Raw genomic sequence first — 144,179 nt, forward strand, 5'->3', positions numbered from 1 at the left:
AACCTAATGAAAAAGAAAAGACTGAAGGACTGGACAAGCACAGTAGGCCATAATACAGTCTGATTGAAGTTTGAAGGGATCATTCTGCCTCTGTGGAATACAGCCATCAGGAATCTTTGTAAGAGACCCAAAAAAGACCTGAAGAGAACTGATTAGTTAACTTTACTGAAAAGTTCAGGGGAAGAAAGGGCTTTAGGCAGAGTTTGATAGAGTATGTTACTCCATTTCTCTGAGATTCTGACAGCTCTGCCTTCCAGTGTGGCGGCTTCATCCTAGGCTGACTGGTTAGGATGACTGCCAGTCCACACACCCCTCATGTTACCTCCTTCCTACAGGAGAATCGAGCAGGATGGCTTCTACCAACCTTAGGACAAATGCCCTGAGCTTTAAGCTTACTGGACCATCTTGAACCAGTCCCTTGGCCAGATAGGTGTGGGGGCTGACTGGATCAGTCCTGAGTTGTCCAAACCCATTATTGTCATAACACGTCTTGCATTTTCCTGGTAGGCTTTAAATCATCAGGCCTTGCACTGGGGGTGGGGGTAGGGCCAGTCCCACACAAACCACACAGCTGTCACAGTAGAGATAGGTGGCTGGGATTCGTCAAGACAACCACCTTATCCACTACACGGAGGAAGAAAGAAGAGAGCAGAACTAGACAGCATACTTTTGACACCGTTGTCGAGTTAAGAGAGGAGAAGGAGGTGGCCTGAGACATGGCAGGTTGCGCTAGTGGTAAAGAAACCGCCTGCCGATACAGGAGACCCAGGAGTGCAACCCCTGGGTCAAGAACAGCCATGATACTTGTTGTAGCACTTTCATACCCATTCATTCTGCAACTCTGGGAAATGAACACAGTGGATGTTTTTATTCCCCCTCTGCTTAAGTGAAGAGACCGATCCAATGCTATTTGGTGCCAGAAGGGATACATTTTATCTAACTATGTAAATGTATGCAACTGGGTGAGACTTCCATGTAAACAAAGAAATTGGGTAATTTTAATTTTCTTCACTCTCTAACAACAGCATAAGGGGTGAGGTAGTTACTTCATGATGATGCTGTAGAGAAGGATGAGCATCTAAGTGGCATCCTAATTATCATAAAATCCCTTTAAAGATCCCCAGGTTTCCCATCTGCAGAGGACACTGGAGGAGGCAGCACTTGGAGGTAGATGGCTCTGAATGCTAATGGAGCTATTGTTCTCTCCTGTGCTTGTCCAGGGATTCATCTGCCCCGAAGGGAGGTGCCAGGGAGCCACACACTCCTGCTGTCTTTCAAGGTCAGCTCTAAGGTCATGTTATTCTCCTCCAGGCTGGCACGGCTTCTCTTCTCACCCTGCAGGGCCCCACGCTATCAACTGTCAAGAGCTCTCTCTAAATTTCAATGCAGATGAAATGCACCCAGACCATGTGTGACAGCAGTTTGAAAACAGTTATATGCGCAAAAGAAATTTCAGCTCATTTGGGCAAAAGGCATTTCTTCAGTACCTAACATCTTCTGCATAAGATGTTAAAAGATAGTTGATCTAAGGCCACGGATATGAAGCATCTAAAACAAAACTTTATATTTTCAAAAGGTAATGTCTCTGTGTACATAAATATATGTACACACACATATATATAGCAAAAAACAATGGAAAGTGGAAAACCATATATCAGTGTGTTTCCCTTATTTATACCATTAGAAAATAATATCTTCCAAAGCAAGAACCACACCAGCTATGTTCTCTTTATCTTTGCTCGGCACTTAGTGCAGTAAAACCAGACAAATGCTATTCACTGATTCAATACAAGTCAGTCTGTTTAAATGAAAGTAGAATTGATTTGGATTGATGCCTATGCCTGCTTTATTCTCTGCCCCCCCGCAAAAAACCCTGCAATTAATTCTCTGCCAAGAGTGACCAAAACAAATGATATTGTGTAGGAAGATTGACTAAAATTTTAAAAAACTCTTTATCACCGTATTGGGCTATTAATTAGCATAAATCCTAATTAGCATGTGAAACAAGTCATGTTATTCCAAATGTGCACAGATGTAATGTTTGTTGAAAACGTAAAGTAAGAATGATGTACTTTAAGTGTATGAAATATTTCTTTTCAAATCTAGTTCCTGTGCTTCAGAAATTACTTAGTGGGAATTTTACCTAACATTTTTTTTAAAAGAAGTTATCAACAGATTCTGAATGATTACTTCTTCATTAAAATATCTGTTGTTGTTGTTTTTTTTCTTTTACTGTATGGAAAGAAGCCCCTCTCTGCTGTATGTTGAAGAAAACCTTTCCACATCATGACGGGTATTTATGCCTAAAGGTCCTGTCTCTAAAACATCCTGGTCAAATAAAAGGGACCTAGGCCACATGTTCTTAATTCACTTTATAACACTTAAAAAACTGAAGCGCAGACAGTTCTAGAATGTAGGACATTCTGTTCTACAGACTCTTCAAAAAAGTCAATAATGTAAAAAATAAACTAAAGAAGGCACTGGACTGTTCTAGGTTAAAAGATGTAAAAGCAACACAGACATGCTGTGCATGAAGTTTCATTAGACACAGGAATTTTTAAAAGGCTACACAATAAATTGTTTGGGGGACAGTTGGGAAACTGTGACTACATTTTCCACTAGGGAATTATTATTCATTTTTTGGTGAAAGAAATATGAGTATTTACTCTATTGTTCTTTCAACTTCATTGTAGGTTTAAAAACTTCAAAACAAGAAAGAAAAACTTCAAAAAAGAACCCTTCAAAACTTCAAAAACTTCAAAAAACTTCCCTGGAAGTCCAGTGGTTAAAGCTCCCTGCTCCCAATGCAGGGCGCACAGCTTTGATCCCTGGTCAGTGAACTAGGATCCTGCATGCCATGCTGCTGCTGCTGCTGCTGCTAAGTCACTTTAGTCGTATCCGACTCTGGGCAACCCCATAGACCGCAGCCCACCAGGCTCCCCCGTCCATGAGATCTTCTAGACAAGAGTACTGGAGTGGGGTACTATTACCTTCTCTGCATGCCATGAGGTGCAGCCAAAAGTTCAGTTCAGTTCAGTTATTCAGTCATGTCCAACTCTTTGCGACCCCAAGAACTGCAGCACGCCAGGCTTCCCTGTCCATCACCGACTCTTGGTGCTTACTCAAACTGATGTCCCTCAGGTCGATGATGCCATCCAACCATCTCATCCTCTGTCAACCCCTTCTCCTCCCACTTTCAATCTTTCCCAGCATCAGGGTCTTTTCCAAGGAGTCAGTTCTTCGCATCAGGTGACCAAAGTATTGGAGTTTCAGCTTGAACATCAGTGCTTCCGACAAATATTCAGGACTGATTTCCTTCAGGATGAACTGGTTGGATCTCCTCACAATCCAAGGGATTCTCAAGAGTCTTCTTCAACACCACTGTTCATAAGCATCAATTTTTGATGCTCAGCTTTCTTTATAGTCCAGCTGTCACGTCCATACATGACTACGGGAAAAACCATAGTCTTGACTAGACAGACCTTTGTTGGCAAAGCAATGTCTCTGCTTTTTAATATGCTATCTAGGTTGGTCATAGCTTTTCTTCCAAGGAGCAAATGTCTTTTAATTTCATGGCTGCAGTCACCACTTGCAGTGATTTTGGAACCCCAAAATTTAAAGTCTGTCACTGTTTCCATTGTTTCCCCATCTATTTGCCATGAAGTGATGGGGCCAGATGCCATAATCTTAGTTTTCTGAATGTTGAGCTTTAAGCCAACTTTTTCACTCTCCTCTTTCATTTTCATCAGAAAACTCTTTAGTTCTTCTTCGCTTTCTGCCATAAGGGTGGTGTCATCTGCATATCTGAGGTTATTGATATTTCTCCCAGCAATCTTGATTGCAGCTTGTGCTTCATCCAGCCCAGCATTTCTCATGATGTACTCTGCATATAAGTTGAATAAGCAGGGTAACAATATACAGCCTTGACATACTCCTTTCCCGATTTGGAACCAGTCTGTTGTTCTATGTCCAGTTCTAACTATTGCTTCTTGACCTGCATACAGATTTCTCAGGAGATAGGTCAGGTGGTCTGGTATTTCTATCTCTTGAAGCCAAAAATTAAAAAATAAAATAAAAACTTAAAAATAAAAATTTGAGGAGATGGGAACCCAAGAAGGAGGGCGTGAGTGTTCCTCAAGAAATTAAAAACAGGACTACCATGTGTGTGTGCTCAGTCTCTCAGTTGTGTCCAGCTCTTTGTGACCCCAGGGACTGTAGCCCGCCAGGCTCCTCCATCCATGGGATTCTCCAGGCAAGAACATTGGAGTGGGCTGCATGCCCTCCTGCAGGGGATCTTCCTAACCCAGTGATTGAACCCACATCTCTTATGTCTCCTGCATTGGCAGGTGGGTTCTTTAGCAGTAGTGCCACCTGGGACACCCCCACAAATGCTGAGGTACCCAATAGACATAGAGTCAATTATAGCGAATATTCTCTATTCCAATGTTTTTTACTCGAAATGTGTAAATATTGTCACAGGCACTGTTTCTTGCTCCCATTCAGAGTACAGCTCTTTGACAAATGACTTCTTAAGAAAATAGAAAAACTTGTGTAAAGTAGCCTCTATATTATTCTTTTGAATATTTGCTAAATATCTAAATACTGTGAAACCTAAGTTTTCTCAATATCTTCAGTTTCAGTTGACAATATAAATTTATCCAATATATCTAAAATCTATCCAAAAAATAGAAGCTCCATGAAAATATTCTTTCCACAAGTCAAGATATTTAAAACCTCAACTGTAAATTTCAGAAATATATCTGCCCATACTATTTGAGTCCTTCATAGTGTCTTCAATTACTCTTTGGTTTTGTAGGAATGAATTTCAGTGTCTTCCATGTTACAGGAGTTTTTAAAATAAACTTTCTCTTTTATAGTAATTTTAGACTTACCAGAAATCGCAAGGGAGGTCCACAGAGTTCCTGTATACTCTTTACCTTGTTTCCTCTACTGTTAACATCTCACGTATCTGTGGTCTATTAGTTACAATTGTGGTATATTAGTAACTGCATTACTATCTTCATTCAGGGTGCTATAACAAAGGACCATTGACTGGGGACTTTAACATCAAACATTATGTCTCATATTTCTGAAAGCTGAAGTCAGAGATCAGGGCCCAGCATGGTTGCATTCTGGTGAGAACCCTCTTCTGGGTTGCAGAGGGCTGACTTCTTATATCCTCATGTGGTGGAAAGAAAGCTAGCTAGCTATCTGATCTCCTCTCTAATAAGGGCACTAATGCCATTCATGAGGGCTCCATCCTCCTGACCGAATCACTTCCCAAAGTCTCCACCCCAAATACCATCACATTGGGATTAGTATTTCAACATATGAATCGGAGGGGGGAGACATAAGCATTTAATCATAACAATTACTGTAAACTAAATGCCATCCTTTATTGAGATTTCATTCATTTTCCCTATGTCCTTTTTCTGCTCCAGGGTGTTACTAGAATTACATTAGATTACTACATTACATTCCTCCCAGCCACTTCTAGTCTATGAGTTTCTCAGTCTGTCTTTATTTTTAATGACCTTGACAGTCTAGAAGTCCTGGTAAGATGTTTTTTAAAATATCCCTCAATTTTCATTTGCTAGATGTTTTTCTTATGAGAACCCTGGGATTATGGGTTCTAAGGAGGAATGTCACAGATGTGAAGTGCCTCTCCCATCACATAGTAGCAGAGGGCACATGACATCAGCATGACATCACTAATTAGGTTAATCCTGATCACTTTCTTAAGGTAGTGTCAGCTATATTTCTCTACTATAAAGTTATTTTTGTTTGTTTTTACATTTTATTCTTTGGAAGCAAGTCACTAAGTCCAGTCTATACTCAAGGAGGAAAGAATTAAGCTCCAATTCCTAGGGAGGCAGCCTGTTATTTACATACAATATTTGGTCCTCTGTAAGGAAGATTGTGTTCTTTCCCCAATCTGTTTATTCTTTAAAAATATGTGGGTTACCCCGATGGCTCAGCAGTAAAGAATCTGCCTGCCAATACAGGAGACAGAGGAGATGCAAGTTCGATCCCTGATGCAGGAAGATCCTCTAGAAAAGGAAATGGCAAACCACTCCAGTATTCTTGCCTGGGAAATCCCATGGACATTGGAGCTTGGTGGGCTATAGTCCATGAGGTCACAAAGAGTTAGATATGACTGAACATTCGCACACAAAAAAAATGTGTGTGTTGGGGGTGGGGGACATAAAATCAACTGTAAACCTAGAATCAATCTATTTGTCCATGTAGTAACAAAAACATCAGCTGTGAAAGCATGTATTGAGTTGCAATTATTCAAAAGAAAGCCTGCACCCAGCTCCCAGATTCTGGTTTCTAAGTAACATTCTCCAAACTATCAATATATTTATAAATATAGAAAAAATATATATATATAGTGTAGACAAGACTTTTAAAGAGCATTACTATGAAAGAAAGAAGATAAGTATTAGCTTGATGTGATCAAAGCAAAGGTTTGAATTGCTGTTTTAAAATAGGAAATGGGAGATGGTAACGATAACCCTGAATGTGAGACAGCAAGAGAGACACAGATGTACAGAACAGACTTTTTGACTCTGTGGGAGAGGGAGAGGGTGGGATGATTTGGGAGAATGCATTGAAACATGTATAATATCATATAAGAAACAAATCGCCAGTCGAGGTTCGATGCAGGATACAGGATGCTTGGGGCTGGTGCACTGGGATAACCCAGAGGGATGGTATGGGGAGGAAAGAGGGAGGGGGGTTCAGGAGTGGGAACTTATGTACACCCGTGGCGGATTCATGTTGATGTATGGCAAAACCAATACAGTATTATAAAGTAAAAAAATAGAAATAAAATAGGAAATGGAAAATAAGCACACATAAATTTCTATTAGAAAGAATAAACAGAGAAGGAACATTTGATGGTGCCAGGAAGACAAGGAAAACTGATGGATTCAAGCCTCCGTTGAGGTAGAAGGGCATGAGGCCCAGGGTATGTGAAAGAATGAGGCTCAGAGAACAGAAGGGAAGCAATGCCATTAGGACAAGAGGTTCAAATGTCAGGATAGCTGCAAGAAGTTGAAAGAGTCAACTCCTGATCTTTTCTATTTTTTCTGTGAATTAGAAGATGCTTGCAGGAAAGAATTGAAAGAAGAATTGAAAAAATTGAGAAAGCTACCAGGGAGAATGTGAGTCAACTAATAATTGAAAAAAAGACCACTGGGCAATGTGAGGGCCCATTTGCTGGGGAAAGCCTGTGTTCGTACGTAGTGGAGACAGTCAGGGTAGGCTGCTCAACCCAGGAAGCGCTCAGACTCTAAACATGGGGCAAGTAGAGAGCTGGATTGATCTCAGCATGGGGTTCCTTCAAGTGGGTCCTGTATTGTTCAAGGTAAAGATTACGCAGCTATGACAAAAAGACCCCAACACACAATGGCTCACATAAAATACAAATTTATTTCTTTTGCAGCTGTCTACTGAAAAAAAATGCACAGTGTGAGAGTTGTGAGTCAAATTTTATTTGGGGCAAAATGAGAACTATAGCCCGGGAGGCAGCATTTCAGATAGCTCTGAGAAACGGCCCCCAAAGAGGTAGAGGGGGAAGGTCAGTATATATGAGACTGTGGTGAGGGGGGAGTACACGCAATCAAGAACACATTCTTTCAGAAGATAACTGCTAGTCTCATGAAGGTTGCTGCTAGTCATCAAGAGCAAACATCACATGAAAGGTTTCAGTGCTTTTCTAGATAAGAGAAGATGCAAAAATTCGACTCATAAAATCTTCCTCTGAAAATATCTAACAGTCTGAAGGCCTGTTCTGCCAGTTTTTCCCAGAACACAGAATGCCTCACTCCTGGTCTCTACTCTGAATTCCTTTCAGGATGTGTTGAAGGTCGGCAATGGCAGCAGCTTGTGACTTACTTCTAGAGGTAGATGGCAAACGCCAACCTTTGGTGTGACATACCTCATAATCACAGGTCCGGGAGGCTCTGGCCCATGAGTTTAGGTTGGGCATAGGTTCCCCCCATCCTGTCCTCATCTGTGCAGTCTAAGTCAGTTACCTGGCTCATCAGTATTCTAACTCATCGGAAAGGGAGGAGAGGAAGTCTAGAGCAAGGAATCTTCTTTTTAAAAAGGTGACATCTGCAAATATCCCTTTCACTCACATTCACTGGTGAGAACTTAGTCCTCTGGCTACCCTTGCCATAGGATGCTAGAGAATATAGCAGAGGAGAGGGATTGGGAGGGGGGTGGGTCTGCATTCTCACAAGGGGATCAAAGAAGGACAAAGAGGTTACTGTAGGAAGGGGTTGCAGGATGGCCCCTGGAGCCTGGGCTGAATCAAGGATTAAAGAGAAGAACTCAAGAGTCTGTGGTCTTGGAGAGAATACAGCCTTCGCACTAACAGTGAAAAGTGAAAAATAGTGAAGAGTTTCAGATTTCAGAAGGGCAGACTTCGGGGTGATAATTAGCTCTGGGATAAGGCCCGGAAAGCATGTGACCAATGTGGAGTGAAGGTAAACTTATTAAAGGGCACTGTGGAAATATTCATTATTGACCCTTCCAGGTGTCATCTAACTATAGGCCTATATCAATGTCATGAACTAGAGTTAGAAATTTAAATTTTTACTATAGCCTCTTTTTCAATTAGCAAAATTTCTTCTAAACCTTGGGGTTGACCTCTTGCAGGTCCTAAAGCTTGAATGCATAGAGATTTAGGGATCCCACATTTCTGTGTACCCTGACTTCTTCAGTTGGCACTTAGTTGCCACTGCCACCAAGTGGCCAGTGCTGAGAACTGCCTCTGGTTCTAGACTCAAGTGTCAGCGAGGCCTTTGCCTTTCCAAGACACAACCTTCTATCTGGGAAGGTCCATCAACTCTCTAAGGTAAAATTTGTGTGACAGCTTCCCAGTGAAATGTGCAATACATCAATCCATCACGTGAGAAATTATATAAAAGGGGCAGCCTGATAGGTGATCTTTTCAAGCACATTCACATTTTTCTCTTGGACAATTTTAAATGGAAAAAGTAATTTTCAGAATAATGGTATGCCCATGAAAAAAGAAACTCCAAAACAGTGAAAAACAGAAAAAGAGTATTTGATGATACCATCTTCATAGACAGACCTAAGTGCTCAAATCCTTGCAAACTTCTCACTGTGGATGGACACTGAAACATGGCAGATGGCATGGATATACATGGGTGAAACATTAGGAGTATAGTCTGCTCACATAACTTTCTCTTTTTTCCTATATAATGAAGCTATTTTTACTCCATACATAAGGATATTGTGTACCTTTGAAATACCCATTTGGAAGACAGATGAAATTAGAATTGAAAAGCATACAATAAAGCACTGGGTCCTCTCCAACATCTCAACTTTATTGTGTCTTTTCAAATAAACCTAGCTAAAAAGTAAACACTGGAAGCCAAATAGCTTCCTTCATTTATTCAACAACTTCAAAAATTATTTATTGAGCCCTCACTATGGGCCAAGTAAGTGCTTACCATTTTCTGAGTGATGGAGATTCAGTAATGAACAAAAGAGGCTCAAATCCCTTCCCTCATAGACATTACATTTCAGTGGTCTGCAGGAGGTATTATTACCCGTGGATCATAGGTAAAGAAACTGAAACCCAGAAATATAACAAGTAATTGACATCACACGTTTTAGGCACAAATCTGTCCTACAACAAAACTTGCTCTTGTTATTTTTACACTACAAGCAAGGAGTTGTAATTTCTGTCCCAACTGCAAGTCCTGCAAAATCTGCCATAATGATTGTTACAGAGGCTTTCTGACACATGTGACATCCTTCGCACTTAAAGGATCTCTTTAAACTTACCAGATGAGAGTCAGACTTAGCTCAGTGCCTCCATTTTCCTCCATGACTGTCTCTTTACTGCAATATAGTCAAACTAATCTAGGTGTGTGTCTGTCCCCTTCACTGGGTTGTGAGCTCTTTATGGCAGGAGCAATGTCTTACTTATCTCTGTGTCCAACAACTCCAGCCACTGGTAAGAGCAAGAACCGGTGGTGTAGAATTGACAAAGACCAGCATTTTTGAAGCATCCATTGACTAGAAGCCCTGGCCACCTCACCTTCATTGCTATATTCCAACAGATTCTTGATAAATTCTTATTGACCTTAACTTATTTGGCTTTAGTTTGCAAAAAGGGAGTGAAGTTGTTAAAGGAAAGAGAGACAGACTAAGAAGCTCAGCCTTGAAAGTAGATGTATTTTATTTCTTCCAGGAGTATAATACTTCCAAATAGACTGAAGGAAGTGAAGTATTTCCACTTGATAAAATACTTTCCTATATTTAATCATATTTGTTTACCTTGTAAAGTGGGTAGGGCAAGTTTTATTGTCCCCATTTTATCCACAATGAGGTTAAGACTCAGAAACATTAAATGACTTTCCACAAAGCACACAACTTGTAAAAAACATCCTTAGACTTGATTCCAATTCATACGTAGATTCACGTTTCGAACTGCCTTTCTTATCACGCTGCTCCTATAATTTTTTTGAAGATATTTATTGAGACTGGTTTTAGATGCTCCTCTAAACTTTAATATCAATTCTTCTATAAACATGTTTTGTAATCTGGAAATTGTCAAGTACTTTATGACATTTTTACTGTACAGTAGAGTTATTTTTGCTCAGTACACAAGGATACAGTGTACCTTTGAAATAAGAAGAGATGAAATCTGCCAGGATTGAGAAGATAGTAAACCAGTGAGTTTTCTTCAGTCTCTGCTTTGGCTTTCAAATGACTCTTTACTAAAAGTGGAATAAATTAAACCACTTTTTGAGTATCTGTATCATGGGGTCGCAATGAGTACGACACAACTTAGCAACTGAACAACAACAACATTCCAAATTGAAGGGCATTTATAAATTACTAAAATAATAAGTTGAAAATATAATGCTGGAAATAGAAAAATATGATCTTTAAATATTTCATAAATTCTCTGAGAAATGAACTCACTATAGCTTACTGCAATGAAACTGAGAATTCTGTTCTTCCTAAGAACAGAATCGTGAACAACCTGAGCTTGGAGAGGCGCTACTCAGTGGAGTACATGCAAAATGATAGCTCCAGTTGTCTCCCAAAGCCTGGAGGGAGAGACTTGTTCCTGCTGCTGATGGACTTACTGGGCTGGACCCCTTTGCAAAGAATTCTTTTGGGTATGCAGACTGCTAACTACCATTGAGCGCATGTCTGCTAGTATATTTTTGACTAGCTGTAAGTTTGCACATTTATGATTCATAGCAGTAACATTTATGTTGTGACTTGTGTTAAGAAGACACACCCAAATGATTGCCTTGCATACATGAGATAGTTTTTCCCTACCCTCTTCTCCACTCACCCTCCAAATCCACTAACCAGCACTGCCAAGTCTAATCAGAGTCCTTCCTCAAGGTTTGCCATGCTTTCTTCTGTGCTCTCAAAGAATGTGTGTGTGTGTGTGTGTGTGTGTGTGTGTGTGTGTGTGTGTTTGTGAAGCTCATTTGAGAGGGAAATGAAATGATACATGATAAAACCTTAGAATTCTGAGCTACTGCTCCCAAGGAAGGTAGAAATGGTGCCCCATAGGAAGTATCATGGTACCCAGCACATTTCTGCTTTGTTTCCAGTTTATACCTAATTTTGAAGACAAAGGGAATCAACCATAACATTGCCATTCCTTCCCCAAAGAATAAGTAGAACACATGGGTGGCTGCCCCAGGGGCTCACAAAGCTGGCATTAGACACTATTAATAATCACACTGAGACAAAGTCATCAATGAAACTGTCCCAGGCAAACTAAGATATATAGTTACCTGAGTTGTAAGCACCAGGTACTTCTCAGAGCATTTTAGAAGGCTTTTATCCCTACAAACACTGAAGTCAGTAAAACTTTAGCAAGTGAATTAGCTGAAACTGAAAACAAGATCCTAGCATTTCTATCTCAGAGGCACTGGAGACATATCAGAGGGTTACTGAACCTGAGGCAACAGGAGAAATATCAACTGGATTAAACCAGTCAATTTACCTAAATTTGCTACATCAAAGGTTTTCACACATTCTTGAGGATAGAGTTAGGTATTAACATCTATCTTCTTCTAACTTATACGTGGATTATTAGGTACAATCATGCTCAGGATAACTGGTTAGTACACAGTATGTAGTTCTCACGCCAAAAATTAAAGGTGGTGGTCAACAGTGAGCCCTTGTGGTTGGCATTCTTAAAATCCAAACAAAAGCACCTTTTGGGTTTTCAAAGAATGAAAGTTAGGCTGTGTTCTCTGCCTTACTAACCTGTCAAAACCCTGGTCCTTCAAAGGAACATACCTATTGAAGTAGACTTCCTTCAAGAATACTGAATGTACATGTTTTACTTCTATCTGGAAATGCATTTATCGTACCTCCATTTCATGCTATATTGCAATTATTTATTTATTTTCTTCATAATATTGCAAATATCTCACCTCGTTGACAGGGATGACATCTTGTCCATCTTTGTTCCCCCAATGCTTGGAATAATTACTGGTGTGTAGCAGGTGGGTTTGCTTTTTGGTTGGTTGACTGGCTGCTTGGTTAATTTTCAAGTTAGTTGTTTAGCTAGTTTGACTGGTTTCCCAAGAAAAGAAAATTGATTAGCTCATTACAACCCTCTTTAAGCAGAAAACTATAACTTCTTCAAGGTGAAAAGTTACAATTTTACTATATGCTATCTTCAAGAGTATTTGTCAAGGCTTGGCAACTGCACTCAAAACATGATTGAGAGATTATTGAGCAGAATATTGTCAATACTGTCAAGTTCGTCACCTGTCTTTCTACCCTCATTACTTTCTTCAAGTCTCTGAGCACTTTGTCAAATGTAAATGGATGTCTTTAAACATGCTCCTAAAAATACCCTTTAAATGCCACTGAAAAAAGCTTTACTAACAGTTTAACAGATAAAAACTTATCGTAGAGTAACCAGCTATGTGCAAATATAATGTAATGAAGTTCACCTAAGGAAAGGAAAAGTCAACTGATTTTTCATGTTAAAACATTCTAGATCATAATGATTCACAGTTGCTAAAACAGCATACATGATAATCTATGATTATTCTTCAAAAACTTGGGAGAAAAAAGTATAAATTGTTGCACTGACCTCATTGCTAATGGTTAGTTTTTGACATAAGCCCCTGTGAGTGTTTGAAATGAATGCATATGCCAAGGCCCCTTAAAGAATATAAAAGATACCAACAACTCATAGTCACCCAAAATAAACTAAAAGGGAGTTGTGTCCTGGAACCACTGTGTCTTCTTTGGTGCTCGGCATTGTGACAAAGCTTGGAAAAAAGCTCTACTGTGTGTGTTCCGTCCATCTTTCTCAAAACTGAGGAGAAAGTAATGAGTATTTCTGGTTGCTCATTTTTGGTTTTGGCACCAACATGGTTTCTGAATGAACTTAATAGTAATTTTAATACCAAATATTAGATATCTGATGTTTAAGGCGGGGGAACCCATGAAAGTAATTAAAGTTGATCAATTTAATTCATTGGTCATTTATTTTTAAATAAATGTTTTTATACTGATTGTGAAATCATTCTGAAATAAGGCTGGCATCAGCAGTGGAAAATAGTTTTTAATCATTTAGAAACTGGGAGCCATATAATACAAGTCACTGAGGTGAAATTCAGCAGCCATGAGAAGGCAAATGGGGACTTATCAATAAGCAAAGTTTAGGGGCTTAGACCTGGAGCAGTCATGATGTGTAGGAAACCATTATAACACCGCTCGGGCAGTGCTCTCTGGCTGCTGCTGCCACCCCCGCCCTTGCCTATGGTGCACATTAAAGATCCAAAACCATGACTGACTCCAAGTACTTCACAACCAATAGAGAGGGAGAAATCTTTGAATTAAAGGCTGAATTCAACAATGAAAAGAAAGAAAAGAGGAAGGAGGCTGTGAAGAAAGTGATTGCTGATACGACTGTGGGGAAAGATGTTAGCTCTCTCTTTCCAGATGTCATGAACTATATGCAGATAGACAACCTGGAAGTGAAGAAGCTTGTGTATCTCTACTTTATGAACTACGCCAAGAGTCAGCCAGATATGGCCATCATGAATGTCAACAGCTTTGTGATGGACTGTAAAGATCCAAATCCTCTGATTCAAGCCTTGGCAGTCAGAACCATGAGGTGCATTCAGGTGGACAAGATTACAGAATATCTCTGTAAGCCCCTCTGCAAGTGCTGAAAGGATGGTGATCCCTACGTCCAGAAGACAGCAGCAGTCTGTGTGGCAAAACTCCGTAATATCAATGCCCAGCTGATGGAAGATCAGGAATTTCTGGATTCTCTGCGGGATCACATAGCTGATTCAAATCCAATGTTGGTAGCTAATGCTATAGCAGCATTATCTGAAATCAGTGAATCTCACCCCAACATCAACTTACTCAATCTATGTCCACAGAACATTAATAGGCTAACTGACAGCCCTGAATGAGTGCACTGAATGGGTCCAGATTTTCATCTTGGACTGTCTAATTACAATCCTAAAGATGACTGGGAGGCTCAGAACATCTGTGAGTGGGTAACTCCCTGGTTATCTCATGCCAGCTCAGCAGTGGTGCATTCAGCAGTAAAAGTCCTAATGAAATTTCTAGGGTTGCTACCCGAGGACTCTGACTACTACAATACGCTGCTGAAGAAGTTGGCCCCTCCACTTGTCACTTAGCTGTCTGGGGAGCCAGAGGTGCAATACACCTGAGGAACATCAACCTAATTGTCCAGAAAAGGCCTGAAATCTTGAAGCAGGAAATAAAAGTTTTCTTTGTGAAGTACAATGATCCCATCTATGTGAAACTAGAGAAATTGGACATAGTGATTCCAAGCCAACATTACTCAGGTTCTGGCTGAACTGATAGAATATGCCACAGAGGTGGATGTTGATTTTGTGTGCAAAGCTGTGCAAGCCATTGGATGGTGTGCCACCAAGGTGGAGCAATCTGCAGAGCGCTGTGTGAGCACGTTGCTTGATCTCATCCAAACCAAAGTAAATTCTGTGGTCCAAGAGGCGATTGTTGTCATCAGGAACATCTTCCACAAATACCCCCAACAAATATGAAAGTATCATTGTCACACTGTGTGAGATCTTAGATCCACTGGATGAGCCAGACGCTTGAGAAGCTATGATTTGGACTGTGGGAGAATGTGCTGAAAGAATTGACAATGCAGATGAGTTATTAGAGAGCTTCCTGGAGGGTTTTCGTGAGGAAAGCACCCAAGTGCAGCTCCCTCTGCTCACTGCCATAGTGAAGCTGTTTCTCAAGAAACCATCAGAAACACAGGAGCTGGTAAGCAGGTCTTGAATTTGGCAACACAGGATTCTGATAATCCTGACCTTCGAGACCAGGGCTATATTTATTGGTGCCTTCTCTCAACTGATCCTGTCACAGCTAAAGAAGTAGTCTTGTCTGAAAAGCCACTGATTTCTGAGGAGACAGAGCTTATCGAGCCAGCTCTATTGGAGGAGCTAATCTGCCACACTGGTTCTTTGGCCGCAGTGTACCATAAGCCGCCCAATGCTTTTGTGGAAGGAAGTCATGGAATCCATCGCAAACACGCCAATACATCATGGGAGCACTGATGCGGGTGACAGCCCTGTTGGCATCACTGCCACTAACACAGGACAGCCTCAGGTTATCCCCTCCCAGGGTGACCCTCTGGGGGATCTTTTAAACCTTGACCTTGGTCCCCCAGTCAATGTGCCACAGGTATCGTCCATGCAGATGGGAGCAGTGGATCTCTTGGGAGGAGGACTAGATAGTCTGGTGGGACAGCCCTTCATCCCATCATCAGTGCCTGCAACCTTTGCTCCTTCCCCTACTGCTGCTGTGGTCAGCAGTGGTCTGAATGACCTATCTGAACTTTCCACAGGGATAGGCATGGCACCTGGTGGATATGTGCCTTCTAAGGCTGTGTGGCTGCCTGCGGTAAAGGCTAAAGGCCTGGAGATTTCAGGAACATTTACTCACCCCCAAGGGCACATCTGTATGGAACTTCACCAACAAAGCTCTGCAGCACATGACAGACTCTGCAATTCAGTTTAACGAGAATAGCTTTGGTGTCATCCCCAGTATTCCTCTGGCCATCCATCCACCACTGACACCAAACCAGAGCATTGATGTCTCCCTGCCTCTCAACACCTTGGGCCCAGTCATGAAGAGGGAGCCTTTGAACAACCGGCAGGTGGCTGTGAAAAACAATATTGATGTCATCTACTTCAGCTGCCTCATCCCACTCAATGTGCTTTTTGCACAAGATGGCAAAATGGAGCGCCAGGTCTTCCTTGCAATATGGAAGGATATTCCATTGAAAATGAACTTCAGTTTCAGATTAAGAAATGTCATTTAAATTTTGACACTGTTCCCAGCAAGTTGCAAAACAACAATGTTTATACTATTGCCAAGAGGAATGTAGAAGGGCAGGACATGTTGTACCAATCCCTGAAGCTCACTAATGGCATTTGGATTTTGGCCGAGCTACGTATCCAGCCAGGAAACCCCAATTACACACTTGCTGAAGTGGAGACCTCCCGAGGTCTCCCAGTATCAGGTCTACGACAGCATTTTGAGAAACTAATAGACTGGTCCGGTGCCCTCCGGCTACCCTATGATCGGTGCAGGCCAAGAACTCTTAGCTGGAAGAAATTGTTATTGCCGTGTAGAATCTGAACCCGAACACACTGAGGCCACCCGCCAAGGTAGTGACTAGTTTAACCTGCGCTAACGCTGGGGCACTGCCTGTTGGATAGTTTTAGCTTCCTGTGAACATCTGTAACCACTGCTTCAGTCATTTCCCACCTCGTGCCACCTGCTGCTATCTGTCCTTACTTGTCGGCTTCTCCATGCTGTGCTTACAGTGGCTGGCAGTTTTGAGTGTACTTTGATATTCTGTAATCAAGAGTTCATTTCAAAAGCAGAAAAAGACAAAAAAAAATTCTAAAGCAAGGAAAAGTGTCACTGAAAGGTAAACTGCACTATATTGTTTTATATTTTTGTACATATGAGAAATTGAGGGAATAGTGTGTAACTGAGAGCAGTGTTAAAGCAACCACGCAGTCTGGAGGGAAGAGATGCAGTTTCTTGCCACCCTGTAGCGGCCTTGTTCCTGATCACTTTTTTCCTCTCTAAACTCCTTTTCCTGTGATTCCTCCTGCCTCGTATTCTCATCTCCTTTGATGCTCTGCAGCTAGGAATAATGGTCTTCTTTGAATGGTGCTGGAGGGTGTAGGAAATGGGCCTTGACAGTACGGAGGCTAAGAGGAATGAGAACTTAACTACATTCCTTTCCACAGATCGAATCCGTGAATAACACTGATGAAAGAATTACATGAATAACACTGATGAAAGAATTTCAGTAGAGATGGGAAACAGGAATCAAAATGCCCTCCCTACATCTCCCACTCTGGATTTAATTTAATCTCAGGTCCAATTCACATCTAAAATCTTGGTTTTAGAGTTGAAACCGACTTACTTCACATAATAACTCATCCAACCTTGTTTTTCTAAAAAGGAAAAAGATAAAAGACAAACAGGATGTTATTGCCTGAGGACTGTTGACTATTCGGTAACAGAGGTGGGGGCTGGGTCTCCAAATCCCAGTCAGTGTTGTTCTCACCGCAGGACCCTCTCATTGACTTTCTTTCCTCAATGCCTTTCTCTCACCTTTCCGGTCCTGCTTCCTTATGGCTCCCCTCACACTCCAGGCAGATTCTGGTGCTCCATTCACTGGCATCGGGCGGCAGCAGAGTCTCTGTCCAGGGACTTGAAGGTAAACCCTGATGCCAGAATGAAGAAGTAGCAAATTTGCTCCCGGAGCCTCAGTGCTGGAGGGCAGCAGGGTGCATGCGGGGATGAAGTGAGCTTCCGGTGCCACACAGTCATCCTTCAGCTCTCTCTCTGATCCACTCGACACTTGTGTTGCTTAGGCTCCCAGGCAGTGGAGATCACTTCAGAGCTTTTCATCTCTCAAAAGATCGGGAAAAGTGTGAACCCCTTCCCGTCCCCCACCCCACCCCCGGGCACATTGGGTGTGGTCTGTCGAAGAGAAGAGCGCTTAGTGCCCGGAACACCAGTCTGTTCAGCAGTGTTCGCAGTTTCACCTGTGGTTACTGCTGCTGCCCGGCACCGGGGATTCAGGGTCCATGACCGAGATTGCCTCTCAGATGCCCCTGCTCTCATCAGAGGCGCCTGGGCCCAAGGCCTCGTGCAGGACTCGGACCTGAAAGTGAGTGCAAGAGGAGGAATCTTAGAAAACAGCAGAAACTACCCCGCAACCGTGTTGCAAGTGAAATAACCCTGCCTCATACCACTTACGGAGAAGGCAATGGCACCCCACTCCAGTACTCTTGCCTGGAAAATCCCATGGATGGAGGAGCCTGGTGGGCTGCGGTCTATTGGGTCGCAAAGAGTCAGACACGACTGAGCGACTTCACTTTCACTTTTCACTTTCATGCATTGGAGAAGGAAATGGCAACCCACTCCAGTGTTCTTGCCTGGAGAATCCCAGGGACGGGGGAGCCTGGTGGGCTGCCATCTATGGGGTCACACAGAGTCGGACACGACTGAAGTGACTTTGCAGCAGCAGCAGCAGCAGCATACCACTTACAAAGCTACAGGGAGCAGGTCCCCCAAAGCAGTCTCTTAAGCCTTGAGATTCTCCACGAGAAGAATTCCTGGGGTGTGGGACAGGAACCCCTCAGGCAAGTGGAGAACACGATTGGCACGGGATGGTGGGTGGGAGGTGGGTAGGTTGGTGACAGGCAGAGTAGAAAAGCAGGTGGGTGAAGCTCCGTGGTTGGGAGATTGCTCGTGGAGTCAGTGGGATACAAGCAGTGAAGAAGGTCCGCACTCCAAACGCAGTGCTCTTGCCGCGAAGCAAACCGCAGTTGCAGGCAGCAGAGCTTGTGGCAGGGTGAGCAGACAGTGCGATATCGAGACGTGTCCCTCCGCCCCTGAAACCCGGTGTCTCTCAGCCTCCCCGGCAGTCATGGGCAACAGCTGGAGTAGTCAGCTGACCTGACAGAGCTGGTCTGCCAGCCCTTCGCTCCTTGGAGAGGCTCCCTCCCAGTCTGCTTCTGAGCAGCTGGGGAGGGATTCTGCTCCACCGAAAGGACCTCTCTCCTGAAGAGACAGAGCCTGTTGCCTCCACCGCAGTGTCCCTCGGGGCCCATTTCGAGCTCGGCCGAACTGGGGAACGAGTGGAGATTGCCCTGCAGTCCCCTATTCGCCACCGCAGCCTGTCTCTAACGTCAGCTGGTGTCTCACAAAGGGCACGGGAAACGCACACACCCAGCCAGAACTCTTGCTGGTAGAGATTCACTGAGTGTCTGTCCTCACCTGAGCTTTTGCGTGTGTCTGCATTGCGAATCTTGCGACTGGAGAGAAGGAGGAGGGGGCTAAGTGTTCCCCTAAAAATACTTATCATTCTTTTGTTGGGATCTGTTCTGGGGGAAGGTGGGGGGCAGGAGAAGCTTGACTTTGTCTTTGTCAATAATCTCTTATTTACACACACACACACATACAAATACATAAAAATAAATAAATAGGCAAAGTTTGAGAGAGTCCAATTGATTGGTAAGGATTAAAAGTCATTGTCAACTGTTCTAAGAGTTCATTTCAGGTTTATAGCAAGTCTAGGATTTACAAATAACTGAATAACTTAAAAGAATTCCAAAGTGTACTTTCTATAGCAGGAATCTCCAACCTCCAGGATCTAATGCCTGATGATCTGAGGTGGAGCTGATGTAATAATAGCAGAAATAAAGTGCACAATCAATGTGATGCACTTGAATCATCACGAAACCATCCCCCTGCCCTGGCCCATGGAAGGCTTGTTTTCCACAAAACCAGTCCTTGGTGCCAAAAAGGTTGGGGACAATCGTTGTATAGGGTATTAATTAGGACTCTCCTTTCTGCTCAGTCATGTCCAACTCTTTGCAACCCCATGACTGTAGCCCAACAAGCTTCTCTGTCCATAGAATTTCCCAGGCAAGAATCCTGGAGTGGGTTGGCATGCCCTCCTCCATGGGATCATCCCAATCCAGGCACCAAACCCTCATCCTTTGTGTCTCCTGCACTGAATTTTTTTTTACCACTGCATCACCTGGGAAGCCATTTTATTTATTTATACAAAAATAAAATGAGTTTTGGAAGACATGGGTTAATGCAGTCCTCAGAGCCTTTAATCTATCACTGTGGATTATGACTCTGAAAGAAGGAGTGAGGGAATTACATGATATACAATGTGTCTCAAACTCTTTTGACCAATGTAACAGCTATCTATTTCCACAATAATTCTGGATGAGCCATTCTACACTCAGTGGCTTAAAACAGCCATTGTTTGTGCTCACAGACCAGCAGTTTGAAGCAGCTCTGATTCAAGTTGCAGGTCTATGGATCTGGTGTTCCATACTCCTCTTGCTCTCCTCAGCCCAGCAGCCTTCTCCTCAGGCAATAGCAGAGGTTCAAATGACGTAGTGAAAACGCATCTCTTAAGTCCCAGTCTGAGGATCATCACAGTATCTCTCTAATCTACATTCAACCGGACAAAGCAAGTTCACGCAACCAAGCCCAAAGTCAAGAGGTGATAAAATATGCTCTGTCCATGATGACATCATTGCAAGGAAGTGGATCTGAAGAGGAGTAAAAGATCTGAAACCAACCATCCAACCTATCATAATTACAGAACGCTTTGTTTATAGATCATCTCGTGGCAGGAGAGTTCTACAGAACACACTTTCAGAAACACTGCGATATCTCATTGGTGTTTGTGCAATGTTCCTGTTAGTGGGAACAAAACACAGCAACATCCTGAGATGCAGCCATCTGAGAAATGCTTTTAAATCTCACAGTCTAAATGGGCATCTGTTAGATTCCTAACAGGAAAGAATTCTTCCATCTAATGGGACTTTAAAATCCCTCCTACTGTCACAACTCACTAGGAACTCAACCCCAAGTGTGAATATGAACTCAATACGTTCAGTTGGGAGACAGCACTTCTCGATAGTGCCATCCAGAACACCATCAAGGCTTTGGAGGGAGGCAGATCCTCCTATAGGAGTGGATGATTACGACTCACTTTTCAGAAGCTGTGCTCAAGTAAGTGTAAAGTCAAAGACCAAGTGGACAGCAGATGGATCTAGGAGAGAAGGGACATCCCACCCCAGGCCAGTTTCCAGCTTAGAAAAAAAGGCACTAATATCCAGGGGCCAGGTTTTAACTCTGAATCCCAGCTCCCCTCCTGCTCTTTAAAGGAAGTAATACCATCAAAAGAACTCACAGTTTAGGGTAACAACCACATGGGATTCTATTCTACTTCACTGCTTATTGTCTATTTAACTTTAAGCTCACTTTCTTTATTAGCAAAATGGGTAACACTTATTCTGTGCACCTTCCAGCATTGTTACAAAAATAAATAATATATGTAATGACACTTTTCAAAGTATATATAAAAGTGCCACCATAATGTTAGGTAAGGTCACATATCCACCATCAACATCTATGGAACTGTCAAACATAAACAAAGGTCCAATTAAATATCATATGGTGATGTTTTCCTGAATAGTGGTCTCTCACACAGGCCTTTTAGCTACCAAGGCCAAGTAAAGCACAATGCAACATATTGGGCAATTTTTTTTTAATGGTTTCTTCACTTTTACAATATGTCAACAACAAAAAGATTTATTCATCCCTCATTTAGAGTATACAGTCAGATAGACTTTGATTGTCATCATTATTATCAATCACTGGAAACAAAGAATTGGAGTGGCAAATATTATTGCAGAGGCCCCTGTTTTTTTTTTAAGAGAGATGCTTCCAGGTAAGAACTATAAGACAAGCTACCCTTGAGTTTACATGGAAAAGACTCAAAATCTTGTCAGGAATAGAAAAGTGGAACAGAGAAATAAACTTCAAGAATTTAACTTGGAGAAAATGTAAGGTTTACAAACTCATAGTGGACTACATTTTTATATTATCAGAGAAATAGAATATGTTTGTCAACAAGGCTATTGCCATAGACGTTTTGATAACAGGTAAGAACCAACCTAAGAGACAAATCAGGTGGCTGGTTTCTTTTCTTTCTTCTCAAAGATGTTGTGATGAAATCTTGTTTATCATACTAACAATCCTCACCTTCTTCTAAAATCTTGGCCACTATGTCTCCCACTTTAAATTCTCTTAAAGTTCTCTTTAAATCCTTTTTCTCATTTTCATTCCTTTGGTTTTCTGTGAGAGATTTTAGGGCATGTACTCATTTAAAGGCAACACTTTTTTTTTTTTTTGCATACAGCACTAACTCTAAGGTCACTTCCAGTTCTAAAATGTATAATCAGTAACACTACACGTGTTTTTTAAAAGTCTGATCTGTTGAATTTCTGAGTGAGTTTCTTTAATCTTTCAAGTTTTCTGATTCTTCTAATTTAATGTGTAGACACATTGCATTTCGTCACATCATTCTGACCACTCAGATTAGAGGAGGAGGAAAGATGGTAAAAGGTGCTGTAACTCCCATCGTATCACTTGTGGAGCACTTACTACAAGCCAGGTCTGGTTTAAATGCTCTTGCACATGTCGTCCCCAAGAAGCCTTCCAGCATCCAGCAGAGGGAACTATTATTGACAGAACCCTCATTTTACAGAAGGAGCAGTTGAGGATTATAGACATTAAGGAACCTGCCCAAGGATATATGCCTAATAGTAAATGACAACACTGGAATGGAATTGGGGCTGCCTGTCTTCAGAACCCCATGAGGCTCTCTTGGGCAAGAAGTGGTCCAGCCTCAGCTTTATAAAAGCCAGCTTCTTTTCTAAGTAACAACTGAGGTCAGTAGATTTAATCAAAGAGAAAACATGAAGCTCAAGCAGTTTTTCTGAGTTGAGTTAATAGGGGTTCTTTTTGTGGTTTGGTTTTGTTTGCTTTGTTGTTGGTTTTTGGTGGTGGTGGTGGTTTGGGTTTTGTTTTGTTTTTCTTTTTTTCTTTTTCTTTTTTTTTGGCTCTTTTTTGGAGATTTAAACTGGTTAAGCCAAAGTTCCTAAAAAGGGACTAACTCCTTGGAAACACTGCAAGTTTCTTCTTTCCTCCTCCCCTACCTCCTTCCTTCTCTTTAAACCCTTGGGACATCAGCAAACATTTGTCGAAATAGAAACAATCTCGGATTTCTGTTCCTTCACACTTTAGCTGAAAACATCCAGAAATGTTCACAGGAACTTGTGTGACTATCAGAGTGACTTATAACAACACAAGCTCCGCGAGAGCAGAGATGTTTTAATATTTTATTCGCTACAGCCTCCCAAGCTCCTAGACCGGCGCCAAGCACACAGCAGGCGCTCGATAAAGATGCTCTGATTGGATGAAGCCAACTTTAAGCGGCAAGTGTGAGTGAGCCGGCCCTCTGGGACTCCTGCCTGCTTCCTGATCCTGACACTCCCTTTAGAAATGGAGACGGGGTGGGCTCCCTAGCTGTTTTAGACCATGCTCTGGGTTCCAGAACCTCCCTCCTCCCCACCTCTCCGCAGCTGGAGGCAGCTGTGCGCGGTCTGGCCACCAGAGCTTGTCTGGTAGGACTCCCGTCTTGCAGAGAAGAAGGGCGTTCGAGGGGAGGACAGAGAGCACTCAGGTTTCCGCGGGGCCGGAGCTCCAGGGCCGGGGCGGCAGCACTGGGCCCGCTGGGGGCTCGGGGCCCGCGCGGGGGACCGACAGGCCGGGCTCCACCCGCCGCTCCTCCCAGGGGCGGGTTGACCGACAGGTGTCGCATCGCACTGAGCATCTTCTCTCCACCCCCAAGGTATAGAGTGGACTTCTGCGGAGGCACCGGCGGGACGGAGCAGAGAAGGGCGGGTGGCCAGTGGGTTTCATACACAGGAAAGAAAATGGAAACACAGATGGGAAAAGAAAGGCAGGAATGGCTTTCAGAGAAGCAGCCTCCGCAGCTCAGAAAGCTGGAGCGCGCGGAGCTCACGCATCCGGCGTCTTTCCGAGAGGAAAAGTGCTAAATCAGAACCGCGAAGGCGAGGCGTGGATCGCTGGGTTATGCTTCCCCAATCAGGGGTGCAGGGTGCCTTTTTTAAACTAAAAAAGCCAGAGTTCCTCATCCAAGTTGATGCCCTCGCCCCCTCAGCCCATACAGTGTTCGCGCCTCTGGTCTCTTGGTTAACCTTGCATTACTCATCTGTCACATGACGCGTGCAAGGTTGTCAGAACTCTGCCGATGCCCTTAAGAAGTTAGTAGCTGTCAGGGAACCGCAGAGCGCAAGGAGAAGGAAATGTGGGCTTTTGCACATTAGCCCAGAGCTTCTCAGAGTCCTTGAGAAATTCTTTCTAAAAGTTCTTTCTTTAGCAATGAGAGAGAAATGCACTCTCTTAAACTTCTTAGTAAGGTTTTGCCCCCAAAGTTTTGTATCTTTATTTGTAGTGGAATCTTATTAAAAGGTCCCTGAAGCTACTACTAAAAAGAAACAGGCATAAACGTGCAATTGTCTTTATTTCCTGTATGCACAGAAATTTCACAGAATTTAGCTCACTGCAAATGTGGGGGCCAGGTATTTTCAATGAATGTTTTCTAATTTTTCTAATGTTGCATTTTCTATTTAACCTGTTTCCTAATATAACTTGTGGGTAGAGATGTGGAAAGGGGGTACCACCTGACTGGTATGACAGGATGGGGAGCCCACTATTTATTTTTCATTTGGATCATGACATCTGTTTTATGTCACAACTGAATTGGCCTTTTGCAGAGCAGACATGCCCTCATCTATTGACTCGTGGCTGACAAGAAGGTTACAAGGTCAGGATTGCTTGACTCCTAGCCTAGCACAGCTTGTTAAACTGCACAGAGTAATATATTCCAAGAAAAGAGCTTGGGGAATAAAGAACAACCAGTGTGCACCCACCCAGTTTCTGAAATATTAATGTTGATTGTTAAACAGAAATTGAAATTGGGTAGGAAAACCATCAGGCACTTTAAAGAAGAACCTGGCATAGTCCTATGAGTCCAAGATGCTACGAGGGAACAAATTTCATGTTTAGTGTCAGCCTGCTTTCCTCAAACCCCAGAAGTGGATTTGGGGAGAGGATTACTGCAATCTAGTGATAAGTCTAGCATCTCATTTGAGTTGAGCCTGTACCTCTTAACACAGGTGATGGGCTAAATGTGTAAGGTGCAGCAATTGTTCCACCAGACATCAAATTTCCCAGTTAACTAGATTGGGCCCTGAGTACAATATGGGGGTTCCCTCTACAGAACCTTTGAAAGCCCACTAGATCCAGTGGTCAGGGCAGTGTCTGGTGAGAGGCGCTAGGTGCCCTGGGAAGGAGAGTCACAGCTCCCAATCCACCAAGGACAAATAATGGGACATGCCCCGAAGACACTGGGACACTTCTAGCTGTCACCATGACCCTCCTGCATGCCACCTGGAAGGAAGCAAGGCTTTCATTTACCTCGCGTCCCACACTCACCCACCCCTAATCCCCTCTGCATTTATTTTTAACATTCTGATCCTCAGAAGTGAAATGAAATAAATCCAGGTGGGGAAAATTGGGGAAAGAGGGAGAAAGACTTGTTCATGCCTCAGGCCTGAGGAAAAGAAAGAACTTTTGTCAAGAGCCTACTCTGCTTTAAGCAATGTTTGGGTGCTTCATTGTATTAAACTCCCACAAGTGCGATGACACAGAGTATCATTCTCCCACTTCACCAATGGGGAAACCACAGGTGGGAAAAATGAGGCTCAGAGAGGTTGGTGACTACTTGCAGTCACACAGCTAGAAAGTGACAGGGTTCGGATTCCTCCAGGAAGGTAGCATGCTTGACCTGTGAGAGTGGAGAAGGAAAGCCCACGTGCCTCTGTCCTCTCTGTGTGTCTAGCTCCTGGCTACTCTGAAGAGGGGGAACTTGGAATAAAATGATCAAAAGCTGTGGCCCAGGGATATAAAGAGACACCTGGGTCTCTTAGAGAGGTGCTGGGCCTCGCAGGTGGTCTGCTCCCCTTCTCTCCCCGTCCTTTGTCTCCATGTCTACACTCTCTCATTCCTCTGACCCCCAACTAGGGGTCAAATGCTAGGGAACCCCAAATGCTGGGTTCCAAAACCACTGACAGGTATCCTTTCTCTCCCTGGGTACCACCTTTTCACACCATACCTGGGTTTCTTCTTTCTATCCCACGCTAACAGAATTGGGGATGTTACAAAGATCCCTTGACTAGTCCTGGTGTCTGAGTGATTCCCTGGGTCCAGCAAAGGGACCAAGTTTCCAGAGCCTTGAAGACAAGGGCTAACACCCCAAAATACGGACTCATTTTCCACTCTACCTTCATTGGCTGAGCAGCTGCCAAGAACAAAGGCCACATCTCCCAATACCTGGCAAACAAATTCAGTATTGTCTCATGAATCATTCTCTGAGGTGCCCACCAGTGTTTTGGGGACAAAGCTTCAAGAACAAGTTGAGGAGCAGCTGTCCTTCTATGAGACTGGAGAGATTTCCCGAAAGAATCTGGATGTTATGAAGGAGGCAATGGTTCAGGCAGAGGAAGCGGCGGCTGAGATTACTAGGACGCTTGAGAAACAGGAGAAGAAACGCCTGAAGAAGTTCAAAAAGGCTGGCTGCAATTGCCCTGGCTTCTTCAGAAAATAGTAGTGCCCCGGAGGAGTGTGAGGAGACAAGTGAAAGACCCAAAAAGAAGAAAAAGCAAAAGCCCCAGGAGGCTCCTCAGGAGAATGGAATGAAAGACCCATCTGTCTCTTTTTCCAAACCCAAGAAAAAGAAATCTTTTTCCAAGGAAGAACTAGTTAGTAGTGATCTTGAAGGGACAGCTGGCCCTGGAAGTCTTCCCAAGAGGAAGAAATCTTTTCCCAAATAAGAACCAGTTAGTGACTGTAATGAGTCAGAAAACAAAAGGTCGCCAAGAAAACGCAGAAATTGTCTTCCAAGGAGGACCCACTCAGCAGTGGACCTGAAGAGGCTACTGCCCCCAAGAGCAGCAGCTCCAAGAAAAAGAAAAAGCTCCAAAAGCTATCCCAGTAAAGTTAGAATGGACATCTTCCTAGTGGGGCATAACTTACGGAGGTATTGCCTATCTCATCCCCTAAAGCCCAGTAAAAATTAAAAAAATAAAAATCCCTTGAAATATAGCAGCAGATGCACATCTAAGGCCCAAACTAAGTGTGGCTTCCAGGTCTGCAGCGTGTGGGGACCCCCTGCCAAGGGTGGGACGCCCGAGAGGGCAGATGGCTGGAGATGCTTAGGCGGACTTGGGGGTCTCTCTCTTTGGAAAGGGCAGAAGGAAATGGAAAGGGAGGAGATGGAGAGAGAGAGAGAGAGAGAATGGTTCTGATGCAGGGAAGACTTTATAGAGAAGATTTTAAAAATTAGATTCAACTGTGTAAAAATTAATGTTGACACAATGACAGTCTTTTACAAATTTCCTGTGACTTAGAGCTAATTACCATGCATCACAGTAACAGCTGTATTTCATTAAATTTCAGAATAACTTGGGTACATTTTATTTAATTAATAAAATTCTTAACTCTTTCTGTATACTCAAGTGAAATAACGTGGATCACAGATCCAAGTATTTGGCATGATTACTTATTCCAATAAACACACACACAAACATACATACAAATATACCCACACACTTCCATACAAAAGCAGCCTGTTTCAGTGTGCCCTGCCCAGCCCTGACAATCAGATGTTCCCAGGTAAGGTGACCTCTCCTTAGCATGAGAACAGTTCAGATTTAGTAGAGGATAATGAAGTATACTGACCTTCCTTTGGTCCATCTCACTCATCCACATGGGAGAGTTTGTGGTACTGAGGAAAACTCATACACCTGGAAACTAGTATTTAACAAAGCTCCACCGTTGATTGAATAAAGCTTGCCAGTGTGCTTTTGGAATGCTTACTTTCTCATTTATAGTGTCTAATTTATAGACAAACTATAAAACATAATAATCAGTATAGAAATTGAAATTATCAAATTAATCAAAATATGTACCAAACATAAGCCATTATATTCATATGAGACTATTTAACGCTAGCAGATTTTCAGCAACGGACTCTTCTTAAAATAAAAAGCTTACAGATTAGGTGGGCTAAGAGTCAAGTGATTAAATATATATATATATTTTAAATTTAACTATTTTTGCCAAGAAGGAATATAAATTTTTCAGAAATTTTCTTCTTTAATCTTACTTAGGATTATACCCCATATAATCCTTTAAAAGGATATGAAATAAGAGATAAACTGAGGCAAGCTAAAAAGGATATGAGATGGGTTAGAATTATATTAATGAAATTAAATTAATAGCAATATAAATAATTATTGTATGTTATCAAGGACATTTTCTCTAATCAGCATTCTAAGGCAGCTCTGTCCAACAGAAAAATGAGCAACCAAGGCAAACCACATATGTATTATAAATTTTCTAGTAGCCACATTTGGAAAGCCAAAAGGAACAGGTAAGCTTAATTTTAATAACATATTTTATTTAACCATTATATAAAAATGATCATTTCCATATGTAATCAACATAAACTTGTAATTAAGGCACTGATTTATTTTTTATCTTTAGTCAGATTCAAAATGTTGTATATATTCTATATCTACAGTGCATCTCAATTCAGACAAGCCGTTTTTCATGCGTTCAATAAGCCACATGTAGCTAGTGGCTGCTGAGGTGCCAGGGAAAGGTCAGTTTCACATGCATACTGTGCTACTATATTAGGTGATAGGGAAAAAATGATGAATAAAACATGGCTCCTGTCCTCAGTGAAGGCAATGTGTAGGAAGTCTTTTGAGCCAGGAATCTTCCTAGGGGGTCCAGGACTATTAGCCTATATGTACCTTTCGAAGAGTTGGACACTTCACTTTCACTTTCACCTTTCTCCAAATTAGAGACTCTCTCCCTCCCCAAGTCACTTCACTCCCATCTGTCAGAAAATTATCTAAGTCTCAGTTTCCCCCATACTTTGAGATAGGTACTGTTCTTATTACTCTTTTTATCAAGGGGGAAACTGAGACTTAGATTCCTCTACCGAAGTTACACATTGCAAGTGGCAGAATGCAGTACAATTTATATAACCATAAACTCTTAAATATTAGGATGTACCTCCAGGAAGTAGAAATCTTATTGGTTTTGTTCTTTGCTATAGACACTGTAATGCAATGAGTGAATGGATGACTTAAAGTTGAGCATACCTAATTATTAAAATAGAGATTGCCCAAAGACAGGTTCAGTAGAATGGGAGGAGATGAGTGAATCAGGTGAAAAATAATGAGATCTCCCAGTTAGTTGGGCCACAACTTGGAGAGAAAATCTACACACTGGACCTCACAGGTACGTGTGCATGTGTATATGGCTGGGGTGGAGACAGGTATACACAATTGTTTTATTTTGTGCTTTGTGGCTATTGAAGCATTCTTAATGAATTTACGACTTGTTAGCAGCAGATTTTTTCCCCAGATGATTTTTTTTTTCTGATATTTAACTTGAAAATAGTAACACGTAGCCATAAACCTGGTTCATTAGATTCATGACTATGGTTACTGAAAAATAGTTGAGGATTATTATTTCAGGATTTATTTCTAAAAATAATCAAAATTGTGTGAAACTGTCATTAAGATGTAAATAAACTCATCATCTGTTCTTTTGATTTATTCTCCACAACATGCTCCTCTTTGCCATGTACATATTCTTATCACTTTTCAGACTTCTTAACATTTTCTTTTTTCTTTAAAAAAGTCTAATTTCCTTGAAACTCATTCCTCCTTTTGCTTGTCCTAGTCATCATGAATAAATTGTGTATGTATGAAGGTGTCAGTGTATATAGATGAACGATGTGTATCAGAATACATTAAACTGACACTGTCAGTCTTCTTTCAACACCAATCTCACAAGCATAAATTTCCTTTAAAAAAAAAAAATCTTCTGACAAAATGACATTCTCAACTACTTAAGACCAGTTTTCTGGGGTTATATTCCAAGTCAGTGTCAAAACTTGCAGTTTAATAAATGAGAAAGTTTTCTACCCAGAAAAGTTTTCAGGGAAAGTATTGATTACCTGAGTGGATGGAGTCACTCCAGAGGTACCACGTGAAGAAAGACAGGGATAGTGCAGGATGTTTCCTGCAAAGCAGTTTTTTATTAAGTTAGTCTTATTTGAGCTTTGGCTTTTTTTTTTTTTTTTTTGGTTGCACCATGTAGCATGCAGGATCTTAGTTCCCTGACCGGGGATAGGACCCAAGTCCCTTGCGGTGGAAACAGGGAGTCTTAGCCTCTGGACTGCCGGGGAATTCCTTAAGCATTGGCTTTTGTTGTAATATTAGAGGGAGCTGACCTGGATAAAAATGGCCCTTAGATATAATGAAATCATATTTAACAATTGAGACACTGTTTATATAAAAAGTTCTTTAAAATAACCTCCTGAGTAAATATTAATAAAATTTAAAATATGAACAATTTAAAATAATGGCATTCTAACATGTATACTATCATGTAAGAATTGAATTGCCAGTCTATGTCTGACGCAGGATACAGCATGCTTGGGGCTGGTGCATGGGGATGACCCACAGAGATGTTATGGGGAGGGAGGTGGGAGGGGGGTTCATATTTGGGAATGCATGTAAGAATTAAAGATTTTAAAATTAAATAAATAAATAAATAAATAAACAAAAATAAATAAATAAAATAAAATAATGCTTAAAAGTTTTCAACAGCTAATATTTACCAGCCATCAGTGAATTCATATTTTCTTCCTATATATTTAACTAATGAATAGTGTCTATTAAGGACAGGAATATAAGTATATGTTACTTTGTGAACCTTGTGAAACACTAAATATTACTGGACACTAGCTTTTCATGTTTGGCAGTCATATACCTGGAGGGCAAGCAGGCCACCACCTGCAATAGCTAACAAGACAAGATGAAGAACAAGGAGAGTATTTTCCTTGACATGAATTTATTATTCAACTGATGGATTTCTGCGGTTTGAAATTAAGTGAATTGATCAAGTAAGAAATTTCTTAAAAATACGACGGATTCACAAAATTTTACTTAGAATTTTCACAGATGCATCAATTTGCCTTTACTTAGAATTCTAACATTTACAGCAGATGCTAAGTATTTGGTTTTGATTGACAACAGGTAAACAGTCACAGCCAAGATACCAGGACTCTTACTCTGTCAGATTTTTACTGATATGAGTGAAAATTTTAGATTAAAGGTTGCAGTTTACTTTCAGAGCTCTTTCTACACATAGTATTATTTCACAGATAACTTCCTTCCCCACTCTCTGAAGTCCCCATCTTCCTCAGAGAAGTTGAGAGCTGGGAGATAAAATAAAGCAAGAGGTACAGAGAGATAGAAGGGTGTAGATGAAGAGATTTGAGGTGAGATTTAAATAGCCCAGGAGTTGTCACTAACATTTTTAACATTGGTTAAATGTTTTAAAAAATTAATGTATAGCCATATAGATTACACTCCCAAATTTTAGATGTGAGACTGTTAGTCTTGGAAACACACAGTGTGAATGTTGGCTAAAACTTGGGGAGTTGCATTCCTGTAGATTCTATTTGGAGGAGAGATATTGAAATACATAAATGATTTGGGAGATGATGGATATGCTATACATAATTCATTGGAAAAAGTTTGCATATGTCTTAAACTTAAATCACTGTTTCCAAAAGTACATATGTTTGCCAAGCCTATTAATTTGCATATATAATCTATATTTTCTTTTTTAACTTTGTGAAAATGCTAAAAAGAAGTTGTCATAAAAGTTAAATTTTCACCTCTTATCTTGAATGCTAGATTTTTGTGTATCTCCTTAAGTCATTCTTAAACATCATATTTTTTCATGACCTAATAACAGAATGAAAACTGAAATAAACTAATCATCTAGACTTTTTCAAATAGCCACGTTTGTTGTTTCAAAGACAACATGAGGTCACTGAGTGTGACTGTTTTTCTGCATGATATTTCTCAGAGTTCACTCAGTCATATATAACTGTTTTGCCTGAAAATACTTCTTTTGCTAAGTTTTTGCATATATTTAGGCATCAAATTTCAGCATAACAAAAGCACAAAGTTAACATTTATATTAGCTGATTTTTAAAGTTTGAAGTAACTGAATAGAAAAGTGGGAAAATTAAGATGAAAATAGCTACTAACATTAAAAAAGAAGGATGAATGTAAATTTAGGTTATTGCCTTGAAACTACATGGTCAATATCAGACTGCTTTGTAAAAACTATTTTTACTATCAATATTACCTTCAGAGCCATATATAAAACCCTCTCTTTAGCGGTGACCATCCATCTGACTTTTCTAGTTATTGCTTCTTTGTTTTTCTTTATATTTTAACTGTTATTATATGTATCTGTGGAAAATTATTAAAGAGATGGGACTACCAGACCACCTGACCTGCCTCCTAAGAAACCCGACCTGTATGCAGGTCAAGAAGCAATAGTTAGAACCAGACATGGAACAACAGACTGGTTCCAAATCAGGAAAGGAGTACATCAAGGCTGTATGTGGTCATCCTGCTTATTTAACTTATATGCAGAGTACATCATGAGAAATGCTGGGCTGGATGAAGCACAAGCTGGACTCAAGACTGCTGGGAGAAATATCAATAACCTCAGATATGCAGATGACACCACCCTTATGGCAGAAAGCAAAGAGGAATTGAAGAGCCTCTTGACAAAGGTGAAACAGGAGAATGAAAAAGCCGGCTTAAAACTCAACATTCAGAAAACTAAGATCACGGCAACCAGTCACATCACTTCATGGCAAATAGATGGGGAAACAGTGGAAACAGTGACAGACTATTTTCTTGAGCTCCAAAATCATAGCAGATAGTGACTACAGCCATGAAATTAAAAGTCGCCTGCTCCGTGGAAGAAAAGCTATGACCAACCTAGACAGCATATTAAAAAGCAGAAACAACACTTTGCCAACAAAAGTCCATATAGTCAGAGCTATGGTTTTTCCAGTAGTCATGAAAGGATGTGAAAGTTGGGCCATAAAGAAGGCTGAGCACCAAAGAATTGATGCTTTTGAACTGTGTTGTTGAAGACTCTTGAGAGTCCCTTGGACTGCAAGGAGATCCAACCAGTCCATCCTAAAGGAGATCAGTTCTGGGTGTTCTTTGGAAGGACTGATGTTGAAGCTGAATATACTTTGGCCACCTGATGTGAAGAGCTGACTCATTGGAAAAGACCCTGATGCTGGGAAAGATTGAGGGCTGGAGGAGAAGGGGACGACAGAGGATGAGATGGTTGGATGGCATCACGACTCAATGGACATGGGTTTGAGTGAACTCTGGGAGTTGGTGATGGACAGGGAGGCCTGGTGTGCTGCGGTTCATGGGGTCACAAAGAGTTGGACACAACTGAGCGACTGAACTGAACGGAATAATATAGATTAGTTTTGCCTGTGTTTTAAAATTCTACCTAAATGAAATCATACTATATGAACTGCCGGGAGCCAGCGTGAGGAATCCCGCCCGTGACAAGGTCATGAGGAAGGAAGCCTAACAAAATGCAAGGACGTGATCAGGCTTCAGGGGCTCCCCCTGGTATTTCCCAAGCATGTACCCCCAAAACCAAAAATCTGCCAGCTTTTGTACTCTGCTCTTCTGATATTCTCTGGAAAAAGTCAAATCAGGGCTTTAGTCTTCTCCATTTGAAAGGGATGTTTCAGTTAACCCCCCTCTGATAGCTCTCTAGCTTGCCTAACAGGTCCCCTGGACCTCTTACAGCTTGTGAATTGCTTACAGCCCCATAACCGCGAGAGGCACAAAGCTTGAAGCATCTTAAAGATAGATAGCCTTTTCTAAAGAGCTAAAATCATATTGGTGATGGGTTTTCACTGTTGACTCAATGATTGCTGCCAGGCCTCCATATTCTTTATCTTTTAGGCACCTGGGAGGATGTTAATCAATGTAAACGGGATATGGAAAAAGATATATAATAGTTCTGATGTTAGCAACACTAGACTTTTGAGTTAATTACTTTTCTCTTTGTTATATATCACTGCACTCCTCTTGTGTCCTTGCTATGTAAGAATGTAACTTTATTTAGTGCTTTCTGAGAGTGGCACCAGACTTTGGGAAGATCAACACAAATAAGTCTTATCAGAAAAAAGGCTGTAAAATGTTAATTGGTCCTTTTGGCCGGAAGATGATGTAAATTACCTAAGACTTGTGTATACAACTAGGTATGCAGAGAGAAAAGCCTGGTTTTGATAAGAGTCTGGGCTGCTAACACTGCATAACTTTGTGTTACCCATTGATCTCTATGTATAATCAAAAATGGCAACCCACTCCAGTGTTCTTGCCTGGAGAATCCCAGGGACGGGGGGAGCCTGGTGGGCTGCCGTCTATGGGGTCGCACAGAGTCGGACATGACTGAAGTGACTTAGCAGCAGCAGCCGGATTATTACATGATTATCTTTGCTCTACTGATTATTTTCACATTTAAGTTTTACTTGTTTTAATACATACAAGATGTTAAAACTTTTTTGTCCTCGTCTATGATCATGCTTATAGCCACCATTTTAAAAGATTTTTGTCCTCAGTTCAGTTCAGTCACTCAGTCATGTCCAACTCTTTGTGACCCCATGCACTGCAGCACGCCAGGCCTCCCTGTCCATCACCAACTCCCGGAGTTTACTCAAGATCATGTCCATTGAGTCGGTGATGGCATCCAACCATCTCATCCTCTCGTCCCCTTCTCCTCCTGCCTTCAATCTTTTTGTCCTTATTTATATATTATAAAGCAATTTTAGGGCTTCCCTTGTGCCTCGGGGGTAAAGAATCCACCTGCCAGTGAAGGAGACATGGGTTCCAACCCTGGTTCGGGAAGATCACACATGCTGTGGAGCAACTCAGCCCACGTGTCACAACTATGGAGCCTGTGCTCTAGAGCCCGGGAACCGCAAACACTGAGCCCATGTCCTGCGACTACTGAAGTCCACACATCCTGGAGCTGTGCTCCACAGCAAGAGAAGGCACCACAATGAGAAGCCAGTGCACCACAACAAAACATAGCCCCACTTGCAGACCCAGCACAGCCAAAGTTAAATAAAATTATTTTTTTTAAAGACCACCTTCTAGATTTCTAAAGAAAAGGTTTTTTCAGCATTATAATAACACATGACTACAACAAAATTTTGTGTAGTATGTTACACTACAAAGCACATTATAAACCCATTTACTCCCCCCAAACAGCAGTATTATTATTATTATACTCATTTGAAGAAAAAGGCTCAGGAGACGAAATAACCTATCCAGCATCACACAGCTGTAAAGTAACAGTCCTGGCACTTGAATTCAGATCCATGATTCCAAATTCCAGGCTATTGACCCCACATTAATGACATCAAACTGGAGAAGGAGATGGCAACCCCACTCCAGTATTCTTGCCTGAAGAATTCCGTGAACAAAGAAGTCTGGAGAGTTACAGTCTATAGGATCGCAAAGAGTCAGACACAACTGAAGGGACATAGTACGCAGGAAGTGCACATGAAACAAATCATCAAAACTATCGTTAAAACTAGAAAGATGGTGAATTTCCCATGTGCATGGAAGAATCCTCACAGGACCAACTGAAAACAAGAGCAGCCCTCAGGATGGTAATATGAATGACACTATCCCTAAGAAAGCCCATCACTAGTCACTTTCCCCATTCGGCTTATCAGCCAGGCCACTTGCAAATTTTTATTGTCATTATCTCTGTAGTTAAAAATTGCATATCAATGGTATTTTTATACCATCCATAGTTGAAGGTTTATTTGGTATACTGGAATTCTACTTCTAATAAATTCAGGTAACCTTTATTGTGTCCTGTAAAACCATTTGTGAATATGAAGCATTTAAAATTATTTCTTAAGTTCTGGAAGCAGTTCAACTCAATATGTATTACTAAATACCTGCTGCATGCCCAGCACTTTTATAAGTGTTATGTAAATAAATACCAAAGAAATATGGCAGCATCTGTCTCTAAAAGTTCATGATTTAGTGGAGGAGATAAGATTCAAATACATGAACCCATTTGAAAAATAATACAAGGTATTAAAAACAATCAAATAGGAGGGGGAAAGGTAGTTCAAATAATAAGTTCCAGGAAGGGAGATGAAAGTAATCAAATAGTCTCAGTAAACTTTAAGGAGGCAATAGCATGGAGTAGAAAGTTAACAGTCAGAGGACTTTCCTGGTGGTACAGTGGATAAGAATCTGCCTGCCAATGCAGGGGACACTGGTTTGATCCCTGGTCCAGGAAGATCCCACCTGCCTCGGGGCAACTAAGCCCATGTACCACAACTACTGAACCACACTCTAGAGCCTACGAGCTGCAACCACCAAGCCGGTGCGCCACAACTACTGAAGCTCAGGAGCCCCAGAGCCCACGCTCTGCAACAAGAGAAGCCATTTTGAGTAGCCTGAGCACCACAGTGAACAGTAGCCCCAACTCCCTGCAACTGGAGAAAATCTGGGCAAAGCAACAAAGACCCAGCACAGCCAAAAATAAGTAAATAAATAAAATTTTTAAAATGAAAGAAAGTTAATAGAGACCTAGGGTTGGGGGTGTGGTTTCCAGCTCACTCTGTTTGCCTGTTGCACCTGATCACTTCTCCTTCCATCTTTCCTCATGCCCCTCAGAACTTCTGCCATCCTGTCCTAAAGATCTCCTGGTAGCTCAGCTGATAAAGAATCCACCTGCAATGAGGGAGACCCCAGTTCGATTCCTGGGTTAGGATGATCCACTGGAAAAGGGATAAGATACCCACTCCAGTATTCTTAGGCTTCCCTAGCTGCTCTGCTGGTAAAGAATCCACCTGCAATGTGGGAGACCTAGGTTCAATCCCTGGGTTTGGGAAGATCCCTTGGAGAAGAGAAAGGCTACCCACTCCACTATTCTGGCCTGGAGAATTCTATGGACTGAATAGTCCATGGGTATCACAGAGTCAGACATGACTGAGCACCTTTCAGTCACTCCTAAGGATACAAATCCTGTGCCTCATGCCTCTGGAGCCTTGGTCCCACAGTTGAGAAGCCAAATTCTTATAAGGTGTTAGTCCTCCAGAAATGGTTGCATTTTTACAGATAACTTTTATTTGCAAAGACTCGAGTGAAATTCAGGCCCCATGACAAGCAATTGAAGAAATATTTGGAGCCAGAGAAATTTCTTAGTCACTCTCAAATCACACCAATAGACAATGGACCTGATTCCATCCACCCACATGGAGACCAACCTGGCAAAAGGAAGAAATTTGGAATGTGAACTCTTCTTAAAGTCAATATTGAGCTGTAACTCCTAGAAACAGATTCTCGGTAAGTAAACTGCCATTAAACTGAAAAAAAGAAAAAGAAGGAAAGAAGGAAAACCTGAGCTGTCACCCTTACAAACTATTTGAAATGATTGTGAAAAATCTATTACTTCTTCATATCATCACCATTTTATAGATAACATGTCAGAAGATATATATTAATAGAGCTTTTAAGATAAATCTTTTACTTGTTCAAAAATCATTTGAAGGCAACTTAGTTTTTATTTTTATTGCTAAATTGTTAATATTTTTCTTTGTAAACTTTTCTCCAAAAATTTATTAATCAGTCCAAAGTCATTTGAAAGTAAATTAGTTTTAATATTTTTGGCTTAAAATTTAACAGTTTTTGTTAATTAATCTCCACAAATTTTAAGGCAATTTGCATTAATGTTTTTAATCCTGCTTTGCCATGATGTTTTACTTGTTACCTTCTTAACAGAAGATAGCTCAATTAAAGACTACACTAAATATTATCAGTACTACACTAAAAATAAGGAGAAATGGATACACTTAAAGAAGATTTAGGACTTTCTCAATTATGATAAATATTGTATCAGAAGAGAATGAATAGAATAGTCAGATCATTAGTGACACTAGGAAGCAAGAAATAACCTAACTTCTGACTTTGCTGATGGAAGACTACAAACATGTATGAAAATAATAGATTTAAAGAAGATGGAGCTTCTGGAATAAGATATCTAATGTGGCTTTCTTAAAAACAAATTGATTTGTGCTTTAGGAGTATAACTATTAAGTAATAAGGCCAGATCACTATTGGTCTGTCATATTTTAAATTCATAGCACGTCAAAAGGGAGCCAGATTTTAAAATGTAGGAGGAAAATTGGGCCAATTATAACATAAGACTTTCTCCTTTTATTCTTGGGAGAGGGACTTATGAACTTAGCCCCATTACTCAACAATTCTCCATAGCTACAGTGGGTCCTGGGGAACTACTTCGATAAAGGAGAAGCCATTTTTCTCCACGGTCCTCCCCCACCACCCTCAATGTCCTGAACACATCCTTCTCTTGTCTACCGACAGACTGTTACCCAGTGGGCAGAGACGCTCTCAAGAATGCTCTGTCTCCCTATAAACAAAATGTTCCCATTCTGTCATCCCCTGCCCTCAACTGGCTGTCAAGTCAACTAATTTACACTTAATCATGAATTACGGAAACATCTTACTTTTTAACCACCTCCCCCCAGTGATGTCTACATTTACACAGAGGTTACAAGAAGGATAGCGAGTGTTCCTGAAGGAATACTAATGTCCCAGTGATGGAATTCCAGTTGCTAAGACAAAGATGGGAAATGCTTAAAAGAAGCTTCCTCCTTTTTCCCACTCAGCTGAAATAATAACTAAAGCCCCCTCTAACCCAGCCCTCTACTGCTCTCCGAGTATCAGCCATATGTAAGCTGTTGTTGGGGTTGACCCCCACCAGGCTGTACACGTAATGGTATGTTTAGATGCTACGAACCTCACAGCCACATCTGTTTAAATAAACTGGAAAGATGGCTGGAGACCCTCGCTGCTATGGTCCAATGCATCAAGACAACTCTGGAACTTAAAGGGGTTGAATGTTTTCCCCAAGGACACAATAAATGGCACAGAAATGAAACTAGAATTTCCATTTAGGTTCTCTTTATGCAGAGTTAGCAAATATGTCACTCTGCTCTAAACTCTCCCATCCTTGGCAGTCATCTCTAATCACACAGCTCTGCCCTTTCCTAGGGCCTATATGATGACTCAAAGTTCTTTTTCAGCTCAGTTCTTTATGAAATCACTGCTAATCCATTGGAGTTGGCGCATGCTGACCTCAAAACAAATGGACTGCCATTTATTTCTCCAGCAAAAGTGGAGTTCTTGCTGGAGAGTTTTGCTGGAGTTTTTGCTCGGGCTCACCAAAGTATAGTAATTTGGAATCTGCAGCTATGGCAAGCCATGGGCAAGACCCATCCAACAAGGGAAGAATAGTCTCTCATTAGCTAAGTTTTTGCCAGGCAAGAAGAGGAAGTCTTTCTTCTCTTCAAGCTCTGCTATTGCAGAGCATGAGAGCATCCCCTTCTGGCTCCCTGAATCCATTTTAATTGAGGTTTCAGTTTATTAATTTTTACACTCACAGGAGGAATTTAATTCAATGAGAGTTAAATGCCAAACAGGGACTGGTGAGGATACTCAAAAATAAACAAAATTAGAAAGCTACCCCAAGGCCACCACCCCATTCCTGACCCTAGGCTGGATGGAAGGGGAAAAAAGTGGCTTAACAAATCCTGGAAATGTGGGCTGCCTCCTGGGGCTGCAACCACAGTGGGATCTGGGCCCAAGGAGCAGAGTCTGCAGGGGAGGAGGTGGAGCTAAGGGGGGGAGGCAGCCACTGCCACAGGCGCCAACAACACACAGGGGAAGGAAATACTCCGCCTACCCTCTCTTCTCACCCTCCAAATTCCCTCCAACAGTGCTTCCTATTGGCCAAATGAACCAAATGCCAGTGAACAAGGAGACCTAAAAATAAAGGGCAGAATAAGCTGATCAGCAAAGCATCATCCTACATGTGTGATGTTACATGATTTTCTGGTTTTATTTAACTTATTGCATATATGTGCTCAGATAATGAACTCCTTATTGCCAAATTCAGACTTAAATTGAAGAAAGGAGGTAAAACCACTAGACCATTCAGGTACGACCTAAATCAAATCCCTTATGCTTATACAGTGGAAGTGACAAATAGATTCAAGGGATTAGATCTGATAGAGAGAGCGCCTGAAGAATTATGGACGGAAGTTCATGACACTGTACAGGAGGCAGTGATCAAGACCATTCCCAAGAAAAAGAAATGCTAAAAGGCAGAATGGTTGTCTGAGAAGGCCTTACAAATAGCTGTGAAAAGAAGAGAAATGAAAGGCAAAGGAGAAAAGGAAAGATATACAGATTTGAATGCAGAGTTCCAAAGAATAACGAGGAGAGATAAGAAAGCCTTCCTCAGTGACCAATGCAAAGAAATAGAGGAAAACAATAGAATGGGAAAGACTAAAAATCTCTTCAAGAAACTTAGAGATACCAAGGGAACATTTCATGCAAAGATGGGCTCAATAAAGGACACAAACGGTGTGGGCCTAACAGAGGCGGAAGATTTTAAGAAAAGGTGGCAAGAATACACAGAAGAACTGTACAAAAAGGATCTTCATGACCCAGATAACCATGATGGTGTGATCATTTACCTAGAGTCAGACATCCTGGAATGTGAAGTCAAGTGGGCCTTAAGAAGCATCACTACAAACAAAGCTAGTGGAAGGGATGGAATTCCAGTTGAGCTATTTCAAATCCTAAAAGATGATGCTGTGAAAGTGCTGCACTCAGTATGAGAGCAAATTTGGAAAACTCAGCAGTGGCCACAGGACTGGAAAGGTCAGTTTTCATTCCAATCCCAAAGAAAGGCAATGCCAAAGAATGCTCAAACTACCACACAATTGCACTCATCTCACAAGCTAGTAAAGTAATGCTCTAAATTCTCCAAGCCAGGCTTCAACAGTACGTGAACCATGAACTTCCAGATGTTCAAGTTTAGAAAAGGCAGAGGAACCAGAGATCAAATTGCCAATATCTACTGGATCATCGGAAAAGCAAGAGAGTTCCAGAAAAACATTGACTTCTGCTTTATTGACTATGCCAAAGCCTTTGACTGTGTGGATCACAATCAACTGTGGAAAATTCTTCAAGAGATGAGAATACCAGACCACCTTGCCTCCTGAGAAATCTGTATGCAGGTCAAGAAGCAATAGTTAGAACTGGACATGGAACAACAGACTGGTTCCAAATCAGGAAAGGAGCACGTCAAGGCTGTATATTGTCACCCTGTTTATTTAATTTATATTCAGAGTACATAATGCAAAATGCCAGGCTGGATGAAGCACAAGCTGGAATTGAGATTGCCAGAGAAATATTAGTAATCTCAGATATGCAGATGACACCATCCTTATGGCAGAAAGCAAAGAGGAAGTAAAGAGCCTCTTGATGAAAGTGAAAGAGGAGAGTGAAAAAGTTGGCTTAAGACTCAACATTCAGAAAACTAAGATCATGGCATCTGGTCCCATCACTTCATGGGAAATAGATGGGAAAACAGTGGAAACAGTGACAGACTTTATTTTGGGGGGCTCCAAAATCACTGCAGATGGTGACCGTAGGCATGAAATTAAAAGATACTTGTTCCTTCTAAGAAAAGTTATGACCAACCTAGACAGCATGTTAAAAAGCAGAGACATTACTTTGCCAGCAAAGGTCCATCTTGTCAAAGCTATGGTTTTTCTAGTAGCCACGTATGGATGTGAGAGTTGGACTATAAAGAAAGCTGAGTGCCGGAGCACTGATTCTTTTGAACCTTGGTGTTGGAGAAGACTCTTGAGAGTCCCTTGGACAGCAAGGAGATCCAACCAGTATCAGTCCTGAATATTCATTCGAAGGACTGATGCTGAAGCTGGAACTCCAATACTTTGGCCACCTAATGTGAAGAACTAACTTATTTGAAAAGACCCTGATGCTGGGAAAGATTGAAGGCAGGAGAAGAAGGGGATGACAGAGGATGAGATGGTTGGATGGTATCACCAGTTCAATGGACATGAGTTTGAGTAAACTCCAGGAGTTGGTGATGGACAGGGAGGCCTGGCATGCTATAGTCCATGGGTTCACAAAGAGTCAGATGTGTCTGAGCAACTGAACTGAACTGATATATGGTTATTTCTGGCTGCAAAAAGAAACAATGTCATTAATAGAATTTCTCTTATACATTAAACATGTAAAGAATAAGTCAAAAATCAATCATACAACTACTACCAAACAGATAATTACTGTGATTACTCAGACATACTATTTCAGTGTACTTTTAAACTAATATTTAAATAAGTTTGGGGTCATAACTAGTTACATAGTTGATGTTTTTTTTACTCAATAAGTATTTTCCCATTTGGGCTTCCCTGTGGCTCAGGCAGTAAAGAATCTGCCTGCAGTGCAGGAGACCCAGATTAGATCTCTAGGTTGGGAAGATCTGTGGGGGAGGGAATGGCAATCCACTCCAATATTCCTGCCTGGGAAGTCCCAAGGACAGCAGAGCCTAGCAGGCTACAGTCCATTGGGTGGCAAAGAGTCAGACATGTCTGAACAACTAACATTTTCATTTTCATTTTCATTTTCATTTTCCTATTTGATTAAATATTCTTCCAAAGTATGATTTGTAACAACTATATCATGACTGCAGTCATGAAATTAAAAGACACATGCTCCTTGGAAGAAAAGCTATGATAAACCTAGACAGTGTATTAAAAAGCAGAGATATTACTTTGCCAACAAAGGTCCATATTGTCAAAGCTATGGTTTTCCCAGTAATCATGTATGGATGTGAGAGCTGGACAATAAAGAAGGCTGAGCACCAAAGAATTGATTCTTTCAAATTGTGATACTGGAGAAGACTCTTGAGAGTCCCTTGGACAGCAAGGAGATCAAACCAGTCAGTCTTAAAGGAAATCAACCCTGAATATTCATTGGAAGGACTGATGCTGAAGCTGAAGCTCCAATCCTTTGGCCAACTGATGTGAAGAACCGACTCACTGGAAATGACCCTGATGCTGGAAAAAATTAAAGGCAGGAGAAGACGGTGACAGAGGATGAGATGGTGGGATGGCATCCTTGACTCAGTGGACATGAGTTTGAGCAAACTCTGGGAGACAGTGAAGGACAGGGAAGCCTGGAGTGCTGCCGTCCATGGGGTGGCAAGAGTCAGGCACGACTGAGCGACTGAACAACAACAGTATCATTTATTGCGTGGTATTGTGGTATACCTTTGTTTATCATCATATTTAGACACAGTCATATTAACCATATGGAAAACATGTTAGCTGAAATAATCATTGGTTTACATCTTTTTATTTTAAATGTTTGGTTCATAAGAAACAAAAATCTAATGAAGTCTGGCAACAGGAAATCTGAAGATTAATTAGACCTAAAAAGAGAATACAAGTTACATACTTAGAAAATTTACTGTTCCTATTTAATTACTTTTAGTTTGTATGTTATTACTTTCAGTAAAAAACAAAAAGCAATAATAGAATGTTATACTTGTTGCCCTAGTATCTATGACCAGATAAATACATCACTTGCTTCAGAATTCTCTTTTGCTATAGACAGTGTCATCTAGAATCACTTCAGTTCTTTTGAATTGCCAGGTAATGACCTGCACCATCCTCAACAAGGGAATTACCATAATTCCTAAACAGTCAATGTTGGGCACCTGCCTGAAGGAGAGCAAGGGTAACAAGTCTAATTGCTGCAATTAGGACCTATGCAACCACTTATGGGTTATATCCCAATTCACATGGAAATAATATCTATTTAACAGACTAAGATTTATAGGACTTTATATTATCGTGTTTCTGCTGTTTTTTCCAGCTGACCTCTAGTGTCAGTTCCTCCCCACTGACCCTTCTCCTGGAGGAAGACCTGGGGAGGACAAAGAAGCAGAGACCGAGAGCAGCCACTTGGCAGCTCTTCTGGCTGACATGGTCTTTTCCTCAACACTCTTCTTCTTGGCTTTCCTGATATGAGTCACTCAACAAGGCCCAGAGTGTGTTGCTGAGTAAGGATTTGAAGGCAGAAACTTCTTCACATGGTGTGTTGGGCCAAGGACCTGGGTAAAATATCCTGGCCCTGACTGATGCCTCACATGAGGCTTTGACGGCTTAGACATAAAGTTCACAGGCTGTAGAATCTGCAGTCCCTGAATAACGAAGATACCCACTAGCTCTCAAACAACAGAGCAATAGCCCCAGAACTAGTAATTGTGGTATAATCTTAAGGCTAATTCTTCTGTGCTATTTAAATCTTTATATGTTCTCAGTACATATGCCACTTCTTCGAAGAAATATGCCTTGACCACCCCCGGAGGAGAGAGGAGAGACTATTTTTATGTGCTCCTTTTTCTAGCTTTCTTTCATAACATTGTAAAGTCATCATTTATTTACCTATGTCTAGGGATGGGGGAGCCCAGTGGGTTGCCGTCTATGGGGTTGCACAGAGTCGGACACGACTGAAGTGACTTAGCAGCAGCAGCAGCAGATTATAAGCAACCCACTCCAGTGTTCTTGCCTGGAGAATCCCAGGGATGGGGGAGCCTGGTGGGCTGCCATCTACGGGGTCACACAGAGTCAGACACGACTAAAGTGATTTAGCTGTAGCAGACTATAAGCTTCTTGATATTAGGGTTTATAGGTTATTTAGCTTTGCAGCCCAAAACACAATATTATGCCTGACATATAACTGGTGTTCAATAAAATATTTGTTGAATTAATGAATAATATCTCCCAGATAAAGATGATACATGTTTATTACTGAATGTCCCAACTCTGATGATAGGGATCAAGTGAATTTTACATTAAAATTTCTGCTCTCAGAAAATTATTTTGCTTTCATTTCCCAAAACAGGACAGAGGAGATCTCTCTCAGTGCCCTCCACCAGTTCAGTCATTTCATATGTCTTCTCTACACTGTCTGCATTTCAAGATCTTAATTAATAGGCTTTTCTTTGAGTTAGATTTTATTGGAATATTTTTAAGTCATGGTTGAAATTTTTTTAACAATGGCTTCAGTTAAGATTTGAACTTAACAGCTTCAGTGGAGGGGAAAAAAATGACACTGCACAGTGGAAACATGTATTTTTCCTGTTTAGTTGTATTTGATGCTAGGAATAGGTAAAGACAGTCGATTGCATGAGTGAGTTTAGAGTTGGTATAATTTGATGCTGTGTAGAAATTACTTCAAAACTTAGTGGCTTACTATGGAGAACAGTATGGAGACTCCTTAAAAAACTAGGAATAAAACTACCATATGACAACAGTCCCACTATGGGGCATATACCCTGAAGAAACCATAAATGAAAAAGACACATGTACTCCAATGCTCACTGCAGCACTGTTTAAAATAACTAAGACATGGAAGCAATCTAGATGTCCATTGACAGATTAATGAATAAAGAGGTTGTGGTGTGTGTGTGTGTGGAGATATATATATATATATATATATATATATATATACACACACACATATATATACACAATGGAATATCTCAGCCATAAAAAGGAATACATTTGAGTCAGTTCTAAAGAGCTGGATGAACTTAGAGTGTATTATACAGAGTGAAGTAAATCAGAAAGAGAAAGACAAATATTGTATATGGAATTTAGGAAGATGGTACTGATGAACCGATCTTCGAGGCAGCAGTGGAGACCGTAGACATAGAGAATGGACTAATGGATACAGCGAGGGAAGAAGAGGGTGGGAAGAACTGAGAGAGTAGCACTGAAACATATGTATTACCATGTGTAAAATTATTAGGTTGGTGCAAAAATAATTTCAATTTTGCATTGTTGGACTTTGCCATTTGATACTGGAATGCATTCTTAAATAAACATGGTTATATTAAAAAAAAAAACTTAGTGGCTTAAAACATTGTTATCTCACACAGTTTTGAGGGTCAAGAACAACCTAGCTGGTTGACTCTGGCTCAGGGTCTCTCTTGCTGTTGCAGTCGAGCTGTGCATCTTTAGATGACTATCCACAGGCTTGGCTGCAACTGGAGCATCCATTCCCAGGTAGCTCCCTTACAGATCTGGCAAGCTGGTGCTGGTTGGTGGCAGGAGGCCTCAGTTCCTTTCCACGTGGACCTCTTTATAGTGATACTTGAATTATCTCACAAGATGGCAGCTGGCTTCCCCCAGAGAAAGCAATCCAAGAGACAGCAAGCAGACTACCCCTCCATGCCTTTATGTCCAAATTTCGAATGTCATACTGTCCATTCCACCATATCCTATTCACTAAAAGTGAGTTATTAAGTTCAACCCACACTCAAAGGGAGGGAATTAGGGCATGCCGTCCTGAAAGCAATATCAAAGAATTTGATTTGTAGACATATTTTTAAACCACGGCAGGCAGTTATCAAACAAATAGTTTAAAACATTTGAATATACACAAGACAAGGCATTCATATGTGCATATGTGGCAGTTTCCTTTTAACTTTTAAACTTAAGTTTAGCAGTTGAAAATCTGTTAACAGATGGCGTAAACTGAAGGTGTGTCCTCTCAATGTCAATCCTCAGCTTTCCCTCCATATCTTTTGGGTCCAGGAAATAAACGATTCATGACATTTTTATCTGCATCCTGGCTGTGGCTGGTCTGGTCCACATCACTGGAATGCCATTTCTTATTCACCAGTGGGCCCAAGGAGGACAGTGGGTGTTTGGGGGGCCTCTCTGCAAGACCATCACATCCCTGGATACCTGCAACCAGTTTGCCTGTATTGCCATCATGACTGTCATGAGTGTGGACAGGTAAGTGAAGAGATTCTGAAATATCTCAACCTAATTTAGAGGTTCCTGTACTTCCCTGAGCTCATCCCAATTTCAGCAACATCAGTGCTGGTTTGTAATAGCAAAGCTCCTCTCCATTCATTTGTTTCATTGTAGGACAAATCAGTTAATATTTTCCAACTTTCACAGAGGTCCATTTTTTAATAGAAAACTTTAAACACTGAACATTTCCTCTTCCCCAATCATTCTTTCCAACTCAGTTTTATTTACAATTGACTGCAAGAAAAAAGCCCACAAACTCATGACATACCAGAAACCAGAATGAATTCACTCCCCCAACCCCTGCCCATCATTATTGCAAGAAGGAAGCCAAAGTCCTGAGAAGTAAAAGAAAGGGCTAAACACACAGAGTCAGTGGCAGAGCTGAGAATTGAGGTGGCTCTCCTCATTCCCTGTTCAGGGTTCTTTTTGGTAAGTTTCACATCTCAATACCCTTGTTATCACCTAGCACTTTAGAGAAAACATGAACAAGAGGGCTCCTTTACCACTATGAAGAGAAGTCAGTTACAAGAAGACCATCCTTTGCACTCACTGTTAGGATCAATTAATGCAAATGCTGCCATTTTACATCATCAGACATATCCCGGAACATTGATTGAAGGCAAAAGGAGAAGGGAACAACAGAGGATGAGATGATTAGATTGTATCACCAGCTCAATGGATATGAATTTGAGCAAAGTTGGGGAGATAGTGAAGGAGAGGGAAGCCTGGACTGCTGCAGTCCATGGGGTTGCAAAGAGTTGGACCCAACTTAACAACTGAACAACAATCCCAGAACATGTCATAGCCATGTTTACCAAGCTCGTAAGCTAATGTTACTCAAGGAGATGATGGTGATGGTGAGATGTTTATGGAGCCAGTGAATGGTGAAGACCAGTTCAGAACCAGGCTGTCCAACTCTAGAGATGGCAGGTAGCTGGCAACTACCTCACCATCTGGCTTCTTTTAGGAAGTATGTGAGCTAGGATATTAGGATGTTCCCTGTGGCATCTAGATAGTATGGACTTTCACACCAGGTCTTAGCAGCATGCCCCAAACAGAAACAAATCCTGAAGACAACAGTAAAAATTACAACAGTAATATGCCCACTCAGAGAAAAACCCATGTAAAATCTCCATTCACCTTCTTTCCACCCCAGTCCCAACCCAGCACACTTAGTCCCTCTTGCTCTGCTCTACTTTTTATTTCTCTCTTGCTTTAAACATATTACAGACTTCAATTTCTTTGGTATACAGAGATAAGTGTATGTTGTTTATTATCTAACTTCCCCCATGCATCGAATGTGAATTACACAAAAGCAGGGTCTTTGATCACCAGTACATTCCGAGTGTCTGTGTAACAGTGCCTGGCATATGGGCACTCAAACGCTATTATGAATGAATGAATGCTAGCCTTAAATTCCTCTGAGTCCATGGAGGACTCTTTCTTGAGCTCTGCCTCTTTTACCCTTCCAACAGGGCCTTTTAGGGTTGGGAAGTGATGAGCAGTTCATCAGACGGCTGAACAAAGGAATAGCAGTGTTCATATAAATCAAATTTGCTGGATCATTATTATTCAAGCATGAATAATGATGGTAATGTTTAATGTATTTTTTTAAATCCTGCTGCTTTTCTACAAAAGAATTCTCAGAATATGTAGAGTTTATTTCTCAACTTATAATTAACATCACATTTTTTAATCTACATGCTAGGTAGGTATATCTGGTTAGTTTAGCTGATGCCACCAAAGCTCACAGTGTGTGGAATAAAGCCTGGTAAGTTTAGGGTTCCAACACCGGGGCCAGGGCCCTGTGCTGGGCAGGAACCGCTGCAGAGAAGCAGCTTAAAATACGAGCCTCACTGTTGTGAGAATGAAAAGCTTCTCCATACCACGTACGTGCCATGAAGGAAGAAGAGTACTGGCTTTTTCTTTTAAGAGGGGGAAACCAAACCTCTTCTGTAAACCTCTCACTGCAAATAAAGTGAAAGCACATTGTCTGCCTTAGAACAGACCACAGAATCTTCACAGGGTTTTTCTGAGTGTGTATGTGTGTGTGTGTGTATCTTACACAATTGAATAGCATGTATTTTTTTTTAACCTTACGGCCACAAAATGCTAAAATTTTACTTTCAAATAAAGACACTCAGGCCTTTATCTTTCTCCCAGAGGATCATATAGCCAGAGACAAATGAAGATTTTGTAACACTGAACTTTTTCCCCAGCCTCTGGAATTTCTTGTAGTTCTAACTCTACTAAATTCATAAAAATTCAAGAAAATGTGTAATTTTGTAAAACAGAAATGAAGTTTTCTCTGTAATTCCAAAGCTAAATGTCAGTGCATCAGTATGTGATATTATTTATACATTTATTTTAATTTTCAACTTGTTCAGTCCCTAAGTCCATGTCCAACTCTTTGTGACCCTATGGAATGCAGCGTGCCAGGCTTGCCTGTCCTTAATCATCTCCTGGAGTTTGCTTAAACTCAAATCCATCGAGTCAGTGATGCTATCCAACCATCTTGTCCTCTCTCCTCTTCTCCTCCTGCCCTCAATTTTTCCCAAGCATCAGTGTCTTTTCCAGTGAGTCAGCTCTTTGCATCAGGTGGCCAAAGTGTTGGAGCTTCAGCTTCAGCCATCAGTGCTTCCAATGGATATTCACAGTTGACTTCCTTTAGGGTTGACTGGTTTGATCTCCAATTTAGTTGACCATAAATATCAAGTGTTTCCCCAAACTCTTTCATTTTCCTTTCTCTGATTAGTTAATAATTGCAAGTATGTGAAATATTTCAACAGTGGGTTCCTATCTTGAAAGCCATATGAAAAAATTTTTAGACACCCAAAATATTAAAAATATTTGCCTCCAGGTGAAAGCTACCTAGACTTTTGTTAGTGGTTACTTTTTAAATTAAATTTTCTGGAACAACAACCAAGTCAGTAAATAGAAGCCAAAATTCCCTATTCGTTCATTTAACAAATATTTATTGAACGTGGACCATATGCCAGGAACCACGTAAGACACATGAGATACAGCAGCATTAAACTAATAGCCAAGGCTCCTGCCTTCGTGGTGCTTCCATTCTGGAGGTGTAGGCAGACATTCTGTGAAAAGTCACATGGGTAAATGTGTATTATTATTTCCGCACAATGATACATCCTAGGAAGGAAAAGTAGAGTCCCCTAATATCCAAATTTAGAGTCGTGGGCCCTCGTATAGAGTGAACGGTCAGGGGAAGCTTCTCCAAGAGGGAGATCTAATGGGGATCAGAGGAAAGGGGGAACTAGAGGCAGGTCCTGCCAGATGGGCTGAATAGCAGGTACCTGGTACTGAAAGACACAGAACTTGGGGGAAGGTCAGAGACGAGCACAAACTTCAGCCTGAGTGACAGGAAGGCCAGGTGGGAAAAGACCTCAAGGCTCATGGTGAGAATTCTGAATTTTATCTGAAAGGCAAAGAAAAGTCACTGAAGGGTTTTCAGCTGGGAAGGTCATCAGAGATGATTCCCTAGCCCATTGATGCCACGACTCCACTGTCTTTAATCCCAGACAGAAAGATGGCGGGGCTGCTGCACAATCACTGCCTATTCCCTTCCTCAGCAGGGAAGGAAGAGGACTTCGTCTCGTTAGCGACAGGTGACTGGTAACGCAGGGGCAGTGTAGGGAAGCAGGGTGACTGAGGCACCCGGGGCCACAAGCCTGTCCCTGCGTGCCAAGGGCTCCCTTAACTGAGTGCAAAATTGAAAAGCAAGGAGACAGAGACTTTTCCATTTTCATAAATCTTCATTAAGTAGCTCTACAAAATCTTGGAGAAAATTAATGGACCATAGACCACATTTCACATTTATTGTACGTCCACTAATCCTGCTTTCCTACAGCCCCCAGCCCCCTCAAAACTGTACTTTCTCAAATCCCCTCCTTTGGATCTGAGCTCTCTTTTTCATGCTTTAGCTTGTCTCTGAAAAATTATTCTTGGATTTGCCAGAGGACCAAACATGCTTGTTCTATCAGGATTTTCAAGTCTAATTAATGATTATCTTTTTTTCTGGATAAAAATGGGGGAGAAAAAGAAAAATAGAACTCTTTCCCCATGAAATTAGTCCATTTCCGCACCCCCATCAGCCTCAAGCCTCAGTTCTCTGAGGAATTTGCATTGTCTGTACTAGTCATGTTTGATTATTCTGTTAATTCTGTGACCTGAACCTCTAAGAGCCTTTGGCCCTGACTCTAACGACATCTAAGCAGGATGTCTGTCCTGGGTGCCCGAACCTCATGCTGCTGGGGATCCTCCCACCAGCCTCCTTCCTGTCCTATATCTGTACACCCTCCTGGGAAGCAGGCCACTCCCATCTGGAGGGAATCTCCCTACCCTCGTTCAGAGACAGTTTTCCAGAGCCTCTTGCCCAAGGGAAGCACCTTTGTAAAGAAAAGGGTTGTGGGACTTCCCTGGTGGTCCCAGTGGCTGAGACTCCGTGCTCCCAACACAGGGGGCCAGGGTTCAATCCCTAGTCGGGGAACTAGACCCCACATGCTGCAATTGAGGATTCTGGATGCTGTAACTAAAGATCTTGCATGCCACATCCCATGTGCCACAACTAAGACCACAACTAAAACCCAGTACAGCCAAATAAGTAAATAAATATAAAAGGGTCAGCAAACCTAAAAAAGTTTGCATAGCAATGTACCATTTTCAGGGTCTTTATGGAAGTGACTGCTGTGTATCAGTGAGTGGTTTATTCAGACTTACAGGGTCAAGAATTGTTTTCTCTACAAGTACCGGCCAGCTCTTTAAAAATATAACTTTCTTTCACCCTGATAGAGGTGTGCTTCAGGGAGGATCATAATACTAATAATTTACTCTTGTCATGAACCTTTCATCCTTAGAGCTCAGTGCTTTTATTGATTGTTCCCAAACCCTTCTCCACTGGCTTTGCAGGTACTTGGCTCTTGTCCAGCCATTTCAACTGACAAGCTAGAGAACCAGGTACAAGACAACCTGCATCAATCTGGGCCTCTGGGCAGCTTCCTTCATTCTGGTGTTGCCTGTCTGGGTCTACTCGAAGGTCATCAAATTTAAAGACAGCGCTGAGAGTTGTGCTTTTGATTTAACATCCCCTCATGATGTACTCTGGTAGGCTGTTAAAACTTAAGAAAAATAGAGTTGAATTAAGTTGTGAAGTACTTCATCCTCCTTGTGAACATGTGAGCAGCCACACATGTTCTTTGGGGAGTGTCCTTGGGGAGCCTCTCCGGGCCAGTGTCTCCACTTAAGTTCTCTGCTTCCCACCATTAAGTCGATAGTTTGATTTTTAAGGATAGGGTAACCTTTAGAAAACGGAGAAGGCAATGGCACCCCACTCCAGTACTCTTGCCTGGAAAATCCCATGGAAGGAGGAGCCTGGAAGGCTGCAGTCCATGGGGTCGCTGAGGGTCAGACACGACTGAGCAACTTCACTTTCACTTTTCACTTTCATGCATTGGAGAAGGAAATGGCAACCCACTCCAGTATTCTTGCCTGGAGAATCCTAGGGACGGGGGAGCCTGGTGGGCTGCCGTCTATGGGGTCACACAGAGTCGGACACAACTGAAGTGACTTAGCAGCAGCAGCAGCAGCAACCTTTAGAAAAAAATTTTGCACTTAATCATGTAACCTCAATAGGTGCAACTCTATTTAAATATGCATTTTAACGATCCATGGAAGCCAGTTTCAGCGGGAAAATAGCAATCAAGGGACAGGTGGACATCACAAAAGCGTCTAGAGTTCTGAGACTCAATCCTTGTCAACATGCAGCTGGAGTTTGGTTGGGTCCCTGGAAAAGATCTATCTGAGTGCCAACTCCCAGCACTTGTGGATATGATCTTACATAGAAATGGGGTCTTTGCAGATATGATCAATTTGAGATGACGTTTTACTGGATTAGGGTGGGCCCTAAATACATTGACTGAGGCCTGATAAGGAGAGGAAGATTTACAGAGACACACAGACAGCATGCAGGTGAAGACAGAGGCAGGGACCGGAGTGATGTGTCTGTAAGCCAGGAACACCAGGCATGACCATAAAACTCCAGGGAGGCTGGGAGATCACATGCTCAAACCTCAAAAAGAAACAGCTCTGCCATCACCTTGATTTAAGACTTCCAGCTTCTAGAACTGAGAGACAAATTTCTGTCCTTTTAAGCCATCCAGTGTGTGGTAATTTGTTACAGGCAGTTCTAGGAAACCAATACAGCAACCAACACAGGCACTTTTTATGTGTTAATTTTTTATTGATTCATGTATTTATTTTTGGCTGTGCTGGGTCTTTGTTGCTGCACACGGGCTTTCTTTAGTTGCAGAGAGTGGGGGCTACTCTCTAGGTGCGGTGCGCAGGCTTCTCACTGTGGTGGCTTCTCATTGAGGACCATGGGCTCTAGACGCACAGGGCTCAGTAGTTGAGGCTAGCAGGCTTAGTTGCTTCAAAGTATGTGCGATTTCCCTGCACCAGGGATCGAACCCAGGTCAACATTTTTCTAGTTGAAACTTTTAACAGAGCATTTGGAATCCCTAACTGAAATGTTTCCATCTCCTGCTAAGGGCCAGGTATCGTGCTGGTGCTTTTTACATACATTATGGCAAGTCAGCCTGGCAGATTCCTTTTTCCCATACCACCACTTGTCAAATAGAGAAGTCATTTCTGCATCACATAGACACAGCCTGAGAGGGATAGAGCCAGAGGCCTGACAAGGCCAAGAATCCAGCAGCAAGAAATTTCCAGAGGAATGCAACAGTAAAATTAATACCATGATTATTTATTTGCTATTTCTCACACCAGCACTGGCTCCACTCACAGACAGAAACCATCAGCCCATCTCAAGGTAAAGTGATGTTTAATCATGGTGGGCTGATAGATTAACCTGGGCTCCACCTGTCTAAAAGGAGGGCAGGACCTGAAGCTCACCATACGACTACAAGACTTCGGCCTGTGTCAAATAAACAAAGACTATTTTGCACCTACAGCTGTTTCTGCTCCTTAATGTTGGTTATAGTAAGGGACATTCTGAGGTTTCAGACTCTATTGTTTCTCTCAGAATTAAGTCCTCAAGATGAACAAAAGGCTGGGACTAGTGTGCTGTGTTCAGAAGCCCTGTGGTCCCAGAGCTCTTTCTCTGCCACCCTGTCCACACCCACCCAATCCGGGTTGCCTTCTTCCAGAGCCTCCCCGGTAGCTCAGCTGGTAAAGAATCCGCCTGCAATGCAGGAGGATTCAATTCCTGGGTCGGGAAGATCCCCTGGAGAAGGGATAGGTTATCCACTCCCAGTGTTCTTGGGCTTCTCTGGCGGCTCAGACGGTAAAGAATCTGCCTGTAATGTGGGAGAGCTGAGTTTGATCCCTGGGTCGGGAAGATCCCCTGGAGGAGGGCATGCCAACCCACTCCATTATTCTTGCCTGTATGGACAGAGGAGCCTGGAGGGCTACAGTCCATGCGGTCACAAAGAGTTGGACATGACTGAGCAACCAAGCACAGCAGACAGCACAGGACACCAGAGTTCTGCCAGCAAGGACACCTGGTGTCTACGCAGAAACGGAGTGGCGCACGCAAGAGCGCCCCCTGGTGGAGAATAGGGAAGCAACAGCTGATTTGACAACAGGTCCTCCTGGGGCTTCCCTGGTGGCTCAGAAGATAAAGAGATCTGCAGGAGACCTGGGTTCAGTCCTTGGGTAGAGAAGATTCCCCTGGAGAAGGGAATGGCAGCCCACTCCAGTAATCTTGACTGGAGAATCCCGTGGACAGAGGAGCCTGGCAGGCTACAGTGCATGCTGTCACAAGAGTAAGAAAGACTGAGCACGTAAGCATGGAGAAGCCATCTGGAGCCTCAGTTACCACTGGGTTCAGATCTCACCTCTGCCACTTACCATGTGAGTCACCTTAGGCAAGCCACCTAATTGACTCAGCTAGTAACTTGTGCCTTAGTTTCCTCTTCTGCAACATGAAGATGGTACTGGCATTGTATTTATGGGGATGCACAGATTCAGTGGGTTAAAATAAGTAAAACACCCAGAACAGCGCCTGCTACAGAACAAATGCCACTTATGGCCTCTTGTTGTTAATAACACTAAATATAATAACAATAAGCACGCTCACTAGTTCTGTACTCAGTAGCATTGGCTGCTGAGAAGGGCTGGCGAGGGAAGAGTCGTTGTCTGTGAATAATGAAAAGCATAACTTCACACCTCTGGATGTGAAAGGACCCAGAGATCCTTAACTTTTGCTCCAAGCACTGTTATTCTGGGCCCTGAAAAATCAGAGAATCATAAACCGTGAAAGTCAGTTCTAGCATTGTGACTGTAACAGTCATGTCCTCTCTCTCATTTTATAGGTATACTCTGTATTTGATGATAACAAGTTTCTTTTTCCCTTGGCCCTTGATTTTGATGTGCTATATTTTAATTTTATGCTATACTTGGGACATACATCAACAGAATAAGGATGCCAGATGGTAAGTGAATGCCTCATTTGTTAAAAGAACAATTCAGAAATCTAAGATATCTACAAAAGAAACAAGCAACAGTCACTTGAAACATGCCAAGCTCAGACATACGGGCATTAATGTCTATATAAGGCATTTTCAGAAAATAAGTCATGTTCTGAAGCAGAAAATAAGTCATATTCTGAAGACTTATTTTCAGTCATGAAAATAAGTCATGTTCTGAGATTTGAGGATCTCTCAGTGATAAATATTGAAATTAATGATGCAATGGTTTCATAAAAATGTATGTTTGTCATCAGCACTGTTATTTAAATGTTTTATTTTGTACATTTTACAGACTTGTGTACATATGTAAAGATCCTAGATATTGTGTATAATTTATAGCCTTTTCACTTTTGTGACTTTTTAGTGTAGAGAAGCAGGATTTCATTAATATTTGAATACTTAGAATAAAGTCAATTAGGACTAAATAAAGCTGAAAACTTACCTAAAGATAATAAACTTAAGAAGGATTTTTAATTATTTGTTGTTGTCTGCCATTTAGTAACTAAGTTGTGTCTGGCTCTTTTGTGACCCCATGGACTATAGCCCACCAGGCTCCTTCTGTCCATGAAATTTTCCAGGCAAGAATACTGGAGTAGGTTGCCATTTCCTTCGCCAGGGGATCTTCCCAACCCAGGCATCAAACCCACATCTCCTGCATTGGCAGGTGGATTCTTTACCACTGAACCACTGGGGAAGCCCACCTTTAAATAAACTTATCTCTAAAGCTACATGAATAAATCTAAATTATTTCCACTGAAATTGTATATATCAAGTTGTTCAAATGAGTCAGTGATTGTATGTTAGGTTAAAGATCATTATTAAAATTTGTCTTTAGAATATATCATTGTATTTCTTTTGAAAAGACAAGTTGCTGGGTTTCCCCCTACACGATACATAACATGGTGAAGATTTTTTTAAAAAAAGAATATGTGAACAATTTTACCACCATTAGTCAAAATTTGTGGCAGAACCTGGAACCAGAGGTTTAGGTGGTCTATTGGCCCATGACAGTTTTATTGACTTCTTTAAATTCTTTGGATATATTATTTTATAAGTAGACTATTTACAATGGGAACAGGGAGCAGCCACAGTTACAGGAAAAAAAAATAGTTTCTAAATGTATTATGGGGAGCTAAGTTGGTGAAAAGGTTGAAATGGAAGCATATGGAATATTATGACATTGACAGCTGGAGAGGATACTCAAGCTCTTTTAAAACAGTTCTCCAAATCAGATCACTTTGCTCCTAACACTTTTCTCAGAAATGTTAAGAGCATCTTATGAAACAAAGTTCATACTGTCCAGTTATCCTTCAGATGCAATAAGTTAGAGGAATAATGGTGCCTACTCTGATGAGCTGCAGAAGAATCACTATCTTAGAATGACTTTCAGCTACCATGCTTTTATTTTATAACATTCTCCAGGCTTATTCATCTGTTTCAGTCATGTCCCAGAGAAATCTCTATGAAATGTCTAAATATGACAGAACAGGACAAAATTAGGAAATTTTAAGTATTTTTAAATTTTAGAATAAATTTAAATTTACAGAAAAGTTGCAAAAATAGTACAGAGAGTTTCCATATATTCCTCACCCAGTTTCCCCTTTAACATCTTACCATGATGCATTTGTCAAAACAAAGAAAATGGCATTGGTATGTTGCTGCTGCTGCTAAGTCGCTTCAGTCGTGTCCAATTCTGTGCGACCCCATAGATGGCAGCCCACCAGGCTCCCCCATCCCTGGGATTCTCCAGGCAAGAACACTGGAGTGGGTTGCCATTTCCTTCTCCAGTGCATGAAAGTGAAAAGTGAAAGTAAAGTTGCTCAGTCGTATTCGACTCAGCAACCCCATGGACTGCAGCCTACCAGGCTCCCCCATCCATGGGATTTTCCAGGCAAGAGTACTGGAGTGGGGTGTCATTGCCTTCTCCCTTGGTATGTTACTATTAACTAAACTCTACTCTATATTGAACTGCACCAGTTTTACCATTAAAGTCCTCTTTCTGCTCCAAGACTCAATCCAGGAGATCACACTGCATTTAGCTGTCTCCTCTGGTCTTCCCTTGTTTTTCATAACCTTGATTATCTTAAGTAAGCACTTGAGTAGGTATCCTGCAGAATGTCCCCCAATCTGGGTTTGACTGATAGTGTATCACGATTAGACTTTAGTTATGTATTTTAGGAGAAGTCTCCTCACAACATGTCAGGGGGTATGTGATAACTACACGACAGCTCTATTGATGTTAATCTTGATCACCTGGTAAGGTAGTATTTGCCAGGCTTCTCTGATACCAAATTAGTATTTATCTCTTCCTCTATTCTATTATTTGAAAATGAGTCATTAAGTATAGTCTACCCTCAAAGGGAAAAGAAGGAGGGTGAGAATTAACCTTGGACTCCTGGAAAGGGGAATATCTATATATATTATTTGGAATTTTTGTGTAAAGAAGATTTGTCTCTTCTCCCACATATTATTCAATTATTTATATCAACGTAGATTCATACATCTTTATTTGATACTTTGGATTATAATTAAGTCCTATGTTATTTATTTTGTTTCTCAAAATTCTCCAGCTTTGGAAAATCAGGGAAATTTCTAATGGGACGAAAAAAGGGTATTTTTATAGCACTCTGAATAAGTAGGAAGAAAAACGAGGTTTGCATTTCACTGCAGAGCTGTTATGGACTGTCCAACGAGTTCTGGGAAATCATTGCCCATAATTTCTATGGTTATGTTCTGTCTTTCCAAACCTTTCCTCTACAGCTACAATCCCAGTGTTCCAAGGCAGAGAGTGATGAAGCTGACCACGATGGTGCTGGCGGCGATCTTTATGCTGAGTGCTGCCCCCTATCACGTGATGCAACTGGCGAACTTACAGGTGGAGCAGCCCTCACTGGCTTTCTATCTGAGATATCGCCTCTCCATTTGTCTCAGCTATGCCAGCAGTAGCATCAGCCCTTTTCTCTACATCCTGCTGAGTGGAAATTTCCAGAAATGCCTGTCTCAGTTGCAAAGGAGAGTGACTGAGAGGGAAATCAACAATATGGAAAACATCTTGAAACAGAGTTTTGAGGAGAGTACATGGATCATAAAAGTCTAGACAGTACCATTTTTTTAGATTCTGTAATATGTGTTAATATACAAACTTGTTTTTCTCTTTCTGACTTACTTCACTCTGTATAACAGACTCCAGCTTCATCCACCTCACTAGAACTGACTCAAACACATCCTTTTTATGACTGAGTAATATTCCATTGTATCTGTGTACCACAACTGCTTTATCCATTCATCTGCTGATGAACATCTCGTTTGCTTCTATGTCCTAGCTATTGTTAATAGTGCTGCTACGAACACTGGCGTACATGTGTCTTTTTCAGTTACGGTTTTCTTAGGGTATATGCCCAGTAGTGAGATTGCTGGGTCATATGGTAGTTTTATTCCTAGTGTTTTAGGGTACTGTTGAACCTGTTTGCACAGCAGGAGAAGAGACACAGATGTAAAGAACAGATTTTGGATACAGCCGGGGAAGGAGAGGGTAGGACGAACCGAGAGAGCAGCACTGACATATGTGTACTGCTGTGTGTAAAACAGCTAGCTAGTGGGAAGCTGCTGTACGGGTGCAGGGAGCTCAGCCTGGTGTCTGTGACAACCTAGGGGGGTGGGATGGGGGTGCGGGTTGGGGGCGAGGTTCAGGAGGGAAGGGACATAAGCGTACTTGTGGCTGATTCATGTTGTTGTATGGCAGAAGCCAACACCATATTGTAAAGCAATTATTCTCCAATTAAAATTTTAAAAAAAAATAGAAAAAAAAAGTCTAGACAGGCTTGCCTGTGTCATTGGTATTATTAGAAAGAGCAGGTTAAACAGTGTGCTTGTGGTCCATGATTCTTGTGTCCCTGCGACTCAGAAACAGTGCTGTAACCACTCAAATGCAGTAAGTTTAATATAACCCTAGTGGCACATAAAATAAATGTCTGTGTAGACATTAGGAAGTGTGATAGTCAAAGAGACCAGAGTTCCATGCCTGTGAACGTTATTTCCAGTATCTTGTAAACTTGTCACTGATGGATATGGCCATCCCTGATCATCAAGTGAAAACTCACCAAGGAAATTGACCTTGCCGTGTACACTATGGCCTCACTGCACCAGTGCCCTTGAGGTTTCTAAGAGGGGAGCACCTTACAATGAGACCTGAAATTTGGCCATTTTTAAAATCTATAAAAATGTCAATTTCATGTGGTCTAATCTAATGCCTTCAATAATCAACCGTATCTGTTAGCATGACCATAAGCATGTAATGAACACATATACCAAGTAAGATTGCATCTGTGCTAAGTCACTTCAATTGTATCCAACTCTTTGCGACCCTATGAACTATAGCCTGCCAAGCTCCTCTGTCCATGGGATCCTCCAGGCAAGAATACTGGGGCAGGTTGCAACCCCTTCCTCTAGGGAATCTTCCCGACTCAGGGATCAAACCCACATCTCTTGTATCTCCTGCATTGACAGGAAGGGTCTTTACCGCTAGCGCCACCTGGGAAACCCTGATGTGTAAGATTACATGTGACACACCTGTGAGGTTAAGTATTACCTCAGTTTACTCAGGCTCAGAAAGGTTAAGCAGTGGTTGTAACACTGCACAGCACATAAGAGCTAGACTGACATCCGAGTCTGCCTGTTTCTTCTTACTGCACCCCTTGGCAACGTGTACCCATCGTCTTGAAAAGAGCCGATAATTGGGTTTGATTGTTATTAGGTTTTTTGCATTTTCCTACACCCCTACAGGAAAAGAACTAAGTCTGAAAGAAATCAGTCCATATTCTTAAAGAAATAAGTTTATGCATATTATTTTGTATTTAGCTTTGTTCTCTTATCTACAAGTGATAGAGACCAGCATCTGCATTATATTTGGGCTTCCCCAGTGGCTCAGACAGTAAAGAATCTTCCTGCAATGCAGGAGACCCCAGTTCGATTCCTAGGTCAGGAAAATCCCCTGGAGAAAGAAATGGCAGCCCACTCCAGTATTCTTGCCTGGAAAGTTCCATGGAGACAGGAGCCTGGCAGGCTACAGTCCATGGGATTGCAAAGAGTCGGACACAACTGAGTAACTTTCACTTTCACTTTTCAAGATATTAAGCCCACTCAGGCACATTCTCTTTAGGTTAGAGTGAATATTTGGTCAAGACTGCAGAAAGCAATGAGCTTTTAATCTCATAGATGTTCATTATGTCTGTATTTTCCTTTTTTGATTTGTATAAAATATGCCCTTTGATACAGGAAGAAAAAATGCTTTTAAAGCCAACACTCTCAACAAAGGTAAATATTTTATTTTATTTGGGGCTGAATCTGTAAGCCCACCTCCTTTGTCTAAATACTTAAAACTGCTTGCTTCATGGCCATTTAAAACTGATGCTAATTTTTAATAATAATCAGCCCTTTATATAAAAGAGTCATGGAAACCAGATTTTTAACAATCTGATCTCCACTTTTATATCTCAGTTATCAAGACAGATGACTTTTAACCCAATGTACTTGGTTCTAGATCTTTTAGAGACCATTCTGGAACAAGGTAATATCCAAATGCATATCTGGATGAAAGGCTGTATAAACAGTGTGAGAACTACAAATGGAGACAGGTCATATCTGAGCTATTTCAGTTCTGTAACTGAGATCTAGAGAGCCACACACAAAGGCTGGGTGTTCTTTTATAGTTTCCATCAAAAGCTGTGCTGTGGCTACAATTCCTGGAACTTTCATTCTCGATTCTCTAAGCAATCAGGGTTCAGTGAATAACCCTGACATCTGAAGACCCAACACAATGGGTCTTATAAATAAACAGGGTCTGCATAAACAGAAGTTATTATTTGATAACTGAAAAGCAATGGAAGAGTTTACCTCTGTTGTCTTTTTAATTTGGAAAATATATGATTCTAAAAATGTAAATGGCTTTAAACCAACACACATTTTTCTAATAACATTACCAACATGCCTCACATAAGTCCAGTATATAAAGTGGTCACTGAATTATTTTAATTTAAATTTATTATGATTATATTTAAAAAGTTAGCACTTAATCAAAGTATAAAGGAAAAAGCGTGACTATTAAATTTATTTTTCTGCATTTACATAGCTTTTCTATGCATAAACATATACATGCAGATTGGCAGAGATCGTCTGACAGAGATGTTTCTGTGTATTTTGTATTTGTGTTCATGATATGTTTACATGTTTCCTTTCAAGAGAAATCAATGATCAGTTTCATTTATTTAATTAATATTTAGGTATTTGTCATTATTTAAACTGATACCTTGTAGAAGGAAATGGCAACCCACTTCAGTACTCTTGCCTGGAAAATCCCATGGATGGAGGAGCCTGGTAGGCTGCAGTCCATGGGGTCGCTAAGAGTTGGACACATCTGATCGACTTCGCTTTCACTTCACTTTCATGCACTGGAGAAGGAAATGGCAACCCACTTCAGTGTTTTTGCCTGGAGAATCCCAGGGATGGCAGAGCCTGGTGGGCTGCCGTCTATGGGGTCACACAGAGTCGGACACGACTGAAGTGACTTAGAAAAAAAAGGTAAAAAAAAAAACTCATAATTGTATCCCTCCTCCATACTTATTCAATTTTAGGTGAAACATTTAAATTTTGATTAATACAAATCAATTTGTGAATAAAAATTGCTTGTATATTAATTTATTTGTAGTTTGTCACTTCTATTCTTAATATTTTCTTATGTAAAAATATTTCATATTTTCTTAACATAGTTTCTCCTGAACAAAAAATGAAGAATTAGTAAAGATTTAATAATTAGTAAAATATGTTATCAGTTCTGTTCAGTTCAGCCACTCAGTCGTGTCCGACTCTTTGCAAGCCCGTGAATCGCAGCACGCCAGGCCTCCCTGTCCATCACCAAATCCCGGAGTTCACTCAAACTCACATCCATCGAGTCAGTGATGCCATCCAGCCATCTCATCCTCTGTCGTCCCCTTCTCCTCCTGCCCTCAATTCCTCCCAGCATCAGAGTCTTTTCCAGTGAGTCAACTCTTCGCATGAGGTGGCCAAAGTATTGGAGTTTCAGCTTTAGCATCATTCCTTCCAATGAATACCCAGGACTGATCTCGTTTAGAATGGACTGTTTGGGTCTCCTTGCAGTACAAGAGACTCTTAAGAGTCTACTCCAGCACCACAGTTCAAAAGCATCAGGTTTTTTCTGCTGATTCTCAGCTTTTTTCACAGTCCAACTCTCACATCCATACATGACCACTGGAAAAACCACAGCCTTGACTAGACAGACTTTTGTTGGCAAAGTAATGTCTCTGCTTTTGAATATGCTATCTAGGTTGGTCATAACTTTCCTTCCAAGGAGTAAGCATCTTTTAATTTCATGGCTGCAATCACCATCCGCAGTGATTTGGGAGCCCCAAAAAATAAAGTCTGTCACTGTTTCCACTGTTTCCCCATCTATTTCCCACGAAGTGATGGGACCAGATGCCATGATCTTAGTTTTCTGAATGTTGAGCTTTAAGTCAACTTTTCCACTCTCCTCTTTCACTTTCATCAAGAGGCTCTTTAGTTCTCCTTCACTTTCTGCCATAAGGGTGGTGTCATCTGCATATCTGAGGCTATTAATATTTCTCCCGGCAATCTTGATTCCAGCTTGTGCTTCTTCCAGCCAAGCATTTCTCATGATGTACCCTGGAGAAGGAAATGGCAACCCACTCCAGTATTCTTGCCTGGAAAATCACATGGACTGAGGAGCCTGGTAGGCTACAGTCCATGGGGTCACAAAAAGTCAGACACGACTAAGCGACTTCACTTTCACTTTCACTTTCACTCTGCATAGAAGTTAAATAAGCAGGGTGACAATATACAGCCTTGACATACTCCTTTTCCTATTTGGAACCAGTCTGTTGGTCCATGTCCAGTTCTAACTGTTGCTTCCTGACCTGCATATAGGTTTCTCAAGAGGAAGGTCAGGGGGTCTGGTATGCCCATCTCTTGAAGAATTTTCCACAGTTTATTGTAATCCACACAGTCAAAGGCTTTGGCATAGTCAATAAAGCAGAAATAGACATTTTTCTGGAACTCTCTTGCTTTCTCCATGATCCAGCGGGTGTTGGCAATTTGATCTCTGGTTCCTCTGCCTTTTCTAAATCCAGCTTGAACATCTGGAAGTTCACGGTTCACGTGTTGCTGAAGCCTGGCTTGGAGAATTTTGAACATTACTAGCGTGTGAGATGAGTGCAATTGTGCAGTAGTTTGAGCATTCCTTGGCATTGCCTTTCCTTGGGATTAGAATGAAAACTGACCTTTTCCAGTCCTGTGGCCACTGATGAGTTGTCCAAATTTGCTGGCATATTGAGTGCAGCACTTTCACAGCATCATCTTTCCGGATTGAAATAGCTCAACTGGAATTCCATCACCTCCACTAGCTTTGTTCGTAGTGATGCTTTCTAAGGCCCACTTGACTTCACATTCCAGGATGTCTGGCTCTAGGTGAGTGATCACACCATCAGGATTATCCGGGTCGTGAAGCTTTTTTTGTACAGTTCTGTGTATTCTTGCCACCTCTTGTTAATCTCTTCTGCTTCTGTTAGGTCCATACCATTTCTGTCCTTTATTGAGCCCATCTTTGCATGAAATGTTCCCTTGGTATCTCTAATTTTCTTGAAAAGATCTCTAATCTTTCCCATTCTGTTTTTTTTCCCTCTATTTCCTCGCATTGATCGTTGAGGAAGAATTTCTTATCTCTCCTGGCTATTGTTTGGAACTCTGCATTCAGATGCTTATATCTTTCCTTTTCTCCTTTGCTTTTTGCTTCTCTTCTTTTCACAGCTATTTGTAAGGCCTCCTCAGGCAGCCATTTTGCGTTTTTGCATTTCTTTTCCATGGGGATGGTCTTGATCCCTATCTCCTGTACAGTGTGATGAATCTCCGTCCATAATTTATCAGGCACTCTGTCTATCAGATCTAGTCCCTTAAATCTATTTCTCACTTCCACTGTATAATCATAAGGGATTTGATTTAGGTCATACCTGAATGGTCTAGTGGTTTTCCCTACTTTCTTCCATTTAAATCTGAATTTGGCAATAAGGAGTTCATGTACTGAGCCACAGTCAGCTCCCGGTCTTGTTTTTGCTGACTGTATAGAATATGGCTAATTGTCTGAAGGCACTCATCACACCAGATTCTCAGAAACCTAGGCACTTGCATTACATTTGCCATCCCAGGAATTACTGTATATTAATCCTACCTCTTAAAAGTATGATATCACAGTGATCATGGAACCTTGGACCTGAAAGATATTTTAGAGACTATCAAATGAGCCTCAGTTAGATCAAATTATTTTTAACACAGTCCAGTGCACTCTGGAGAAGGCAGTGGCACCCCACTCCAGTACTCTTGCCAGGAAAATCCCAAGGACAGAGGAGCCTGGTAGGCTGCAGTCCATGGGGTCGCAGAGTTGGACTTCACTTTCACTTTTCACTTTCATGCACTGGAGAAGGAAATGCAACCCACTCCAGTGTTCTTGCCTGGAGAATCCCAGGGACGGGGGAGCCTGTTGGGCTGCCATCTATGGGGCTGCACAGAATCGGACACTACTGAAGCGACTTAGCAGCAGTAGCAGCAACAGTGGAAATCCCACGGACGGAGATACCTGGAACGGAGTCCATGGGGTCACTAACAGTCGGACACGACTGAGTGACTTCACTTTCCCTTTTCCTTTCAAGCATTGGAGAAGGAAATGGCAACCAGCTCCGGTGTTCTTGCCTGGAGAATCCCAGAGACGGAGGAGCCTGTTGAGCTGCCATCTATAGGGTCACACAGAGCCGGACACGACTGAATTTGGCGCAGCAGCAGCAGCAGCAGCAGCAGCAGCAGTGTGTGCCCAGAGGCCTGTACCTAATGTGAGCAGAGAGAAATCAGCCCTGAGATTTGCATAGAACTAGTAAGAAAAAATCCACACCAAATGGGCTTAACAAATTGCTGAGACTTCAGTGAGCGAATTAAGACTGGATTGAATTATGTTTTAGAAGTTGTACACTTTTTTTAAAATATCCAAGTCTTCCTGATTGCTTTGGACTTCTTGTCAGGAAGGCAAAGATTAATTTTCCATTTACTTCAAAGAGCTCAATGGAATAAGCCCAGAGCAAAATATAAAATTTAACAGTATTTTCTTTTAATATTCCATTTTTTGTTGACACCTCTCTATGCCAAGAATTTGGTTCCTTCTATAGGTAGCCTCCTCCCTCACCTAAGGTTAAGCCTACAGCTATAACTCCTTTCTGACTTCACCCACAAGGGATAGTAGCAAATTGTTTCATTTGCCCTTTCAGCTATTAGCTCATACACAGCTATAGTCCATGCAAAACACTAGGCTAAACTGGTATTTTGATTTTTGGTGTTTGCAAATTTATCATTTAATATGCATTTACAGAGGGGCTTCCCTAGAAGCTCAGTGGTTTAGAATCCTCCTGCCAACACAGGAGAGGCAGGTTCAATCCCTGGGTCAGGAAGATCCCTGAAGAAGGAAATAGCAACCCCCTCCAGTATTCTTGCCTGGGAAATCTCACGCATAAAGGAACTTAGTTGGCTACAGTCCATGGGGTTGCAATAGACTTAACAACTAAACAACAACAACATTTACAGAACAATTTACACCCATGTTAGGCTCCAATGAAATGAAAAAATTTGTAATGGCTTAATGGCACCCAACTCCAGTACTCTTGCCTGGAAAATCCCATGGGCGGAGGAGCCTGGAAGGCTGCAGTCCATGAGGTTGCTAAGAGTCGGACACAACTGAGCAACTTCACTTTCACTTTTCACTTTCATGCACTGGAGAAGGAAATGGCAACCCACTCCAGTGTTCTTGCCTGGAGAGTCCCAGGGATGGGGGAGCCTGGTGGGCTGCCATCTATGGGGTCGCACAGAGTCGGACACGACTGAAGTGACTTAGCTGCAGCAGCAGCAGCAGCAAGACATCACCCAGTCTCAAGGACTGGATATCCAGAGTCTCCTGTTTCCTGCAGATCAACTCTACCTTCCTGGGTGAACCAGAAAACAATCTACAGCGATTTCTCAACTCTAAATTATAGTGGAAGGGCATGCCTGGTGGCTCAGTGGTGAACAGTCCCCCTGCCAATACAGGAGACACTGGCTCTATTCCTAGTTTGGGACAATCCCACGTGCGGTGGAGCAACTAAGCCTGTGTGCTACTCTTGAGCCTGTGCTCCAGAGACTGGGAACCGCAACTACTGAATCCACACACCACAACTACTGAAACCCATGTGTACCACACCTAGAGAGTAACCTCCACTCACATTGCAGCTAGAGAAAAGCCCACACAGCAGTGAAGTCCTAGCACAGCCAAGAATAAATTTAAAAATTCAATGGATTTGTAAAATGTGCCATTGATGTGCCTTTGGGAAACTAAAATACAACAATAAATGTTCACATTACTAGTATACTGCACTCCATCAGAAACACTAACATGGGAAAATGCACATCACAAAGTTGAGGGAAAAAAAACAAGATTGACAATCAACATTTGACACCTTTTCTTCTAAGATTACATGTGCTCATCTCTGTTACTCAATGAAAGAATTGTCCATCAAGTGATTTCCTCGCTGCTAATAAATACTCAATCCAAAAACATAAATAAATCATATAAAAGGATCAAAATTGATTTAAACACCTCATAAAATGTTTTACTTTTTTTAGGCACAAGTTTGAGGGAAAAAATGTAAATAATTTTGAAATAAATTATATTTCTATAGCAACAAAGCCACAAGCACTTGCTACCTTAACAACTGAAAATCTTAACACTACATCCTGAAAATAAAGCTTTGAGTTTCTTGAGGATGAAAAGCTATCCTGGGTTTCATCACACTATTATAAGGAATGCAGTTCTGGGATACAGCTTTAAAGGTATACTCTTCTATCAAAATCCTATTTAAAAGTGTAAAGTCACCCCCTAATCGAAAGCAAAAAACAGTTCTAAAGTACTGCCTGATTTCCACTGAGAATGCATTTGTTTCTGTAGCATCTTAAATACAGTGGGGTGCTTTCCTTAACTTACAAAACTGAATACATTTGCTATCTCCCTGAAAAACCTCAAAGCAAATATCTATCTTTTGCTAACAAATTTAATTAATACTGAGCACTTCGTTTTTTTGGATATGTACTCAGAAGTGGGACTGATAGATCATGTGGCAATTCTATTTTTTCTTTATAACAATTTTATTTTTTGTATTTCTTTTTTAAATTTTGTTTATTTTTTAACTGGTGGAAAATTGCTTTACAATTTTGTGTTGGTTTCTGCCATACAACGTGAATCAGCCATAATTATATATAAATATCCCTTCCCTCCCGAGCCTCCCTCCTCTCTCCATCCCACCCCTCTAGGTCATCACAGAGCAACAGCTTGGCTCCTTGTGTAAGTCAGCAACTTCCCATTTTCTGTTTTACACATGATCATGTATATATGCCAATGCTACTTTTTCAATTCATTGTGCCCACAAGTCCACTCTCTACTACATTAATCAGTACCATTTTTCTAGATTCCACATATATGTATTAATACATGATACTTGTTTTTCTTTTTCTGACTTCTTTCACTCTGTATTAAGAGGCACCAGGTTCATCCATCTCACTTTGAGGAATCACCATACTGCTGTCCATAATGGCTGGACCAATTAACATTCCCACCAACAGTGTATAAGGGTTCCCTTTTCGCCACATTCTTGCCAACATTTATCATTTATCATTTTGGTAATGGCCATTTTAACAGGTGTGAAGTGGTATCTCATTGTCATTTGGATTTGGATTTCCCTGGTGACTAATGATGTTGAGCAATTTATCCTCTATCTGTTAATTATTTGTATGTCTTCTTTGCAGAAATGTCTATTCAGGTCCATTGTTCATTTTTTAATCAGGTTGTTTTGAGTTATTTGAATTCCTTATGTATCTTGGACATTAACCCTCCCATTAGATGCATGGTTTGAAAATGTTCTCTCTCATTTAATAGGTTGTTTCTTCACTCTATTGATTGGGTTTGTTGGTTTGTGTTTTTTTTTTTTTGGTGGTGGTGGTTTTTTGTTTGTTTTTATTTTGTTTGCTTTGCAGAAGCATTTTTATTTAATCAGTCATCAATTGCCTGTGCTTTTGATGTCATATCCATGAAACCAATGCCAAGACCAATGTCAAGATAATTTTCCCGCATGTTTTCTTCTTCTAGTTTTACAGCTTCAGGTCTTAGATTTAAATATATAATCCATTTTGAGTTGATACTTGTATATGGTGTGAGATAAGAGCCCAGTTTCATTTTCCTGCATGTAGGTATCCAGCTTTTCCAATACTATTTATTGAAGAGGTTGTCCTTTCCCCACTGTGTATTCTCAGCACCTTGTCAAATATCAATTGACAATAAATACATAGATCTATTTCTGGGTTCTCTATTCTGTTTCATTGGTACAAGTATCATATTGTTTTGACTATTATAGCCTTTAATATATTTTGAAATCAGTAGTTATGATGCCACCAGCTTTGTTCTTATTTAAGAGTGCCTTAGCTATGGGGGATCTTTGGTATTTCCATATGAATTTCAGTGTTGTTTTTTCCATTTCTGTAAAGAATGTCATTGGGATTTTGGTAGGAATTGCACTGAATGTATAGATCACTTTGGGTGATATGGATATTTTAACAATATTACTGTTTCCAATTCATGAACCCAGGATATGTTTCTACTGGTGTTTCATTTAATATCTTTCATCAATGTTTTTAATTTACAGTATACAAGCCTTTCACCTCCTTGGTTAAGTTTATTCCTATTTTTTTCTTTCAGTTGGTATTATAAATGAGATTGTTTTCTTAATTTCTTCAGATAGTTTGTTGTTAGTGCATTGAAATTTCATTTTTGTGTATTGATTTTGTATGTTCCTGAGACTTTACTGAATTCATTTATTAGTTCTAATAGTTTTTTGTTGAGTCTAGGATTTTCTACATATATGATCATGTCATCTGCAAACAGAAAAAAATTTACTTCTTCCTTTCCAAGTTGGTGTCTTTTATTCCTTTTTCTTGCCTAATTAGACTTTTAGTACCAAGTCAAACAGAAGTGGCCAGAGCGGACATCCTTGTACTGAATCTTAGAGGAAAAGTTTTCCAAAGTCTAGGCCTCAAAAGGCCTTGAAACTTCCACATTTGCCCTCTTGGAATCCTGCACCAAGACACTGTGTACGAGAGCCAGTCTAGCCTAGTGGAGGATGAGAGGCTACCCAGAACAGAACTGAGATAACCCAGCTGGTAGCTAACACCAACTGGCAGACACAACCGAACCATCTTGGATCTGACAGCCCAGCTGACTGTCCAGCATTTACAGTGAGTGACCCAGAAGAGGGCAACAGAGGAACCATCCAGCCAAGCCACAGAACAGTGAAAAATAAGAAATTGTTTACATTTTAAACCATTAGCTTTGGGGCAATTTGTTCTGAAGCAATAGGTAACTGAAACAGCATCCATGAAAGTAAAAATTAATAAAATGGTACTTGGTGATAAAAACAGGTGTGAGTCTCTGAAGTGTTAGAGTTATTATAAATCTTGAGTCCTCCCTTTCTTCCTTCATTCTATAAATATTTATTGAGCACCTAGCATATTCCAGGTAATACATTGTTTTAGACATAGATTGACAAACAAAATATTTTCCTGCCTTTGCAATGTTTATGAGCCAGCTAGCATTAAAAATGCTAACACATAAATACATACTTAACTATAAAGCGTGATAGGTGCTTAGAGAAGAGAATCACAGACACAGACCTTAGCTGTATTGGGAAGTTTTTCACCAGTGCTTAGACACAGAGCAGCTGTGAAATAATTTCTCTCCCCTTGATTTTATTCTAAAAGAAATGGTTATGGCATAGAACTCAAAAGGCTTAAAGTACGAGGAAACTGTTGTTCCATCTCTTTTCTATTTAAAAAAGTAGATATAAATAAATTGTCTACAGATATGAAGAAAACAGATGGATTTGAAAATTCAAGCTCACACTGAATATAATTAACTTGGAAAGAGAAGACAAGGATGGCTGAGATCATAGGTGCCCAGGAGACAGGCAAAGGGCTAACTTATTTTTAACACCATAGTAGTTTCAGCAGTAAGGAAAATTCAAACTCCATTAAAGTCTCTGAAAAGGTGAAAGAGCAAATGAAAAAAGAAAAAAAAATGTGACAACTGGGGAGTAATTAACATTTTGACCCAGTTGCCAGCCTGAGGAGTTATTCCTTGCTGATTAGCAAAGTTGGGTTTCCTAGGTCATTGCAAATGAGGTCTTGTGAAGCAATCTGGGTGTTGTTTACTATTAGATTCTGAAAGAAGTACACCTGAAGAGACAAAGGGGCTTAATTAAGCAAAGTACTGCTTCAGCAAGAATGGAGGTTTGCTTAATGCACAGAGGGGCCTTCTTTGCATACCCAAACAGACCGCCCTGGGATAACTGATCAGGCAGATAACAAAATGATCCTTGGCCTTGAAGGGGTTGATAATGGCCTGTGCCAGGCCACAGGTGATTGAGACTTAAATGGAGCCTGGAGTATGAGGTCCTTCACCTTTGAACCCCAGCAGCCATTACCCACTTAGAATTCATTTGATCAGCCCTACAGACGTTGTTGTTCAGTCGCTCAGTCATTTTCTGCTCTTTACAACCCCATGGACTGCAGCGCTCTAGGCTTCGCTGTCCTTCACCATCTCCCAGAGCTTGCTCAAACTCATGTCCATTGAGTCGGTGATGCCATCCAACCATCTCATCCTCTGTCGTCCCCTTCTCCTCCCGCCTTCAATCTTTCCCAGCATCAGGGTCTTTTCCAATGAGTCAGCTCTTCACATCAGGTGGCCAAAGTATTGGAGCTTCAGCTTCAGCCTCACTCCTTGCAATGAATATTCAGAATTCATTCCCTTAAGGATTGACTGGTTTGATCTCCTTGCTGTCCAAAAGACTCTCAAAAGTCTTCTCCAACATCACAGTTCAAAGGCACCAATTCTTCCGGGTTCACGCTTTTTTATTGTTTAGCTCTCACATCCATACATGACTACAGGAAAAAGCATAGCTTTGACTACACAGACCTTTGTCAGCAAAGTTAATGTCTCTGCTTTTTAATATGCTGTTAAGGTTTGTCATAGCTTTTCTTCCTAGGACCAAGTGTCTTTCAATTTCACGGCTGCAGTCACCATCCACAGTGATTTTGGAACCCAAGAAAATAAAATCTGTCATTGTTTCCATTGTTTCCCCATCTATTTCCCATGAAGTGATGGGACTGGATGCCATGATCTTCACTTTTTGAATGTTGAATTTTAAGCCAGCTTTTTCACTCTTCTCTTTCACCTTCATCAAGAGGCTCTTTAATTCCTCTTCTCTTTGTGCCATAAGGGGAAATGCCTACACATAGGGTTCAGTTCAGTTCAGTCGCTCAGTCGTGTCTGACTCTTCGCGATCCCATGAATTGCAGCACGCCAGGCCTCCCTATCCATCACCAACTCCCGGAGTTCACTCAAACTCACGTCCAGTGGGTCAGTGATGCCATCCAGCCATCTCATCCTCTGTTGTCCCCTTCTCCTCCTGCCCCCAGTCCCTCCCAGCATCAGTCTTTTCCAGTGAGTCAACTCTTCGCATGAGATGGCTAAAGTATTGGAGTTTCAGCTTTAGCATCAGTCCTTCCAAAGAACACCCAGGGCTGATCTCCTTCAGAATGGACTGGCTGGATCTCCTTGCAGTCCAAGGGACTCTCAAGAGTCTTCTCCAACACCACAGTTCAAAAGCATCAATTCTTCGGCACTCAGCTTTCTTCACAGTCCAACTTTCACATCCATACATGACCACTGGAAGAACCATAGCCTTGACTAGATGGATAGGGTAGATATTCACAAATCCAAGGTTTTTTAACATGAATAATTCCTGCTACCTAGAATATCCTAGTCTCTTCTACCTCAAAACCTCCCACTCTTTAGACCCAATTTAAGTGTTATTTCTTTATATGCTCGCCCCAAGGAAGCCAAGTTACTCATCCCCTTGTTAGTACTTGCTACTCTGTGGCTCCCTTTACTATAGCATAACCAGCAATAACACTTACGATTTTGTCTTACTCACTATTTCGTAAAGTCTTCAGACACTGTGGGGATTCCCTGGTGGCTCAGCTGGTAAAAACATCCTCCTGCAATTTGGAAGACCTGAGTTTGATCCCTGAGTTGGGGAGATCCCCTGGAGAAGGGAACAGCTACCCACTCCAGTATTCTGGCCTGGAAAATTCCATGCACTGTATAGTCCATGGAGACAAAAAGAGTTGGACACAACCGAGCAACTTTCACTATCTGTCAGACACTGTAAGCCCCTCAGATGTGTCTGACTCATCTTTGGTATTGATGGTGCTTAAGTATCTGATGCTGAAGCTGAAAGTCCAATACTTTGGCCACCTGATATGAAGAACCAAGTCATTAGAAAAGACTCTGATGCTGGGAAAGATTGAAGGCAGGAGGAGAAGGGGATGACAGAGGATGACATGGTTGGATGGCATCACTGACATGATAGACATGAGTTTGAGTAGGCTCTGGGAGTTGGTGATGGACAGGGAAACCTGGTGTGCTGCAGTCCATGGGGTTGCAAAGAGTTGGATACGCCTGAGTGACTGAACTGAACTGAAGTATCTATCACATAGGTATTCAAGAAACATTCAACTGATGGAATAAATAAATGAAGTAATTGATGAGAAAGGAAAACGCTTGAAGGAATGCTGGGTATGTATGTCTGTGTGCATGTGTTAAGTGTGTATATTTCTATCTATATCCATAGCCATAGTATGGAAAGAAATATATCCAGTTGTTAACAAGTAGGAAGATTTCTCAAACTATATGATGACTTTTGTGATTGAGATGGCTCTTTAAACCTCTTCATTTCTTTTTTTTATTGTTATAGTTTTATTACACTGAAAGGATCCAAATTAGAATCATAAGAAGAGATACATACAGCAGAATCTAGAACTGAGGGGGTTCCAAATGCAAAGTCTTGTGTACTCAAGAATGTGATTCCCCCCGCCCCTGGCATCCATGTGTTATAACCTGCAGAATAGTGCCAACCCCAAGAAGTTCATCCACATGCTGTGTATAGTAAAGAAACAGCAAGAATACAATTTTTTTATTTGAAAGTAGTAATGCTAGTAAAGTAATGCTCAAAATTCTCCAAGCCAGGCTTCAGCAATATATGAACTGTGAAATTCCAGATGTTCAAGCTGGTTTTAGAAAAGGCAGAGGAACCAGAGGTCAAATTGCTAACATCCATTGGATTATCGAAAAAGCAAGAGAGTTCAGAAAAACATCTATTTCTGCTTTATTGACTATGCCAAAGCCTTTGACTGTGTGGATCACAATAAACTGTGGAAAATTCTGAAAGAGATGGGCATACCAGACCACCTGACCCGCCTCTTGAGAAACCTATATGCAGGTCAGGAAGCAACAGTTAGAACTGGACATGGAACAACAGACTGGTTCCAAATAGGAAAAGGAGTACGTCAAGGCTGTATATTGTCACCCTGCTTATTTAACTTCTACGCAGAGTACATCATGAGAAACGCTGGACTGGAAGAAACACAAGGTGGAATCAACACTGCCAGGAGAATATCAATCACCTCAGATATGCAGATGATACCACCCTTATGGCAGAAAGTGAAGAGGAACTACAAAGCCTCTTGATGAAAGTGAAAGAGGAGGGTGAAAAAGTTGGCTTAAAGCTCAACAGTCAGAAAACGAAGATCATGGCATCTGGTCCCATCATTTCAGGGGAAATAGATGAGGAAACAGTGTCAGACTTTATTTTTTTGGCTCCAAAATCACTGCATATGGTGATTGCAGCCATGAAATTAAGACGCTTACTCCTTGGTAGGAAAGTTATGACCAACCTAGATAACATATTGAAAAGCAGAGACATTACTTTGCCAACAAATGTCCGTCTAGTCAAGGCTATGGTTTTTCCAGTGGTCATGTATGGATGTGAGAGTTGGACTGTGAAGAAGGCTGAGCGCTGAAGAATTGATGCTTTTGAGCTGTGGTGTTGGAGAAGACTCTTGAGCGTCACTTGGACTGCAGGGAGAGCCAACCAGTCCATTCTGAAGTCCTGGGTGTTCACTGGAAGGAATGATGCTAAAGCTGAAACTCCAATATTTTAGCCACCTCATGCAAAGAGTTGGCTCATTGGAAAAGACTCTGATGTTGGGAGGGATTGGGGGCAGGAGGAGAAGGGGACGACTGAGGATGAGATGGCTGGATGGCATCACCGACTCGATGAACATGAGTTTGAGTGAACTCCGGGAGTTGGTGATGGACAGGGAGCCTTGCGTGCTGCAATTCATGGGGTCACAAAGAGTCAGATATGACTGAGTGACTGAACTGAACTGAACCTAGTAAGGAAACACTGCCATATCACTTGTGAGTTAAAATACTTGCAGTTAAAATAGATTTTATCTTTAGCTGGGTCTTAGCAGGGGTTTTCTAAAAAGCAACTAATTTGTACCCCTCAAGATTAAATGTGAAAAATATTTTTTAAAAATAAGATTAAAAGATTTAATGTGACTTTAAATGGCTTACTGCAAATCCATGAGAATAATATTTAATAAATATATAAGTGCTTAACTTAAAGCTTGCACCCTGTAAACCAATTTCTAAACTTCAAAAATGTCTATTACATTTTAAGATCAAGTGACCTTTTCAAAATTATACAATTCCATCAGGTATCAAGTGGAAAATACTCATTTCTGTCTTTTTCTTTTTAAATCAAAATCCCATAAATGTAATCAAGCAAATAACCACAATTTCTAAAGACAGCTAGTTCTACCTGGTATTTTCTCTATGTAACTTCTTTCCTGCTTCCATAGAATTCTTATAATCTGATGGGTATTTGAAGATGGATTTAAATACATTCTTCCAGTCAAGATGTGTTTTTAAATAAAATTTAGTTTTTCTCTAAACTTATAAAAGATATAAAAGCATTCATTGTAGAGATTCTTGAAAAATAAAAAAATAATTTTCTTTAAAAGAAAATAAAAATCACCCCAAATTCAGCAGTCTAAGATAATTATTGCTAGTAATTTATCATAATAATGTTTCATTAGAAAAATAATATACATAAAAAATTTAGAAATACAAAAGCTAAAAATAAAATATAAGATAATTTTTCTACATTATTTTCTAAGTATGTATGTTATTTTAACACAATTTGTACCATAGTATATATTTGTAAACAGAATTTAGGTTAGTCCTAGTTTTTTGAGATAATAATTAATACTGCAGTGGACTTGTATGTATTTGAGTTTTCAACTACTGTTTTGGAACAGATATAGAAGAGAAGTAAATAGATCAAAAAAGCACTTACTTTTGAAGACTTTTAACACGTGTTGCAAAAGTACTTTCCAAAAATTTGCCACCATGGACTGTCCTACTATGAGAGATAAAAGCATCTGTTTCCCATCTCCTCAATAATATTCAGTAATATTCTTTTTCATCTCTCTTAGTATGAGAGGCCAAAGTTGTTTCTGAACAGTTTGGTGATTTCTTTTATTATGAACTGAAGTTGGGCATTTTTTCACATGTTAATTGACCATTTGCTCTTTTTTTATTGTCAATTAAGCTCCTTGAGGAGAAGGCAGTGGCACCCCACTCCAGTACTCTTGCCTGGAAAATCCCATGGACGGAGGAGCCTGGTGGGCTGCCATCCATGGGGTCACGAAGAGTCAGACACAACTGAGCGACTTCCCTTTCACTTTTCACTTTCATGTATTGGAGGAGGAAATGGCAACCCACTCCAGTGTTCTTGCCTGGAGAATCCCAGGGACGGGGGAGCCTGCTGGGCTGCCATCCATGGGGTCACACAGAGTCAGACTCGACTGAAGCGACTTAGCAGCAGCAAGCTCCTTCAAAACAAGAGTGTTTGTCTGTCCCAAGGCCCCCCTTGTCTGTCACATCATAATTACTCAATAACTGCTATAAAAATAATATTTTTATATACTTTGAGCATTTGTTACAATGGTTTTTAATGTTTTTATTGCTGACTTCTAAAACCCTTTTTCATCCTAAATGTTTATTGCAATTATTTTCCCCCAATTTCTCATTTTCCTTTAAATGTTGTTTATGGTATTTTTTTGTGAACAGTCTTTCATTTTTATGTGATTGCCCACTGGCCTTTTTACTTTCTTTTATTCTATTTCTATTTACAGTTCTGAGAGTGACTTCATCCATTGCTTTTATGTTTTATGAAAGTGAAGTCGCTCAGTCATGTCTGACTCTTTGCGACCCCCTGGACTGTAGCCTACCAGGCTTCTCTGTCCATGGGATTCTCCAGGCAAGAATACTGGAGTGGGTTACCATTTCCTTTTCCAGGGGATCTTCCTGACCCAGGGATCTACCCTGGGTCTCCTGCATTGTAGGCAGACACTTTAACCTCTGAGTCACCAATTCTGAGATGATTTTCTCATGTAAACCTAATTCACCTTTATTGTTGGGGGGGTGGTATTTATTACTTGCTGTTAATGTGGGGGTTTTTTTAAGTGATGGAGGTTTTTTTAAAAAAATTTTATTAAAATATATTTGATTTACAATATTGTGTTAGTTTCACATGTACAGCAAAGTAATCAGTTATACATATATAGATACCTACTCTTTTTTAGATTTTTTTTTTCCCATACAGGCCATTTACACACTATTAAGTAGAGTTTCCTGTGCTGTACAGTAGGTCCTTGTTATGGGTTTTATATCTGTTAACGTGTTTAACTTACACAAAGAGATTCAGTGCCAAGTGAGAATAACTTAAAGATCAATTGGTGTGTTCTGCCAGCTCCTAAGAAGTAAGAATGTGAGACTTTGGGGAGGATACATTTTTCCTTAGAAGGATTCCTAATTTGTGGTGAATCCTCTGAGCCTATACTATTTAATATTCCACTTTCCTGGGTAGGATCTGAGAGGATTCTGTACTTCTAAAATTCTTAAGAATCATTAGAAGTTTGTCAAAGAACATTCATGTCTGAGACTATCTGGATTCCCCAGTCTTTAAACTTGAATGACTTGCCTTCAAATCCAAAGCTTGACAGTCCATGAAAAGAAAGAATAGGCTAAAGAATAGTGACTGAAGATTTCAAGCTGAGGAATAAATTCAGCACAAGCTTTACTGAAGTTGCTGTCAGGATGAACTCAAACTTTACCAGTGATAACTTAGAACACCAGATGCCAGCCTTACATGGATGCCAGCCCGTGTATATGTCATTAAAAATTCAATAAATCCTATGTCAGCCTTTTTACATAATCTAGACTTCTAAAATTTCTCAATTGGTTAAGAACTTACAAGCCTATAAGCCTTTTAGTCTTACATCAGAATCCTCTCCAAAAATTCTCTCCAACAGCCATCACCAAGTCTCTGATTAAACATTTTTAGGGAGAGGGAACTCTTTACTTCTTGAGACAATTCATTGCAGAATTTCTCCCTCCAGCCCTTCTTTCATGAAGATCTAAGTTTTCCATTTATCTTACTGAAACAGTGGAGTCCAGGTAATCGGATCCACCTGCAGGAAATCTGCTGAAACAACTTTTCAGCCTCCTTAAACGGATGAGCTGAGACATAATCAAAACAGCATGTTGCTCCTCTTAACAGATTCTTGCTGAAAGGTTTATGAAACTATGAGATTCTGAATACAGGGTACTCCTTAAAAATCATGGCAGAATTTAAGTTACAAAAAGCATGTCATAAAGTATGAACTGTACTAGTGTTCAGACCCCCTAACTTGGGGAAACAAGGCTAGTAGCTAATTTCTGTGTAGGTGATCATTAAGACATAAGATCTTGCTATTTTTACAAATCTGTCCCGTCATTTTAACAAAGCTAAACACATGGGCAGAGAGATTCTCTTTTTTGACTTGGAGAAATGTCCCATTGCCAACACAAGCAAATGTCTAAATACTCCCAAGATTGTGACTGAGAAAATGGACTGTCAGCTAGAGTCCTACCAAGCAATGAGGGTGAGGCCTGCAGGGCTGAATGTGCAGCTATCTTCAAGTATAAATATGCTTATGGATGCAAAACATATGAAATAACTTCTATCTCTTTAAATACTTATTTTAAAATAATGTCCTTGTGGTTTGTCCAAAAATAACATAGAGACTAGATATGGGAATTAGCCTGTTAATTTCTACATCACTCACAATGATCAAGAGAGGAAATTTCAATCAGAATTCCATAGAACAGTGCTGGATTAGGATGAACTTACTACCATCTCTGGGTCCCTAACGTAAAAAATTTTGCTCTAGTTAAACACTTTTCTGAGTCTTGTGCTCTGCTTTAAAGTATTTTTATAAAAGGTTTGGAGGAACAGATTTTTTAATGCTTATCTGTGTAGTTAGGATATGAACTAACATTGTTTTTAAGCTACAGGTTGTACATAATCAGAGATTCATGAAACCAGGTTAGTAGCTCTCAAGGAGTTGTTTTTCTATTTATCCCTTGGTGTCTAGAAAATACCACAGTTGTGCATATACACATGTGTGTGGTATGCACACATGCATACACCAGTATGTGATATAAAATGCATTTCTTATTCTAACCCAAAAGCAAATATGTTTGAAAGACATTTTTTATAGATTAAATAAAGACTAGATAGATAGATGATAGAGAGTGATAGATTCTCATTTAAGAATAGATTTTGTCCCTATATATGACACTGATATAATTGATAAAACCACAACCCAGAAATGATTATATTTTTTAAGAAAGGTTTCCTACCATATGCTATCAAAGAAATGTTTTTAATGACTTCATTAATCTTCACAACTCTCCGGTATGGAAGAATAAGATTTGTATTAAATGGCACTGTCAACCTCACCTTAGCTCAGTTCAGTTCAGTCGCTCAGTCGTGTCCAACTCATTGCAACCCCATGGACTGCAGCACACCAGGCCTCCCTGTCCATCACCAACTCCCGGAGTTCACCCAAACTCATGTCCATTGAGTCAGTGATGTCATCCAACCATCTCATCCTCTGTCATCCCACCATCTCATCCTCTGTCATCCCCTTCTCCTCCTGCCCTCAATCTTTCCCAGCATCAGGGTCTTTTCCAATGAGTCAGCTCTTTGCATCAGGTGGCCAAAGTACTGGAGTTTCAGCTTCAGCATCAGTCCTACCAATGAACACCCAGGACTGATCTCCTTTAGGATGGACTGGTTGGATCTCCTTGCAGTCCAAGGGATTCTCAAGAGTCTTCAACACCACACTTCACCTCAAGGGAATGGATTTCTACAAGAGCTTGCTGCCAATTTTTATTTGCCAAATCAAAGATGTTTCAAGAACATAGAGTAAGACTTCAGAGTAGGGACTAAAAATGAAATGTCAGCCATAATTTATTTCCAATGATAACATTTTAGCCCAGGTCAAGGCACAGACTCAGAAAGCATAAAATACCATCTATGTGACAGCATGCCTACTTAACTTTTGTCTCTCAATAGCCATGTCTCAGTTAGCTGGAAGTGGCCTGTCTTCAGTGTGAATTATTCACATAAATTTCTCCAAAAAAAAAAAAAAAAAAACCCAACTAGGGATTGTACATGTATTCTCCATCACCATGCTTCTCTTACCTCTTTGGTGTGGAAATAACTTGCCAAATGCTTGCTTAAACCACAGCCGAGAATCTAACTTCCTGGATCACTACCTTAGACTTGTCTGACTGAGCCTCTGATTAGACTACCCCACTTTCCATCTGACTCCATGCCTGGCCTTCCATAGTAAGTAGATTTCTGCCAAGCTCTGTAGTTCTCAGTACTTTTGTCATAAGCACCTTTGACACAAGAATTTTTACCATGTAACTTGCTGGCCATAAGGCAATTTTGCTGTAAAATATAAAATAGAGAAAAATAAAAAAGGAACACTTAAAAGAACATAATAAAACATGGGAAATAAATAACAAAATTTAAAAGACTTTATTGTGAGATGCAAAAATATTTGAATACATTTTAAATGGTAGGTGGTTTAAGTGGCAGGTAGGTAGTTCTCTTGTCATGTAAAGCAATTGTTTCCAAACCAGTTTCCAGCAATTCACTGGTTACAATAAAAAATACTTTTCAAGTAACAAACAGGGGAAGAAAGAAGTTATGTGTTGAAGTGTGCATTTTTACTGAATTTATCATTTAGTTCTGTCAAATATCTGGCCAATTTATTGAAAGGAAAAATAAACAAGTAGTTATTTGGCTCAACTAATTCGGCCAGTTTAAATGCTGACTCCTTTGTTCTACATAGAGCTGTCTCTCGGCCACCTCCAAAAATTAAGAAAGCAAGGGTTCATTTCATAGCATTTACTTCTGATGTATTAGGTCCAGTTCTACAAAGTGTGAGCAGGGATGTGGGGTGTTCACACCAATTTTTCAGGACCAATACATGGAATGAAAAAGGAATAATCCAGGAAGGAGAGATTTTCATAGAAAAGGGTTCTAGAGGCAGAAGGGACCAGCAGGCAGGTTGCCCAGTCAGTTATCAGGACTTCAAAGATGTGTTTGTTTGTCTCCAAGGATGTATTGGAGTTTCTTCTCTCCTGAACAGCTGCAGCAGATGAATAAAGACTAATTCATAAACCAGTAAGTTATGCTTTGAATTATATAAAGATTGAAACTCTAAGAAAAGATTAGACTTTGGATTCATGAGAAGGCTAGCATTCTGTAACTAAAGGAAATATATCAGTCCCACACTGGTGAAAGAAAACATCTTGATTATAGTAGGCAAATCCATTTTCCAAATTCTTCAGGTGGGCTAACATCCTTGATTCAACAGTTTGAGTAAAAACGTATTATGTCTCGGAAATAGATTTAAGGGACTAGATCTAATAGACAGAGTACCTGATGAACTATGGATGGAGGTCTGTGACATTGTACAGGAGACAGGAATCAAGACCATCCCCAAGAAAAAGAAATGCGAAAAAGCAAAATAGTTGTCTGAGGAGGCCTTACAAATAGCTGCGAAAAGACGAGAAGTGAAAAGCAAAGGAGAAAAGGAAAGATATACTCATTTGAATGCAGAGTTCCAAAGAATAACAAGGAGAGATAAGAAAAACTTCCTCAGTGATCAATGCAAAGAAATAGAGGAAAAAAACAGAATGGGAAAGACTAGAGATCTCTTCAAAAGAACTAGAGATACCAAGGGAACATTTCATGCTAAGATGGGCTTGATAAAGGACAGAAATGGTATGCACCTAACAGAAGCAGAAGAGATTAACAAAAAGTGGCAAGAATACACAGGAGAACTGTACAAAAAAGATCTTCACGACCAAGATAATCACAATGGTGTGATCACTCACCTAGAGCCAGATATCCTGGAATGTGAAGTCTAGTGGGCCTTAGAAAGCATCACTACGAACAAAGCTAGTGGAGGTGATGGAATTCCAGTTGAGCTATTTCAGTCCTGAAAGATGATGCTTGAAAGTGCTGCACTCAGTATGCCAGCAAATTTGGACAACCCATCAGTGGCCACAGGACTGGAAAAGGTCAGTTTCATTCTAATCCCAAGGAAAGGCAATGCCAAAGAATGCTCAAACTACTGCACAATTGCACTCATCTCACACGCTAGTAAAGTAATGCTCAAAATTCTCCAAGCCAGGCTTCAGCAATACATGAACTGTGAACTTCCAGATGTTCAAGCTGGATTTAGAAAAGGCAGAGAAACCAGAGATCAAATTGCCAACATCCACTGGATCATGGAAAAAGCAAGAGAGTTCCAGAAAAACATCTATTTCTGCTTTATTGACTATGCTAAAGCCTTTGACTTGTGGATCACAATCAACTGTGGAAAACTCTGAGAGAGATGGGAATACTAGACCACCTGACCTGCCTCTTGAGAAACCTATATGCAGGTCAGGAAGCAACAGTTAGAACTGGACATGGAACAACAGACTGGTTCCAAATAGGAAAAGGAATACATCAAGGCTGTATATTGTCACCCTGCTGATATAACTTCTATGCAGAGTACATCATGAGAAACGCTGGGCTGGAAGAAGCACAAGCTGGAATCAAGATTGCCGGGAGAAATATCAATAACCTTAGATATGCAGATGACACCACCCTTATGGCAGAAAGTGAAGAGGAATTCAAAAGCCTCTGGATGAACGTGAAAGAGGAGGGTGAAAAAGTTGGCTTAAAGCTCAACATTCAGAAAACGAAGATCATGGCATCCGGTCCCATCACTTCATGGCAGATATATGGGGAAACAGTGGCTGACTTTACTTTTTTGGGCTCCAAAATCACTGCAGAAGGTGACTGCAGCCATGACATTAAAAGACGCTTACTCCTTGGAAGGAAAGTTATGACCAACCTAGACAGCATACTGAAAAGCAGAGACATTACTTTGCCAACAAAGGTCCATCTAGTCAAGGCTATGGTTTTTCCAGTGGTCATGTATGGATGTAAGAGTTGGACTATAAAGAAAGCTGAGCGCTGAAGAATTGGTGCTTTTGAACTGTGGTGTTGGAGAAGCCTCCTGAGAGTCCCTTGGAATGCAAGGAGATCCAACCAGTTCGTCCTAAAGGAGATCAGTCCTGGGTTTTCATTGGAAGGACTGATCTGAAGCTGAAATTCTGATACTTTGGCCACCTGATGCAAAGAGCTGACTCATTTGAAAAGGCCCTAATGCTGGGAAAGATTAAGGGCAGGAGGAGAAGGGGATGACAGAAGATGAGATGGTTGGATGGCATCATCGACTTGATGGACATGGGTTGGGTGGACTGCAGGATTTGGTGATGGAGGCCAACAGTTGGCCATCCTTCCATCACCAGTTGGGAGGCCTGGCGTGCTGTGGTTCATGGGGTCACAAAGAGTCGGACACGACTGAGCGACTGAACTGAATTGAACTGAGCTGAACGACTGAACTGAACTCAGTCACCACTGAGTCTACCTCCTTTAATATTTCTCATCTATAAGAAATTCGGAGCCATCATGCCCTAGTCCATCATCAGAGCACTCATCCAACACACTCTGCACATATGCCTTTTGGTGGATCTTTGGATGCCCAACTAGGACATCACAGCTCTTCTTACCTCCTGGTAGTATTTCTGGAATTAACAGCAGCAGTTCAGCATCAGGGTCCCACCAGCAGCCATTGCATTAGCAGTTAACAGGGGTGGCACCTGAAGTCTGGGTAACATGCCCTTTTATTATTTGCTTGTCCATCCTTCCAACCTGTAATTGTGGCCAACTCCCTGCATTAATTCCTCTCTACTTGAAATACCTAAGTTGGTTTCTGTTTTCCTGACTGGACCTAATTAACACAGGCAATATTTATCCTCAAAGCTCATTTTCCCTCATTTATTCCTCATATTTTATTAATTTACAAATTAAATGTTTTGTTCCAATTTAATAGGAACAAAACAGGACTCCTAGGAAATTTTTAAAGAATTGAGGACAGGCACATTTGCCTAAGCCTGCCCTTATTACATAATTTCCCAATCCTTCCTCCAAGAAACATTTGTCACTGGAGTACAAGTGTTAATACATCTTATTATATGCAACAGTATGACTGGAAGAGCTTGTTGGAGACAAATTAATGAATTATTCTTCATTCTAACTTTTTTCCACAAAAAGAAAAATATTCAACTCATTTCAAAGAAGCCACTTAGAGCACAAATAAAATCTTGAACATTTTTTTCCACATGACCTAGCATGGCAGTTCTGACTATATAAAGAGAAAAGAGAACACCCATGCTGAATGCTTAATGCTAAACATCTTCTACTCACGATGATTTAGAAGGATTCTTTTTCCAGCAGAGTAAACATTTATCTTACAAACATGTTTAAAAATATTATCTTGATTACATAGCCTAAGAAAAAAAACAATCATTTTCACAAGTAAAGAAACTTTAACCAAACAAATTATTCCTTAGTTTTCTCACTCTTAAATAGCTATCATATTGCCCATTTATACCCAAGGAGTTTCCATTGATTGGTCTGCAAATTGACTACAGTCTGTTTTGATCTTCTGATGATAGGATAACCACTTAACAAAGTAAGACCTTTATTCTTTACCAGCCCAATATCTTCCAAAGAACCTACAAAGGGACCAGCTGGCAGAAGGAGGCAAGAGTGTTCGAAGATTAATTCTTCTGAATCAATTTAGAACGCTAACTTGGAAGTGTGGCAAAAGCTGACCGTGTAAGCGAACATTAAATGAAATATGGTATTAAATTATCTCTGAGACACATGTGGGCTCTGAATCTATTGAAACCAAGTCTAAATGCATTTGGAGTTGAACACGAAATGTTCAGTTTGTAAATTTAATACCACAAAAAAATTTTTTTTGTTTAGTTTCATAAAAATGACAATACTAGATTTCCCAAAGGCATCTTTTTTGCCCACCCCAGTTTAAAATTGAGCAACTCACAGTATTGTTGCCTGAGGAATCAGAGATTACGGTACAAATCTGAGAGTCAATTAATGACTTTCTTTGAACTATCAGATATATTTGAAAACAATCTGTTAGAGCATAGTGACAGAATCATGGTCTCATTCTCTGTAAGCACTAGTTAGTTACATTCAGTTTCATATCAGTGGGCTGCTCTCAAAAGCAAAAAACCACCCTGAAAATATATTCTATCCATCCCAAGAAAATGAAATAATCAATGAATTATGGCATTTTAGAACATCACTGAACTTCAGAAATCTTTTCAAGATATTACAATATTTATCCAAGTTTTATCCAAAGATTTACCCACATTGATGAGTGAGCAGTCAGGATCAGAACTGAAAAGTTCCAGCTCAGTTCATTTTGTCTTGGTGGTTGTGGTTTAGTCACTAAGTCATGTCTGACTCTTGCGACCCCACGGACTATAGCCTGCCAGGCTTCTCTGTTCATGAGATTTTCCAGGCAAGGATATTGGAGTGGGTTGCCATTTCCTTCTCCAGGGGATCTTCCCCCTGGGTTGATCTTCCCAACCTAGGAATCAAACCCGGGTCTCCTGCATTGCAGGCAGATTCTCTACCGACTAAGCTATTAGGGAAACCCTCATTTTGTCTTAAGCACGTGGATAACAATCTTGGAAACATGTTACCACATGCAGAACATTCTCAGAGTATGTTCTGCTCACAGTTAGTTGATCACACACCCTAGTCATTTACTCTTCCTAGGCCTTCGGAATCCACTCTGACTACAAATTCTGAGTTGTGATTGAAAATTAGTCTGAAAGACACTGGATTTGACCTGTGAACTCATTTTCAAAGGGGATAAATGCCTTCAGCTCTCTGCCTATTTTTAAGAAAGTTACCACAGAGCTTTGGTTTTTGTAGTAGTCATGTACAGATGTGAGAGTTGGACCATAAAGAAGGCTGAGCACCAAAGAATTGATGCTTTCAAACTGTGGTGCTGAAGAAGACTCTTGAGAGGCCCTTGGACAGCAGGGAGATCAAACCAGTCAATCCTAAAGGAAATCAACCCTGAATAATCATTGGAAGAGCTGATGCTGAAGGTGATGCTCCAATACTTTGGTCACCTGATTTGAAGAGCCGCCTCATTAGAAAAAACCCTGATGCCAGGAAAAGATTGAAGGCAGGAGGAGAAGGGGGTGACAGAGGAGGAGATGGTTGGATGGCATCACTGACTCAAAGACCATGAGTTTGAGCAAACTCCAGGAAATAGTGAAGACAGGGAATTCTGGTATACTACAGTACATGCGTTCACAATAAGTCACATACGACTTAGCCACTGAACAATGAACAACAGTAACAGAGTTTACCAAAGCTAGTAACACCATAATAAATTAATAAATAGCAAAAGTGATGAGTAAAGCTCAAGTGAACACAATTTTATATGACAACATTCTAGTAAATGTATTTTCTTGTAATAAACATTCTAAAGATTATATATCAACCATTTGGAGAACTATTTAAAAATCTTTCTTTGTTACAAGAAGGATCTTTCCTCTGATTATAACAGAGGCTTAGAGAGAAATACAATTTTATAGTGATGGGATACAAAGAAATATTGATCAAATTTAAACCTTTTAGTGACAGGTATGGTAAAGAATCTGCCTGCAATTCAGGAGACCCTGGTTTGATTTCTGGGGTGGGAAGAGTCCCTGGAGAAGGGATAGAATACCCACTCCAGTATTCTTGGGGTTCCCTGGTGGCTCAGATGGTAAAGAATCCACCTGCAACATGGGAGTCCTGGGTTCGATCCCTGGGTCAGGAAGATACCCTGAAGGAGGACATGTATTCTTGCCTGGAGAACCCGCATGGGCAGAGGAGCCTGGTGGGCTACAGTCCATGGGGTTGCAAAGAGTCAGATACAACTGAGCAAATAAGCACAGCCTAGCACAGCACATGCAAAAGCCACTAACATTGTTCTTATCTAACAATATATAATGGCTTGTTCTCTCAACAAGCCCACAGTCTCATTTGTCTGACATTTTTCATTTGTGGCCATTTCTGCTATAAAATATTTTCTAGACAAGACTGGGGTAAACTGTATGCAGATTAAAATTTTATGTTTCAACAATCTCTCTCCTTATTTTCACATTTCTAGATCATCACCATCCCATGATGTGGACATGGGAAAGAGACCGTAAGAATAAATTCCCTCAGGTGTCTCCCCATTACCTGTGCTAGAGGGAAAAATCTATTCTCCCAGTGTATTCAGGTTAATACTCAAAACCGCATCACAGATCTCTGCTCTTTTCATTCGTCCAAATTCTGCCTTTCTCTCCAGGATGAGTTAATGAAATCTGTCTTTACTCTTCAGTGGTAACGCCCTCCACTGACTTTTCCATCATTTACTGTCTATATGGCTTGCTACTTTAAGTAGCATCATTCATATTCTCACATGCTAGTTCAAATTCTCACATGCTAGTTCAAATATTGCAGTCTTTGATGATGACTTTTCTACTCTTACTCTAAAGTAGAAGTAAAATTTATCTTTTGTGGCCCAAATCAGCTTGAATTTATCTCCAAGAGATAGCACTGTCTGATTAATCGGTTGATTTCTATGACCCCTCTTGATTTTAAGAGCAATGACTTATTTACCTTTGGATTCCGGTGCTTAGAACTGTCCTTGACATGAATTCAAAACTCAGGGCATGCTTGTTGGAAGTACTCAGTATTTTCTCCATTTTTCTGCCACTTTAGGGTAGAGAAAAGTCTGAAACAAGCAAAATCTAAGGCACTTTGCTTTTGTCTTGGAGAATTCTGGGAAAGGAGGACTTGTGACTGTCATTAGAAGCCTTTTACTCTTTTTTAGAAAAAGATTTTAAATTTTTATTTGTTGATTTGGCTGTGTTGGTTCTCAGTTGTAGCTTGTGAGATCCTTTGTTGTGGTGTGTGGACTCCTCTAGTTACAGCACATGGGCTGGTCTCTGCAGTGCACGGGCCTGGTTGCCCTGTGGCACGTGGGATCTTAGTTCCTTGACTAGGGATCAAGCCCACGTGCCCGTGCACTGCAATGCAGACTCTTAACCACTGGACCACCAGGGAAGTTCCAGAAGCGATTTACTCATAGTTTGCAACGTTTCTCTGATTAACTAAAATCTCTCATGCTGTAATGGAACATTTAGTCCAACCCCAGTACATTCCTCATGGAGCTTCTTCATCTTTTCTTGATTATTCTTTTCTGAACCCTATTAAACAGCATTGTAAAGAGGAGAAAATAAAGCAAGTGTGACCCTGTAACTCTCTTGTTGGAGGAATGGCTGTGTGTAACATGGGGGTCAATCCTCTGAGCCCTGTACAGGGTATGAGGATTACCCAGAAGTTCCACTAGAGTAGAGAACCGCAGAGCACTTTTTCCTAGAATAAATACTCCGAACGAGTGCAGAGGTGAAATGTCTCAGCAGGAAGCCAATGTCTTGGCATGCCTGCTATGCCATCTTCTTTGCTTGCAGAAGACAATGCCTACATAGTTGAAGCCAGAACCAGAGTTGAATTTTGGTAGAGCTGAAACTCAGCTTGCTTTAGCCCTGAGTCAAGGAGAAATCAAAGTCCTCTAAGGCCCACACAGTCTGTTTAGGGAATGACTATGTGGATCACAACAAACTGTGGACAATTCTTAGAAGAGAATGGGAATACCAGACGGTCTTACCTGCCTCCTGAGAAACCTGTATGCAGGTCAAGAGGCAACAGTTAGAACTGAATATGGAACACAGACTGGTTCCAAATTAGGAAAGGAGTATGTCAAGGCTGTATATGGTTACCCTGCTTATTTAACTTATATGCAGAGAACATCATGTGAAATGCCGAGCTGGATGAAGCACAAGCTGGAATCAAGATTGCTGGGAGAAATATCAATAACCTCAGATATGTAGATGACCACCCTTATGGCAGAAAGCGAAGAGGAACTTAAGAGCCTCTTGATGAAAGTGAAAAGGAAAGTGAAAAAGCTGGCTTAAAACTCAACATTCAAAACACAAAGATCATGGCATCTGTTTCCATCACTTCATGGCCAATAGATGGGAAAACAATGGACAGTGACAGACTTTAATTTCTTGGGCTCCAAAATCATTGTTGATGGTGAAGGACAGGGACGCCTAGCGCGGTGCAGTCCATGAGGTCACAATGAGTTGGACATGACTTAGTGACTGAGCAACAACAACATTATAACCAAATTTTCCAAGATCAAAGAACAAGAAAGAATTTTGAAATCACCAAGAGAAGAACTCACGCACAAAAGAATCCTCATAAGACTATCAGTGGAGTTTTCAAAAGAAACCTTTCAGGCTATAAACTTTGAAGATTTCACAGAGGCTGCTAAGTCAGTTGTGGTCACAGATTCCCATATATTCCCACAGAGTTTCTCTTATTTGTTAATATCTTGCATTAGTGTGATATACTTGTCACAGTTAATGAGCCAACAGGAATACATCATTGCAATATAAATACATTGAGCCAAATTGATATACTGTTACATTATATTGACATACTGTATAAAACTAAACACTGTTACACTATAATATACACACACTGAGCAAATATTGGTACATGAAACAATACTGATATAGTGATATACTATCCACATTTATTCAGATTTCATTAGTTTTAACCTAATGTCCTTTTTCTGGTTCCAAGACCCCATCTAGGACCCTGGACCCAGAACCACATTACATATACTTGTTGTGTCTCTCTAGGCTTCTCTTGGTTGTGATGGTTACATTTTTCTTGTTTTGGTGACCTTGACAATTTTGAGTATTAGTCAATATACATTGTAGGATGCCTCTCTATTGGAATCTGATGTTTTTCTCAAGATTAAACTGGGGTTATGAGATTTGGGAAGGAAGTTCACAGAGGTAAAGTGCCCCTTTCATCATCTTATGTCAAGGAGACAGGTTATTAACATGATTTTTGACTGTCAATGTTGACCTAGTCTCTTCCCCCAACCCCCATTTTTTTGACTTTTTAAAAAAATTTATTTTATATTGGAAAATAGTTGAATAACAATGCTTTTGTTATAACAATAACAACTGAAAAACGTTGCTAGCCAAACCTGGTTCTATCCACTGGAAAACCATTGCCTTCATAAAGAAAAAGTAAAAAATTGCCAACTATGCCTTTAGATTTTATACACGCTGTTTATTTTGATGCCCAGCATTAAAATTGGCTTTTAAGTTTTATTTGGATTTGTGCTCTTGTACACTTGTCATTTCTCTTGTAAAAAAAAAAAATCACAATTTTTTTTTCTGTGAAAGCCAGTTGTGGAAGAGAAATTGTTTTATAAGTATTTTGACATGAATCTAGGTTTTGAAAATAATCTGAGTAAAAATGTACGTTACTAATCTAGCTTCCTCCTATGTTTAAACAATCATTTGTATCCTGTATTATCTGAGTGCCTGCAGCCTAATGTTGCGCAGTGGTTCACTAAAATCAGACTATAACAAGTTTTCATTGACTCTCAGTAAAATGTGGCTGCTTGCTCCAGGATCCTAGCCCACGCAGATGAATGTGGGTCATGGTTCCCTCTGGCTTCCCCTTGGGTTCGATCAACAGGAAACTGGAAGGAGGGAGGTAAGGTCAGGGTGTTTATTCCCCAGGTTCGCTCCCCATGAGGTTATCTCAGGCCATATCATGCCTCTTAAAGCAGGTCATCACTCCTCCATCTACTCCCCTTTTTCACTCTGAGTTTCAACAGCCTCTCCCATCCCTGCCCCTTCAGGCCTGAGGGGTTACAGCTCCACATGTTCCAGCCCCATCTTCCTGCACCATCCCTTGAGGTTTTCTTAGACTACATTCACACCTACACTGTGAGTTCATAAACAAACTCTCCTAGAATTATAGTAATTTGACTATGCCTTTGGTTTTCTCTTGGGACTTGAGCAGAATCAAGAGTCCCTGAATAAATAATATTTTCCCCCAGAAGGGGCGAATGTGGAAAGCTCTCTGCATGGGAATCCTTTGTACTTAAGAGGGTGTGGAGTGGGGGAGCCACGGCAAAGGAAATCAACTGTGAGAGAAGACTGGAGAGTAAAGGACAGGGCAAGCGGTGTGTAGACTCAGGCCAGCTCCCATCCTGGCCCAATCATTGAAAAAGATGTGATGGTAACAGTCATAAGAAGGAGAGTAAAGATAAAGATGGCTACTTTGAGGCTGAATTTATCAATCTACAGCTTTCCAAATCATACCTACTCTAATTTCTCTTAGCACTAAGTGGAGACTTAGGGGTTGAGTGCACCCCACCCATTGTCAGCCACCAGCCACTCTGCCAGTCACCACCACCCACCAGGAACACCAGTCAACTACCCTCCATCCTGCCACCCTACCCTCCACTAGTGACCAAGACTCTGCTGTTGGATGGAAGGACTTATTGCCCAGCTGCTGTGAGTCCTGACAGCTGAAAGTGCTCAGCTGACAGTCCCCTGCAGAATTTTCTATGCAATCATCATTACCGAAAGATTGCTGGGCCAGTGAGAGAATGCTTCAGTGTTCTGTGTGATGGTTCTATGAATTGATTTTTCAGTCTAAGTGCCTGGATTTGGGAAATAGAAGTTGACGCCCCAAAGTTGCATTACAACACATATTTCCCAGTTGTTTGCTAAGCCATACGACTGGAATCTGGGCTTTCGTTACTGCAAGTCGTTCAACTAGAAATGTAAAATGATTCATTTATGGAATATCTGACGTCAATCTATGTCTTCATAAAACAAGCATTTCTGCTTCTAATCCAGATAATTTCTGCACCTGCCAAAGACCAAATACCCCTAAAACTCTCCCTGGTTTCTCAAAGTAAATATGATCTAATGATAACACATGAAAATTTTGGCTTCAATGACATGATATAGATATGTCACTGAATGACACAAGGCAAAAAGTAATCAAAAAAATTTTAAGTATTTATTTATCCTTAAATGCAGGAGTTAACCTGAAATTCATACCACTTACTAAGTACACACTCTGAGCCAGGGAGCATCTAGGCATCTTACATTACGCATTCATTCAAAAATAGTTATAATGTGTTAATCCTCAGAAAAACACTTCGAGGTGAATAATTTTCCATTGTTCATTTATTTGTGCTTTCAGTATTTATTGATTACCTACTATATAAAAGATTGTTCTAGGAAGTGGGTTACCCAAGGTGAACAAGAACACATTCAATTCCTGTATACATGGAGCTTATGGCTTAGTGAAAGCAACCAACACTATTAAATATCACACAATTAACTGCAGAGCTGTGATAAGTGATATGAAGGAAAAGTATATCTTGCTGAGAGATGAAGAAAATCGGGGTCTGAGAGATTAAGCAATATCTGGCATCCTGCCTCCTTTAGTGCACGACCTGTTTCACAGCATTATGGTGGTCTCTATGGTCTTCCCAAGCTGCCCCACTCCCACCACCAGCAGCCCGCTGTCCCTTCCATGGGAGGACAGCCACTCAAAGTTGCTCTGTGCACACTGGGGCCCACGCCACCAGCTCATCAGCCTTGCTTCTGAGCCATGATTAAGTTGGAGGGAGTGTCATCTATCTCTCAGGGCACAAAATCTGGCCCCAGGACAACAATCTAAATAACACTGGCTTGGAGCTTATTTTGAATCAACTCTGCCACACTGAGAATCACAAAAGCACATTGTGTTAACCCTTTCAAAGCAGTCATCACTTTATGGCTTAACATTACAGCAGTCTGTATCCATGTCAACCTATTCATCTTTATAGACTCACCAAGAAACAGTGGCAAAATAAGTCTCTGTTGGTAGAAAGGAAAAGTGAGAGAAAGGAAAGTGCGAGATAAGGAAAAGGAGGCAGAGAGAGGAAGGGAGGGAAGCAAAGAAGGAGGAAAGAAGATGGAAGGAAGGAAGGAAGATGGGAGGAAAGGAAACAAAAAAGGAAAGAAGGAAATCAACCTCTGCCAATACTCCCACAGCTATACACCAACAAGGAAAAAAATGTAGTATAATAACAGGAAGGATAATTTTCAGGGAAAAAAACAAATCAGCAAAATTCAATACTATTTCTACTCTGACACAAAGTTGTAAAGCTAATTAAAATATAATTAATAAACAATAAGTGGTATGAGTCCTAGCTATTTATACACAGATATAGTCTTCCATTGTACATCAACATCTTGCAACTGGTATGTGTGAAAGATGTAATAATCAGATTTATTTTGTAAATATTCCAACATTCTTCAAAAATAAAACTTATCTTTTCAACTTTACCAGGTAAATTGCATATCTTCTTTAATCTGAATTATGAGGCTAGATACTGTCTTTCTGTGGCAAGGTGCCTGGCTTGATTGTGACACTGAACAGACATGTGATCAGGGCTGAATCTTTCATTGCGCAAAGCATGTGAGCTGTGTTCAGCACCTGTTACAAAGTATCGTGCTGCATCTCAGACATGGCGAATTGGGGATCAGGCAAACCATGACTCTAGGAACACGGTCATGTACTGTGTATATCACCAGAATATTAGAATATAAGAATATTACACTTGTTCTCAGTATATAAAATATTAAATTATGATGTATTCCACAAAAATATAGGAAAATAATGTCAGCAATTCCTCTGAGTAGCCCAAGGTCCTGATTTGTTTATGGGAACATATATCAATGTATAAACTTGGGAATAGGGATTCCCAGGTGGCTCATTGGTAAAGAATCTGCCTGCCAATGCAGGAGATGAGGGTTCGATCCCTGGGTTGGGAAGATACCCTGGAGAAGGAAGTGGCACCCTACTCCAGTATTCTTGCTTCGAGAATCCCTTGGACAGAGGAGCCTGATGGGGTCACAGTCCATGGGGGTCACAAAGAGTAGGACATGATTTAGCAACTAAATAACACTTTGGGAATAATAACTACAAGCTTTCTTTGTGTGACCTTTGTTGTTCATTTGCTCAGTCGTGTCTGACTCTTTGCAACCCCATGGACTGCAGCACACCAGGCTTCCCTGTCCTTCACCATCTCCAGAAGTTTGCTCAAACTCATGTCCATTGAGTTAGTGATACAATCCAACCATCTCATCCTCTGTCACCCACTTCTCTTCTTGCCTTCAATCTTTCCCAGCATCAGGGTCTTTTCCAATGAGTCAGCTCTTTGCATCAGGTGGCCAAACTATTGGAGCTTCAGCTTCAGCTTTAGCATCAGTCCTTCCAATGAATATTCAGGGTTGATTTCCTTTAGGGTTGACTGGTTTGATCTCTTTGCAGTCCAAGAGACTCTAAAGAGTCTTCTCCAACACCACAGTTTGAAAGCATCGGCTCTTGGATGCTCAGACTTCTTTGTGACCTTAAAGATTCAAAACATGAAGACTCTAAACAACTAGCAAAAGTTTCTGTCACTTTCTGGCTTTATGAAATTTCTCAGTGGTTGCCCCCTGAGAAACAGAGGAATCATCATTGGATTATTTTGACTTACATTCATCTGAAACTACAGGTTATAAATTAGTGTCAGGCTATGACGACTTTGCCATCTGTTCTAATCACTCATCAAAGAATAAGAAAGGCAATTATAAGGTTGTTACCTTAATGAATAGATCAACAGGAAAGAAAAACATAATTTGCCTTAGGATATTTTCTTCTAGCAAATTGATTTGCAACATAATAACAACTTTGTAACTTTTGTAATTTTCTTATATTTGTTTGAGCCTTTTATTTGTAAGTCAGATTTTTATTTAGCAGGCAGTAGAAAAAAAAATAGACTTCAGTGTATAAAAATCCAAAACAACTATGACAAAAAAATTCCCGTAATATAATATAAGCTCTTCTTAAGCTGCTTCGACTACTTATCTGATCAAGGTTTCAACGTAGGAACCAACCTGAGAAGAAGGCCCCTTGGCTGGTGCTCCACGGAAGCTGACTACAGTTCCATGAGAGGGAAGGGAATCTCTGATGAGTACACCTCTGGGTGGAAATCTCTTTCTTTCCCCAAAGGAGTCTCCTTCTTTGGCTTCTCCCTGATGAACACAGTGTTAAGAAGGACTCTGAGGCCTCATTTCAGCTTGGAGAGAGCATGTCATAATTAATTGTCACTGTCTTCCATGCTCACAAAATGCCAAGAATATGCCAAGTATAAGTTCTGCCCATTATGTCATTTCTGATCTTTTTCCAGAGTAATTCTTCTGTCCTTTGATGACTTGATCCTCTGAGGTAACACATTCTTGTCTTAGCTGCTAAGAATCAGTTGGGAAGCAACTTTATCACTCCCTTGGCCTTAAACTTCACTTTGGCAATCATAGAGATAAAAATTTTTTTTTTCCCATTAATTGCTCTAAACTTAAAAAGTGGGATAAAATGTAGTAACATCTCTTAGTTAGGCAACATGTCATAAAAGCTGAGAAATTCCAGCAATTGTTTGAAGTAAAGAAAAAGGAGGAAATGCATAATACCCACATACTTATCTCAATTATTCTTCATAATAATTCTTCAAAGAAGTTTTTATCCTCATTTTACAGTTGAAGTAACAGTCTCAGAGATACCGAATAAATTCTTTAATGTCTCAAAGCTAAACTATGACCCTAGGTCCATCCATTCCCAAATTACATATGCTCGAGTGAATCACACACAAGATTTGGGGAATATCTTTGGCAATATCAGCAACCCCTGACATTTCTGGTACCAAGTACCAGTTTTGTGAAAGACAATTTTTCCATGGACCAGGAGTGGGGGGTGGGATGGTTTGGGAATGATTCAAGCCCATTACACTTATTGTGCACTTTATTTCTATTATTATTATTACATCAGCTCCACCTCGGAGCATCAGGCATTTGATCCTGGAGGTGGAGGACCCCTGCTAGTGCCAATGGAAGCTGGTTTATGCTGGTGCTGGCGTCACTACACATTTCAGAAGTACTCCTTCCACCTGTCCAGATGAACTAAATGCTTTCTCTTTAGGTCATTCCACATTTTTCTTTTCACTCTTTGCCTAGTTAAGTCCAACTAGCCTTTATGATGCAGATCAAATTAGCCCTTCCTCCAGAAAATCATTCCCAAGTTTCCAAAAATGCACCCCATAGAATCCAGGAGCCATTTCCGTTATCTTTGATAATTGTCTTTTCTGTATATTTCATTGTACTATAAACTCCTTGAGAGCAGGTCTCACCTTTGCATTTCAATGTCTAACATGGTGCCTAGCCCGTAATAGGCCCTCAAAACTAGCTGAAGGTAATTAAGAAAAGAGGTAAAGTGTTTTAATCTGACTGTGTAAAAGTGTTTCAGCTTTTGCCAGCCTAAATAATAAAGTGGCTAATAGGACTGATGCTGAAGCTGAAACTCCAGTACTTTGGCCACCTCATGCAAAGAGTTGACTCATTGGAAAAGACCCTGATGATGAGAGGGATTGGGGGCAGGAGGAGAAGGGGACGACAGAGGATGAGATGACTGGATGGCATCACTGACTTGATGGACGTGAATCTGAGTGAATTCCGGGAGTTGATGATGGACAGGGAGGCCTGGCGTGCTGCGATTCATGGGCTTGCAAAGAGTTGAACACGACTGAGCGACTTAACTGAACTGAACTGACTGAATAACTCCTAAAGACTGAACTGAGGCTGTTGCTCAGTTAATAATGTAACAAGTGTCCATAAGCCTCTTTTCAGTGTATAGGGCCTTCGGGGGTCCTGTAATTACTTAAAAAAGAAGGCCAAGCATTTGTCAAGCTCACAGAAACTTACGAGATTTAGCTCGTACCATGATACCCACAACACAACAGGAGTTAGGGATGAATATCGCCTGCCTAACTCTAAAATGATCCTTTATGAAAAGGAACGAGCAAAGACTTCTTTTTTCTAGTTCTACGTTTCAGTTTCCTCTAGTTCAGCTCCCTCCCAGCACAGTTCCCAAACCACCTTCATATTCCAAGGGCTTGGGAGAAACAGATGCCGTCACTGTAATGGGAATGCGAATTCACACATTACCACGTCCACTATCCAGCAAAAACACACACATGTTGTTTCTAACTGATACAGCCTCCCTCCTAAGCCACAATATACTGACGAATAGTCTAACCTTATTTATTATATTATCCAACCTAATAAACAAAGCAACCCTTTATTAGGTATCATCTTTTAAGTAATACATTCAATCTATCTTAATCCTTCCCTTTTTCTTATTTGAACACACCACTCTGCTCTCCAAGTTGACCTCTGGGTTCACAGTAGCCACTGAATGAATGGGTGAATGAATGACCTCATACAGGCAGGATGAGGGGCCGCCACAAGCTCACAGTGACCTCTACACACCTGCTGGCCCCACTGTGAATGGCTGGTCTGGGACACATGTGGGCTGTGGTTGATCAGCTCTCTCTGTGGGTATTCTGCCGGTCTCCATGCTGATACCTGCAGTGGTAAATTTGTGGACTTTCTTCCTTGATGTGGCCAGGGCCTGGTGGGATATTACTGCTGACTCAGCATATTAACCACATTTCTAGGCTCTGGAAACTTGACGTTTTAATGACTGCCCTATATGCATATGCCAAAACACGTTCTCTTAACTGTAGGTGTAGGTCTTAGGACCTCCAATTCGATTATAGGTTTGAGTCATCCTGCCTTGGCCTTCTGCCTCACTTGTCACCTCTCCCCTCCTAGGGAGGGAGTCCTCCTCTTGGGGTTGTGGAGTCAGGATGTTCAGATACAATCCAACCAACCCAGAGAACACAGCTGCAACCTTTATTGGGCTCCGTTATTAGGCTCTCACACTCCAGGCCACTGTGTTGTTCTTATTTACTCACTAAGTCATGTCTGATTCTTAGCAAAGACGTGGACTATAGCCCTCCAGGCTCCTCTGTCCATGGGATTTCCCAGGCAAGAATACTGGAGTGGGTTGCCATTTCCTTCTTTTGGGGGTCTTCCTGACCCAGGGATCAAAGCCATGTCTCCTGCATTGGCCAGGGGGTTCTATACCACTGAGTCACCTGGGAAGCCCTAAGCCACTGTACCTCTGTCCTAATCACCCCAAGGCCAGGCACTAAATAGCTAGAGACAGCCTCTGCGATGAAAAACTGCTGAAATCATTCAAACTAGCCAGTTCTAAGCTTTTCATCCTGTTCCTTTCTACAGAAATCACACACACAGAAATTCTTAACCACAGTTTCTCTCTGCTCCTCTCCCCTCCACAACTCCCATACCCCCAGCCCACCTCCTGACCTGCGTCATTGCTTGCCACCTGGCTGCCAGCGCCACAGCATGCCCCTTCCTCTTGAGAACTGTGAGCAACAAACTGTTTTGTCAATGGCCATGGTCTCCTGATACTATATCTCAAATCTTCTATTAAGACACTACATTTTTAAACACTCAGCCTCCTTCCTCTTGACTCTCAATGTGCATCTTCCATGTGGTCCCCCAGACCTGGATATTCCCACCTCAGCTTCTACTGTGAGATCACCTTGACCCTGCACAGGTATATGGTGGCTCAAGGAAGGCTTTCTGATTCTCAACTCAATGTCTATGCCACACTGAGACTGAGGGAAATTCAACAGTCAAACCAGACTTGCTGTCTGGCCACACTCTCCTATCAAGCTGCTACACATTGGTCATGGGCATGCATCACAGGGTCCCAAACAAGAAGTGAGCATGTCATTCCTAACTTTGAAACTGCTTCAAATTTTAAAAAACATCTGTGCTCTGGCTGAAAGCCTAGGGCAGAGAGCTGTCTTCCTTCTCTTGTCTTCTTTCTACATCTATTTCTGTTTCTTACCATTCCTGGGCCCAAGAGAGATGGCCTTTCTTCTTTCCTCCTTTCTCTTCCTGTTTACACTTATACTGTTCTAAAACTCTATATTCAAGGCCATCAAGCCTGCCTCGTGATATGTTAAAGAGGGAGATCAAAATAAAGAAAATTAAGCATATCTTCATCTTCTTTCCCTTCCCTCTCTCTCCCCTCCCTTCTTCCCTCCTCCCCTCCCTCCCTCTTCCCTGCCCTCTCTCTTTCTCCATCTCTCTCTTAATCAAAGATCTAACTTTGTTGTGTATTATACTATCCTCTCCTACACAGAAAGGTAAGCTTCAAAGCTTAGATTAAAAATGGAAAAGATCAGAAAGTGATAATTTAAGTAGGAATTTTAATCATTTTATATTTGCAACAATGTTATATTAGCTTGCGATTACAATCTTCAATCTTAACTGTAGGTGTAGGTCTTAGGACCTCCAAGCAGTGAGCATCACTCCCCAGAAATAAAATCCCTCTCCCATGTCTAGTATAAAAGGTCAAGAAGACAAATGCCCCAGATTACAAAGAATATATATTAGTATACATTAATTACAGAATAAATAATTAGTACATATTAATTAAGTAAAGGTGAAAACTATTCTATAAAACAGGAGTGTAGGTCATTAGTAAGTGGTTCTATTCATTATATAAAGAAATGCTGGATGTGTGGCTATAACATTACATAATCCCAGAGCAAATAACTCAGGCCTCAATTTTTAGATAGTCTAGAAAATCTCACCTAAGTCTGACTTACATTGTCCTCAGATATAACATTAATATTCCCCCCACTTTATAGCTGAGCCATTGTAATGGTTTTGGGAGAAACTTTCAAAAGCTGGTACGTGGAAGTCATTTAAAACACATCTCTTCATTTTCCAACAACCTAAGATACTCTGACCCCTCCCAAATATATTCAAATCTGTGCTTTCACACATTACAATCCAGCTTTCACTTTCACATTTTTTTTTTCTGCTGAGAGTTGCCTAGAAAATAGACTAGCCAGACACTAGGTGTGAAAACATAAGAAATGTGAGAAAAGTGAGATTTAATATTAAAGTTAAGCAGTGAATTTTTTCTCTTCCATTCTGTGAGTATGTGTGTGCGCGGACATGTGTGTGAGAGCTGGTACCACTGAGCTCCTCTGCATACATAGGAATCCCTATGTATGTACTCTGTGTGGGTTCTTATTGTTACTTGAGATTTGAAGGAAAATAACAGATTTTCCAGTTTTTATAAAAAGGCCCTACAATAAAAAGCTAATTTGGATATGCATAGCAAGAAAGCTGCAGTGAAATGCCAGAAGATGTTAACAAAGGTCACAATGGGAGTTAGTACGGATTGTGTTTCTATGGCCTCTACTTCCAAATTTACCACCATGTTACACTAAAACATCTTTAAAACACTATTTTAAGAAATTCCAGAATAAGAGCTCTCACTGAAGTTATCAAATGCTGATTTAGGTTATTTATTAGGGCAGTACAAGTAGAGTGCACACGTTTAGGACTGACTGTGTCTGTAGGATGAGTTTCTAAATGAAAGGTATGGAGTTGTATTCATGTCAGATTAAAGCATGGAAATTGGCAAAGTATAACGTGGTTTTTATGGGCTCAAGAATGGAATTCCCAGTTTTACAGATCTTGGCTGCCTGCTCAATCGCTAAGGTGTGTTCTCTCTTTGTGACCCCATGGACTATAGCCCATCAGGCTCTTCTCTCCATGGGGTTTTCCAGGCAAGAATACTGCAGTGCGTTGCCATTTCCTTCTCCAGGGGATCTTTTCCATCCAGGGATCAAACATGCGTCTCCTGTGTCTGCTGCATTGGCAGGCAGATTCTCTACCACTAGACTACCAGGGAATCCTTTAAAATATCTCAAAACCATGTTGTTCAAACTTCGGGTAATGACTCATTAGGGGTCATGAAATCAAGTTAGAGGGTCAGGACTAGTACTTTTTAAAATAATAAAATAGAATGGGAAATATTAGAATATAGCTATTCCAATAAACACATTGCTTGTGTAAAATATAGGTATATGTGTATTTGTGTATGCATATTAAATATTTGTACACTTATATTGATATATATTCAAGATATGTATATATAAAGACATTTTATAGATTGTAAAGTAAAATATTTTCCTTCCGTAGTTTAAAAAATCTTTTCCGAAAGTTTAGAAAATGATATTTTAAAATATGCATCACAGGGCTTTAAACATAGAGTATAGCCCCAGTGGGTGCATGCACACACACACACACACACACACACACACACACACACCTCCACACACAAACACTTGCTCAGTTAACTGCAACTATTTCTATCCCCTCATGTTTTCCTCTAGGGGAGATGGTGTTTTATTTAACAAAACACCTCACTGCACCATTTGCTTCCAAAAAGACGACCTTTAGGAAAGTTGAAAACAAGGAGAATGCCAATTGCTTTACAAAATGAAAAGCATTTTGGGATTCCAGGTCACAACGCAGAGATGGAACGAGGGGTTCCAGAGAAAACAAGAGAGAGATGGGGGGAGAACACTGCAGTGGCTGGTAAGGGGTGTCTGGAGAAAGGATACCAAGGAGAAAGGAGTGAGCAGAGGACATTGTACTTAGTGTTCAATTTCAGAATTAACTCTTTGTGGCCAAGTGCTCTGATGCTATTCTGTGGTGTAACTGACTCCAAAACCACCAGTGAATTCAGCTGCAGACACAGCCCTCAGTAGGTGATATCTTCAGGTTTAAAGAAATGATACAGGACTAGATGTGAGATATGATTTTCCCAGTGTGCTAGAAGGAGCTGATTCTTGGATTTCAGAGTTACTCAGATATTTGTTGAGTGGAAGAGATAAGAGGGCAAGAAGTAACTTCCCTGACATTCTGGGTCTGGCACCCCAGCTGGGTGGTCAAGATCTATGACTTCACCAGCAGGAAAAACCACAAAAGTCATGAGGTTGCCTTTCCTGCTCTCTGAGTGCTGCTTAGTGGGTAACTTTTCAAGATAACTTGATGCACAGGCTCAAAACAGAAACCATAATCTAATACCACACAGATTTCTTCTAACCAACTGCCTCCTTTTCCATGCAGCTTTCTGACCATTCTGAGCAGGACAGATCACCCCAGTCACCCACTAAGATGCTGAGTCCTCCATGATGCAACTTCTCAATCTGGGATATGGCTCAGAGGTCGGTCTCTTTTTTCAGTGAAGAATGACAATGAAAGCATGACACTTTTGTTCTGTATTTGCAGGTAGATATGCCCTGATAAAGGACAGAAATGGTATGGACCTAACAGAAGCAGAAGATATTAAGAAGAGATGGCAAGAAAACACAGAAGAACTGTACAAAAAAGATCTTCACGACCCAGATAATCACGATGGTGTGATCACTCACCTAGAGCCAGATATCCTGGAATGTGAAGTCAAGTGGGCCTTAGAAAGCATCCATACAAACAAAGCTAGTGGAGGTGATGGCATTCCAGTTGAGCTATTTCAAATCCTGAAAGATGATGCTATGAAAGTGCTGCACTCAATATGCCAGCAAATTTGGAAAACTCAGCAGTGGCCACCGGACTGGAAAAGGTCAGTTTTCATTCCAATCCCAAAGAAAGGCAATGCCAAAGAATGCTCAAACTACTGCACAATTGCACTCATCTCACACGCTAGTAAAGTAATGCTCAAAATTCTCCAAGCCAGGCTTCAGCAATACGTGAACCATGAACTTCCAGATGCTCAAGCTGGTTTTAGAAAAGGCAGAGGAACCAGAGATCAAATTGCCAACATCTGCTGGATCATGGAAAAAGCAAGAGAGTTCCAGAAAAACATCTATTTCTGCTTTATTGACTATGCCAAAGCCTTTGACTGTGTGGATCCTAATAAACTGTGGAAAATTCTGAAAGAGATGGGAATACCAGACCACCTAACCTGCCTCTTGAGAAACCTATATGCAGATCAGGAAGCAACAGTTAGAACTGGACATGGAACAACAGACTGGTTCCAAATAGGAAAAGGAGTACATCAAGGCTGTATATTGTCACCCTGCTTATTTAACTTCTATGCAGAGTACATCATGAGAAATGCTGGACTGGAAGAAGCACAAGCTGGAATCAAGATTTCCAGGAGAAATATCAATAACCTCAGATATGCAGATGACACCACCCTTATGGCAGAAAGTGAAGAGGAACCCAAAAGCCTCTTGATGAAAGTGAAAGAAGAGACTGAAAAAGTTGGCTTAAAGCTCAACATTCAGAAAATGAAGATCATGGCATCTGGTCCCATCATTTCATGGGAAATAGATGGGGAAACAGTGGAAACAGTGTCAGACTTTATATTTTTGGGCTCCAAAATCACTGCAGATGGTGACTGCAGCCATGAAATTAAAAGATGCTTACTCCTCGGAAGGAAAGTTATGACCAACCTAGATAGCATATTAAAAAGCAGAGACATTACTTTGCCAAAAAAGGTCTGTCTAGTCAAGGCTATGGTTTTTCCAGTGGTCATGTATGGATGTGAGAGTTGGACTGTGAAGAAGGCTGAGCGCTGAAGAATTGATGCTTTTGAGCTGTGGTGTTGGAGAAGACTCTTGGGAGTCCCTTGGACAGCAAGGAGATCCAACCAGTCCATCCTAAAGGAGATCAGTCCTGGGTGTTCATTGGCAGGACTGATGCTAAAGCTGAAACTCAATACTTTGGGCCACCTCATGCGAAGAGTTAACTCATTGGAAAAGACCCTGATGCTGGGAGGGATTGAGGGCAGGAGGAGAAGGGGATGACAGAGTATGAGATGGCTGGATGGCATCACCGACTCAATAAACACGAGTTTGAGTGAACTCCGGGAGATGGTGATAGACAGGGAAGCCTGGCGTGTTGTGATTCATGGGGTCACAAAGAGTTGGACACGACTGAGTGACTGAACTGAACTGATGCCCTGATCTATTGCTATAATGTGAAATAAAAGAATCACAAAATGGTAACCTCATTTTTAAAAATCATCATTTACTCAGCCAACATGAAAAAAACTTAACTAATAAACCCCAAATTATTCAGAAACTTCATTTGTACCAGCTGCCAACTCTTTCTCCAACCTCTGCCTCAACCCTACAAGCTCTACTGGTTATAAGCAGCAAAACAGAAATGAATAGGTTTCATCTCCTTTTATTTCTAACTTCAACATGTGAAGAAAATGGATGAAAGCTCCAAAATGGATAAAAGTCAAACAGCGAAAATTAGGAAGAAAAAGAGTCGAGGACATGAATAATCAAACGGAGATCAGTCCTGCGTAACTGGCAATCACAGGTAGAAAAGCAGGTAAAAAAAATAAGTGTGTGTGTGTGTGTGTGTGTGTGTGTGTGCACGTGTGCTCAGTCATCCAAGTCTTTGCAACCCCATGAACTTAGCCTGCCAGGCTCCTCTGTCCATGGGATTTCCCAGGCAAGACTACTGGAGTGGGTTACCATTTCTTTCTTCATGTATCTTCCTGACACAGGGATCAAACCCGCATCTCTCACATCTCCTGTGTCTCCTGCACTGGCACCTAGATTTTTTAGTGCCACGTGAGTGGACTAAATCCAAACATTTATGTTTTTATGCCTGAAAGTAAAAGCACTCCCATATGCCAAGATTGTACTAAATAAGGCAATAAATAAACAAGACAGAATATCCATCCCTGAGGTATACACAGAGTAGCTGATGGCATGAAACACGAACGTTAAAAAATAATTAAAAATATTTTAGAATAATTACCAAAGGTTTAGAAAAAATTAATAAACATTGTAGAAATTGAGAATACAGGATCTATGCTGATCAGTGAAACATTTTTCCAATTTCCAATATAAAAGTTTTCCAACTTTTCAAGATACCTCCTAGCTTGCTCCTAGATATCATCTACCAGCATATTCAGGGATGTCCCACAAGAATCCCTCCACTTGATTCTAAACGTCCTCTAAATCCCCCTTAACTAGCACACACTACTTTGTTTTGGCATTCCATCTCAACAATGGTACAAAGGAGAAAAGAGGAGTAAGTTACCATGTTACCGGGAGAAGAAAATTTCAACAGAAGGAGCTGAGAATTAAATCTGAACTATTCTGCCAACGACCGGAGAAGGCAATGGCACCCCACTGCAGTACTCTTGCCTGGAAAATCCCATGGATGGAGGAGCCTAGAAGGCTGCAGTCCATGGGGTCACTGAGGGTCGGGCACGACTGAGCGACTTCACTTTCACTTTTCACTTTCCTGCACTGGAGAAGGAAATGGCAACCCACTCCAGTGTTCTTGCCTGGAGAATCCCAGGGATGGGGGAGCCTGGTGGGCTGCTGTCTCTGGGGTCGCACAGAGTTGGACACGACTGAAGTGACTTAGCAGACCAGTAGCATTCTGCCAACGACAGGGGAAAAGACGCTGGATGAGGGGTTGTTACCAGAGTTGAAACTTGGTGACAGGTGGGGCAGAAGGCAGTCAAGTTGTTGGTGGTCAGAAGCAATCTGTCCCAAGTCCTCAATTCACTTTATACCATATGCATTCCCTGGAGGTAGGTGAGGGGGCCTTAGTGCTATGGGAAAAGGCCATTGGCCTTAGAGACAGAAATGGCCTTGAATCTCTCCTCTGCCATCCACCAAATAAAGCCACACCTGGCTCTGCATTCGGAGAAGGCAATGGCACCCCACTCCAGCACTCTTGCCTGGAAAATCCCATCGACGGAGGAGCCTGGTAGGCTGCAGTCCATGGGGTCACTGAGGGTCGGGCACGACTGAGCGACTTCACTTTCACTTTTCACTTTCATGCATTGGAGAAGGAAATGGCAACCCACTCCAGTGTTCTTGCCTGGAGAATCCCAGGGACGGGGGCGGGGGAGGGGGGCCCTCATGGGCTGCCGTCTATGGGGTCGCACAGAGTCAGACACGACTGAAGTGACTTAGCAGTAGCAGGCTCTGCATTTGCTTAAATGGGCTTACACCACTTCTCCCTTCCATTGTTCCCTCCCCTCCCTTGCTTTCAATTGTTCCCTCTTTCCGTTATCAGGTCATCTGTTTAGCTACTCACTTGCTTTTTCAAAGACACTTCTGCGGTGCCTTTTATGTCACTTCCCCAGGGAAGGCTGCAAACTGGAAGCAGAACCATAGAATCACAGGATGTGAGCGAAGGAACGAATCTCAATGATCATCCAGCCCAAGAACCTTAGTCTAAGACAGGGAACCGGAGTTTACAAGAGCAGAAGCAACTGAGAAACGTCTCCCAAGTCCACAACTGCCCACTCTCAGCCCAGAGCTCTTTCCACTGTAACACCCTCAAGTCCAGTGAAGCCTGTTACAGAATTAGATACCCAAATCGGAGGCACAGCTGAAGAAAATAAAGTCTAAATCCGAAAGACAGTTGGATCATTTCTACAGGCAAACGCCAATTATGAAAACGTAAAGTGTTAATTGTGACACTGTAGACTTAGCAGCAGCAGCAGCAGCAGGGTGCTCAGGATTTGCATCTACTCTTGGGAAGCAGATGGCCTCGGAAACATCTCTTTACCACGTAAAATGGGCGCAGAGCGCCATCTGCTGGATGCCTAGGCTTTAAGGCACCTGCCAGAGTAGGTATAGGAAAGGCTTTAATAAGCAGTTTATTTCTTGTTGGTCACTCCTAAACACACACGATAAAACCTAGCTTCATATTGCTCCATATTTATTCCTTTTTCAAATTTACAGTGCTTTATTTTTACCCTTTAATATACTATGGCTATCTCTCCTTATTAGTAACATAAATTGAGCTAATTTCTTTTTTAAACTTCTTTTAAAATCGTATTATGAAATGTCCACGTATATACAAAATAGAATGGCATGATAAACTCCCATATATTTTTCCCCAAAATTTAAAAATCGTCAAAATTTTGCCATACTTGCTTCTCTATCTCCCTTTATTCTTTGCTAAAGTAGTTAAGACAAATCCTAAGTATCATATATGACTTCAAACTTCAGTATGAATCTCTTCTAAAAATGAGATTTTTTTCATAAGCACAATATCATTATCAGAGTTAATAAAATTATTAATAATTCTTTGTTACTATCTAATGCCCAGTCCACAAGCAGATTTCTCTGGTAGTCTAAAAACAATTTGTACCACTAGTTGGTCAATTCAGAATCACAAGGATTCGATCTAACAAAGCATATTTAAAATTCATGAGTTCATATACATCTAAAGGAAAGTGAGAAAGTTTGCCATCAGAAAGAAGGAAGGAGGGAGGGAGGTATTGGGGTTCAGAGCAAGCCACCCCAAAATATGTCTTACCCGTATATTGATAATTTTGAATTAAAGTTACTTAAGATATGGCCAATGCAAGAGAGCACTCTGACCCTCTTGTCTGTCTCACTGAAAACAGGAAATCAGTCTCCCATGTGGAAGGTGCGTTTTATGCCTCTGGAGGTAAAAGGACACCCTTAGACAGCCAGACGTAGGGGTCTCAGGGCTGAAAATGTTTACAAACATTGTTATGTCTTGTATTGACTATTCCAAGCCCAAACTGTTTGAGATTCTTCACTAATTGAACACCCAAAACCTGTGTTTCTTTGTCCTGTCATTTTCTCACAAATTTATTGTTTTTGTTTTTGTTTTGTCTAAAGAAAAAGCTCCCTGCTTTGGCCACTTCTTAGGTGCCACTGCTATAGGACCTGCATGTGCACAGATTAAAATTTGTATTTTTCTCCTGTTAATCTGTCTTGTGTCAATTTTACCACTAGTCCAGCCACAAGAACTCAAGAGGGATAGAGGGGAAATTTCTCCCTCTAACAGAGGGAACAAAACAACCCTTTCTCATCAGTTAATGTAAGTAGGTCACAAACTCCTTACACTGAAAATTGGCAACTCAAGAAAAGAATTAAGGAAAAAAATACATACCCTGCCTTTCATGAATGAACTGTACTTCCGTGTCAAAGTAGCTCTACTTAGTGAAGGACAATCTTCTTTACAGAGAATCTTATTATAATAAAAGTGGAAGCAATGATAGAGTTATAAAATCCGCATTTTGCAATTCCTGCTGAACTGGTTGATGCTCATCAACGGATGAAACCATGGGATAAAAGTAAATGAAACATTGATGGGGAAGTAAATGAAAGAATTTTGCAATGGTGCTTCACATATCAATGCAGCATATGAAATGTTGTGTGCGGACAAGTAAAATTTCTTTTTCTGAGCAATAAAATGTGATAACACCATCTCATCATCTTTAACTTGAAATCAAAACTATAGATTTTATTTTATTTATTTTTTATAATTTAAGGAAGGTGAAGTTAGGGAACTAGAAGACTTCTAAATTGGCCTCTACAGATCCAATAATTTAAACGTAACCAGTTTTTGTTTGGACTTTATAAAATTATACTTGTGTTTATAACAGTTAGGGGCTTCCCCAATGGCACAGCGGGTAAAGAATCCACCTGCAATGCACAAGACACAGGAGACACACATTTGATTCCTGGGTTGGGGAGATCCTCTGGAGAAGAAAATGATAACACACTCTAGTATTCTTGCCTGAAAAGTCCTGTGGACAGAGGAGCCTGGTGGGCTACAGTCCATGGGGTCACAAAGAGTCAGACATGACTGAGTGGCTAAGCACAATGTAACTGTTACCTACTCTGTAAACTGCAGTAAATGTATTTGCAACTATTAAATGTTACTTGATATTCTGATTCAAAAAAAAAAAGTTGATGGGGAACCTGCAGAGGAGAGCTCAAGCCATCATCACTACTCCCACTCAGTAAACTAACACCACTAAAAGTTAATCTCCCTGGTTTCCTTCATAAATTGTTTACAGTCTGTTTATAGTCTGATTTCAGTTCTTTTGGAGGTTATTTTCTCAGTTTAACACTTACATCTCTATTTTTTATTTTATAACATTATGCAGTACATATACATTATAAATTATTCCTCTTCTCCCTTTTTCTCCCCAAATGAACTTATTTATAAAAGAGAAATATACCTACGTACATAGAAAGCAAACTTACCATTACCAAAAGGGATGGGTGGAGGATAAATTAGGAGTTTAGGATTAACAGATATACACTACAATACATAAAATAGGTAAACAACAAGGACCTATCATATAGCACAGGGAACTATACTCAACATCTTGTAATAACCTATAACGGAAAAGAATCTGAAAGTATACATGTATATTACTGAATCACTTTGCTATACACCTGAAACTAACACATTATGAATTAGCTATAATTCGATTTAAAAAAACACTCAATGCCATTTAACCTAATCTGTAAGCCCTCACATACCCAGGCCCCAGTGCCTCTCTAGCTTCAGTCCACACCAAGGCCAGCCCGCCTTGACTTCTCCATCCATCCATGAGTGGGTCCCACACTGGCACTGGCACTCTCAAATGATAAACACCGCACAGAGGCCAGAAACCCTCTTAGCTCTTCTCTTTGCCTAGTTAACCCCTCAGCTTCCTTGAAACTTCAACAGATAGTTGCTTCCTTAAAGACTTCCTTGACATTCTCGTCACAATTTTGAGTAAAATTTGAGTGGTTAATTATCTGTCTCCTACATTAAACTCTAAGTTCTAGGATTTAAATTTGGCTTTGCTCACATCACATCCCCTGTATGTAACACTGTCGCCCGGCGCCAAGTAGACAATTGATAAACGTTGAATAAGTAACTTAATGAGTTGCTGGAGGGAAGCGATGTCCAGGTTGAAATCCGAAGGACCACAGGATTTAGAATAGCACCGACGGGGACTGGGCACTCCTTCACTGTTGCTCTGACTTCTTTTTTTTTTTTTTCTTTTTTTTGCTGAATTTCTCACTTTGAGCAGCACTTAAAATGGTAGCTTTCTTCCACTGAAACTGACAGAAGCCATCTGGAGCAAAATGTTAGAAGTTTTACTGTCAGGACCTGAGCAAGACATGATAACGAACAGCTGCAAAGTTGGGGAGAAAAGAGAGAGCTATTTCTGCTGCTGGTTGCTGCATTTCCCATTGTGCCCATAGCAAGTCAGAACCCATCAAATAATTCCAGTCGTGCTCAGTTGACATTTTGTAAAGTAAAACCCTATCAGCTGCTTCTTCAAGTTTTTATCTCCAGTCTCGCTGGGATCATCATTTGGGTGCAGACTGCATCAGTGATGAACTTTGCGGGGCACATCTTGAAATGGTAGTTTGTGAAAAAAGTATTATTAAGGCTCAAAAAAAAAAAAAAAACTATATAATTTCTCTTTCCAAGCATAGGGAAGTGGACACTGTTTCCCTGTGAAGAAGGATCCTCCAAGCACTGAGCCACCTCCCTGCAATTACATCGTCTCCCCAAAACAAATAAAAAGGATTGCCCATCCAATCACACAATTGTGAGAAGAAATGAATTGCTGTTTCAAGCCACTAAATTTAAGGGTGGCTGATTATGCAACAATAGGTGGCTGATATTTTTTCAGTTTTTTAAATCTTATTAGATGGGTTATAACCTCCAAGACAATGTAAAGGGTGATAGCAAACAACTAGCCATGGCTATCAAATTTTGAAATTTGCATCCACTCCTGGATATATATCTGGAAAAAATAAAAACTCTAATTTAAAAAAGATAAATGTACCCCAAGGTTCATAGCAGCACTATTTACAACAGCCAACATAACAAAAGAAATCCAAGCTGTGCAACTCATAGTTATATCTATATAATATAAATGTATATACATATGAATATTATTCAGCCAAAATGGAATATTACTCAGTCATAAAAAATAATGAAATATTACCATTTGCAATAATATGGATAACATGGATAGAGAATATAATGCTTAGTTGAATAAGTCAGACAGAGAAAGATGAATACTATATAATATCACTTATATGAGGAATATAAAAAATAATCTAGGTGAATCTATACACAAAACAGAAACAGACTCAAATAGAAAACAAACTACACTATACTTACCAAAGGGGAGAGGAAAAGTAGGAAAGGACTAAAGAATATGGGATTAACAGATGCCAAGTACTATACATAAACTAAACAACAAGGATATACTGCATACCACAGGGAATTATACCCAATATCTTGCAATAATCTATAATGGACTACTATATGCAAAAAAAAAAAAAAAGAATCACTATTCTGTACACCTAAAAGTAACACAATTTAGTAAATCAATTATAGGTAAGGTAAAGTCGCTCAGTCGTGTCCAACTCTCTGCAACCCCATGGACTGTAGCTTACCAGGCTTCTCCGTCCATGGGATTTTCCGGGCAAGAGTACTGGAGTGGGTTGCCATTTCCTTCTCCAGCGGATCTTCCCAACACAGGGATCAAACCCAGGTCTCCCACACTGTAGGCAGACACTTTACCATCTGAGTCATAAAAATCTTATTATTTATTTCAAAAACATTGAAATACATATTGAATTCTATCCTCCAATATTCCATCCATCCTCTTTTCAGGTCATCTACAAACTTAATCATCACGATTACACAGTCAATAAAGTATTTTTAAAATGCTAAATTACCAAGAGGTAATACGAGAGCAGATTAAAAATTGAAAGTTTCATAACCATTTTTCATAACCACTTTTAACATTGTATTTTCTGTGTCAGACAATATAAATATTCCTTCCCTTTTTGTCCCAGATTCTCAGTGCTCTTACAAGTCCTTACCAACTTATTTTCAATTAGTTTTGTGAGCATCCTTCCATCCCATGTACAGTTGGGCTCTCTTCCTATCTTCCCCTCACCCAAATACATATTCCCTTGTTCTAATTTAAATATATTTACATTTTACTGTCTAGTTTTCATTTTTTGAGCATTACATTTTCTTCCCAAGATACCTTCCTAATTCACTCATTTATTTATGCAATTAAACTCTATTCAGCAATCAATATATGTTTGGCAATGTTGTAAGCAATGAGACCTCAAAGATTAAAAGACACATTCTTCAAAAGGCACTGTCTCGTGGGAAAACAGACACATAAACAACTAAAACACAATGAGCTGAGTTGAATAAAGAGGAATATGCAAAGGGTTATGGAAGTAGAAGTATGCAAAGGAATGATTACACTGATGGTCTCCAAATTTAATCCAGGTAAGGAAGGCAGCGAGGTCTAGAGGGCCTAGGGAGAAGACAGGGTCTGAAAAGGTAATAGGGTCCTGGCAGTAAATGAGCCAGAACTAGCTAATATCAGCTCAAGAGAGTCACACCTCTTCCCATTCCTGATTTCAGAGACTTCAGGTTGGTAGTTGAAACTGCCCATGGAGGAAGTATTTACATGACAGAACTTGGCAAACGCTATGGACCCAGGCACTTTGATGGGAGAGCCAGTTGTTAAATATCTTACAGCATACCACAAAATCAATGGATTGGAGGAGCTGTTATAATTTTTTTTTTTTTAAATTATTAGAGCCCGAGTTCTAGAGGGAATGAGCTGGAAAGATAGGAAAAGGGAGTCAGGGAATGGTTTCAGCAACTGGTCTAAGATTCCTCTTTTTCCTCTCCATGCCCTTCCCACAATCACCCTTGCTTTGCCCCATTTCTCTGGATGGACCTGAGTTACTCCTCTTCATGTTCATTTTCTCCTAGGACTATTTCTTCTCACCTGCCCAAGAAATCAAGTCTGAGCTAATAATCATCGTTTTTGATACACTAAAATTACTGTCTACATTTGAACAGAATTTCCCTGGCCACTTCTGCATAGAAATCTGAGAAAATTCATTTGTAAAAAGGGCTTTCTTCAGAATCCTTTATTCAACCACTAATGATTGCAGCCGTGAAATTAAAAGACGCTTACTCCTTGGAAGGAAAGTTATGATCAACCTAGATAGCATATTAAAAAGCAGAGACATTGCTTTGCCAACAAAGGTCCGTCTAGTCAAGGCTACGGTTTTTCCAGTGGTCATGTATGGATGTGAGAGTTGGACTGTGAAGAAAGCTGAGCGCCGAAGAATTGATGCTTTTGAACTGTGGTATTGGAGAAGATTCTTGAGAGTCCCTTGGACTGCAAGGAGATCCAACCCGTCCATCCTAAAGGAGATCAGTCCTGGGTGTTCTTTGGAAGAACTGATGCTAAAGCTGAAACTCCAATACTTTGGCCACATCATGCGAAGAGTTGACTCATTGGAAAAGACTCTGATGCTGGGAGGGATTGGGGGCAGGAGGAGAAGGGGACAACAGAGGATGAGATGGCTGGATGGCATTACCGACTCGATGGGCATGAGTCTGAGTGAACTCCGGGAGTTGGTGATGGACAGAGAGGCCTACGTGCCGCAGTTCATGGGGTCGCAAAGAGTCGGACATGACTGAGCGACTGAACTGAACTGAACTGAATGGCTTAATTGGTCTGAACACTACAGAGGGAAATGAGAGGGAAAGTGGACAAGGTGGCCCGTGTGATTATACCGTGACCAGTAAAAATTGATCCAGAGAGTGAATCCACAATCAAAACTGACATCTCACCTCTGCTGTAACCTAAGGGAGCCCAGTACCTTTGGAGCATATCATTGATTAAAAATTACTGTGAAGTTACAAAATACACCGTGTCTATAAGAATGTAAATAACAAATAGAATGCCTGGCATTCCCTTTTGTCCTGGTATCTGATATTGCACTAATTTTCTCTGATGTTCATTGGTGCCCCTGGGCATTCAGAAATATTTTCTTTCTGTTTATAAATATGTCAAGTATTCCCTTCTGTTGCTTTGATCATGCACAGCTGTTAAGTTAGGGCTGGTTTCAGAAAATGGCACTACAGGGTGAAAAGGACTGCCTTCAGACTTTATCAACCATCTGGAATGGTGAGCCACTTTGATGTACTAATATCTCTCTGATTTGATTTCTACAAAGTAGGAAAATTTCCAGCAAAAAGTACATCAACATAGATGTAATTGAGTGATGCTCCTGCCTCTAGAAACTTGTGCTTTCAGTTTTTGCTGCTTCCATATTTACAGAATTATCAAGTGAGCCCCTTTACCCTGTTCAAGAAAGAGGTACAGGAACTGTTTCAGAGACTTAACAGTAGGTTGCGCTGCCATTGACAGAATCTTCTTTATATTACCCATTCTTTTTATTTCATATCAGCTTGAAAACTTCTGTGAGAAGATCCAGGAAACTTGGATTCTATATATTGGAATGAAACCTATAGCTTGGTACTTTTAAGTCAAGTAAAGATACCTGCACCACCCCTTGCCAATTCTTGAGAGTACCTCACCAAAAAAATAAAACATGAAGGATAATGAATGGCTTCAGTCCTTGTGAATGAGTTCATTCCTTTTCCTTCATGATTGAAACTGTAGCCACAGTAATTACCTCCTCTATTAACAACTGCAATTAGGGTTCCCCTGCTGGCTCAGTGGAAAAGAATTCGCCTGCCAGTGCAGGAGACACAGGCTTCGATCCCTGATTCAGAAAGATTCCCACATGCCATGGAGTAACTAAGTCCACGCACGTCAACTATTGAGCCTGTGCTCTAAAGCCCGTGCTCTGCAACAAGAGAAGTCACCACCATGAGAAGCCCATGCCCAACAACTAGAAAGTAGCCCCCAATCACCCCCCAATAAATAAGATTGTTTAAAAAAAGAACTGCAATTAATTTCATGCATGTCTATGTCATTAACTCAAAATGAAATTTAAAATAACTTCATAAATGCAATTTTAAAGAAGATGTCAAGTAGTATGCCTTGGTTTCCCCCAGTCCTGATGCTTCCCGGTTTTATCTCACACATATATTCTGAGCACTGTACATTGAGGGTACAGATCTCTACAAACATAATAAATATGCAGTTACCTAGAATAATGTACCATTTCAAATGTTTCCAAAGTCACATAATAGAAATCCCAACTTAACTGGCTTCCATGAATACGAAAACCAGCTATCCCACTTGACAAGTCCTGAGGCTGGACGGCTCTAGAACTGGTTGCTGCCAGGGGTGCCATTGAGCACCCAAGTCTTTTCATCTTTCTGATCTGCATTCTTTCAAGTCAGCTGTCTCTGCTGTCTCCCCTCAGGTTCAAAGTGGCTGCTGTAACTGTGGGCATTACATCCACAAAGAGAAAAATCCAGGAAAGATCTATCCTTTCCCTGTGTTCCTTTATGAGAATGAGGAAATACTTCCCAGAAGTTTCCATCCAATTACACTTCACGTCTCATTGACTTTACCCTAAAGCAGTCCCTGTTAAGGGGAATGGGAATACCCAGATAAGCTTAGATTGTTCCCGATTTACCCTGGGTCATATATGAGAGGCTGCCCTGGAATATAAAATCAGGATCTTCCCACAAGTAAAAAGCTTATACTAAATCAATAAGGCTCTGCAGTGATGGAGTTGCCCCAACTTTCCATCCTGTTGTCTTCTATTTTCACTTTATTCAGATGCATGATTTTATATATTTTCCTGATACCTATTTACCAGTGACAAATTTACATCTCCAGCCCACAACTGTAGCTCTAGTTTTAGAACCAAAATTCAAACTGCCAACTACGGCAGACGCTACAAACTCAACATATATGTGGAACTAGTTTCCCAATATGTGGTTTATAACCAATAACCTTTATCACAGCTAATAAATGAACTATGTAACCAGTCTAACAAGCTAGATATATCAATATCACTATTAGTTTATCCCCTTCTCCTGATACATTCATTTGATTTCCAAATTGTGCTGATTGAATTTTCTAAATGGTCCTTATATAAGACCTCTATTACCCAGTCTCCAATTTGTTCTGTATGACTCAAATTTCCCTGCATCCATTTCCCTCTGCTGTTACTACAATAATCTTTATCAAACCAAGGGGAAGTGTCAGTGACCTCCTTAAGTGTTTTGTGAAACCTCAGTGGCCACAGAGGAAAAAAAGAAAAGAAAGAAAAACAGCATCATTTTAAGGCCCTTTACAATCGATTCCCACCCAGTGTAGCCTCCTCCTGCAACTCTCCCAACAAGCACCTTCTAAGCTCCTGGACACTGAGCTCCTCACCATTCCCTGGTTATATCAAGTCTTTCACTAAGTTTGCTTTTGTATATAACATAGTTTCCACCACCTTGAATTTCTCCCTCAACTTTCACTTAAGAAATTATTGGTCATTCTTTAACAGTTCAAAATACTATCTCCTCTAAACAACTGATACAAACATATGTGAAGAAGAATTCAACTCCAAAAAGAATTAAGGAAACGCATAATAAAACTGTATTGGTTCAGAAACAGTATGGTGAGTGAAAGAAACGGGCACATGAAGCTACAGACAATGTGATCTCACTTATATGAAATGTTAGAAATGGCAAAACTACAGCGATGAAAAAAGGGACCAGAGGTCTCCTGGGACCAGGAGTAGGTGCGGCCATCTGAATGATACAAAAGGTAATGGAAATGTTCTAAGTCTGCGTGGTAGTAGTTACATCACTGTGTACATTCTCCAAAAATCATCAAACTGTACATTTTACATTGGTGAGCTTTTATATGAAAATTAGACTTTAATAAAGATACTTCAGATACGCCTGCACCCAAACTTCAAAGAAACACTTTAAAACCAACAATAAAAATTTCTCCTATTAAGCTAGCAAAGCTTAAAATGCATACTACTCCATGTTGGCAGTGTGTGTGAGTGTGAAAGTCACTCTGTCGTGTCCAACTCTTTGTGACCCCATGGACTATACAGTACATGGAATTCTCCAGGCCAGAATACTGGAGTGGGTAGCTTTGCACTTCTCCAGGGGATCTTCCCAACCCAGGGGAAGACCCCAACGCTGGGATCAAACCCAGGTCTCCTGCATTACAGGCAAATTCTTTACCAGCTGAGCCACAAGGGAAGCCCAAGAATACTAGAGTGGGTAGCCTATCCCTTCTCCACGGCATCTTCCTGACCCAGGAACTGAACCAGGGCCTCCTGCACTGCAGGCAGATTCTTTACCAAATGAGCTATCAGGGAAGCAAGCCCTCCATGTTCGTAAGAATTCATTAAAATGTGTATTCTACTACACGACTACATGAAAGTGATAACTGATAGAACCCTTTTTTAAAATAATTTGAAGTTGAGTAACATTCCATTGTATATATGTACCACATATATACACAATTTCTGTATCCATTTATCTGTCGATGGACATCTAGGCTTCTTCCATGTCCAAGCTATTGTAAATAGTGCTACAATGAACATTGGGGTACAAGCGTCTCTTTCGGGTATAGTTTATTCAGGGCATGGAAACATATACATTACCACCTGTGAAACAGTCAGTGGGAATTTGTTGTGACACAGGGCGTTCAACCCAATGCTCTGTGACAATCTAGAGGGGTGGGAGGGGGTGAGAGATAGGAGTAAGGTTTAAGAGGGAGGGGACATACGTATACCAATGGCTGATTCATATTGATGTGTGGCAAAAACCAACACAATATTGTAAAGCAAATATCTTGCTTTAAGTGATTTGAAAATGTATATCAAGATATTGGGGGTTTTTAATTACTTTTTAATCTAGCAGTTTTACTTCTGGAAATATTTTCTAAAGAAATAATCCAAAGAACATAAAAAAGGCTTATGTATAAATATGTTCATTGAAATATTTCTTTACTATATAAGTCCCCAGAAACAACTAAAATGTGACAATAGAGGAAAATAGTTAAGTAAGTGATTAGAAATCAATTCTGTATGGAATTCCCAAATGTCCCAAGCATCTGACAGCACCATTCACCGTGTCTGGTACTTATCTCCATCAGTGGCCACTCCCACATGACTGTGACCTCCCAGCAACAGGAGTACATCATATTTATCTTCAGAGCCTCACTACCTAGCACAGCACCTGGCATCTAGTAGATGCTCAGCTCAAGTAAATGAAAATCTTTAACTGGGAAAGATTGTCTGAGGTCCACCAAAAATTGTTCTGAGTCATTGGCAGAGCATGTCTACATAAGGACACGGTGGCCTCTGCTTTGTATTTTCATCTCATTCTAGAGTCTTTGCATTGATCAGCTAGACACATCCCAAATACGATCTTCAGAGTCTTTATTTTTATCAAAAGATGTTTAATCATTCTAGGACGGGTATCTGGTGGCACTGAGCAAAATTTGTTTGCAAATGAGATTTAAAGATCAGTGTCTGTACTGAGGTGTTACCATCGTCATCCATGGGGTCTAGCAGAACTTTAATTCCAACCCAGCCACACCATCCCACAGGTACTCAAGTTCAGTTGGCTTCCAGCTGTTGTTTCGTAGCTGAATGTTTTATTCTAAATGTTAAAAGGACAGAATGTGCTCCCAGAATTCTATTGAGTTCAGTGTCTCACTAGACACAGAACAATGTATGTTGGTTACAAGTCTGTTTATTCTCCCCCCACCTTCTAAATGCTCTTTGAGGTCTTGTGTTCTGTCTGATCCTCAGAACCCCTAACCACCCAATATAATGTTTTCCACTTTGAGAGAATTCACTAAATATTGCTGTTATCTGATGACTGGTAATTTGTAAAATCTGGATAACATTTAAGGTAATTGTAAATCACATTTGTTTATTACTTTACAGTTTACTAAGCACTTTCTCATGAGTATCAGGAGAAAGGAGAATATGCACTCCAGCATCTCAGGCAAAGCCCAATAGGTAACAGTGCAATGCTATATACATTTGGGTTTACTCCTTATTAAGATTAATAGCTCTTCATATGAGAAAAAAGGTAAAAATAACAAATAAATTCCAAGAGTTTCAAAAAGAGGAAAAGGGAATTTCTCCTCTGTACAAGAAGGCATTCAATTACAAAAAATCTTGAAAATTACATCTTTCTGTTTCCCTAGCACAAAATAAAGTCTAGAAGTCCTACACAGTAATAACATAAAATAAACATCATTCTGCCCAAACCTAAATTCATTACACCATGAACTAAAGTCCCTAATCTCCCCCATCAACCTCTGCTCAGCTTTTCTCTCCCGTTTATGGCACCTCCACCTGGTCACCCAAGCCAGGACCTATGGAACGACAATTAGAGGTATGACTGACATTGCAGTCGATACTTTCAAAATGCTGAAACATATGCAAAATATTCATTTGATTAAGGCAGTTGGCAAATCTATGAATTGAGACCTATTAAAGACAATAGATTGGATTAAACCAAATTGAAATAAAAGCTCTGTCTTTTGTTACAATCTTTGTCATTCTTTCCCTGTCAATTGATTATTTGGTGAAATGTCTTTTGATAAACGAATTTTTGACAAATTAGTTTCAGAGGATTTGTTTCTTTCAGTAATTAACCTAGAGATGTAGACCCACTTTGAATACTTGGACCTGAAAATCCACCTAATTCAGATTCTTTAATAAATTTTAAAATGGTATTTTAATTTGACACTTTATAAAGACAATAGGGTCTCTGAAAATATGTATACTATGGAAGAATGCAATACAGTAAAAGCTAACTTTAGCACAATTATCACATACAATAAACCACACAACAAGGATTTACAAAACTCAGCCAGACAACTGGGGAAAACATTTCTGCTCTAGTCCTGTCCAGACCTTCGTTACCTTTGCCATTCTAGTTCTCATTTTCCATTTTCCTTGTTCTGTGTTTGAAGATGCTCCACACTCTACACTGTTTGCAATATAATGATCACTTGTTTATACATGGATATTTCAGTGATTATTGTGAATGAAAATTTGTATAAGAATTATCATCTCATGTAATAATTCTCATATAAAAACATTAATTTCCACCTGATTTTGTTCAAATTTCATATTCTAAGTTCAGTGCGGTTCTATGGTTTCATGTTTTCTATTGCAGGGATCTACAGAATGTCTGGGCTTCCCTGGTGGCTCAGTGGTAAACAATCTGCCTGCAATGCAGAAGACTTAGGTTCAATCACTGGGACAGGAAGATCCCCTAAAGAACGAAATGGCAAACGACTCTAGTATTCTTGCCTGGGAAATCCCATGGACAGGGGAGCCTGGCGGGCTACGGTCCATGTATCACAAAGAATGGGATACAACGACTAAACAACAACAGAATATCTGCTCACATTCCGGTCCTCCAGGATGCTGCCTCTGGGTGTGCTGTGCTGGACTCAGTGCCCCTATTTTGGGAGTCCCCTGGTCTTCTTTGTGTTTCAGTGGAAGTTCCATAAAATCCTGGAAAGAGTAGCTTCTTGGCTGGGTTCTCTCCAGACTGGGAAACTTCTGTGTAGCTCTAGTAAACTTCATGCCTGGTTAAAGCACCCGCAGGTATCATGCTGCTGCTGTTGCTGCTGCTAAGTCACCTCAGTCATGTCCAACTCTGTGCGACCCCATAGACGGCAGCCCACCAGGCTCCCCCCAGGTATCATGGATACCCTATTATAGGCTGTCATGCAACTGAGGCTTTTATACAACAATGTGAATCTTTGCAGATTCTCTTCAAACAGAATTTAGCACTTCCCACCAAGACATATAAAGTATGTGGTGTTGGGTAGTAGCATAAAAAGTACAACTGTATATGAGGAAAAAAGGAAAGAAAATTCAGAAGAATTTTGCCTGGTATCTTGCTCAAAAAGCAGGATAACTGCAAACCTGATCTCTGGCAGTAGCGTCTGGAACTCTGTAAGTCCAAATGGCATTAGATTGAGAAAGCATTTGGAACTGCCCACTAGAAAGGTACTGCATAAAAACCAGAGCTCATCTGAAAGTGGCTTATTATAAGTCAGCTATTTTGTTATAAGAATGCCTGAGAAAATACAAATAACAATATCCTTCAAGTAACCTGTAGACAGTATCAGCACCTCAGCCAAAAGGAAAACTCCCAATAGCCAGGCATTTGGAGAGTCTCCAACAGTCCCACAGTCAGCTCTGGGTTGTGCTCACAATATCCAAATGTAGACATTTTCATGCCAATCCACCTCCTTGATGTAGCCCCCACCCTCCATTTACAACAGAGCATTGTGGAAACCCTACTTATTACAAGGCACTGTTCTCATGATGACCACTCAGAAATTATGTTTTTTTAAATACCAATAAAAAAGAAAATCAGGTTTTTCAGAGGTGAGTGCGTAACACCATGAACCATGCAGACCTTTGGTAGAAACTAATCTCAAACACCCTGGAAGATTAATCCATTTTTAATGAAGCTGAAAGCGAGGATGCTGATCCAGTTGTATGAGCTCCACATGTGCACATTAATCCTAAATACACTTTTGGCTTTGTTTGGGAAGCAATTTCCACTTTCAAACTTTGGAAAATGTATCAGAACCGAAGGAGATATTTGCATTTAAATTATAGTACATGCTTTTCATATCAATTACTCTGGGGGGGGGGAAAAGACAGTCCTGATGAGATGACCAAAATAAAATTTACACAATATTACTCATCCAGTTTGTTTTCAACATCCACGGAGCAAAAGAAAATAAAAGGCTGCCATGAACAGAACATTTACTATAGTCACAAAGAAACTGTGATGTGGAAACAGGATATACTTTCAATGTATTTCCAGAACTTCGTTACCAGTTAACAAAAGATTCCTATGGAATGAGTCAGCAATGTTGACTCGTTGTTCAATCCATAAGTTGTATCCAACTCTTTTGCAACCCCATGGACTGTAGCCGTCAGGCTCCTCTGTCCAGGGTATTTTTCAGGCAAGAGTTCTGGAGTGGGTTGCCATTTCCTCCTCCAAGGGATCTTCCTGACCCAGGGATCCAACCCATGTCTCCTGCACCACTTGCACTGCAGGCAAACTCTTTGCCGCTGAGCCATCAGGGAAGCCCCGTCTCGCACCCGTGCCGTGCTGTGCTTAGTCGCTCAGTCGTGTCCAGCTCTTTGAGACCCCTGCCTGGCTCCTCTGTCCATGGGGATTCTCCAAGCAAGAATACTGGAGAGGGTTGCTCTGGCCTCCTCCAGGGAAGCCCCATCTAGTGCCTGCTTCCCTATAATACCTTCTCTTTCCCATCTTTAAAAGTATGAAGTATACTTTTTGAAAGTATAAAATTTATACTTTAAAAATATAAAATTACCAATTCCCTGAGCCCCATATACTATCCTATTTTTTCCTTCCCTTCATAGCTAAGCTAAGTAACGCCCTCCACTCACTTTAATACTATTAACACTTTTTTCTTACATTTTTATTGAGTAATGTGATTATAAAAGTAGTAAGTGCTAATTTAGTGTGCATCTTCCCAAAATCTTTATTTTGTTTATACAAATATATAGAGGGCTTTTTAAAGGAATAGACTATGCTTATTATACTACAACTTTTCCTTTTTACGTAATAAAATGTTGAAGATATCTTCTGAGACCAAATCTGCAGATTTACTCCTTTCTTTTTAATAGTTGCATAATATTTCATGGCATGGATGTACTATATTTTATTCAAGCCTCTTGATAGACATTCAGATTGTTTCCAGATTTCTGCTACTATAACCATACTGCAATAAACTCACTCATACATATGTCTTCACATAATCACACTTTTATTTATGTTGCATAAACTCCCTGTTCAGCCTTAAACTTGCTACAATTAATCTTTTGCCCATTATCCCAGCTCCAGTCACACTGCAACAGCAGATGTCACCCAAAACCTACCACTAACTTCTTCCTCCCCTGGAGTTCTATAGGAAAAGCATCCAAGTAGGAGCAATAGCCAAATGGGAACCAGAATTTTATTATTTCGATAGTTAGATAAGCACTCAGTACCAAGTCAAGTTAGTGAATTCAGCTAAAGCCAGGAGGCCTAACGAGGCCGTTGAGAACTGTGAAAGATCTCTAGGGACTTCCCTGGTGGTGCAGTGGTTAAGAATCCATTTACCAAAGCAGGCAACAGGATTTCAATCCCTGATCTGGGAAGATTCCACACACAGCAAAGCAGCTAAGCCCATGTGTCATAACTAGTGAAACCCACGCGCCCTAGAGCCCACGTGCTGCAACGAGAGTAGCCCCTGATCACAACAACTAGAGAAGGCCCACAGGCAGCAATGAAGACCCAGAAATGTTTTTCAGTCAGAAATAACAAAATAAATTTAAAACTGTGAAAGCTCAGGAGCTTTACCTAATCTGCAAGCTAATATGTTAGCCTGCTATGGTGTCATGGATGCTGGCAGAACATGCAAGACTCTTATTCAGAGACTAAAGATATATCACTTCACTGCAGAGCAAACAGCCTGAGCTTCATGGTTATATCAGTTACTTGTCTCTGGGTCCCATAGGACACCACAAAGTCACCCAGAAAGATGCTGCTCATATAGTGGGACAGCTGAGAAAACTCAACTTAGGGGACCCATATCTTTAATAATGGGCTGCAAATAAATCTGCCTGAACTTTGCCCAAAGGAAGACTATCTTTATTGTACTGGAGAATAAAAACCTTCCCTTTCCTCCAGAAGAAGGCACTATCTTTATGTTCCAAGGCTTTTTCACTATAGAAATAGCCTTTAAAATATATTCAATGCCTCTTCTTTCAAGAGGTGTAGAGATGCAAGAGACCCATGTAGAACTGTCTCCAGTAGCAGCTCCCTCCCTCCCTCCAATTTTAAGAAGGCCAATTTGACAGTACGAAAGTTGACCTCAATGAAGAGTCAAGAAAAAAGAAAGAAACAAAGAGAGTGGAGCATAGCTCAATTTATAACAGGGAGGCAGATCCTGACCAGATGTGCTTACCACACTAGGGAAAGCAGTAACAAGAAAGAGCCTGTCACACATAGGCTCAGGAAACACAAATCTTCCTCACGCCCAAAGTAGGTTAAATGGTGCCCTCCTCCAAATCTATCCATTCCCTAATTCCTAGAAACCGTGAATGTTACTTTATTTGGAAAAAAAAAAAAAAGGTCTTTTGAAATGTGATTAAGCTAACTTCTGGCCTCCAGAACTGTGAGAAATAAATTTCTGGGTTTTAACTCGTCATGTTCAGTTGTGTCCTACTCTTTGCAACCCCAATGGACTGTAGCCCACCAGGCTTCTCTGTTCATGGAATTTTCCAGCCAAGAATACTGGAGCAGGCTGCCACTTCCTACTCCAGGGGATCTTCCAGTCCCAGGGATCAAACCTGCATCTCCTGCGTCTCCTGCATTGGCAGGCGGATTCTTTACCACTGCGCCACCTGGGAAGCCTCTGGTTTTTAAAGCCACCCAATTTAGGGTAATGTTATGGTAGCCGCACAAAACAAGATATTTCTGACCAACATTGTATCTGTTGTGTCTTCCCTAGCTTGGGTTTCTAAAACCCAATAAAGTCCAGGAGGCCTTCCTACCATTTTTGAATATTCAGAGCCCAGACTAAATCATACTCTTTCAATGGCTACATTTTAAATACCTTTTGCCACATTTTCCCTGTACTGTCCCTTTTTCCTCTGTTGTTCTCAAGAGTCCTTCCAGAAACAGCTAGCTGAATTTTAAAATAAGCTGTTGGGAAATTTTTCTTGATGTATATAGTTCAATTACTGTTGGTTGGATCAGAATGCCTCTCTTCTTTCTTTCCCTGGGACCTTTGCTTTCTGACCTAGAAAATTTTTTTTTCCTAACATCTATCTACAGATTCCACCTTTGTTGACTTCTTACAGAAAATAATACAAGATGAATGGGTTTCACATCTGCCAAAACAAATCCTGTCCACTTTCCCTTCCCCAGAAAGGGTAATTCTCACATCCAGGTTCACCATCCATCAGTTCCATCCCTAATCCATGCCTGAGCACATTGTATTGGAATGCTATCTGACTCCCATTTAATACATCTCACGGTCTCTCTTTCTGAGAGTCCTATCACCATAAATCTCCCAAACAGGCTCCCTCGGGGCAAAGAGCCAAATCTGCCTCTCTACATGTACTGACCACAACACCTTAGGACTCCCTTATTAATAACTGACGGATTCTCTGCTGATATTCCCAGCTTTCCAATATCAAATTTTCTAAATCTTATATAACCTCTAGTGGCTGTCCTAGTCACCAAGGGTATGTTCCCCAGTTTTCCTTTTTGTTGACTCCTTGCCTTTAGCTTTCAAGAGCACTTTTCAATAGTTTTGTGTGTTCAGGTCAGAGAGAGAAGTCTTCCCAGTTCATTCTCCAAAATCTTGAATTTTCTTCCCTAGTTCTATCTTTAAGCACATTTTGATAGGCATACATTTTCTTCTCCCTTTCATCTGTGACTACCCTGGACTCAAAATTCAGTCCTTTTTGTGAGAAAGTGTCTCTTTTTTCCTTGTTTCTCACTCAACTCATCTTCTCTGTCATCTTCCACTTTTTCTTGAAGCAAGACCTAAAGCTCTAGTGTTTTGATAAGTGTGTCATTATTCTCACTGTCTCTGAACAAACCTGACTCTTGAAGACAATGTTTCATAAATGGGCCTTTTAAATTTCCTCTTAACCCTTGGGTTTTGTAAAATTCTTTAAAGACTTTTGTCTGTCATGGACCCAAGAACATAACATCTTTGCTCTATAATCCCCTTTCCTCTTTATCTCTTTATTAAAAGATACTCCCATCCCTCTGTGATTAAATCCACAGTCTGAGCTCCTAAAATCCTCAATCCAGGTAATATCACCATTCAGAGTCAACATGAGAACATGTGGAATGGGGGGATAAGGCAGCTCCAGAAGCCTTGGGATAGATCAGAGCCCAAGTCCCTCACTGGCCTGGAATTTGGTTAAACTAAAATAAGGAAGGGCGACTTGGGAAAGCAGTCTAGTATACCTACCTATGCCTCACTATGGCCATCTCTGCCTATGCCTAACAGTGAACTGTTTCACATGGTGGTGTTTGCTCAGATACAAAGAATCTAGTTTTTATACTCTAAGGGACTTATTTTTCCATCTTAACTAAGGAAAAAAGGATAAGGAGAAAATAAACTTTGGTATCAACATTTATTCTATTCCCAAATGCCTTCTAAAAAAGAGGAAAAAAGAAAAGGCTTCTATCACTTACATACTCTCTCCTCCCAATAATCTAAATATCAGCAGCATCTAGGATGCCATGTGCCTCAACTGTACCAAGAATGCCAATCTCTTTAACTCTTTAATCCCTCAAATGCTCTTTCTTATGTATATGTCTATTTGATCCTACCCACATTGGACACCCAATATAATTTGGATAAATTGACAAACATTTGCCCATTTTACCTCTAAAACCCAACAGTAAGATTTTTATCTAATAAACAAGTAAAAATATATACGCAAATTGAAAAAATGCTATGAAAGCAATGAATAGAGAGTTGTGGTACACAATAAAGGAAGAGACCTACTACATATGACCCAGCAATTCCACTCCTGGGTATATATCCAACAAAAGAACAAAAACACTGATTTTAAAAGATGCATGTACCCTCAATGTTCATAGTAGCATTATTTACAACAACCAAGATACTGAATCAATCCAGGTGTCCATCAACAGATGAATGGATAAAGATGTACCTATATACGATGGAATATTACTCAGCCAGAAAAAAGGAGATTTTGCTATTTGTGGCAACACGGATGGACTTGGAGGGCATTATGGTATGTGAAATAAGTCAGACAGAGAAAGACAAACACTGTATGATATAATTTATATGTCGAATTTCAAAAATACAATAAACTAGTGAATATAATGAAAAAAGAAGCACTTATAGATACAGAAAGCAAACCAGTGGTTACCACTAGAAAGGGTGTGGAGGGGCGGCATGGGTTTGGGGAGTGGGAGGTATAAATTACCAGGCGTAAGATAGCCTTAAGAATGTATTGTATCAAACGTCATATTCTGGGACAAATCAACTGTTCTTCCAAATAGTTTCAAAGCTATTTCTTGATAAGGAAGTAACTCATACTCACCAACATCTCCAGTGGACCCTGTTTTGCAGAGATGGATTCATCCAGAATGAAGATTTCCCAGTGAAGTACACTCTCTCTATCTGATCATTTGGTCTACAAAATATATGGGTCTTTTTCAGAGCACTTCAGAACACTAGTTCTTCATTATCACCTGAGAAAGAAGAAATTATAATGTTTAGTACCTGGACCTGTTCACAGCCAGCAGTGTCTGAGGAAAAGAACATAAAGAACTATCCATCCATTTCTTTAGAACTTTCCTCTTACCAGATATTAACAGGTTACTATCAAGCTCTACACATGAAAGTCTCTAAGACTGCTCCCTACAAAAACATCTTTAACAAATTACATTTTAAAACTGTGCTCTCAGTTTTTGCTTGAATAATACTAGAAGTGGTGATATGAAAGAAGCTTCTGAATTTCCTCTAATGCCATTAAAAAAGTTTTACATGTATATAGTTTAAAATATATATAAACACTGTAATATACATAAAAATTATGTATATATATACACATGCATATACATGAAAATATTTATTAAAAGGGCAACATTTTGTTAAATAGACTGATTCCTAAATTGATAAGAATTTATATATTCAATTCTTCTACAAGTTTTGGTGAGGAACCATTTTATACGTACCCATATAAACAAACCATCATTGTAGCTAAAAATATAGAAATGGTCTTATTATACAAGTAATACATCAGATCCACTAAAATAGGATCCAACTTGTAAGCCACTTCTATTTTCTGTAAAAGAAATATAATACTGAAATAAACAATATCAAGAATAACAAGATGAAAAATAATTCAAAATTTGAAATAAGATTGTTGGGTTAAAAAAAAGCTGCATGTTCAAATAATCTTGTGTCTGCTGCTAAAATGAATGTATTATATGACAATTTGGAACATGTTTCTAACCAAATGAAGTTCTATTTATAGGTAGTCAAGTTCATGTGCATGCATGTATTTTAATATTTTAGAATAAGACCATCCTTTCTGGGAACATGAGAGATAAAAATACTGAAATTATTCCATGAAACAGATGCCTTCCCTTAGAACTTGCCTATGTTAGAAGCCACTAATTCATGAGCTGACACCTTCAATTTACTTTGAAAGAGGATAACAACAATATCTACTACTTATTAAACATCTAACTTGTCCCAAGCACTTTACAAACTTTTAAATAATAGCTTTTTAATAATAGCTCTATTAGATGGGCAATATCACCCACATTTTACAGATGAGGAGACAGAGGTTCAGAGAAGTAAACAGTCAGCATCTCTGATGGGAACTGAGACTGAAACCAGTCTACGTCAGTACATTTATGAGATGACGTTGGTCTACCCCCGTCACCTGTGATGATGGGGGTAGAGCTGTCTCATGAAGTCACAGTGATGATGGGGGTAGAACTGTCTCATGAAGTCACAGTGATTCTCCTGAGTTGCCTCAGAGGAAAGGACGACAAAACTTCTGATGAGGCAATGCCCCAGGTGCCCCACCCTGACATCAGTTCAAACAGCTTTCAAAAAAACATTGAGCCCCATTGGTCTATACATCCCATTCTGACCTGAACATTCCCAAACCCCAAACCTGCAGTCAGAGGTTGCTATGGCTCCTCCACCAGCACCCACTTCATCCATTCATTCATTCCTTGAACAAATATCCATGTGAACTCATATGTGTGCTTAGCAGGAAAATTAAAAATAAGTAAGACATAAGGTTGAGATTTTTTTTCTTGTTTCCTGAGCTAAGTTTGTATTGCTACAAACTTCCCTCCTAGAACTGCTTTTGCAGCATTTCATAGGTTTTGGGTTATTGTGTTTTCCTTCAAAAAGAACACCAGAAATGGTGAGGATGTGGAGAAAAGGGAACCCTAGTACACTGTTGGGAAACAGTATGGAGGTTCCTCAAAAAATTAAACATAGAACTACCATATGATCCAGAAATTCTACTCCTGGACACATATTTGGACAATATGAAAACTAATTCAAAAAGATATATGCATTCCAATGTTTATAGCAGTATTATTTACAATCTCTAAGATATGGAAGCAAACTTGCATCAACAGATAAATGGATAAAGATGTGAGATACACACACACATATACACACATACACACAGTGGAATAATACTACTCAACCATAAAAAGAAGGAAATTTTGCCATTTGCAACAACATGGATGGACTTGGAGGGTATTATGCTTAAGTGAAGTAACTAAGACAGAGAAAGACAAATACCAGATGATACACTTGCATGTGGAATCTAAAAATACAACAAACTAGCAAATATTGAATATATTCATTATCAAAAATAGAAACAGACTCACAGATACAGAGAACAAACTAGTGGTTACCAGCAGGGAGAGGGAAGAAGGGAGGGGCAATATAGGAGTAAGGCAATGTAGGGTAGGAGATTAAGGGATACAAACCATTATGCATAAAACAAACTACAAGGATATACTGTACAACATAGGGAATATAACCAATATTCTATAATAACTATAATTGGAGTATAACCTTTAAAAATTGTGAATCACTATGTAGAACAACTGTAACATATAACATTGTACATTAACTATACTTAAAAAAAAATAACTAAGACATAGACAAGCCCTTCAAACATTTATACGCACTCAGACCAGGAATCTGAAATTCAAGTCCCTTTGAGGTCCATGTAGATAATAAAAATGATTGAAGCCAGCCAGATGTAAGTAGAAGGCAGTGCTGAAACATGAGGCGATGAGGCATCCCAGAAATTAAATACTACAGGAAGCTGCTGCCACCCATCCGACTAGGAGCAAAGGGAGAAGGTGTCATTTAGAGCCCCCGAGCCTAGACCTGGGGGTGGGAGCTGGACCTGCAGCGGGGACACCAGCAGGGCCAGGAATGACAAAGGAGACACAACCAATGGTTTTCCTGTCCCAACTCCCTCAACTTCCTCCCATTGGCCAAGCCTACTCCGAAGCCAGTAAGTAAGGAAGTCTGAGTGGGCGGGCCTTGGGACACAGAACAGAGCTGGGGAAGGGCATGGTACGGCTCTGACAGCACACAGGCAAGCGACCCATGCAATCTAGATTCACTATAGCATTCCTGATTCCCAGCCCTCCAAGTGTCCCATCCTCTTCCATGTAATCACTCTCCCTACCACTATCATACCCTGCCTTGTTCTGCCTTTGTTTGCTGCAGATGTCAAATCTTAATGACTGCTTGTTCCATAAAGCCATTCTCTGCTTGACCCACATCACCCTGCAAAACACATGGCTCCAAAGCCCAGTTCCACTTTGCCATCGACTCCCAGGAGGCCCTCCTTCTCAGTGAGCCATGCCTATGAGTTTTTCAATCAGGTTTTAAATTGTTGGACCTGGAGACTGTCACAGTTCCATGCTAGTTCTCAGCATGCTGCCAGCAGGCATTGCTCAAAGGCTAACATTTGGTAATATTCATAAGTAACTGAAATAAAAATTAATTCTTCCTCTCCCTTACCAGGGCATAGTAGGAAAAAAAAAGTGGCATAATATAACCATTTGCATTTAATGAATAATTTATTTACTTCTGAAACTAGATTAGAATCTGGACTGTGATAAATCTACTAATTATACATGAAAATAAGGCTCATTCGTTTCTTCAAAATTGGTCCAAACTGCTTAGCACAATTTTCATATGAACTTTGACCTTTGATATTACATTGAATAGCACTGATGGATCCTTCAAGCAAGAAATGTCACATTAATTATTTTACATTAATAAATGCAAAACCAAACCAGAGAATGTGGACATTAACTTTTTTCAAAGTCTATTGAATCATAAATCAAAAAGCTTATTAGCAAGTATTTTCCAATTTCACACACAAAAATGATGTTATCCAATATCTTTTTATAAGGGAAAATGTGTCTTTTTCTTACCTTCAAGAATATTGAAATCAATTCCTTCTAATTGTCTGTCTCATGGAATGTTCAATTCCTAACAACAGCACTCCAAGCACAGACCACTTCTTCAAACTCCAATTTTATAGCTTTCCAATTTTTAATTACTTTTGGGTTTATTGAAATAAAAACTCCTTCACAGGTGCACTGGAATTGTGCCTAGTAGAAAAAGAATATGGACAGGAATTATCAGACTGCATATATCATCAACAAAATTCTAGAAGGGCAGCTCACTGATAAGTGAGAAAAACAAATGGAGGCAGTCATCTACAAATTCAAGAAATTAGTATTAAGTGACTTCCTGCATTATCAGATCTTCACTGATATTTTTGGAAGCTTGCTTTTAAAAGAGAATTATTCAATGGTATTTAGATTCCTTAATAAAGTCATGATTATGGTGTTTGGGACTCCAATTGCATAACCACAAATTAAATATAAGTTCCCTTGGAATCTGGTATGGGGGATATCCCAAGTGGCGGTGGTAAAGAATTCGCTTGCCAGTGCAGGAGACACAAGAGACACGAGCTTGATCCCTGGGTCTGGAAGATCACCTGGATAAGGATATGGCAACTTGCTCCAGTATTCTTGCCTGGAAAATTCCATGGACAGAGGAGCCTGGTCCATGGGGCTGCAAAAGAGTCAGACCTGACTAAGCAGCAAGCATGTCATGGCCCTTGGCATCAGACATATTTTCATATATAACAGTTCAGTGAGATAATATAATATAAATGCTTCATTTGGTTCCAGTGAAGGCAAATCCACCGAGTGCATTGATTTTTCTCCTTGAATTATTCATGCTTGTAACACTTCTGCAGCCCCTCTGAGGAACACAGGTTTTCTCAGTGAGATACTTGCTGGATCTCATCATGTGCACTACCTGTGGGGGAGACATTCACCCCACTCTTTTAATCATCCAAGAGGAGCATTCCATAGAACCCTGGTGTCTCAGGATGTTAATGGTTACTTTACACACCTTCAAACACAGACACATAAAAGAGTGCAGTCAAATCATTTTGAGAAATGCTGGATCAAATTAAGCTACAGGAGTTTCTTTTTTTTTTCCCTTGCAGGACTGCTCAGAGAATTTAATATGCTAATGTGTACTATGAGTCTCCACCAGTAGAAAATAATTGGCTTTGTTAATTATTGAGATCATGTAAACACAAACGTTTTATCACAAAGCAGCTCTTAAGACTAAGTTGCTACAGAAGCATACTTCAGCAAATGATGCTCTGAGGCCTTCTTCAAGGAAGATCAGCTCCATGATGTAGGAGAAAAATGCTCACACAAAAATAATGGGAGTCAACCCAGGAGACACGCCAAGTAAAAGAAGCTCGAAAAACATGATCAGGCCTGGAAGTAAATGAGAACAAATTGGGAATATTGAATAATAGTTACTATTTATTTACTCTCTCCTATATGCTCAGTGTTTTTTGAGTTACCTTTTTTTTTTAAATTGAGGTATAATGATATACAACATTATATTAGTTTCAGATATACAACTTTATTTACTGCTACTGCTAAGTCACTTCAGTCGTGTCCAACTGTGCAACCCCATAGACGGCAGCCCACCAGGCTCCCCCGTCTCTGGGATTCTCCAGGCAAGAACACTTGAATGAGTTGCCATTTTCTTCTCCAATGCATGAAAGTGAAAAGTGAAAGTGAAGTCGCTCAGTCCTGTCCGGCTCTTCACGACCCGATGGACTGCAGCCTACTTTATTTGGGGGCTCCAAAATCACTGCAGATGGTGACTGCAGCCATGAAATTAAAAGACACTTATTCCTTGGAAGGAAAGTTATGACCAACCTAGACAGCATATTAAAAAGCAGACATTACTTTGTCAACAAAAGTCCATCTAGTCAACGTTATGGTTTTTCCAGTAGTCACGTATGGATGTGAGAGTTGGTCTATAAAGAAAGCTGAGTGCTGAAGAAGTGATGCTTTTGAACTGTGGTGTTAGAGAAGACTCTTGAAAGTCCCTTGGACTTCAAGGAGATCCAACCAGTCCATCCTAAAGGAAATCAGTCCTGAATATTCATTGGGAGGACTGATGCTGAAGCTGAAAATCCAATGCTTTGTCCACCTGATGCGAAGAGCTGACTCATTTGAAAAGACCCTGATGCTGGGAAAGATTGGAGGTGGGAGGAGAAGGGGATGACAGAGGATGAGATGGTTAGAGGCATCACCTACTCAATGGACATGAGTTCGAGTAAACTCCAGGAGTTGGTGATGGACAGGGAGGCCTGGCATGCTGCAGTCCATGGAGTCACAAAGAGTCAGACACGATTGAGCAACTGAACTGAACTGAACTGTACAACATAATGATTCGATCTTTGTATACAGTGCAAAATGATCACCATCATAAGTCACTATATTTAGTTACAGAATTTTTTTTCCTTGTGATGAGAACTTTTTAAAATATACCCTCTTAATGACTTTCAATTTTAAAGATAGACTACTGTATTAAACCTAAAAACAAAAACTTTTAACCAGCTTTACTATTTTTATTAACAAAATAACCAAAAAAGTATATAACAAAAAATGGATTATTTTGTTTAATTTGGTAGACAATTAGTACAAGAAATACCTAGCTACCACTAGGACTTCATTAAAACGTGAACATTTTAATTATTTTCCAGGAGCCAGTATTGTGGATCTCTTCCCAACTCCGTGTTCACTGACGCCAGACTGGTAGCTTGACATTGGCCACAATGGGAGTATTTACACAATGGAATTTGACAAACACTATAAAACAGGAAATTTGTGATGGAATTTTTTTCCACGGAGCTAGCTTATTTATATACCTCTGACTGAGTCTTAACTAAAAGGTGGAAGAGATTAAGAAGTGGAAAGATTTCCATTTGGTCAAACCTATGGTTTTTCCAGTAGTCATGTACAAATGTGTGAGTTGGACCATAAGAAGGCTGAGTGCCAAATATTTGATGTCTTTGAATTGCAGTGCTAGAAAAGACTCTTGAGAAGCCCTAGGACAACAAGGAGATCAAACCAGTCAATCCTAAAAGATATCAACCCTGAATATTCACCGGAAGGACGAATGCTAAAACTGAAGCTCCGAAACTTTGGCCACCTGAAGCAAAGAGCTGAAAAGGCCCTGATGGTGGGAAAGATTGAGGGCAAGAGGAGAAGCGGATGACAGAGGATGAGATGGCTGGATGACATCACTGACAATGGACATGAATGTGATCAAACTCCAGGAGACAGTGAAAGACAGAGAAGTCTGGCATGCAGCAGTTCTTGGGGTCTGACCCCAAGACACATCTTAGCAACTGAACAACAAGATTTCCAGCTAAACAAAATACCATTGTAATTATCTTCCTTAATGTCAAATTCAAATATTAATCATCTGTATACACTTGTGCTAAAGGAAATCAGTGTCATGTATAATGAGAGATTTGCTTTTTTGCCCTGCTATCCTCTCATAAGCTGTACAGTGTAGGGCAAAGTATAGAACTACCTGAACAGTAGCCATCCGCGGCCTCATCTCCTATCCTGGTATAACACTGCCCAAGCCCTGGGAGTCAGAGTTACTTGTTCTAGCCCTCTGCTGCTGCTGCTGCTGCTAAGTCACTTCAGTCGTGTCCAACTGTGCGACCCCATAGACGGCAGCCCACCAGGCTCCCCTGCCCCTGGGATTCTCCAGGCAAGAACACTGGAGTGGGTTGCCATTTCCTTCTCCAATGCCTGAAAGTGAAAAGTGAAAGTGAAGTTGCTCAGTCGTGTCCGACTCTTAGCGACCCCATGGACCGCAGCCTACCAGACTCCTCCATCCACGGGATTTTCCAGGCAAGAGTACTGGAGTGGGGTACCATTGCCTTCTCCGGTTCTAGCCCTCAGCACAGTACAAATGGGACTACATCTCACTTCCCTTTCTGACATGTATCAGTGGACCCCAGGCTACAACCCTGGCTCCCTTAGAGCTCAACAGGAGCAGGAGTGAAGACGCAGAGATGCACAGGCTACTTCCAATATTCAAAAGGCCTAACATAGATAATATATTAACTTCTATTAAAACCACACAGCCCAAGTATATCTTAAAAGTTTTACATTTGTTGTTGTTTTGCTTTTGCTTACAACAACTCAGTTTGGTCATATCTTTCCAACTGAAACCCATGCTTAAGAAATTTTTAAAAATTAGACAATGAGCTAATTCTGCCATAGGTGATTTTTGTGTGATAAAGTCTCCTAAACTGAAGTGAAGAACCACTGAACGTACATGATAATATTTGAAAGGTAAAACTTGTCCTTTGAGCCAATTAGACTTGCTCAGAGGAAGAGATCCCCACCAGACATTGAAAACCCCGATAATGTATCCCGTTTTCCTCCTAGTAATACTTTTAACGGGCTGCCCAGGTGGCGCTAATGGTAAAGAATCCGCCTGCGATGCAGGAGAGGCAGGTTCGATCCCTGGGTGGGGAAGATCCCCTGGAGAAAGAAATGGCTATCCACTCCAGTATTCTGGCCTGGGAAATTCCATGGACAGAGGACCTGGCAGGCTACAGTCCGTGGGGTCGCAAAGAGTAAGACACGATTTAGCAACGAAACAACAATCCTCTTAACAGGCTTTACGTGCGGGAATCTTCAGCATCTGCAACTACTCAGTAATAGTGAGAGCCCAGAGCCTAAGAGAGGAAACTTTTCACAGAGTGAGACAGAAACGCTGCACCTCATAACTCACAGGCACCTGCCCGCACCATCCCCACTCTCTCTAGGGAACTCCTGGGGCCACCCGAGAGATCCCCGCTGAGGACAGCAGGAGGAAAGCTGTAAACTACACTGTGGGAGCGTCGCCTAAAAGAAAGCCACCTGAACCCCGGCCCAGAGCTCTTGTACATAAACCACCAGCAGATGGCGCCCTCTGCTAATCCAACAGTCCTCCTGGGGCCTGGTTCAGTGTCTGTAAACAATGAAGTCTGGATGTCAGGCTCACACTGAATTCCCATCATCATTAGGATTACCTCACTATTTTATTTTGTACTGAAGCACGCTGGAAATATCTCTACAACCAGACAACAGGAAAATTAAGATGAGTTTTGTTCGTATTAGAGACAATACTTGATATTGTCAAGTGTGTGAAATCGGTGCTTTCATTCATTCCATTGAATATTAAGACTTTGTGAAATAAAAATATCTCCTGCCATATTAATCAACAAGAGATGTCACAGTTACCAGTGATTTCTGGCCTCCAAATGTGAATGAGGGCCCCCACAACTGCAACCCAGCAGATCCTGCCACCCCCAGGGTGATTGCTGAGGAGCTGGGGGAATGCAAGAAGCAAGGTGAACAGGATTAGCCCCAGATAGTAAGGAAGTAAGTAAGTCAAGTCACTCAGTCATGTATGACTCCTTGTGACACCATGGACGGTAGCCCATCAGGCTCCTCTGTCCATGGGATTTTCCAGGCAAGAGTACTGGAGTGGGGTGCCATTGCATTCTCCAAGCCCCAGATAGCTGAGGTGCATATAAAAAGAATGAATTCATTGAGCCCAGAGGCTTGCATCTTCCCATACACAGAATGCTAAATTCCTTAACTTGAGATCTCCTCTTTGATGTTCAGACTGCCTGCTCCCTTTGTCGCAAACTTGTATATAGCCTGACTTCTCCTCCTGCATCCTTGGAGGGGTTTTCTCAGAGCTACGGATATGCTGTCTCCAGACTAGGAGTCCTAAACATTCCCACCAAATAAAATAAGTCTCTACTTTCAGGTTGTGATTATATTTTTTAGTCGACAACCTGGATGTGTTGTGAGAAACATCATGTTTGTTCTCTATGAAAGTTTATGAAAGTGAAAGTCGCTCAGTCATGTCTGACTCTTTGCAACCCCATGGACTGTCCATGGAATTCTCCAGGCCAGAATACTGGAGTGGGTGGCCTTTCCCTTCTCCAGGGGATCTTCCCAATCCAGGGATCAAATCCAGGTCTCCCGCATTGCAGGTGGATGCTTTACCAGCTGAGCCACAAGGGAAGCCCAAGAATACTGGAGTGGATAGCATATCCCTTCTCCAGCAGATCTTCCCGACCCAGGAATCCAACCAGGTCTCCTACATTGCAGGCGGATTCTTTACCAACTGAACTATCAGGGAAGCTCAGTTGTTCTCTATAAATCAACCTAATATTGATTTGGGGCTCCAACTCATCATGCTGTAGGGAAATTCAGTAATAAGCAGGGGTCCCTCAACCCCCAAATTCAGGATCCTTTTTTTTTTTACTTTATTTTACTTTACAATACTGTATTGGTTTTGCCATACATTGACATGAATCCACCACGAGTGTACATGCGTTCCCAAACATGAACATCCCTCCCACCTCCCTGCCCATAACATCTCTCTGAGTCATCCCCATGCACCAGCCCCAAGCATGCTATATCCTGCATCGGACATAGACTGGCAATTCGATTCTTACATGATAGTATACATGTTTCAATGCCATTCTCCCAAATCATCCCACCCTTTCCCTCTCCCTCTGAGTCCAAAAGTCCACTATACACATCTGTGTCTTTTTTGCTGTCTTGCATACAGGGTCATCATTGCCATCTTTCTAAATTCCATATATATGTGTTAGTATACTGTATTGGTGTTTTTCTTTCTGGCTTACTTCACTCTGTATAATCGGCTCCAGTTTCATCCATCTCATCAGAACTGATTCAAATGTATTCTTTGTAATGGCTGAGTAATACTCCATTGTGTATATGTACCACAGCTTTCTTATCCATTCATCTGCTGATGGACATCTAGGTTGTTTCCATGTCCTGGCTATTATAAACAGTGCTGCGATGAACATTGGGGTACATGTGTCTCTTTCAATTCTGGTTTCCTCGGTGTGTATGCCCAGCAGCTGGAGATGGTGTGGAGGAAAGGGAACCCTCCTACACTGTTGGTGGGAATGCAAACTAGTACAGCCACTATGGAGAACAGTGTGGAGATTCCTTACAAAATTTCAAATTCAGGATCCTATAAATGTTTAAGTGAAGTGAAAGTCACTCGGTTGTGTCCGACTCTTTGTGACCCCATGGACTATACAGTCCATGGAATTCTCTAGGCCAGAATACTGGAGTGGGTAGCCGTTCCCTTCTCCAGGGGACCTTCCCAACCGAGGGATTGAACCCCACATTGCAGGTGGACTCTTTACCAGCTGAGGCACCAGGGAAGCTGAAGAATACCTGGTAGCTCAACAGGTAAAGAATCTGCCTACAATGCAGAAGACCCTGGCTCAGTTTCTGGTTCGATTCCTGGGTCGGGAAGATCTGCTAAAAAGGGATAAATGTTCAAGAGTTTGTGCACTTTCAAAGGAAAAGAAAGCACGAAGAGCAGTATAGCTCTGGACATTGGTCATCTCTTTGGCAAAGTCACCAGGATGTGTCTTATTGGTTCTTTCTCTGCTCCCTCTAAACCAAATGTGGGATAGAGGAATCATCTGAGACTGGAAACATCCTGAGGCCCATCCGGTTCTCTGTCCCTAAGGAGGGCAGGACACAGCCATCATTCTCTGGGGTGCTGCAGGAACACAGCCAAATTCCCTGCTTCTCTGGAAATATAGGTCTCTCTCTTCCCAGCTCTGCGGAATCTCATTTTTAAGTCAAAATGCTTTTCCCTTCCTATTTCCCTTAGAGTAATAGTCATCAATCTTAGCAATACATTGGAATCTCTTAGAGAGCTGTTAAAAAAAAATGTTAATTCCTGGTACCCACCTCCAGAGATACTGACCTCAATGGGGCACAGTCTGGCTGGGACAATGAGTATTTTAAAACTCCCTGGGTGATTCTAAGGTACAGTCGAGGTTGAGAAGTATCCCTTTTGTATTCCTTTTCTCATGACTTTCTCATCAAGGGCTCACTCTCCCCTTAGTGGGCTTGACATTTAGAAGCATAAGCCAGACAGATAAGTGCCTTTTCTTCTTTCCACCCTGAGAGGATACTACTACATTCCTGAGTAGGCAAAAGGGAAACACTGGGTATTCATATATATCATAATTGCTAAACCACTAGCTTATGAAATATACTATCCAAAATAAGATTTTAATTCTATTAAATCTTTTTTCAAAGTGGTTTTTAAATATTTGTACTTAATTATTTTTTTAATAATGAAAAATGCTCTCTGCATAGTTCAAATGATAGATTATGGGGGTCAGAAATTCTGACCAGCAAAACCCTAACTCAGATATGTATAAAATGGACAAAATGACTTAATATCTCAGTGTCACAAGGTTAAAATTCTCTGTGATTTGAAAGAGAGGAAAAGGTGAATCTTCAGTCACAAAACATGTTGGGCAAACACTAACTTCAGGGGAGTTGCTTTATTAAAGATTTTCTTCCAACTTAATCTATAACATGGTTATCTAGAACTCTTCAAATTGAGGATGTGAAAATTCTGTAGCATAGTTACTCTTCATCTATCTCCCATTTTGAGCATTAAACGTGATTTCCAATTTATTTATGCCATCATTTATATTGTTTTCAGTTTTTTATCTTCCAGTTCAGTTCAGTTCAGTCACTCAGTCATGTCTGACTCTTTGCAACCCCATGGATTTCAGCACACCAGGCCTCCCTGCCCATCACCAACTCCTGGAGCTTGCTCAAACTCATGTCCATTGAGTTGCTGATGCCCTCCAACCATCTCATCCTCTGTCGTCCCCTTCTCCTCCGGCCTTCAATCTATCCCAGCATCAGGGTCTTTTCAAATGAGTCAGTTCTTCACATCAAGTGGCCAAAGTATTGGAGCTTCAGCTTTAGCATAGTACTTCCAATGAATATTCATTGCTGAATTCCTTTAGGATTGACTGCTTTGATTCCATTGCAGTCCAAGGGACTCTCAAGAGTCTTCTCCAACACTACAGTTCAAAAGTATCAATTCTTCAGTGCTCAGCTTCCTTTATACTCCGACTCTCACATTCATACATGACTACTGGAAAAACCATAGCTTTGACTAGATGGACCTTGTTGGCAAAGTAATGTCTCTGCTTTTTAATATGCTGTCTAGGTTGGTCATAGCTTTTCTTCTAAGGAGCAAGCATCTTTTAATTTCATGGCTGCAGTCACCATCTGCAGTGATTTCAGAGCCCCCCAAAATAAACTTTGTTTCCATTGTTTCCCCATCTATTTGCCATGAAGTGATAGGACTGGAACCATGACCTTCGTTTTCTGAATGTTGAGTTTTAAGCCAACTTTTTCACTCTCCTATTTTACTTTCATCAAAAGGCTCTTTAGTTCTTCTTCACTTTCTGCCATAAGGGTGGTGTCATCTGAATAGGTGAGGTTATTGATATTTCTCCCAGAAATCTTGATTCCAGCTTGTGCTTCATCCAGCCTGGCATTTCGCATGTTGCACTCTGCATATAAGTTAAATAAACAGGGTGACCATATACAGCCTTGACTTTCTCCTTTCCCTATTTGGAAACAGCCTGTTGTTCCATGTCCAGTTCTAACTGTTGCTTCTTGACATGCATTCAGATATCTCAGGAGGCAGGTAAGGTGGTTTGGTATTCCCAACTCTTCACGAATTTTCCACAGTTTGTTGTGATCCACACTGTCAAAGACTTTGGCGTAGTCAACAAAGCAGAAGTAGATGTTCTTCTGGAGCTCTCTTGCTTTTTTGATGATCCAACAGATGTTGGCAATTTGATCTCTGATTCCATTGCTTTTTTCTAAATCCAGCTTGAACATCTGGAAGTTCATGGTTCATGTACTGTTGAAGCCTGGCTTGGAGAATTTTGAGCATTACTTTCCTAACGTGTGCAATGAGTGTAATTGTGCAGTAGTTTGAACATTCTTAGGCATTGTCTTTCTTTGAGATTGAAATGAAAACTGACCTTTTCCAGTCTTGTAGCCACTGCTGAGTTTCCAAATTTGCTGACATATTGAGTGCAGCACTTTCACAGCATCATCTTTTAGGATTTGAAATAGCTCAACTGAAATTCCCTCGCCTCCACTACCTTTGTTTGTAGTGATGCTTCCTAAGGCCCACTTGACTTTGCATTCCAGGATATCTGGCTCTAGGTGGGTGATCACACCATTGTGGTTGTCTGTGTCTTGAATATCTTTTTGTATAGTTCTTCTGTGTGCTGATTTTCTTTTGTGTACTGATTTATTTTAATTGGAGGCTAATTACTTTACAATGTTGTATTGGTTTTGCCATACATCAACATGAATCTGCCATGCGTGTACACATGTTCCCCATCCTGAACCCCCCTTCCACCTCCCTCCCCATACCATCCCTCTGGGTCATCCCAGTGCACCAGCCCCAAGCATCCTGTATCATGCATCAAACCTGCACTGGTGATTCATTTCACATATGATATTATACATGTTTCGATGCCATTCTCCCAAATCATCCCACCCTTGCCCTCTCCCATCAGAGTCCAAAAGACAGTTCTATACATCTGTGTCTCTTTTGCTGTCTTGAATACAGGGTTATCATTACCATCTTTCTAAATTCCATATATATGTGTTAGTATACTGTATTGGTGTTTTTCTTTCTGACTTACTTCACTCTGTATAACAGGATCCAGTTTCATCCACCTCATTAGAACTGATTCAAATGTATTCTTTGTAATGGCTGAGTAATACTCCATTGTGTATATGTACCACAGCTTTCTTATTCATTTTCTGCTGATGGACATCTAGGTTGCTTTCATGTCCTGGCTATTATAAACAGTGCTGCAGTGAACATTGGGGTACATGTATCTCTTTCAATTCTGGTTTCCTCGGTGTGTATGCCCAGCAGTGGGATTGCTGGGTCATAAGGCAGTTCTATTTCCAGTTTTTTAAGGAATCTCCACACTGTTCTCCATAGTGGCTGTACTAGTTTCCATTCCCACCAACAGACGAGGGTTCCCTTTTCTTCACACCCTCTTCAGCATTTATTGCTTGTAGACTTTTGGATAGCAGCCATTCTGACTGGCGGGAAATGGTACCTCATTGTGGTTTTGATTTGCATTTCTCTGATAATGACTGATGTTGAGCATCTTTTCATGTATTTGTTAGCCATCTGTATGTTTTCATTGGAGAAATATCTGTTTAGTTCTTTGGCCCAGTGTTTGATTGGGTCGTTTATTTTTCTGGAATTGAGCTGCAGGAGTTGCTTATATATTTTGAGATTAATTCTTTGTCAGTTGCTTCATTTGCTATTGTTTTCTCCCATTCTGAAGGCTGTCTTTTCACCTTGCTTATAGTTTCCTTTGTTGTGCAGAAGCTTTTAATTTTAATTAGGTCCCATTTGTTTATTTTTGCTTAATATTCTTTGCCAACAAAGGTCCATCTAGTCAATGCTCTGGATTTTCCAGTGGTCATGTATGGATGTGAGAGTTGAACTATGAAGAAAGCTGAGTGCCAAAGAATTGATGCTTTTGAACTGTGGTGTTGGAGAAGATTCTTGAGAGTCCCTTGGACTGCAAGGAAACCAATCAGTCCATCCTAAAGGAGATCAGTCCTGGATGTTCATTGGAAGGACTGATGCTGAAGCTGAAAATCCAATACTTTTGCCACCCTATGAGAAGAGTTGACTCATTGGAAAAGACTCTGATGCTGGGAGGGATTGGGGGCAGGAAGAGAAGGGGATGACAGAGGATGAGATGGCTGGATGGCATCACCGAATCGATGGACTGAGTTTGGATGAACTCCGAGAGTTGGTGATGGACAGGGAGGCCTGGGGTACTGTGACTCATGGGATCACAATGAGTCGGACACGACTCAGTGACTGAACTGAACTGAACTGAACTGAAAGCTTTTGCTTTCTCCTTCATATTTGAATAAGATCCTTGCTGGGTACAGGAATCTGGGCTGTAGGTTATTTTCTTTCATCACTTTAAGTATGTCCTGCCATTCCCTCCTGGCCTGAAGAGTTTCTATTGAAAGATCAGCTGTTATCCTTATGGGAATTCCCTTGTGTGTTATTTGTTGTTTTTCCCTTGCTCCTTTTAATATTTGTTCTTTCTGTTTGATCTTTGTTAATTTGATTAATATGTGTCTTGGGGTGTTTTGCCTTGGATTTATCCTATTTGGGACTCTCTGGGTTTCCTGGACTTGGGTGATTATTTCCTTCCCCATTTTAGGGACGTTTTCAACAATTATCTCCTCAAGTATTTTCTCATGGTCTTTCTTTTTGTCTTCTTCTGGGACTCCTATGATTTGAATGTTGGGGCATTTAACATTGTCCCAGAGGTCTCTGAGACTGTCTTCATTTAACTCGTTTTTCTTTTTTCCTCTCTGATTCATTTATTTCTTCCATTCTATCTTCTACCTCACTAATCCTATCTTCTGCCTCCATTATTCTACTATTTGTTCCCTCCAGAGTGTTTTGGTCTCATTTATTGCATTATTTGTTATATATTGACTCTTTTTTATTTCTTCTAGGTCCTTGTTAAAACTTTCTTGCATCTTCTCAATCCTTGTCTCCAGGCTATTTATCTGTGATTCCATTTTGTTTTCAAGATTTTGGATCATTTTCACTATCATTATTCAGAATTGTTTATCAGATAGATTCCCTATCTCTTCCTCTTTTGTTTGGTTTGGTGGGCATTTATCCTGTTCCTTTACCTGCTGGGTATTCCTCTGTCTCTTCATCTTGTTTATATTGCTGTGTTTGGGGTGGCCCCTCTGCATTCTGGCAGTTCATGGAGTTCTCTTTATTGTGGAGATTCCTCGCTGTGGGTGGGGTTGTGCGGGTGGCTTGCCAGGGTTTCCTGGTTAGGGAAGCTTGTGTCAGTGTTCTGGTGGGTGGAGCTGGATTTCTTCTCTCTGGAGGGCACTGAAGTGTCTAGTAATGAGTTATGAGATGTCAGTGGGTTTGGAGTGACTTTGGGCAGCCTGTATATTGAAGCTCAGGGCTGTGTTCCTGTGTTGCTGGACAATTTGTGTGGTGTCTTGCTCTGGAACTTGTTGGCCCTTGGGTGATGCTTGGTTTCAGTGTAGGTATGGAGGCGTTTGATGAGCTCCTGTCAATTAATGTTCGAAGTTGGCTTAAAGCTCAACATTCAGAAAACGAAGATCATGGCATCTGGTCCCATCACTTCATGGCAAATAGATGGGGAAACAGTGGAAACAGTATCAGACTTTATTTGGGGGGGGCTCCAAAATCACTGCAGATGGTGATTGCAGCCATGAAATTAAAAAACGATTACTCCTTGGAAGAAAAGTTATGACCAACCTAGATAGCATATTCAAAAGCAGAGACATTACTTTGCCAACTAAGGTCCGTCTAGTCAAGGCTGTGGTTTTCCCAGTGGTCATGTATGGATGTGAGAGTTGGACTGTGAAGAAGGCTGAGCACCAAATAATTGATGCTTTTTAACTGTGGTGTTGGAGAAGACTCTTGAGAGTCCCTTGGACTGCAAGGAGATCCAACCAGTCCATTCTGAAGGAGATCAGCCCTGGGATTTCTTTGGAGGGAATGATGCTAAAGCTGAAGCTCCAGTACTTTGGCCACCTCATACGAAGAGTTGACTCATTGGAAAAGACTGTGATGCTGGGAGGGATTGGGGGCAGGAGGAGAAGGGGACGACAGAGGATGAGATGGCTGGATAGTGTCACTGACTCAATGGATGTGAGTCTGAGTGAACTCCGGGAGTTGGTGATGGACAGGGAGACCTGGCGTGCTGTGATTCATGGGGTCGCAAAGAGTCGGACATGACTGAGAGACTGAACTGAACTGGAGTCAAGAGTTCTCTGGTGTTCTCAGGATTTGGACTTAAGCCTCCTGCTTCTGGTTTTCAGTCTTATTTTTATGTAGCCTCAAGACTTTTCCATCTATACAGGACCACTGACAAAACATCTAGGTTAAAGATGAAAAGTTTCTCCACAGTGAGGGACACCAAGAGAGGTTCACAGAGTTAAATGGAGATGAGAAGAGAGAGGAGAGAGATAGAGGTGACCCGAATGAGATGAGGTGGAATCAAAAGAGGAGAGCGCAAGCTAGCCAGTAATCACTTTCTTATGTGCGCTCCACAGTCTGGATCCCTCAGAGACATTCACGGAGTTAGATAGAGAAGAGAAGAGGGAGGGAGGAGACAGAGGTGGCCAGGAGGATAAAAGGAGGAATCAAAAGGAGACAGACAGATCCAGTCAGTAATCAGTTCTCTAAGTGTTCTCCATCATCCGGAACACACAAAGATTCACAGAGTTGGGTAGAGAAGAGAAGCGGGAGGGAGTAGATAGAGGCGACGACCTGGTGGAGAAAAAGGAGAGTCCAAAGCGGGAGAGA

At 40.7% G+C, this 144,179-nt stretch overlaps 1 protein-coding gene and 1 pseudogene across 1 annotated transcript; both read left to right on the top strand.

The window, feature by feature from the left end:
- The first annotated feature begins 13,829 nt into the window (after window positions 1-13,829).
- On the top strand, window positions 13,830-16,606 carry LOC128053364 (AP-2 complex subunit beta-like; annotated as a pseudogene).
- Window positions 16,607-23,929: 7,323 nt separating this feature from the next.
- Window positions 23,930-58,342, top strand: MCHR2 (melanin concentrating hormone receptor 2). Its single transcript, XM_052645608.1, is given in 7 exon segments — window positions 23,930-24,054; window positions 26,434-26,617; window positions 28,218-28,270; window positions 46,517-46,720; window positions 51,668-51,862; window positions 55,090-55,209; window positions 58,006-58,342. Coding segments are annotated over 7 exon segments (1,218 nt in total).
- The last annotated feature ends 85,837 nt before the right edge of the window (window positions 58,343-144,179 follow it).

The sequence above is a fragment of the Budorcas taxicolor genome, chromosome 9 (genome assembly GCF_023091745.1).
Source record: "Budorcas taxicolor isolate Tak-1 chromosome 9, Takin1.1, whole genome shotgun sequence".
Taxonomy (NCBI): Eukaryota; Metazoa; Chordata; class Mammalia; order Artiodactyla; family Bovidae; genus Budorcas; species Budorcas taxicolor.